Source organism: Melanotaenia boesemani, chromosome 8, assembly GCF_017639745.1.
Source record: "Melanotaenia boesemani isolate fMelBoe1 chromosome 8, fMelBoe1.pri, whole genome shotgun sequence".
Lineage (NCBI taxonomy): Eukaryota > Metazoa > Chordata > Actinopteri > Atheriniformes > Melanotaeniidae > Melanotaenia > Melanotaenia boesemani.
The window spans coordinates 19,018,278-19,162,456 of record NC_055689.1 but is presented as its reverse complement, the minus strand read 5'-3'; the positions used below and the strand labels follow the sequence as shown (position 1 = coordinate 19,162,456).

The 144,179-nt window shown below is 38.1% G+C and overlaps 1 protein-coding gene across 1 annotated transcript; it reads left to right on the top strand.

The window, feature by feature from the left end:
* Positions 1–47,050: 47,050 nt before the first annotated feature.
* cdh2 (cadherin 2, type 1, N-cadherin (neuronal)) lies at positions 47,051–102,767 on the top strand. The gene is made up of 16 exons (XM_041992911.1): positions 47,051–47,381; positions 48,937–49,045; positions 82,731–82,939; positions 85,888–86,055; positions 86,948–87,103; positions 88,337–88,481; positions 88,761–88,933; positions 89,939–90,076; positions 90,574–90,759; positions 91,300–91,553; positions 92,193–92,335; positions 93,376–93,609; positions 94,500–94,733; positions 94,987–95,126; positions 99,743–99,907; positions 102,517–102,767. Exons 1-16 carry the CDS (start codon positions 47,322–47,324, stop codon positions 102,721–102,723), a joined length of 2,721 nt encoding a protein of 906 aa, XP_041848845.1. The 5' UTR covers positions 47,051–47,321; the 3' UTR covers positions 102,724–102,767.
* The last annotated feature ends 41,412 nt before the right edge of the window (positions 102,768–144,179 follow it).

The window sequence follows — 144,179 nt, the reverse complement described above, 5'->3', positions numbered from 1 at the left end:
TCTCTTTACTTTGGCTTTTAACCCTAGAGAGCAGGATCATTAGGCTAGGTCTTTTAATTTAATTATATTTTTATCTGTTATTTTACTGTTTTAAACTGCTTGTTTTATTATGATTTGATGTTTTATTTGTTGTAATTTTATGTGTACAGCACTTTGGGTACCCTTGGGTATGAGAAGGTGCTATAGAAATAAAGGTTGATTGATTGATTGATTGATTGATGTAAGTATCTATACTTTTGTTTACCACAGGAGGTTGGTAACTACATTGGGCTGACCCTTGAGTACTCAGGACAAGTTTCTTTCATTTATTCAGAAAACATATTCTCCAGTTCTCTCCAATGCTCAGTTCCATTCTATTTTGCAGCTTGAGTTGTACCCTGGATTTGAAGCCCTTACTGATAATAGCTTATTCTCAGAAGAAGGGGGAATCAGAACCAAAATAATGATGCCAGTTCAGGCCAAGAAGTGTCTGGAAAACGATGATGCAATCTACAAATTGATGGTTGAAGTAGGTGAGGTAGCATTTCTTTCTTTCTCAATGCAAATACAACACACACACACACACTCACTCACACACACACACACACACACACACACACACACACATATATATATATATATATATATATATATATATATATGTATTAGTGCTGAGCAACGATTAAAATTTTTAATTGCAATTAATCGCATTGTTACACTGTGATAGAAATTATTGTGTGAGCTGGCCTAAACTTTATTAAAGCTGTCATAAGATGCAGCATTACTGTTGCTCTTACAAATTATCATGTGGCCTTTTCACACTAAAACAAAACTTACAGACGCAGGCCAGTTCTCTTGTAGCTTCCCCTTTTTCTATCTACTAGCAGGGTGAAGTAAAGGGCACAAGATCATGTACTGTCTCAAAAGTTGTCTAGTTTTGTTTTATGTCAAACTCTTTCCAAATAGTTCCGTTTTACAAAGAACTCTCTCTGCATTGCCCATCAAGTCATGATGATGATGAGTACAGTTGGTAAAGGCGTGATCAGAGATCTATATAACTTTGTGACACTTCCTTGTTTGTTTAGAGAGATCTCTCTGCATGTTCAACTGCATGATTTTTATATTTCTCTTTGCTATAATAAACTTGTAAAAGACAGTTTGACTCGGCATCATTTTTGATTCTCCCCATGAAGATTTTTCCAGCACAACACGCAAATTGTCTCTTTCCTTTAAAAGAAGGCCTACGGCTATATTAAGAAAATGCAGTAAATTTTGGTTTACAAACACATCAGGGGTCTCCAACCTGCGGCTCTGGAGCTGCAAGTGGCTATCTGGACCTTCCACAATAACTCTAAATATGTGGCTAAAATATTTATTAAATCTATCTTTTTTATGTCTTGTGATGAATATCAGCATCAAGTGAACAGACAGAAAGCAGGATTAGAATCTCACAGTTTCTAGATGGTGAGGAGAGAGAAATATTCACAATATGCACAATAACTTCCATCCATGCACCTTCAGTGCTTCATTATCCAGATTTCTCGCCTATAAATTCTCTGAACTTTCATCTTTAGCTTGACTGCACCTGCAGCCTCCGCTACCGGGACTTAAGGGGTTAACATCTCGTTTCCGGGTGTAGCATCAGCTCTGTAAATGTAACTATAAACGTGTGGTATCCACAGAAATCTCAGCTAACAGCTCAGTAAAACAATTTCTATCACCAACAAACACAGTTAAGACAACAAATAATTCAAAGACCAGGTACATAAAGTCCGAAAAATATGTAAACACAGATGATGTCTCCCAATGAACATGAACAAACGGCTCCTCTACTGAAAGCTCACATCTCACAGATTCCACAGCTGGAAGTTTCATCTCAATATGACCAAGATTCACCGAACCAGAGGCAGAAGAAGGCCTGATTTATGCTTTATGTTTGAAAAAATCAGAAAGCATGTCTTATCTTTGCTGTCTTGCATAAATTAAAACCGCATTTATTAAAAAAATTATAATAAATTAAAAGTTTCTCATTGTCTTTTGGCGATTAAAAAAAATAACGGCGTTAATTAAGCATTGCGTTAATGCGCGATTAACGCATTAACGTGCCCAGCACTAATATATATATATATATATATATATATACTTTAATTGAATAATGTAGTAGAATAAACTTTAATATATATTCCTTAAAGACAGGAGCATAATTGTGTGTTTTATTTAAATTTATTTCCATATTACCACAACAATACAACTTTTAAATAACTGCTATCACAGTAACACTGATAAGGCATTTATTCACAGTGAAAAAAATGTGACTTATTACCTGCATATAAGATCCATACAGAAGAAGGTGATATTTGCCCTCTTTGACATTTTACATTGGAGAAACATCAGAAAAGCAATTAATTCTTCATGGTAATGGCTGAGCCCCCCGTATGAGGAACTCATGTCTGATTAATAAGAAAAAATCTAATGGTTAGTAATTACCCAATCAAAGTTGCCTTATGAATTCTTGACTTCTTACAGACACACAAACAACGACTCTGAAGAAATATACACATGCACACAAAGTTACACTTGAGCACACATACAGTATGTACCTGCAAACTGCAACCTGAATGCCCTCTTCCTCCATGAGGGAACTAAGGAAATCCTCACTTCTGGGTATAATGTGAATCATTAGTTAAAATAAGCAAGGGGTACAACATAATTTTAAATACATGTCTCAGTAGTACTGTGTCTATACCAACTCTTTTGATTAGCAAAAAAGTTGTTTATGGTTTCCATCACAACAGAAGGCCAACATATCAGATGAACATGCTTCAGCGTTTCCCCTAGATTTCTAGCAGTGGGCTGGTGGATGGCTGGGGCCAAAACATGAGTGAAGACAAAAATGTTTCATAAATAGAACATTTACTGATTCGACATTAATGAGAACTACCATTGCTTGTAACTACTAAAACGTGCCTCCCTGGAGTTGCTTTAAATTCATGGACATATCTGCAGATTGACTTTGATATTGGTTCAGACAGCTGATAAACTGTAACAGAAAAATATTTAATGATAAGATTTGCAGTTCTTTTTTAATCACCTTTGTTCATTGATTTTCTTTCGAAATATAAATTGCATTAGTCATAAAATGCGCCATGAAGAGGAGAAAGAACAGATAAAAGTCGCACTAGAATGTAAGTCGCATTTATTTAGAAATTTATTTTACAAAATCCAAAACCAAGAACAAACATTTGATCCGGAAAGGTGAGCTATCCAACTGCACAACATCACACGGAACAACAGGCTGAATATGTATCCGGTTTCCTCTCCACTGTGAGGGAGAACTAGTCTCCTTATTACACTTAATGAATAGCTGATTGAGGTACTGAGAAAGTAGAAAAATGTATCACATTTGGTATTTAAAGACACCGACACCACTGTGTGCACAACACCGCCCTGCCACCAATGAAGTTTCATGTTAAATATGAAATAACCGGGTTCATCTTGTGGACCTCCACATCACAGGATTCACAGAGGAATTCCTGGGCTACACAATCAAGGACCCTAATTACCGCTGTTGAAGTTTTACATCCATGGCACTTGGGGGTAATTATTCTCTCTGATGAAAGTTTAGCATCCAGCAGCATGGCGGATTTCATTCATTCCTTCAAGCTGTCTTCATGCCAATGAAGAAACAATTTTTTAAGCCTCTGTCCCTTAAGTCTGTCAGATTGAAATCTTTCATATTTAACAGTGAAACATTAAAATGCAAGACATGGATATTATGACATGAATAAGCTCTTATCAATTATATAAATTCAGTGTACATTTACTTTATTTGAAAAAGCAATGCTCCTGATAACGATTGTAATAAAAAATGTTTGGTTGCACTGTCAGTCTGTAGTGAAATTAAAATAAGAAAAATGGTTAACATTAACTGCTTAAACAACAGAACTCAACAAAACAAAAAAAAAAAAGGCTTGCCTAGTCTTCATCTTCTCTTTGAAGGCTTTCCACTGCCAAATATCCATGTGTTGTTCCAGGTTGACTTCCTGCATTTTTACTAAACCCCTTAATCAGTCAAAAAGCACTGTTATCAAAAGATGTTGTACTTTGCTATAAAATGTTCTACAGACACTCTAGTTAAATAAACCGAGTATAAAATATCGTGTAGTTATCCAAAACCGTTTCAATAAAAGTATCGCCATTTGGAGGAGGAGGTAGCTGATACATTAACTGAATAAAGCCCAGTTTGAAGTCAATACTCAGCAGTGAAAGTGGAACTGAATGTATGAAACGGGATACACAAAAGAAGTCACTGATATTTCAAGAGTTTTACAGTTATGACTATTGTCATTGTAGATGAATAGACCAGATGTAGGGTATGGTGCTTTACCTTGTTTATTATCTCCCTATGGACCCCGAGTTGGTGGATCGCTTCCTGCTTACTTTGTTTTTCTTTTTTTTTTCTAAACAAAAGAGGCACTCTCATCTTACATGACAGCCTGTATATTTGCAGGTTTCAAAGTAAAACTTAGTGATTATATGAAAAAAGTGTGACACTACTAGAATATTTAACATTATGATAACAGGTGTCTGGCTGAACCTTAAAATGATTCCATAAAAAATAAGGAACTTCACCCTTGCCTCTTGAAGATATGCATTGATCCTCAATGCTGCCATGTGGACCCTGGCCTCACTAGGTTAATTAAATATCTTTAGGTCTTCTGAATTAAAAGACATCTTAGCTAAAATTCAAGCCATCAGCTGGCGAAAAAAAAAAAAAACAGACAATGAGAAACAGAGTGAGTAAGTATGACCATACATAGGAGACTGAGAGAGAGATAGAACAAGAATGGCAGTGTAGGAGTGGATGGAAAAGTTCCTTTGGGTTAAATTGTGTGTGTGTGTGTGTGTGTGTGTGTGTGTGTGTGTGTGTGTGTGTGTGTGTGTGTGTGTGTGTGTGTGTGTGTGTGTGTATTTCATGTTCATTAATTTCCTGTATTACATCTAAAGCTGATGAAGATATTCTGTTTTCTCTTTTATATGTTCTCTTGGCCCTTTAAATAAAGGAAGACAGATTTAATCATTTATTTTTTTCTTTATATAGATGTATTATTCATGTGATGGGGCGTTTCTTGTTGTTCTTATAGCTCAAGCGTTTCCTTTTTGGCTTTTCTGAAATCTGGGAGACTGCCAAAACACATCTAATCTGATCTTTTTTTCTTTTAATTACAAATGATCTGCATTTAGATTTTTTCCATGTGACATTAACAAAACAATTCAAACTTCAGGAGGTGTATATCTGCCATCCCTTTCCTTGATATATTCAATCTGACATTTCTGGAATTGTACTGATATGGAAGTTTTGACCAGAATTAGACTTGACTACTGTGCCAGTAGAAATAATTTTTCTCAGAGGGGGAAACATCCACAACTAAATCATAGTGACAAAAAAAGAAAATGTCTCTTAAATAAAAGGCACATTTCCTCCAGCTTATTTTTTAAGGGGGATAAATAGATCTATTACCTTTAATCTTCTTTGCTTATGTCAGAACGTGATTCAAAAACAAAAACCATACTCAAACAGTGGTATGCATTAAGATTCAGTGTTTACAGTTATTTGCAAATAAAATAAATAAAAGTGTAATTCTGGATGATCCATTTAGAAAATTTAGTCACAAAAGTCTTAAATTGAATAGTTAAACCGAATTACCTCTTCGATTGTTCAAATTCAGTTAAATTGGCTCCAGTTTAACAGCAACCTCATTGTTAATTTCTTAGGGCGTGTTCAAACTGCAGCTGCGGTCCACTTCCATGGATAGTACGGATTCTCTAAAAATCTCTCTGACTTGCTGTACTGGAAGCCAGGATGACGAGAACATTCCTTGTAATAAGCACAAGGTTTGGAAATACTCTTGCAAGGCTTCACAGTAAAAGTGACCGAAGCTTCTGATACACTTTTCAAGTCTACAAATATAAGAAAGAAAAGAAAGACAAATAAATAAAAATCCTACTGTCACCCACAAAAACTAAAATATCCACCTGTATCCGTGATATTTATTTTGTCAATTTTTATCCACAAAACAACTTTTTTGCAGGTTACCCATCAATACCTGAACTGTTGCAGAACTCTGCATCGGCCCCATTGCACAGGAGTCGGGGGAGGCAGAAAGATTTCCTCTTTCAGTCCTGGCCAATCAAGGAACTCAGGGGCTGATGCAATCAAAACTGAAGTGTGGATGATACACCGTTTATTTGGAAACTCTGAGCTACAGATTATTGAGTATTTCAACCATCAAAAGTCTTAAAATAAGTTGTTCAAGCAGAGAGTTGATTATGTTTAATTGATTTTTTTTGTCATTTTCTTCTCTAAATCACTACACACTGTGTGTTAAAACGGTTAGTATTGTATTAAATATTTCCATCATGTAAACACAAAACAGATCAGATCACTTTATCTAATGTCCATGGAAGCATGTCAGCTGGAATCAATGATCAGATTTATTTTAGTCTGACGGCAGTATTTGTCCATGAAAACGTAGTTATTGATTGTTCTCAGTACAGTATGGGATAATCCCCTAAGCAAATCAAAACACGTTCTACAAAACATTTTAAAACAATTTATCCTCTTAAGAAAACAAAGACGACACTAAGGCTTAAATTTAAAAAAGAATCCTCAAAATAAATACAGAAAAATAACTTGAAGTACAGGACAGATATCAACCATCTCTTTGGGGAGCTGAAAACAACAGTTAATGTGCTGCAAAACATCTTACAAACATCAAAATCTAGAACATTTGCAATACCGAGGAGAACTAGATTGCTCAGACTATCATAACTGTATTTTGATATCTAAAAAATTATAACTGAAAATTATAATTAGCTAATAGAGTTTCACAATGTTTTTCTGTTATGCATAATTAGTTTTTATCAGAATTACAGATTAAATAAATTGTCTACAATAGTAAAGCGTCCCATATTTAACCTTAAGACATACCTCTAGGTTTTTATAATAACATGTTATACACAGTAATTGTGTAACATTTTTTTTGTCTCTATACTGCAATTTATACAGAGAATAAAAACATACAATGTGGTCCAGCTGGAATAAAAGAGGAAGCCATTTAGACTACTTTTCACTATCAGTGCCTGTTTTTTTTTTTGTTTGTTTTTTTTTTCCATCTCACAAAGGATGTAACTTGGTTTAATTGATCAGCTTCATTGCTGATAGTGATCACACAGGCACATAAACATGTACTGCTCTACTGCTTGATATAATCAAAACAAAGCAACCAGGGAAATGTGCTTCAACAAATCGCATGAATAGGGGATATAGGGGATTGTCAATCTGTGTCCTATATGCCGGCGCAGTGGAGGTCCAACACAATTTGGGGCAAGGTCGTAACTACGTTTTTGAGGGCTTTAATATAATGATTTTTTTCTGTGAATTATTCTTTTATTTCAATGCTATGAGAGGCTTTTGGACTTACGAATTATGTGTTTGTACAAGTATAATTTAGTCAGGGGGCAGTTGCCCTGTCGCCCACCCCACTTGCCCCCCTGTAGATACGTCCCTGCTTAGAAGGTAATGAGAAGTTTTGTGGGGAAAAGAAATTCAATCCATCCTCCCTTTATCAGTGTTTCCTCTTCTTTTTCTCCTTTTAATGCTAATAAATCCATCCAGCACGAAAACACACAATGAAATCTAGGTAGTGAAGGCAAGCGGCCATCTATTCCCACAGTAATAATTCTTCACTTCATCCACATCAGAGCACCGCCTCAGGGGATTGGGATGGGTAGCACAGACAGAGCCTGTGTAGTTCTTTCAACGATGGCTAGATAGAAGATGAAACTGGCACATCAATCATAACTTGTTTTTTTGAGTGTACCACCATAAAGTTGTAAATCACATTTGTCATATTCTCATAAGACATTCACATGTATTGACGCCATAGAAGAAAAAGATAAAAAGCAGTTAAGACTTACTTCGAATAGCAAGCATTAACAGTTGTAACATCTGTCAGCAAAATTCAGACATCTGAGTCTAATCAGCAGAGTTTAAACATCCCAAGATTATTCTGTTTATCATTAACAATATTTTTTACATAATGATAAAAAAATTAGATGTAATGAAAAACTCAAAGTAATTTAAACAAAAACTATAGTATCTAGTTTTTTATTTCTGTTTTGTTCATTTCAATTACATAACCTTTTGGCTTTTCCTTCTGCAGTGATTTATCAGACATGGTTGACCACATTTGTTAATGTTTTTGTTAATGTTGATCAGTTTCAGAGATGACTCAGATCCTCAGGACATGCAATCATAAACTATGAGACGAAAGTTGCAAGCCTGATGTCACCTAATTTTCATAGGCCTATGTTTTGTCTTTGACCGTCACCATATTGATTGTTATGTAGCCAAAAGTTAACAAATAAATAACTGAGCATGTAGTTATCAGTTTAGCTAAATTACCTAAATAGTAATAACTGGGATTAAAACTATACCCACTACTTGTAAAGAAGAAGAAGAAAAAAAATGCACAAGATTTGGATGGGATTGTGAGCATTCTATAATTAAAATTGTTTAGAAACCTTGTGAAAATTGGTCAAAGCGACAATTATGTACGCTTTCTTAAAAGTCAACAGGGATGAAAATGACAAGGCTGTCTGTAAAGAAACATTGCCTGCTTCAGAAAAAATAAATAAATAAAAAATACGGCAAGGCCGCAGTCACAAATTTAAAATGAATTTCTATGAATTGTTTTTAAGCATGTTGATTTTAATTTTAAGATGTATTTTAATTAGTACACAAAATCCTTGATCAAATGCAATGTGTTATAAATGGGTCTAAGGGGCAGCTCTACCATTAAAATGAAGTTGAATGTTGTTTTGCTGCAGATTCTATAGAGTCAAAGACTTTAATGTCAACATTAGACTACGGGTAAGACTAGTGCACCAAATGAGCTGAGTCTACACTCCAATTAAACCATCTGCCAGCCTGCTGGATGCTATGTTCAGATCTACCACTGAGAGTGGTATAGTTCTACTTGATTTGTGAGGTAAATTATAGCATGATTGACACCCAACACATTAAAAGTGATGTCTGGAATACATTTGGATTTTTTTAGATTCAAATAGATGGGGTGCATTGGACAAAAGTTTGTAAATCACAGATTAAGCACAACTGATCGTAACAATTGTTTGAATCCTTGGATGCAACAGCACACAATTTAGACACTCATTTATTGAGTAATACTTATAACCTTGCTGTGCTGTTAAGTGTGACCAGTTTGGTGACATTTTGATGTGTATAAATTAGAGACATAAAGAAAGGTATGAGAGAATTAATCAGAGAATTGTTTGCTAGACTTGTGGGTCAAAATAAAGAACTACAAAGAAGTATCGAATCAATTATTTTCTTTTGTTATAACAACATTTACTCTCCTGTGTTTTTTCATTTAGCCCCAGTTCTTTAACTATTTTTATGTCTCTTAATTGCACTTTGCTCCATGAATCTAAATAATAATCTTTTTAGGAAGAGATATACACCACTCTGAATGAACGTCCTGCCTTGTCATCCTTTACAACTTTTCAGTGCCACCTACAAGATCTGTGGCTCATCAACGCTGCCTAGAAAAGAAAAATCATATTTGTGGCCTAATATTTATGAAATTATTATAAGAGGGACCACAACTTTGAATTTAATGAGAGAAGTTGATGGGTTATAAATGAAAAAGCCTAGTGGTTTTCAGTGGTATTGCACATTAAGGTATCTCCACATTGACTTCACTGATGACTCTGAGACTATGTCCATTTTTTTGCACAAATGGACTTTTAATAATCATTGTTTTCAGTCATGTAACGAAATAATAGGTCAGAATATTGTTTCATCTGTGCTGTTCGCAAAAATCATTTGAGAGTTTACTTTAATTCCATACTACCACAGACTTTACAAACCAAACATCAGCCATTTATATATGATGCCAATTTTGTCCAAAGCTTTTTGATTTCCATCGACGTACCAGTCATAGCAATGATCATCCGCACCACTGATTCATAGATAATTGTTCTATATATGTGGTCATCTTCATCTCCCGGTAAGACAAACCAGTGGCTTAATATAAAATCAGTCTGAATGAATTAAGAGCTCTTGTCAGCTCTATTAGAAATACAGACTTTGACCATTGCGTTTTTAATTAACCCTCAGTCCAACATATTGGACATCTGTCCCAGATGTCACCATGTATAACTTTGGGTAATAGAATGAAATGACTTCTGATATACTGATTTTGAAATCAGTTTAGAAAGTGAATGTCTTTGGCCAGATAAGAGCCGACATTGTACTACTTATCAAGTGATTAAGGCAGACTCTTTATTCAACTCCAGTTTCCATGGAGACGTGGCTTGATTTGATGAGCAAAGCTTGTGTGGGTGTGCGTACATGAAAGTATAGTTGTATGAATGTATACAAAGAGGAAAGAGATTCAGCTGAATGCAAACTTCATAAATCTTTTCTTGTAAAATTAACATCCTGTCTTATAGAACTATGGGTTACTGGTAGCCATGACAACCAGAAACCCAAGTGCATATCCAAGCAATGTTGGCTCTAAAATACAAGTTTGGTTTGCTTAAATCTTTAAAGCCTCCAAACAAGACACACACACACACACACACACACACACACACACACACCAAAAAAACAAAAACACTTGGATAGCAGCAGGGTGGAGAATTTTGTCAGAGGAGGATTGATGACTAATGTAGCCATCTATGATCAACAAAACTACAGAAATCTTCACAACACTTGCACATATGCTTACACTGTAAGCGTGCAAACTGTTGTCCAGAAGAAATCTACACAAACAAAACACTATTAACATCACAGTTTCTACTTTGAATATAGTTGATAAGATGAAGTTTCCAGTAGCAAATAACTGCAGTCAGTGGAGCAGCATCAAGTACAGCTTATGTCTGGAAGTGTTGCTTGTCACACCTTTTTGTTTACAAAGCAGTATACTGCTGCTGAACAAAGAATTTTGCTAACCACAAGCTGAGAAGTTTTCTGTTCTTCATCTCTGTTTCAAATAAACTTCAGTGCTGTTTTACAATACCATAGGTCACCTATTTGTTTTGCTGTAGAACTATTAAAGACTGCACTGCGTGAGAGGATTGTCTCCCACTCCTCAGGCGGCTTGTCCCTCTGTCGATTGATTAGAGCTGTTTGCAAGATAATAAATGAACATAAACTCCTTGGTGTTTCTCAGCTCAATCTAACAATGTGTTTAGTTTACTAAAACACATCAGAAGCCAGGAGTAGACCTTTACTCATGAGTTATTTGAGAATTATTAGAGATATCTCATAAATAAAGGCCAGATGACCACATTTAAAATTAAAGGATGTTATTTTATACAGGTCTAGCTACCACTGCAAATAGTTACCATTTTTCCTCTTTGCATTTATGTTTTACCAAAACCTTTATATGATACAAAATATAACCTTATGAGAAAATTGATGAAGAAGGTTGGGTCTAGGAGTCCCTGGAGCTGATTGTAGGAGAAAGCAGCACAAACTGCTGAATTTGATGGGCAAATCACCTTCCACACAAATAGTAAGAAAACAACACAGTGTGTTCAGTGTGAGTTTTTTTTTTTTTTTTTTTTTTTTTTTTACCTTTCAACCTGCATCCTTTTTGGGCAATGGAAAGCTCCTTTCTTCTATTTGAAGAACACACTATGAAGCTTTCCCTACAACTAAACAGAGGACATGGCCACAGTCCACCTGCCATTTACCCCCTACACATGGAAGGCCTGAAATAAAAAAGACATGGCTTTGAAACAGCTGATAGCTGTTAACTGTTAGCTGCTTCCCAAATAGACATTTATACTGTCAATTTATACTTATGTTATTTAATGAAACTGCAACTACGATAAATAAAATTAAAACTAACCATTTTTAATGCATAACTCACCAACCTCATTTTGATTTTCTGTTTGCACCATCTTTGACACATACAAAGGATTATGTGTGCTTTAGGAACACAGTGGATATACAGAACTACAAAGTCCTTCTAAGAATCCTTGACATGGAAACAGGCTTTCAATGACACGGCATTCTAGAAATATAGCCGTTGAGGATCCGCTCCTTTTATGTAGTAAGAACCACCTCCTCTCTCTCATTAGCTCTCATACACCCACAAAAAGCCATCTGAGTTGACTTTGTGTGTGAATGTATAATGAACCCTTTACATTTGGGCCATAACATCAGCTCTCATGAACTACTACTACTAGGTTCAAGTCTTAACCCTCACATGGCCATTTAAACTTGTGTGGTTCAACATTTTGGACCTCATGAATTTATTAAACCCTAAAAGTACAGTTAAAGCCCATTTTTTTGGACCTCATGAATATAGTGAAAGAATTATTTGGCTAAATACACTGTGAGAAAAAGGTTTGTAGACTGCCTGAGGAGATACTGAATTCACTTGATCTTAACTACACTTTCCTGCTGGGGAAGAATGTACATCAATACAGCCATTAGTTATAATCATAGTTGATTAAGGCCATGGTTTGAATGCTCATGAGCCAGTCCATATCAACCACCATGCACAGGAATTATAGCTATTCAGCCATCATCACATGTGACAAACAGCTTCTACTTTCACAGGGCATCATGAATTCCCTTTTAACTGCCTTTTTTCCCTCCCATTTCTTTTAGTTTCCACATGAGATATATGAGATTACACTGTGGGATGTTTAGTATTGTTTCATAGGACAGAGTGATGTATGATGAGCAAGACTGGTCCATGGTTGCCATGTGTCACAGGTCAATGACCACATATGATTGATAGGGACAAAGCTGGGTCACATTTCAAGATCTTAGAATGCCTTTGAGGAACAAACCTTTGCAGCCTTAACATCTGTACACAGATACAGTTTGAAATATATTGAGGCGTTTTTCTTTTTTCTTCTTTTTTCTTTTAGATGAGTTTGGTCGAGCATTATCTTCAAGGATCACATACCAGCTTTAGCTGCAACAAGAGAGCCTGCACTAATCCTCTGAGTGCATCCTCTCTCTGTGGTACATCTATTACGCTCTTCTCTCAGGGTGCACACAGTGGAGCAACAGAGCAGTAGAGGTCATCTGCAGTTCAGCCTGCAATTAACTCTTCACAATTAATCGCTGATTTCAAGAGAACACATTGTTCTGAAAAAAAAAGTCACAGTTTGGAATTTGGAGGGGTATGGCTTTATTGGCTTTCATGGTAGCTTAGAATAAAATGGTTCATGCATAATGTCTAACGCTGTGCATTAGTATGCCATTAGGTCCCCTTTTGCATATAAGGATGGGTATGCATTGGGAGTGATATGTAATCAAATAAGCCTTGTGTGTATGAATTACTGAGAAATACAAGGGCTCTCATTGTATTATCTGTCCACGCTGTCCATTAGTTATCCTTGACTTTCAAACAAATTAATTTAGCCTTCAGCGCTCAGAGGAACACATAGTTATTCAGGATGCATTTCCTGCTGTGTTATGATTGCAGGGTGTGTGTACCATAACAGGTCAAAGGTGCATGTTAATCATAACCTACAGTTGCTATGGTTTGCAAGCCCTGAAGCAACCTGAGTTTAATCATAGTAGGAAGCACAGGGAGCACAGGAAATTGTGTCTATTACAAGAGAAAGATTTTGAATCAGAGGCTTTTCTTGACAATTAGCTTAAGAATTTGCCTTTGTTTTATTCCAGAAGAGAGGACGCTATTGATTAAATTAGGGGAGGGGGGGAAAGACAGTTTGTGGCTGAAACATTCTGTGAATGACATGGAAAAAAAAACAATTCACAGAAAATCCAGCAACCTAAAAGATGAGAGAGCAAAGACGACAGTGTAATTAGTTGGGATGCAGTCTGTTTCAGGGGAAAATGCACTGATGCTGTGCTGTGAACCAGGTTGTAATGATGAGAGAGCTGGAGTGTGATTGCCAGTGTGGCCCTGAGACCCAGAAGTTTTCGGAAGGCGTGGGAGGAGAGACAGTTGAGCTCTCCCACATGACAATGTTTGTTTCAACCATTTGATATTTGACATAATGAGAAGCAGTGTGTGTGTGTGTGTGTGTGTGTATCCATTTGTGCATGTGTTTGTGAGCTACTATTAGGCATGGGGTGGTGGGCTAATAATAAATGGGAAAAAGAAACAGAGCGCTCCATCTGGTGCTAGGCACTACAACTTTCCCTGTCAACAATCCCTAATCACTGGAGACAGGCCCCATTAGAGGGCACAAGCCGAGATGTCCGGCCCTCACCAGAGCACCCTCTGAGCGCAAATCATTACTCTCCATGTATCTTAGTCTTTCAGCCCAGGTCATTAGTCAGTGTAAATATGTAATGCCCTGACATTTAGGGTAAGGAAGAGGGCAAGATGTGAAAGCAAACTTAAACTTGGGTAATTAGGGAAAAGAGAAATGTGGAGAAATTAAAATGATCACAGAAGTCCATGCTTTCCTGTTCAATACAACAAGAAACGCCAAACCTTATTAGTTGCTGACCTTAACTTTAGTAAAATTTTGTACAGGATCTTTTAGGAGTAATGAAATTCATATGATTTCAAATACAATTTACAGTGTGTGATTTCTCAGTGTAATGGCCATTGATCATTTCTTGCCATTTACCACATTTGTTTAATTTGTCACAAACTTTGCTTCAATCTAATCATCAAAAATAGCTGTTGTTGGCTGGAAGAGTGGCTGTTTCTAAGTGGTTGCTGATCATGGTGTGGACATGAGTCATGTTACTTGAATATTTTAGAGCCGCATTTTAATGAAGATTAAAATTTTATTGTTTACGGGATCATCATGGTTGTCTTGTTATAAAGATGTAACTAGTAGTGAAAGCTGACCAACGTATGTTATTCCATATGACAGAGTTAGACCAAAATGGATTTTAACCTATTCATAATGGTTTTTAGTGTAATGGGCAAATCTGATTGAAAATGTAGCTTTTAATTTTTTTCTTAGAAACACGTAGGAAGTGACAATCACAAGGCTCCACCCTGAAACATGCCTTCCTTTTAAAGTACTTCAATTTAGAAATGCATCACAAACAGCATTGTTTGGTAGAGAAGTAGTCACCTTTAGTTTATTGGCTGCTATTTCATTCAAAACCATATCAGCAGCAGGAAAGTATCATTTCCTCTCTTTTACTGTTACTGTGCTGTTTTATTATGGGGGTATTTTTCTATCTTTAATCAAGAGCATAATTGTTTGCTTTGAGAGCAAGATTTCTGGTTTTTTTACGCTCAAATATCATCTTGCGCTCTCTCAAAACTCTGATCTCACACTCAGAAAGTCCCTCTTGCTTTCAAGTATATAGTTCTTCCTTTCAAAACTTTGCACTCAGACTTGGTTTCTTTCCCTCACACTCAGACACTTTCTCTGCTCTCTCAAAACTTCTGCCCTCGGATATTTTTTCCTCTCTCTTGGGTTCCTGAAAGAGCTGTCTGTCAAACCTCCTCCAGCCAATAGAATACGAGATAAGGGTGCGCTTGTTTTACTTAACACAATACTTCACATAGTGGCTCCAAACTAGTTAACAGTTTTATTCTTGGATTTTAACATGCTTTATTGCAAGAAAAGAAAAGCATCGAGTTCATAAATGCAATGCTATAAATCCTGTTTTTTTCTTTCTTTCAGCATGACATAGCTTTAGTTAGAAAACCAGGAAACTAAATACATACACACTGCTCCTGCTTTCCCTGAAATTTAGAAGTTTTCTAGTCCAAGCTTCCTTTGCTCAGAGGTATCCAGCTCCAGTCCTAAAGGGCTGTAGTCCTACAGGTCTTCAATATGTCCCTGTTTCAACACAACTGACTTCAAAAATTTATGAATCATTGTGCAGAATTTCATAGGCTGTTGGATCCACTGAATTAGAGTCAGGTGTGCTGAAGCAGGGGCACATTGAAAACAGCCGTTGAGGACCAAGTTTGGACACCTCCTGACTTAAACCTTGAACTGCCTGCACTACCATTTGGTAGAGCAAATATTTCAGTTACTGTAATGAATGTTATTCAAAAAAATGGAAATAAACAAGCCTGCATATAAACCTGTAAGCATCTACATGAGCAAGACAGCCTCTTACAGTTAAAGCTATTACATGTCAGTGTTATACCCCTGTAAAAGGGAATAATAAACACAAGACATAATGTTACTGCTGCCACATCCAATGTCCTAATGTCAATCTTCACAAGGACAATATTTTCAGCAATCCATTAAAATATTACAGCTACAAAAACAGGACAACTTTATGTATGAAATGTATATGTATGTATACAAACAAGAATGAAAATATTCTGACATTTAACAGTTACAATAACCAGACTGACGCCTTCCACTGTTCAAGCAAGTTAGCATAGCTATTTTAACTTGACATTTTCTCTGAGTGTTTCTGAGAAACAGTGCAGTTGTCTCTACTGCAACACTACCTGCTCCATGGGATGCAGCTACTAACAAAACTATGATGAGTAAAACTTTAATGGAGTTTAAAGCAGTTACTGTAGACAGATTTTATTCCCAATTCATTTCCCAAATCATACAGAACACAAATAAAGTGCAGCAATGAGCAGAGATTTTACATGTAAAAGGAAATAATGAAGAACAGATACAAGCTGTCACGTCCAAGAGCAACATGTTTTCTCCTACGCTAATTCAGGCATAATCAGTTATGACACGATCAGCAGGTAAAACTTTCGAAGCACAAACTTTTAAAGGGAAAACTGAAAACAATGTCATAAAATAGAGCAAAATAACATTCAAATACACACATTTTTTAACATGTTATTGTTCTAATGCGTCTTTCCATGACTTTTTAACTTGATTATTAATTCATGCATTTATGCTCACAAGTTTTATAATAATTACATCAGCGTAGTTGCTTTTGTGCTTTCAGGAAGTAGAACAAGCTTCGAGTTTTCAAATCTAAATATGAACAATGTTTACATTAACTTCTCTATTCTCTCAAAGCCATGCCAGTGCAAGATATTTATTTAACTGACTGAATCAATATGCTCTGTGAATAACTATATTTCCATAGGATCAAGCTGGATTTGAGTTTGTCGATACAACACAGAGTCTGTTGTCTCCTTCCCTCAGTTAAGCCTTCTAATCTAAAGAGCCTCTACTTGAGGTTAAAATGAGTTGTTGAATGTGAGAGCTTACTGGGCTGTGTTTGAGTGGCTTTGCCGATGATGATGACCAAAGCCGAGCTCCAGAGACCTATGGGACAGCTCATTTGAAGCTCGAGGAAGCCAGCTATGACCACCTGTCAGCTAAAGCCATTAAAACAAACAGCACGATGAGTGATGCAGGAAGAATATTGACTTGTGCGATTCTCAGGAGAGTTGGAGAAACTAAAGAAATGTCAAAGAAACCTAAGCAATTGAAGGCAGGTTGTTTTCACCACTGGGTGAGACTTTTATGAGAAAAATGTTTTTTTTTTGTTTGTTTAGAGAAAAAGTGTAACAAGAAAACTTCATATGTTACTAATTGCAACAACAAGAGAGTCTATGGAAACAGACTCTCATGCATTGTCAGACATGGGAGTTAATCTGTTCCATTACAGAAACACTTTACTGGGCCATGCCATATTTGCTCCAGTCACTCTCTTTATCCATCTCATCCATTCATGTTGACCTTTCAGGATGAGCAATTTAGAAGGACAAAAAAAGGGCAGGCTGTATTAATTTTCCAAAGCCCCAAACTTTTAATTAGGACAAGCCACAAAACAACAGCAATATTAACAATAGAGCACAAAACAATAAAGGGGTAATTATCGAAAAGCCACACTCTGGCTGCCAAGAAGACCATAAAACCAATTACCAGTCTCTGACAGAACATAGATTGGAAGTGGCAAATAAAACCAGGAAGGTATATCTACATCAGAGGATAGGTATTTTGCCCTAAAAATAATTATGAACTCCTTTATTTTTAGTTTTCCTGATGTAGTGGCAACTATATGTTTGGAATGACAGAGAAGTGAAATGACTGACAGTTTATGGTTGAATTAAATTATGGCCCTGGGTGGCAGGGTGTTCATCCCAGCTCTGACAGGCTATTTTATTATTTCGGATGCAGAAACACTATCACAGACGGGATGGGACCCTCATGAACTTTGGATTTCATAGACTGGTTAAGTCCGGTATGTTTTTAATCACTTTCAGATGCTATGAAACGGCCAGCAAAACAAGTTCATGAGGAGGTAAAAAGTTGAAAAGGTCAGTTCCTCTGTCAGTTAAAGAGGAAAACAAGCAAACTTGGCTGAGTCAAAGCAAACATCCTGAGAGTGTTTTCCAGCTGACATAAAGCAGTCGGATGTTTGATGAATACACAATGTCAAACTGTAGGACCCTGTCCTGAGGACTCATGCAGCCCTACTTTAATGGAGAAACATTTGTGCATGTCAAGTAGCAGCACATTGGCAGCCATGCTTATAAAGCCAGTGTTTTATGAAGTAAGCTGTTCAAACTTTATCTGTCTTGCTTTTAAACATCTGTCTTCATTTGATATGTAGCCATATGTGTCCTGTCTCTACACTGAAGTAGGGTAGTACCTCTTGAATTCCAGGAGTGATCAGTCAAACTCATTTAAAAGCCTGAACCTGGAACATGTTGAGGACACCACTTTATATTTCTGAAAGCATGATGGCTGCAGTCCAAAAGCACTGGAATAAATGTAATTAACAATTATGGTCTGCCCTGCTTGACATCTCATTATTTGAGCCTTCCTGATGTCCTTTGCTTTCCCTGCTTGCATCTCTCTCTCTCGCTCTCTCTCTCTCTCTCCCCCCCTGTCTACGCCACGGAAATGTTTCAGCCAGTCAAAACACACAATGACAGGCGTGGGGTGAGGCAAGGCAGATGAGAGTTTAAGGGAATGCTTGTGTTTAAGTACATTTTTGGCTTGTGCTTCAAAACCAGGGGTTGAAAGAACTTCCAGCAAACAACTGGATTAGAAAATCCATTTGTAAGCCTTACACTGTACTGCCTGCTGATATTCTGACATAAAAAGAGAAGGTGGGCTTGTGGTATGCTCACCACACACAGGCTAACATGGCTGTCTGCAGCGAGCCGTTAGACACAGGTGAGGAGGCTGATGGATGCTATCTCTGTCTGGCTCAAATCACTCACATCCAGCTTAGTCCAGGGTGTGACTGGTTGAGGTCTTCTAAGACATCTCAAAGTCACAGAGTAAGCTGACTGTTGCTACTAGCTTAACTCTGAGTATAATGACAGAAACATAACATTTTTTTTTCCTTTGTGTCAAAGACATAATGCTCGAGGTGTTTACCTAACATAACGATATGCAGACCTATTGCATATCAAAACACATTTGGAAAGGGAAAAAAAAGAAAAAATGAATTCAGGCAATGTGCCATCTACACATATAGACACATCTCTGGTCTTACGCCATAAATTTATCTTATTCATGTCTCTTCATATTTAACAGTCACAGTTATGATCTTATAAAAACAATATAGAGGACATGCACATATGAGCTATTCAAAAGCTACAATGTTATGTAGCAGAGGGTTTGCAGACAAAAAGACCTTGCCAATCACTTAGTGATTCACAGTAAAATCAGGCTAACATTGCTGTTGCTCACCATGTGCATCAAAGAAACACGTGAGAGTGATGAAACATTTGCAAAATTATCTTTAAGTACACAGAGTTAAATAACAGTTCTAACATGGTTGTACAGCACACACATCAGCACTCCAGACTAGGTTACTCTTTGAATGTTTTTTTAGGGCAATCCCACTTAAATGCTAAATTATTCATTCTTCAAAAAAATAAGTGTGTGCTCTAAGCATGAAAAGGGAACTCATGTTGTAGATACTGGTTAAAAGCAATTAATGCAAAAACAAAGCTCTTCCTTCTTCACAGATGGATGACTCCTTAGTAAGTTTTTTAAAAAAATCGTTTGAATGAAAAATTAATCTGGCTAATTTACATGATAAGGCAATGTAGGCATGTTAATTGATGTGCATTATCCCCTTCATAAATAAACAGAAATGCTTGTAATGTTCACATGTAGCATCATATCATTGTGGTGAGTGTGGCCCAGGTAATGAGGAGAGGAAGATTTTGTTTCACAGCCACAGAAAGCCCTGCTAAGAGAGAAAAAGAAGCTACACTTAGGAGAGATCAATACCACGTCTGACCAAAGTAAAATGGATGCTATGTCTGACCCGCTGAACTTGTTAGAACAAAAAGTCATCAGACCATTATCAGAGCATTCATGCAAGAAGCCCACAACAGTGAAGAGAACAAGGGCAGCTTGTTGCGAACACAGAGGCTGCACTTCCTGCAGAACACTGACCTTGGGTCATCATTTTGTATGGTAAATTCCAGCAAATCCAATACAAACCATTGAATTAGAAAACAGCTGTTTTGAAAAAGTTATGACAAGAATATAAATTGTGCACAACTAAAAAAAAAAGACTAACCCTAACTCTGGAGAGAAAACCTTTGACCATACAGTACTTTATTGGAATTCTATGTCATTTTAGGTGAATATAGTATTGCTGCTGGTCTGAAAAATCACGTCTTGCCTGTTCAGGAAGTTTTTATTAAACATCCTGATTGTATGGACCATATTAAAAATGTACAATTGCCTTGGTGTGCCATAAGACAGGAATCGCTCAAGGGAAACTGTGCCATAATTAAGAACCTGCCGAAAACCATTAAACTTCTTAGGGGCTCAAGCCTCTTTAGTTTGGCACACACAATCTCTAATAGTCCATTACATTGATCTACAGGTCACCAAGGAACAAAACTCAATACACAGACAGAGATGCTGTTATGAGCTGTATCAAGTTCAGTTCAGTGTCAGCCTGAAATCCATGACTTTTCTACAGCATTTATTACCCATATTTTTTTTCCAATACAATTTAGAAAGAAGATTAGGAAAAAAAAATAAGACTGTCATTGTTTCACTTAGGTTATACGGCTGAGCAGTTCTTAAGTGACAGAATAAATAATGGAAAGCCCTTACCATCCAAAAAAAAAGCTCCATCTACAGCTAACCTCTTGAGAATCTAACTGCATTTCACCAAATTTGACTTTCGTTGCAGTATCTCCACTGATGGTGTGGCAAACTTCAGTCATTAAGCAGCAGTCCTTGAGAACATGGATATATTGGCAGAGCTCTCCGTGCCGCATGAAAGTTTCATCAATAGTTTTGATTATACAGTAAACATTTCTGTGCAGAGCAAAGATCGGCAACAACTATAGTAAAATATCAAAATGTTGATACTACATTTTATAATAGCAAATGGACACATTTCAACAACGGAGACATTTAATTTAGTTTAATGTAAAACATGCATTTTAAGTGTTAATTCATGTGAATTGTGTGTAAAACGTTCTTTTTCTGTAGCTGATTTTGTTGACAAATTTAAGAGAGTCTCTTGAGAGAGAGAGAGAGAGACTTACTTTTAATTGACCCTGTACCCATCTAAAAATATGTCATTAGCTATTTTACATTATTTCTGCACTGAATTGCTTACCAACAGCCCTTATTAGATTACTCATAAATTGTTTGTCTGGGAGAGATTCAATTTCACTTCATGTAAAACTGATTTAAAATCATCTTCTCCATACAGCACTAGAAAGGTAAATATGTTCTACCTTGCCATGTCTGCAGTAAATCTTTTTGATGACACACAAAACTTCCCGCTTGGCTGCACCAGCATTTTACTTATGAACTCAACCTGTGCAACATTGCCATATGCACTTGCCAGATGCAGTGGGTTGCCTCCCAGACAGCAAAATGTGTTTGTCAGGAAAATTCATCTGCCTGTGGTAACACATTTGCAATACAGTCATATTTGGAATCCTGTAAATATGTGCTTTGGGCGTCTGCTTTTTCTTGACATGGACTTAAAAGCCATAGCTGTGTAACTGCTGCAGGCTGTGAACTTTCACAAACTAAGTCTTGTGTCAAAATGACTTTAGTATGAAATGGAAACAGAGATGGTGATGGAAACTTAGTGCAGTGTGGCACAACTCTTTTCTGTTCACTGCTCCGATGCTCTCAAATCTGGTGCTGGCTTTTAGTGAAGCCAGGCAAAAGGCTTTGGACGTGACTGACAGGGCAAAGAATCATGTGGGAGAGATGCTCTGTGTTGAAGGATTTCAACGTGTCTAAAACCGGGTCACAAACTTTTATAGATATGTTTGCTCAGTTTATTTCAGCCAGTTTGTACAATCCAGTTATAAAGTTATAAAAGTAAAAAACACATGAATTAATAAGATAAGATATATCTTACACAGCATAAATAATCTGGAAAATCGAAATTAGCAAAATGTAAAACATAAAAGATAACATTCCTTCTCACCATGTTAGCAGTATGTTATGTTTTATGTTTATATATATATATATATATATATATATATATATATATATATATATATATATATATATATATAAGGGTTGTCAAAAATAACACTTTAAAGGTGTTAACTAATTTATGTAATTAATTGCGTTAAATTTTTTTAACACAATTAACATATGTGAGGCATGACAAGCCCCATACATCCGTCATTTCTCTGTTATGACGGCGGGACGTGGAGAAGCATAATGGAAAAGATCAGCAGGCTGGCTCTTTGGATGGACTTGAGAATAAACACATTAGCAACCCATGGACATCGCCTCCATGGAGAATGGGGGTGTTTTTTTTTCCCAGTGTGAGGTTCCACACTCATACTTTTCCCGCATTCTTTTTCAAACTTGCAACAGCCCACCTGTGTTTTGCACCAATGTGTCTGTTGTAGTGACTCTCCAGTCATCTTTGTTTGTGCAGCGACGGCTGTCAGTGATCAGCTGATCAGCGACGTCAGTGATCAGCTGATTGGTTTAACTTTCTTGTCGCATTTATCATTAAGCTGAGAAGGAGGAAACATATTTACCCCAAAGTACTGTTTTTGGCAAGACCTTCTATAACACAGTAGTTGACAAAAGGATGTAGCTGTAGAAAGGATTTATATTTCAGCTATGCAGGGGCGGGTCTAAAAACATTCTGATGGGGGGCCAGGCAGGAGCACTCACCAGGAAAATGAGGGTACATATGAGACCTATTTTTAGGTCTAGATTTTATGAAATATTGAACTGATTTTTAGGACTAAAGTGATTATCGAATTTAAAAAGGTGAAGAAAAACCTGTAAAACAAACAGCCAATGCTCTATTTTATCAGCAGGTGTTTACTTTGGATGATAATGCTGTGGGACTTATCACTGTTGCACAAACACTTACACTTCAATAATAAAAGGAAAAATGTGTGTTTAGCCAGATCATCAGGGGCCATCACCATGGCACCGGATTGCAGTAAAACCGCAAAAGTATTTTAGCAAACCACTCTTTCATCCCCCACAAAGACAGGGATTAGCCTCCAGGACACTGACCATGTCTGAAGCCAGGTACCAAAGTGGGTAGGTTTGAGTCCTCTACCATCTGCGGTACTGTGTGGACAGCTTAAATGCACCCCTAGAGGATATGACGTCAATGTGACGTGCATGCACCGATTCCCAATCCACCCTTCCTCAAGTTTTTTATGCTTTGTAGTCCAGCATTTTTTGAGAAGAAGCTCGACTTCTTCATTAGTCCAAAGAAATGTTTCTCTTTCGCCTCGCAGTGAATGCTCAGCTATATTCTCTCCTCTGCTTCCAGTGTGAACTTCCTGCAACACGGCGTAAGCCTTTATCTGCACATGTGTTGTTTTGCTCTAGCTTTGGAGTGTTACTCTTTAGCACCCCCCACAGCCTGTAGTATGTACTACAGCGGTGTCGTGGGGATGCTGAAGCCTTTCTCCTTGTTTTTGCCACTGCTTTCACACCTGAACTGGCATCAGTGTCATGTGGACATAGCCTCAGTTTTATCAGAGTTTCTCCATCAATGTTGGCTGCTTAACTTTAGTCGTCACATCTGGTGGTTTTATGAACGAAATTATCACCAGGAAGACGGTTGGTGAGATGATGATATATGAATTCTGAATTATGATCTAGAAAATGGTAGATGATTTAGAACAACATAGAGAAGTACATTACATGCTGCATTTACTGACCATTGGACATCTGAAGTTTACCCAAGGGAAGGTCAGTTAACATTAAATATTTGTAGCATTGGCTCATTCTGTTGATACAATACATTAAAAACGGACAAATTTCAGGCATATAAAAACTTGCGACTGGTGATTAATTATGTTGCGACTGGTGATTAATTATAATTCAATTGTAAGCTGTGATTAATCTGATTTAAAAAAAATCATTTGGCAGCCTTACTATATATATATATATATATGTAAAGAAATAAAGCATGGCAATACTCTTTGGTCTGTATTACTTACACTTTCTTTGTTTTATAATGTTTTATAACCATGGTGGGGTTTCTCTGTTTTATTTGGTCCTTGACTTCTTCAAACGCTTCTAGGAGGATTTCCTGCTCCGCTGGAAAGAAGTATGCCACGCTCGTTGCCATGGTAGATCAATGATTGCAAAGATCTATTGAGAAAGCCGCAAGCACGTACTTATCCAGGATTAGTTTCACCTGGCTTGATGAATCCGTGTCTGATCATCCTGGCTTTCTCTTTGTGCAAACAATTAAGCCTGGATGCTCTTGGTTTTTGTATTCAGTGAACCTAGCTTAGCTATTTATCCTGGATATCTGAATCCTACTTTTGTCCTAGGCCCCTGGTTGTTTGATTATATTTTGGTTCTGATTTATCAATGTTTCATGAATGAATGCAAAAAAAATATGGCTTTACACCTGACAGATTTATTGATGATATCTGTCAGTGTTTAGTTAGATACAGCCAACAACATAAAACAAAGTTTTTCTGTGGCTAATCCAGTCTAGTGCCAGAGATTTCTTTTCTCTTCTTTTCTCAATAAACTCGGTATTTAAACAGTATTTACTGTTAAATTTCTATGAAGCCTCCAGTGTTGGTGTATCTTACTATTATGATGAAGTTAATTTCTTTAGTTTCAGTTAATTTTTAAGACAAAGAGAAGCCTCTTCTTTTTTTTTTTTTTCTTGTAATGACAACAACCACACAGGCTTACACAAATCTTTTAATTGAATCATTATAGCAAATCATTTAGCTTGTCTGCTTTATCTTACACTGACCAAGAGTCTAAAAATAATATACTTATGCTTTCACAAGCACTGGCAACAAATATTACAGACTCTTATGAGTGAAATAAATGTGTAAAAATGACCTGAACATTCACAAGAAACAAACAATGAATACTAAAAAGCATGCAAGGACTACATGCATGCTCAAGGCTCCACAATCATACAGACTGTGTTTTAATAATTGAAAATTCCAAATATGAAATTGAAATCTGTTAATATAAACTTGAGATATGTGACAAACAGATAAAGAAGTCGGGCTCAAAACATTCAGTCCTTGGAGGAGGTGATAAGAATGAAATAAGCAAGGTTAAATTGGCAGAATGCAGAGCTTCTCCAGACCTACAGATTGACGTGATGCCGAAGGGGGAGTGGGGGGGCAGAGGTAATGATGGAGTAGTACAATTTAGACTAATGCAATTTTTTGGGGGTGGGGGGGAGGTTGAGGGATTCCAGGAGCCCTGACTATCTTGCAGTACTGTGGCTCAGACTGACCTGCTTTCTGATTAACCGTTGATTTTAGTGTTTTCACAGCCAATCTACCGTGCATGGTTTAATCAAACAGTCTGTTCCAAACCTTTTGCTGGCCATGCTTTTGCATGCCAATGAGAATGATGTAATGCTTTGATTCATTCTCTGAGCTCTTGCTCTGTGGTGATGGATGTGGTGACGCTCGCAGCTGTATTTTCAACTTGAACATGAGAAAAATGTCCAAGTGGATAAAGCTCTAATGATCATGACAGTCGGCTTCATGAATTAAAAAGCATAAAATGATAACTGGAATTACAGGCATCAAAATATTTAATACAATTATTAAGAATATCATAGCAGTGAGTAACAAAACTAACAAATGTGATTTAAAATGATACATGTTTAAATTTTCTACCATTTAAAGATCTTACACAAGTTCAAATCTAGCATATCTAACATATACTAGAAACCCTTTTAACAAGTTTAGAAATCGGCTTATCTATTTTCACACAATTGGGAAAAGCCTCAAGTGATTTGTCTCTGTAATTACCACCTTATTTCAGTAGCAGCAGTTTGAAGAACCTCTTTGGCCTCCTGTACAGCAGTACCATTATAATATCTGATTTCACTAGTCTTCATACGCAGGTACAATAAGTGGTACATGATGCAGAGCCAGCCTTCTCATATAGGAATGCCTTGACTGCAGCATTGAATTTACAAAAACCCTTGTGAGCTAATTATATTACAGTTCAGGGTACATTAATCTAAATCAATCAGCACAAGATAATAGCATCTAGTTACTGCTCTTGTTTCCCATTTTAATCCTAAGTGAGAAAAAAGCAACGTGCCTGTCATCCTGTCTGTATTTTTTTTACATGCAAAAATAAATAAGTCAAAAGCATTCCTAATTTTTCTGTCTGCTAAATGTTAAATACCTACAAAATGCTCCTCCTCCCTTTCAATAATACAGATAACTGTTTCAGTGTTCATTGTTTTGGAGAAAACTTGTTTTCTACTAATGTACAGTTTGATTGAATGCACCTTTTTTTGTTGTTTAAGATTTTAAGTGAATTGATGTCAAGTGAGCAGCAATATTCCTCTCATGGTAGCTCTCACCAGAACCAAACTGTCACTTATGTGGCAACAACAGCATTTTAATTAGTGAATATTTCGTTTCACTTGCTGTTCATTGGCAGTTTGACACCAAACGAAGCTTTGTTTTTCCTATCAAGAAGTCCTTTTTACAATCAGCCTCTTGTTTGTGATTCCAGTACCAGAACGGCTTTGATGATAATCTTGCTCAACTAAATTTAGGCATCAAAATGCTTTGCAGTTCATTTGAACAGACCACATACGATATACTTAGCAGTGACGCAGTATATCTTTTGTATCCAAGGAGCGCCAGTCTGTTCATTTTATGTCTATTACATCTATGTACTCTGAATGACCCTTCTCAGCTTTTGTTTTTATAAACCCCTTTCCAAATTGAATCTTTACTTTAAGAAATAAAAGGTTGTAATATTCACTGCAGAATAAGAACTAAAAACAGGGATCTAACTCAATACTCTACGGATTTGTTAATTAGCTTCTTCTGGCTCTTTTGAATGTAATAGTGTAATCTTTAGTGTGAGAACTGATGCAATATATTTTCCTACTACCCTTGTTAGCTTTCTTCTGTATGATAGTGGGGGTTACTATTTTAGCATGTTCTGTGTATGTTTATCGGTTCTGTTTATGTGTCTGTCAGCCATCTTGGCTAATTTATCTCTTATGTAGTCACATATTGCCATCAGCACTTTTCACTAAATCATTTGTAAGAACACATTGTAATGCAGGTCATCAAAATGCCAAAAAGGTTCCTTAATGAATCCCCAAGCATAAATACCAACACCTGCCAGGAAGGTGAAGGTCTTCCTTCTAATTACAGAAAAAAAACAACAAAAAGAAATGAGAAATTCAAGCACACTCTGTTGTTCGGATTAGACCAAGCCACCAAATTCACTGTAAGTCAGACCTAGAGCCGCAGAAATTCTGAGGACTGAATGCAGGTGTGTTAGTACCAGTGAGATGACTCCTGTGTGATGTTTTATTCATTTTCATCACAGAGAAACGTTGCTCACTCAGATAGGCCCACGTACTGCCAAACATAGCCAGTATTTGAGTAGCTTCAATATGGAGCTCAAGCATTGTGTTAGGGATGAAACGTGGAGTCTGTGTAACACCCACAGTCATACTTTACCTTCAGTGTGTTGCTATGTTTGAGCTCACTGAGCTCCATTTGAAGGTCCATAGATGTTCTTTTTCACAACAACTGCAGAGGAGTTTCTGAGAAGTTCAAAATTAACTTTATGGACTTCAAAGTTAGCAAGCGGCCTACATGGCCTACTTGTCATTTTTTGGCAAAATGGGTAGTTGGTCTGTCATGGATTGGCACAGAAAGTGTCCCAGGTTTCCTCCTAGTATCTATGTTTTCCACAAGACCAGCTTGGGTTTAAAAACCCTCAAAACAGTCTGTGATCACATGAAGCCCGTTGATGACACTGCAGGTTGAGGTGACTCATTATGTCACACAGAACTTATTTTCAGAGCAATCCAAAAAATCTGAGTGCATTGTTGGATTTGTAGTATTTCAAGCATATGTTCAATAGCTGGGAGACAAGTTCTTATTGAGATAAATTACCGCCATGCAGGCCTAATGTAGTCCCACAGGGCTTAAGTTTGACGGGTTTGGTTTATACGATTCTTGTGTGGATTACTTAATTACTAATATACATATTATCAACTAATAAAATTAAGAAATGGTGACATCAATGCCAAAGTGACACAGACTAATCTGGTCAAATCAACTAAACTGGTAAGGTTGAAGTATCCCTGTTACATGTCAAAATGACGGGAAAACAGAGTTGTTCCTTTTGTCGAGACATGGCTGTGAATCAGAGTGTTTTTGTAGGTTTTCAAAGTGTGATGACTAATTCCTCTGATGTGTACTCTTCTGTTGCTAAAACCCTTTTCTACTCACCACCCTGCACAAGTAGCACATTTTGTATCAGTGTTAGCAGTGGTTATCACCGCGTGTTTGGTTCAGTGGCCTGCAGCATCCAGAAACAGTCCTGGCACATCAGCTGAGGTCAACTGAATACAGTTGAGAAGGGTCTCAGCCAGAGAAAGAGATCATTTGGGTTCTATAGTCCCCCTTTTTTGAATTTGGCTGAATTTCATGACCTATTGTACTTGCTATAGCTTGTTGACCTGTCACTGTAAAAAGCTTGATTGAACTTGTACTCGCTCCCTGTTTACCGTTTCCATTTAACCTGTGTGTCTGCTAAAGAATCTAGAGAAATGCCCCCAAAAATCCCACAATGAAACTAAAATAATCTCAGTTGATGTCTTACAATTCAATGTACATCCATTATTATGGGTTATTTGTGTTTCATACAGACAGAATAGAAATTCTAATACTGATGCAAATAGCTCTGTATGTTTTCAAGTGTGCACTCAACTTGAGTCAAGTAGTCACTGAGTCAGTAAGTCAACAGAGAGCCTTAATTCAAGCGCAGTGATTTACACCTCAAAATTATGTCACTGATGGCGTAGGCAGCAACACCACTCAGTAACATTTAGAAGCTGTACAAGCTATGATAAATGTTGACTATTTTAATGACAGTTATCAGAACCACCTCACTGGGCTCTGACACAAAACTGAAGGTTATGACCCATCAAGTCACCAGAGAAGCAGCAAAGCAACTTGTGTCAGTGTGTTTCATGCAACTCCACCTAGCTATACTGTTAGTTTGACATTTAGTTAATAATGACCTGTCTGAATTCTGTAAAAAAAGAAAAAAAAAACTTCCCACTACAAAAGATTCACACTGACATCCTCTCTTAGTGCTGGCCTGACATGCACATTGAATAGAATAAAAAATATCTTCTATGACACCTGCTTCATAGCACAGAAAAAGAGACTTTTTGGAGGCTTCTAAGTCATATGACTGGCAACTGCATCTCTGCAGTTGTGGAGGCAGCTCATTTCATGTAGCATTGCATACAACCATATTTTATATTTCCCTTAATATTGTTAAAACCAAGATCATTCTCAAAACTAGCAGATTTTGTTATTTGCTTGACAAAGAACAAAAATTAAATACAATTTAATCTGAAATCAGCTTCATAAGACTTTATCAAGACTGTTTTACTAAATATCGTTACCATGATGTTTACTGTATTGCTTCAACACAGTGTCTCTTGAAAAATGATCAGTTTTAGATCTAGTTACACAAAAACATCTAGCAAAGGAAGATCTGCTCATTTACATATAATTCCAGAGCAGAAATCTGAACACTGAATAGAAACAGGTTGGAAAAGCTTTGTGTGTCTGGTTGTCACAATAAATTCACAGAGTTCATCAATTTTTGGCACCTGTCTTTATCAATCCATAAATCAGTACATACTGCAAACAGAAAATGAATTTTCACCGTGTTTTTAGTAATAAGTCAGAATGGGTTGTAGAAAAAAATAAATAAATAAATAAAAAGCTGCTCCGTCAAACCATTAGAATAAAGATCGAAATCAAAATGAAAGTTTGGTGGTATTAAATTGGAAAAAAAATGTTTGAAAACTCTCCCACTATGGATAAAAAGTGTAAACTTGTGAAACTTTCTTTTCTTAGATGTTGAAATTTTTCCTTAATAAACTCACGATGAAAAGTCAAGTAAAAGTTTCAAAAGACGAGTCTTTAACTCTGATCAGAAGGATCACAGTCCGTAAAAAGAGCTCCACAGTCTGAGGAGCGTTCTGCAGATCCGATGGCATGCTCGCTTTATAAACACAAAGTTAGGGCTTATCTCGCCTCTGTCCCTGACTGGCACACACATCTCACACCAGCCAGACACTGCGGGGCCGTTGTGGTTCACCATGTTCTGAAGCAGATATGATGAGTGCATCATGTCAAAATAACTGAGTAAATATTAAAAATCTAAATTTCAACACAGTACATTAGAATGGTTATTTTTTTTATTATATGTTTATGAAATTTGATCTTTAAATATATAAAAACCCATCTTCTAGTTATTTGTTTTGTACATCCATCCATCCATTCTCTTTCGCTTATCCGGAATCGGGTCGCGGGGGCAGCTGCCTAAGCAGGGAAACCCAGACTTCCCTCTCCCCGGCCACATTCACCAGCTCATCCGAAGGGATCCCGAGGCGTTCCCAGGCCAGCCGAGAGATGTAGTCTGTCCAGCGTGTCCTGGGTCTGCCCATTGTTTTGTACATGCCTAACTTAAATGCAAATTTCTGCTTTGGACAGATTTAATCTAGGCTGAGAAAAGGCCACCATGAAATTAGCCAATGCTGAGATAAAAGTCACTCCACTTGATCCTATTCAGGGTCACAGTAGGATCTGTAAGCTGCCATTGACTGCTGGGTAAAGTGGACCAGTCACTAATCCATCACAAGGTTAATACAACCAAACACTCTCTTATCTACGGTCAATTCTGAATTATCAGTTAATCTAACATGCAAGATTTTGGATTGTGAGAGGAGTCCAGAGCACCTAAAGAGAACATTTAAACTCCACACAGAAATTCCCTAGTATCCTGCAGCCCATTTTTGCAAAACTTTCACTCTAAGTTATCAAGAATTATAGTTGAATATCATGTTTTGGCTTTAATTTTAGCAAAGGGTGCTGGCTTTTTAGAATGATAAAGGTCTGCTGTTGCTATGTACGCCTCCAACTTGTTAGACTGTTATCTACATAAATAAACCCTGTTAATAAGAATTATTTTGTCATACATTACTATTAGTTTAATAATACCCTTTCACACTGAAGAATGAACTGAGTTCTTTACCCTTCTTTACACCAACTGCTTATTCATCTTTTAACTCATAACACTGAGCTGAAACACATGCCGTTAACAGGAGTACAGCCAAAAATCAGGGAGGATGCATCACTGGTCCAAGAAAAGTTGACCATTAACCTTCAGAGATATCTCTGAATGAAACTGAAGCATTACCAGCACCACAGTGTGTTGCTGTTATTGATTATGACATTATTATTGTAATTACTATTATTATTATTATTTATCCAAAGCTCTAAGAGGTGGCTAAGGGGGTGGGATTGAATAAGCAATGGCTTCTTCCCACTCCCTTTGGACAAAGACTTATTTTTCTTTTCCTACTTTTGTATATCCCTTTTATTTTCCTGTTTTTCTTTTATTTGCCTTTTGTTCAAATGAACAAATCGATTGATCGATGGACGGATGGACAGACAGATGGACAGACGGACAGACAGACGGACAGACAGCTAGCTAGCTAGCCAGCCAGCCAGCCAGATAGATAGATAGATAGATAGATAGATAGATAGATAGATAGATAGATAGATAGATAGATAGATAGATAGATAGATAGATAGATGGAACAAATATTAATAAATATTAAAGAATTGTTAACTATAAAATAAATGTGCTATTGCAATAAGCAATATTCCATTTAAAAAATCATGATAAAGTAGTTAAAGATACTACTGTATTCCTGAAGTATTTCTTTAATCTTGACATGTAAGCAAACTAAAGAAAAACCATTAGTTATGAAAAAAGGCATAATTTCAGCTCAAATGTTCAACATTAAATGACTAACACAACAAATTATTTTTTGCATGCAGGCTCTCCCAACACAGACAGCAAGATGTTTCCACTGCGCAGGCAGGATTAACTGTAATCATTAACATCAGTATATCCCATGAAGGACACTGGTAGGGGAAGACTGTTAAACATGTCAGTGTTCACATATAAATCTAATTAGCTACTATAAGATTACAAATTTTTCCTACTTTGTATGCAGGAATATGTCACATTGTCCTTTCAAATTCTAAATTGTGAATACAAATCAAATTAGCATCAAGAGATTGCAAGGGCAATTTCGAGCATCGTATTCATAGCATTTGTTATTTTTATCCAGCAGCAGCAGGGTTGAGCACAACTCAAATTGTGAGGCAGAAAAGACATTTTTTTATGCATGACATAAAATAAAATGGGTTTTCACAACTGAATTTGCAAATCTTTCTACATTTTTGGCCAGTTTTTTTTTTTTTTTTTCTGACTTGCATTGAAGGTTGGAAAGAGACACCAAAGATGTTCAGCTTTTGAGCTCAAAGTTTTGGCAGGAGCCAGATGACGAGGACAGAGATACAAGTGTGCCTTTTTCTGCAGTCTGGCTAAGATGCATCATCTCATCTTTGTAGCCGAACAGTAAACCAGAACAAAATCAGCTTTCAAAATATTTGAAGGGGATTAGGTATCAGAAATAGCATCCCATAGAAATTCCACATTTAATCGTATAAGAAATGATACAGGTTATAACAAGGTGGTTTGCTGATTACAGAGCAGCATTTTAATTGAATTAAACTAAACGGTTTAAAAATTGGCTGCAAATAAAACACAATTAATTGTAGCTAATTAAATTCAGAAATTCAGTGGCTTTGAAGCAGTATGACAGGAGCAGGAATTTTAGGTCTTTCGAAAGCTTGAGTTGTATAGAGTTAACTTTTTCCACATCCGTCTGTATGTGAGACATTGAAGTGTGGGAGCAAGAGTGTGAAAGCACAACTATGTTCTGTTAATGCAGAACTAAAAGAATTGCTAAAAATTAAATGCACATAATAAGAAATAGAAAAATCACAGCTTGGTTACCTGTTTTGTCTTCCTCCATATTATGTTATTCCAATGTGATGCCCTGAGATGTTGAGCTTACAGTATGGATAGAACACCTGAGGTTTCATCTTTTATTTGATTGTTTCTCTATGACATGTATACCTCTTATAAATAGCATCTACACAGCACTTTTTAGGTTTTTTAGTTTTGACTTAACAAAAGAAGGGAAAGAACAATTAACAGCTAAAAAGGGCGCCTGTGAATCTTGTGGTTCACAGTGAGAGGTGAAAAAGCTGGATACGAAAAAAAAATTGCTTGGCTACACAGGCTCTCCCAGAGCATGAGCAGCGTAAGCTTGTCGGGAGTGAACCGACTGATCTGCTGACTGCCTCTCTCCACCTCACTGCCACCTTGTTTAGCCTGATCCGCCAATCTTCAGCAAGCTAATGCAAGATGACACTTTGTCACCAGAATCCTAAACTCTCTCCACAATACAATTTGTCATCGCATTCAAGGGCCCATGACATTCATGAGAGCTTTTCTGTCACTATCAATTTCAGTCTTATTTTAAGGGGTCTAAGCTCTGGCATTCTCACTAACAGATGCTCAAACAGTGTCCCTTAGGTTCATTGCCATTGTGAGCCTAGTGGCAATGACTAACAGCTGGTCATGTCCAAAGCATAATACCTACGGTATCTCTGCATGTTTAAGTTATGCTTAAGTTCTCCCTAGTTAAAAATAAATACATCAAGAGTAAAAAATAAACATTGCCGAAAGTAGAATTATTCATATGGGGTCCTCAACAATATGCAATTATGCTCATGTAGTGATTTCTTCTGCAACTATTAATGAAGTAAGAAACTGAAACTTTATAACAGCAACCTCCAATCAAGGTGATGCCGGTCTAATTTGGCCCTAAAGCAAAAACTGAACTACAGGTGTAATGATGTGTATATGGGAAGTAATTTCTGACCCTCAAGCAGACAAAGTAAATTAAGCACTAGGACATTAACATTTCAGCGCTTGACCTTACCGTCTAAAATATGAAAAATGGAAATAAGGTCTAAACTGATGTAACCTTTTCAAGGTGTAAGGTTGAGCAATCGGTCTTAATGTAGGAGGTGTGATGCAAAGTTGACCTACTCAGGTTACATCACATCTAATATATCTACTGTTTGCAAGCTGTCTGCATAAGAAAGGTAAAGTAATGAAGTGAACATGGACACTAATTTAAAGTTGATTGTAACTCCACATGTCAAAAAGGCCAGCCATCTGTATAACTGTACTTGTGGCCTTACTAAATTAACCTTGTCAAGTTATGTTAAGTTAAAAATACTTGTGGCAAATCCAGAAACACCACCTCAGTAAAATCAATGTGACTTTAAAAGGTGAAGCTGCAACTCAGGAAGTTACTGCTCCTCCACAGCAAATCAAGCTAAAGTCATTAATCTTTCTATTTTTAGATCACTTTCCAACTTATTTATTTCTTCATTTTTTTTTACGATGTAAAAGCCAGACAACAGCTCTGCCAAAAGAAATACTTTGTCAGCAACTTGATTGCAGTTACATGGTAGAGTGACGCCAAAGCTGGAGCAAATTAGTGAGCTCAACCATGGGCTCTGCTGAAATAATACGCACTTCGAGAAATACCATGTGGAAAATCAGCGTCTCAAGAATGTAAATTTTTCTAGGCATTTATTGAGATTAGTCTGCATGTTTGTGCAGCCTCTTTTCAATTACATGTTTCTTTTGATTTGTTCTAATGCAGATAATGTTATGTCCTGGATAACTATAATATGTGTATACAATACCAGATGGTCTTTAAGCAAAATGTTCCCTACACGACCAAGATATCCATTTAAGAAATGTACATCTTTGAAATGTCAGCTATTGATTAAAACACTGTTGTCTTACACATTTTTTTTAAAAAGGGATAAGTGTGCATATTGGCTTTTACCTCTCTTTACATATTTGAATTTCCATCACTCAGAATGGCTCTAAATAACCTCAAGAGCTTGTTACTTTTAGTCAGAAGACAAGCCAGCCAATTATACCTTGGGCATCAAAGTCATGCAACTTTGAATGAAGATGTCCTTGCCTTTATATTTACAGGGGCTGATGACAAAATGCTTTGCACTGATGTTTTTAGAGAAGTATTTTCACTTTAAAGTTTTCCATTTCTTGCAGCTTTGGAAAAATCTCAAGGTGACTTCACTTCACATAGTTTAAAGCTGGGCAGAACTGCACAATAATACGTCACCAAGCAACAGGTTCAGAAAAGCATCACACAATGGCAGAAATATGTGCTTAATGTTCCAGCTTATTTATCATTATTTATCATTAATATTGGGGGGGTTGGGAGCAGCATAGTAAGTCAATGTCAAATTTCTGCTTCTTTGACTAACATGCTGGCAAACAGCTGATAGGTGTCAGAAACAAAGAAATCTTTGCTTATTAGGACTTATGTTTCTGAAAAACAAAGTTGAATGTAGGTTCTGCTTTCACCTCAGTGTTGTTCAGCAGTTGATCACCCACGCCAGCTGTCCGGTGCAACAAGAACATGACAGTAAGCAAAACACACTAAGTTTTTACAGTGAAAATAAGGTCATGAGTCAGGAGATTATTGATTGTGTAACAACTGAGACTGACAAAGAAGCAGAAAGGATAGATGCAATGGGATAGTTTGTTTGGCAGTTTGACAAACCTATGTGAACAAACTTGAGTGTCTGTTCCTTCTAATCAGTACAACAATAGAAACCCAAAGCTTACACTAGCTTGTTGGACTCTAACTACTAACCTTTTAAAAGATGCTTTGGCTGTTTAAGCATGCATCATGGCCCTGAACTTCAGATAATACCAACATCTAACAGGGAAGTGTCTGTCACTTCCTGGTGTGTGTGTGTGTGTTCAGTAAAACAGCTTGATGCCACCCCCTTGTCACCAAATGAAGGCAAAATGCTGCTTTGCAAGCAGCTTTGGTAATATCTACTGAGTCACAAGGCGTCAACATATCTGTGTGTGTTTGTGTGTGTGTGTGTGTGTGTGTGTGTGTGTGTGTGTGTGTGTGTGTGTGTGTGTGTGTGTGTGTGTGTGTGTGTGTGTGTGTGTGTGTGTGTGTTTTGTGTTGCTGCAAGAGGTAAGTTGGGAGTAGGGGACGGGCTAGTTGGATATGGTTCATGAGCAATTTCTTACCTGTGCATACAAAACTGACTTTGAGCAATGACTCACATGGTAAATGGTAAAATGGTAAATGGTGTGTATGTAAATAGTGCTTTACTGTACCTGGAATGACACCCAAAGTGCTTTACATTATACATCACATTCATCCATTCACACATACACATTCATGCACTGATGGCGGAAGCTGCCATGCAAGACGCTCAACCACGACCCATCAGGAGCAATTAGGGGATCGGTGTCTTGCCCAAGGACACCTCAACATGAACTCGACTTGGCTGAGGATCGAACCAGCAACCCTCAAGCTACAAGACGATCGCTCTACCTTGCTGAGCCACGCCTAGAAACTCATGTTCTAGTCCAGCCATCACCCATGCCAAACTACATACTGTATTTAGTCAGACTGTGACTAATATGGACAATCTTCTGACCTTCCATACATTATCTTTGTATAAAGTGTCAAAATTGCTATATCCATTTTATAAGCTGGGGGTTAAAAAGAAAGTCAACAAGACAACGTTTTAGCATGTAAGAAATAAAACCAGGCAGTACATGCACACAAAGATAGCATGGTAAAGACTAACAAAATAACTTGGTGATAATCAGTGACTGTAACATAGTATGTTGCAAGGGATCAAAGCTAAACTGTTGCAAAAGAGGCACGTAATTCATTCATTCATTCATTGTCTGAACCGCTTAATCCATTAAGGGTCGCGGGTAAGCTGGAGCCTGTCCCAGCATTAACAGGTGAGAGGCAGGGTACACCCTGGACAGTTCACCAGTCCATCGCAGGGCCAACACATAGGTGACAGACAACCATTAACACACACACTCACTCCTAGGGAGAATTTAGAGTCATCAATTAACCTAACATGCATGTCTTTGGACGGTGGGAGGAAGCCGGAGTACCCGGAGAGAACCCACACATACACGGGGAGAACATGCAAACTCCACACACAGAAAGGCCACCGCCGTCAAGGTTCGAACCTCCCCCCCAGCCAGGATTCGAACCGGCGACCTCAGGTAATGCAAAATAAAAACAGACAGTACCTCCAAAGTGCATATGTAAGTCGGCACCTTGGGTTAGCCTAAATGAACCTGACTGGAAACACAGAATAGAAATTTTGCAAAAGAAATTAACTCAAGAAAACTACAACTGATCTGGCAAAACCAGTTTTAGTTTGTGATGCATGGCCCCATGGTGCTGCATTGCTGTAAAGTGCTGTTCTTATAGTATGCTTCAGGAAATCTCCCCCTGCTGCTCATTTATTGTATATGCCAAATTTAACAATTTCAAGCTTATGAAAACACCAGTAGCCAATAAAATCTAATTCAAACAACAGAAGATCTATTTGAATTGTGAGTTTGGATCATAGCATGGTGAACACAACGCTTGTATGAAGCTGATTCTTGTAATATCCCCCCTTTCGCTGGCTCCAGAATCCCGCTGACACAGCAGCTGTGAGCAATACGCTGCACTTGTGTGTGTATGTTTGTGTTTGTGCATGTGTGTGCGTGTGTGTGTGTGTGTGTGTGTGTGTGTGTGTGTGTGAGTGCATGTGTGCCTGTGCAGGTGGTTAGAAGGAGGGCCAGGAATGCCTGTGAGCTGAATAACAAATCTAGCATACTGCACACCTGAGGAGCTGTCATTGTCATAATCAGCCGTTTATAATGCATGGCAGAAGGGGGACAGGAGTCGAGAAGAGGAAATGAGGACACAGGTAGTATCAAGTCTCTGTCTGTATTATATCCTTTTCCTCTTATCCTCTCAATCGTTGCATGCAGAATCGAGAAGGTGAGTTGAGTTCTTTTTTTAAATTTTGTTCTGCGTTAGAATTTTCAAGCAATTGCTTAGTCCTTTCAACCGCTCAGTCACAGATGTCACATGCAGAAAGCTGGAAAGCTAGCTCCACTTCCTCACTGCCTTCATCCTGCCTCCTTCTTCACACCCCGTCTGGCCCAGCAGGTTTGCGTCCGGACACCTCCTCCAGAGATCTCAAGGTGACACATGGCTGCTCAGGCACAGATGAGCGCCTATGCTACAGATCGTGTTGATGACTGTAAGTGGACGCTAACAGTTTTTTGTTTTTCATTCCCCCCCACATACAAACACAGCAGAGTCCCCATGCAGTGGTTACAAATGCTCAACCCACCCCTCCCCCCTTTTCAGCCTTATGTTGTTTCAGTGCTACGCTAATCTATGGTTCTGCTGTGAGGGCCACAGCAGTGGCAGGTTGACTCACTTCCAGCTCACTGACACAATCATTCACTGCTTGTATTGGGAGTTCTGTGTGTGTGTGTGCAACCGGAACAGTGCCTGTTAGACAGCCTGGCTGATATTTTTTCTGCAGGGTCAGCAGAGACTTGGCCAAGCCAGCATCATCTAGAAGTAAATCAATGAAACCCAATTACATACAACGAAAGGTGGAAGAGGGATTGAGCAGAAAATAAAGCACAGACACAAGATAAAAAGAAATGCTTAATGCTTTTTGGGGGGTTATAATACATAAGAGTACATCCCACACTTTTGTTTTCCTGACATGTACTTTAAAATTGTTAAACCTCATTTGTAGGGCTGTGTTGCAGAAGTCTCCACTCTGCGAGTCACACTAAGGAATCGTTTTCTTCTTTGACTAAGAAAACCTTTAAATATTACACTTTTTGAAACACTGGGAATCTTTCGACATCAGACTCAGTGCTGCATCCTGCTGACCTTTGTCAAATTCCCATGCCGGTAAAAAGAGCAGTCATGTGTCTGTGGGTAGGGCAAGAATAAAGGCAATATGTCTCATGATCACCTCCTGAGTGAGCCAAATGAGGCAGCCTTCGCTCTGAGCAACCTGCCACTAACATCTGCTACTTTGGCCACAAATGCCCTTCTTGTATCACTCCTGTCTTCTAATTGCTTTGAATAAATGCCTATGATACAAAAAAAGCAAAATGGAATTTGTGCAGCTTTCAAATATTTCCTGTCTTTTGATTTTGGTTATTAATTTTACAAGTGGTTTGACCTTGGTTTGAAATAAAGTTAAAAGTCTGCAGCAAACAGTCTGTGACTGGGTGCAGTGGAGACAGAAGTAATGGTACACTAATGATTCCATTTTGTTGGTATTCTAGTGTGTGACTTTTCAGCATTTATTTGATTCTGATGAAAATACTGCATTATTTTCTGAGTTAATGAAAGAAAAACATAATTTTTTTTATAACCTGCTGACTGCTAATGAGCTGTGAAGATAGCATAATGCACTAGATAATAATCCTGTTCACACTGGTGGGGAAGAAAAGGGAATAGATACTAATATCCACTGGCAGCTGTGTTGGAATAGGTACTATGGAAATTACTTTAAATTAGGATCATATTTTAATCTAATTAAACCACAGTCAAATATATCAAATCAATTGTATTGTCAGACGTGGAATTTGTAATGTTCTCATTTTAATTTATGTCAGTTTGGAGTTATTTTTTTTATATCTACAATTTTCCTATCATAGTCACCACATATCCTTAAGATGAGGAGCACCTCTGATTATAAAGATCTTAATATTCCATGTATAATTTAATTCTAATTATGGTACGTTCACTTGCTTTCCTATTATCCTGCTTTCCATCATGATTTTAGTCATTTTTAAAAAACAATCTAATAAGCTCAGAGACCACGGCAGAGTTTTACCCTTTCCTTTTGCCTTATGACCACAGTATAATTTACATATTTTTGTAACCATGCCTCTTACTGAGGCTACTTCTAGTCTCTCTTTGCGTGATTACAAAAAAAAAAAAAAACTGTGTTGCATTCACTGACTGCCTCCCAAATTAAACATTAGATAAGAAAGCCCAGTTTGACTCAGAAGACATAAGGGTGGAGCAGCAGCGGGGGCAGCCTTCATATAGATCCATACAAGCCCCTGTGTTCAGACAGACTGTTGGTCACAACTAAGACCTTGTCTTTTTTAACTGATCAATAATAATAAGGTAAAATATGGAGGATGCCAAATGGGTCCTCAAAAGAGCCTCAGTGGCATGTATGCTTTAGGCTTATGAAAATTATTCTAGGAATATACCACACTGACAACTGTGATGTGATCTGGGCTGTCGAATATTCTCACAGCAGGAAAACAGCAAGAGAAAGTTAAAACTGAAAAATGCACTGTGATGCATCACTTTGAAAATAATGATCTTTCAGCACACACTTGTCATTAAAGTGATGTTTTATGCATTATATGTCTGTACTTGCTTAATGTTATGTAGAATATTGTTGTGCACCGACTGAAAACTTGTCACAGATAATAAAAAAGCGATTCTGAATAACTAAACAATACATCTTTTACCTGCAGGCTGACTCTGCATGTGAGTGTTTGTGTGCAAACAGCTGAAGGAGTGATCTGTCATGAATGGAAAATGCTATTTAATAAAACAAACTATCCAGTTTTGCAATGCAAGAATCAACTTGTATTATTTTCTCTTTTAAGTGTTGAATTGAGTCATAAAATATTGGGTTATGTCATTTAAGTCTTCACAGTCTCCATTATTTAAAGTTTATTTACTTATTAGTCTTTCAGCATTACTGCAGGTTGATAAGGATCAATGCTATTACACATGAATTATTTAAACATCTACATACCAGAACTCTGTAGATTGAGAATTTGAAAAAGACAAAGACACTTTGATGGACAAAAATTAAAATGTGTAACAAAGTAGTCTAAAAATGGAACATCTCCCTTTGCAGATGTATTATTACATGTTAGGGATTGGCAAGCTCTCTACTCTCGGAGCTCAGCATCTTGGCATGGGTAGTTTGTTTGAGTTTCTTGTTTGACGACCTGTGAATTCCCCAGGAAAGGGGTTAACTTGTAACTGAATTTGGACTTTAGCAGTTTTCTGGCAAAGTTGAAACACAGCTGAGCGCATCTCTCTGCTACAGTGCACAATCTGAGAGTGCAGAGAGCCTCAGGGCACCCTGAGTATCTCTGGCCAAGTATGATTTTACAAGCCTGTATGTTCGTGCTTTCCAGCTTTCTAGCCTGGTCTGCTCACAAGGAACTGTGCCAGACGGGGACTGCATTCTCCAGTCGCCAGAGGTCTGCGTGGTTACCTGCTCTGGGCTTTGAATAGTAAATGTCCTCAGACAATGCTGGTGAAAAGTAGCATCCAGGTTGATGTCAACATGTGATTTAACTACAATGGAGAGATTTGTCAGATCTTGTGCATGCATGTCTCATGCTTTATAGATATCAAACTTTACATTTATGTGGGTTAAGTTTAATTCTGTGCTCCTCTACCAGATTTAAAGATCATTTGGATTCTAGTGAAGACAAAGCAAAGGGAGTGAATTCTGGGCCTGAGTCCTTTCATCCACAGAATACCAACAGTTGTTTCCATCTTAGAGAGCACTATTTATCAAAGCTATGAAGATTGTGGGCCTTAACATAATTCCCTGGATAACTCCTTATGTCTGATATTCCTTATCAGAGAGAGTATCCTGGTAGCACATGCCAAGTAGCTTGGCTCCATGGACTGTGCTTTCAGCCTGTTCATTAGTCAGTCCATCACTACGTTCCCTTCTGAGATATCCTAACAGCTTATGACATTCAGGACATTTCAATCTGTCTGTGCTTAATATGGAATATATCTCATTTTCATTATTAGATTTTTTCTGTTTTTATTTTTTATCTGCTGTTTAGTAATTGAAATGAAAGACAATCCTTAACAAGCAAAATCACCTTCGAGAGGCAACATGTTTAAAAAAAACGAAGGGTAACAAGTGAGCAATAAATAATGAAGACAGTAGTCTTTGTGCACACGTGCCATTACAAATCAATAGCCACACTTTTATTGCAACGCTAATTAAATATGTTTTCTTCTCTCCTTGCGTTGCTCAGGAGTTCAACACAATTTCCTTTAATCAGGCAATCAATCACTATTAGATCTGTGAGCCACACCAGCACACAGCAGGCAGATGTGGCCCCCAGCAAAACCTACAATCCACAAATTGGGGCAGACTCACACACACACACACACACACACACACACACACACACACACACACACACACACACAGAGAGAGAGAGATATGTTGAAACCCTGTGACTCAGTAGATATTACCAAAGCTGCTTGCAAAGCAGCATTTTGCCTTCATTTGGTAACAAGGGGGTGGCATCAAGCTGTTTTACTGACACGTCTTTTCTCAAGAAATTCCAGAGAAATTTCTCAGCAGATACTGTATGTACGTGCGTGTCTCTGACACTGTTTGTCACTTTGCATTCAAAACAATGTAATCAGAAAATTCCAGTAATCATGGCATGCACTTCATCTGGTTTGTGGAGGATGACATACAGTGTCCTTGGCATATTCTTTTGAAAGGCAGAAGCAACTCCATGTAGTTGGACAAGATGCAACAGAAGATACAGCATAGGGACATAGACAGAAATGAATTACACATATTTGTATCTGTTCCCTTGTACACATCACAACTCTATTTGGCCCCATTGTTCAAATGATATAAAAGACTGAATGAACTGATTTGGCTTGAGAGGAAAATAATCAGAGCAACACAGTGATCCTCAGAGATCCTTCAGTGAATACATAACAATGATGGTTGATTGAAACTGATAATGGCTTTGAAGAGTAGGTTGCTCCTTTCTACTCACTAATTTGTTCCAAAGCGACCTATGACTTGCATGGGATTGCCTTTAATTGCCTTTAATTTCATGACTTTGTGAATCACAGCATAATACAACTTGATATAATAGAAAATAACCATCTTTTACTAGATCTCGACGTCATGTTTCTTTCATGTGCATTTGAGCCTAAAACAAAGTTCCCCATATGAACATGTGTATAACAATAGCTGACCACATCTGATTTAAAGTAACATCTAAAAGATTAAAGAGCATCTTGATAATCCTCTTTTATTTTTATTGCTTAGTACCTAGAAGTATATGTAAATATTATTTAACAAAATTTTTCTTTCTTTTTTCCTTTGATTGTCGGTAACTATCGGCTGTCTGCTGCCATTGTCGTACATGCATTACATCCATTAAACTTTTTCTCAATAACAGAGTAAATAACAGAACTTTTTCGGATCATTGAGGAGTTACGGAGACTTTTAATGTTTACAGGAGGTTGACAGAGTTCTGTGAGGAGAATGTTTACTTTGATCTACAGGATAATGTCCTGGCAAGTCAGGCAAAGCTTACATTTATAGAATATTTCCCTTACTTAATGCTGAATTTTATGACTTAAATTTAGAACAACACCCTCTTGCCTGGCTGTCTGACTGAAATGGTCAATGCTGAGTCAAAACACATAAAATGGCAAGTACTGCTGAACAGCTAAAAAAATATTATAAACGATGTCTTAAAAATAAACAAGAAATGTCTTTGAACATACTTAAAGAACGGTGTGCAAAAATAAAGCTTTCACATCCTGTATTAGATTAACTCTTAACCACCAAATGCCCAGTCAGTGCCAACATTAGTTTCATAGTTCACAGCAGCTACTTTATAGTCAAACAAAATACTCTATTTCATAACCTAGTTAGCTTCAAATTAACCTAAGAGCAGTTATTTTAAAGCTATATGACATCTTTAGCTTCAGTAATAAATATTAAAATGACATAGAATTAGTTTCTTTTTTTCATTTTACAACATGAAAACTAGAGGACTAGTAGCATCAAAGCAGCTGCTTTGCTTTGCTAACTCCATTCTTACCTTCAAGTTGACCTTGTCTCAGAAAACGGCAGTCCTCTTCTCACAAGTTCAACTAATTCAAATAGTGACTCTTCTCACAGGGCAAAATCAGATCAGTAAATGAAACAATGCTGGTGTTTGTTGTGCTGCTGCATATTAGAAGGCTAGCTGTTATTATTTGAATGCTTTATCTAAAGAAAATTATGTGGAAAATCTTATGATTTGATCAAAGCACACACTGACTTAAAAACTATATATAATCTTGTACAAACTTGTGTTTTTATTGTTTATTATTGAAGATTTAATGTAGTTCCATTTACATCTTGGCAGAAATATCTTTTTCAATGAATGAATAGCTGATGCATTCTCCATTACAGACTGAATGCTGATACTCAGTGTCATTTCAAAATGCTGCAGCAGGATCTCAATAAAGTCAACAGAAAGAGGCTGCGTGCAGGAATTTCACTGACCATTGTATGGCTTTGAAAAGAAATGACTGTGCACTACAGTACAGTTTGTGGGAGTTTGTCATATTCCTGTATCAACACAAAGTCAGCAGATGTGAAAGTGCTGCTGACCTCGTCCATTTTTCTTCAAGTGCCATCAAGGCCACCGTGCTGCAATGCTCCACACTACAACCAATTGTGCGAAGTAAAAAGGTGTGGAATAGAGGGCTCCTCGCAGGCCACCAGCTCTTGGACACCTGTGCTTATGAGAGTCAACTGCACTGTCAGCATTGCAGCCAACATGCATCACACAGCGGCCGCACGCATGCCTGCAAAACAACATTATCTGTCTGTGCAGAGACAGCTTAGGTCTGAGAATGTATTATCCCTTGACTGCAATGCGACCTTGATGGTAAATTTCTCCTCTGATTGCACATTTTAAACCATGCCAAATTAAGGTACACGCTGCACACAGAGTTCTCCGGGGGTCTCAGATTGGTATTATGAATCATGCAACATGATATTGTTTGATTGAATGCACCAAGTCCAAATTGGATTCCCACTAACGCCTCCTCCCCTCCCTGCCTAGACAAGTACTGATGAAAGATAACCGCCTCTGCATTAATCAAAGAGATGAAGCATTTTGATCCCACTCTCAATTAGATTAGATTACATAAATTTAACAATTTGTACAAAATGCACTATCAGTTATCAACAGGTCCTTCAGTTTGATCTTTTGCCCCAAATTTGCCTCAGCAAACAAAAGAGGTACACACTAAATGTCAATGACTTTGGGAATACATAAATTAATAAATATAGATTCCGTCATATTTTAATAGCTGCTGGAAAATCCGGCTGTGGAAGACCATGACTGTAGTTATTCTTTATTGGGCTAAGTGTGTTATCTTAGGTTTTTGCACTTTCTTTTTTCTTTTGATTGTATTCGTTTCCATCAAAGAGCCCAATTATGTTAAAACATGGAATGATCAGGCATGCTAATGAATGACATGAGTACAGTTTTACTAAAAGAAAACACTATAAGAAATAATTAAGCCTTGCCTGCCTGTGTGTGTGTGTGTGCATGAGTGTGTGTGTTGATTGTAAGTGGGGTGTGATAGTGCTAACTGTTTGTTTAGGATTATAACAGACTTTCAGGACCAGAGGGTTTGATTTCAGAAAGGAGGGGAGGAGCATTGCTCTCATCAAACAGACGCCTGCACCTTGGAACACCAATAACTTGGAAAACAATAGATTGCTCAGGAGGAGGTGAACCAAAAGTCAGTGTTTGTTTGTTATTCGGAGATGGAATAAGTATTTGTCTCATCTACTGAACTGAAATATCTCTGTGTCACAGATGCAATATATTCCATAGAGCCATCTTATAATAGTTAATTAGATTTCAGCACAACCCAGGTGTTTTAACCTTCATCTGGCTGTATCACATGAGAAGATAATATAAGAGAATTATTCATTGAATCTTTTAGGGGAACATGAAAAAAAGCTTTACTTACAAATACTGAGCTTAAGTGAAGAGGAATGAATAGAATGCAAAATGCAGACTTCCTAAGCAATTGAGTCGTTTGTGAAACAGTGAGCTTATTATGCGGCGATTAGGAACACTGTGCATGTGCTGAGACAGAAAGGGAAGGTAGCACAAACAGATTTAGCACCAAATCATTGATAATCAATCATCATTGGAGTCAAATATGTAGTAAAAAGCAATTAACTGAGGGTTGTTGTGATCAGAATTGCATACTTAATGATCAATAGAGTCTGGGCGGCTTTTCATGCTGGCTGACAAACAACTGACTGAATCCTGATTTACTGATGCTTGTGATATTCAAAAACAGATTTTTCTCAGAGGAGAGAGGGGATTTGAATGAAAAACAATACAGGGTGTAGCATAGCATGACTGGAAATAACTAAATTAAAATGTGGTCATTTTTAGATATGAGATAGTAACATTAACAAATAAATTATGATAATATTGAGACATATGTGGGCTTTGAGAAAGACTCATTCAAATATTAGGTGTGAAACCAGACAACATGCAAATAGGCCTGCATGGTGACCTCAAACTGATCTTGAAATATGGAAACTAAGGTTTGGCATTGACCAGTAAAAATGCCTAGAAATTTCCTTTGAGAGAAAGCAAGAAACATGTAATTTTAATGAGAAAGATAGCTATCATAACTGGTTTGAATTACTATTATCAGAATAGTAAAGCCCTATTAGTAGTTTGGGGCTTATCTACCTATCATACATTTTACAGGAATACTACCACAGCCAAATCTTAAACTAGCCTACTTCCCAAACCGAAGATAGTAGACGACAAATATAAAACACACTGTTGAGAGAGCACCCACTCTGTGTCCCAACAATGGAATTGGCTGTGTCACCAGCAGGGAGAGACAGTGAGATGGGCGGCTTATAGACTAGTGGCCGGGGCTCGTTTTGTTTTTGTGTCGGACTGGATGGGAGGGAGCAGCAGCCTCAGTACCAGGCAGCGCTCTCCCCGGGTACGGACTGGGTAGATAAATAGAGGAGGCTGCTACATGCTGCCGCCGCCGCCACCGTTCCTGCTGCTGCTCCTGCCTTTGTCGTACAGGGAGCTTTTTCAAGGCTACTCTTGAACCAGAAGGATATTCCTTTTTTCTTTTCTTTTTTTTGTTTTTGTTTTTTTTTACCTCTTTTTTTTTTTTTACGGATTTCGAATCGAGGAATTAAGCAGTGACGGGCGAACCAATGTACTCGTTACACGAGGGCAGCGGTGTGCTTCTGCTGCTGGTCTTGGCAGGACTGCAGGTAATGTCATGTCAGAGCGGTTTTGAGTGGAGTTACAGCGGACAGTTAAGGTTGCTCGGTCTGCCTTGTAACGATGTTGTTTGAAGAGTTACAGAACCGGACGACTTGGGAGCTGTTTTCTAGACTCTTTGGACTGTGTAGTTAGGAAACATAGCAGGTCATGCACCAAAAATAGTCGATAAAGTAGCTGGAGCGGTCTAGCTTGGGCGACAATTACTAGCTAACGGCTCTCTTTATTGAATGCTTACGAGACACCGGATGCACGACTCTCATTTAATTATTTTCAGTTTGTAGTGATGTAGCCTTATTTAATAGAGTTCATATAGCTGATTTTTGTTGCCTTGAAGTTGAGGGACACGGGCCTATATTAACCTAGATATCACTTGGCTATATTTAGTTTAATATTTATTTAGATAGCTGCAGTATGTCCCTGTCCACCGGCGTTAATTGCCTCACCGGTGGAAGTCGTTAGGAGTAACAATGTAAAGCAGTTTCTCTCATTTGTAGTTGTAATTCCGTTTATGTATAGCCCAACTGCCCTAGAAATTTATAATCAAGCCCGATAACGGAAACCACCATAACATAATGGGGTGTTTTTTAGGGAAATATATATTTTTTCTTATTTACTTAAACATGTACCCTAAGCGGCGGAGAACAGCAGTCCCATATTTCATTACCACCAGCTTAAGTCTAGTTGCAGTGGACTGGCATTTTTGAGTACATTTATAATAATAATTATAAATTAAAATGAAAAAGAAAAAAAAAAAACATCCTGCTGCCGTTGTTAGGAGTCCAGCTCTGCTCCTCCCCCCGAGTCTGCAAGCATTTTCCATTTAAATTCCTCTGATTAGGAATGGCAAGTGGCACGGATACCCACAATGCTCTTTTTCAGCTAGACTCCTCTCATTTTACATTCTTTTGAGTCTGCATGCAAAGAAATAAGGCAAGGCCTATGTTACTTAAAGCTGAGTCAATGCTGAGGCAGTCTGATGGAGTACATTTAGAAATCACAGCATGTTCTTCAATTAAGCCCTGTTTTTAGTGTGTGTGTGTGCAAAATTCACCAGCTTTTAAATTTTTTTCTTTTCTTTACAACAACCAGAGTGGTCTATATTTTCTCTTTGGGGGAAAATGTTTTTTTTTTTTTCTTTGTATTTATTCAGACATTCACACAAAAATGTTTATTCTAGTGCAGTGGGGGTGTGAACATTCACTTTTTATTCCCTTGTTCCTTTACTTCAAAGTGAAGAGTGTTTGTCCAGAGTAGAGTGTTGATCAGAGGGGCTGGCAGAGAGCGTTAACTACAACCCTGTGCCTGGGCCCCTACTCTGGGACAAATGGAGCTTGTTCTTGCTTAGCCATGCTTTTTGGCTAATGCTTAACCCTTTTGGCCTCATTATCCTAATTGCGGCCCCTGTTATAAAAACAACAGATGCTTTTGTACAACTGTGGGGCCTTTAGAACGTGACTAAGAGGTTTTGGAGGCAACAGACTACATTTTTTGAAGGTTGATTTATGACTCATTGTTGCACCCCCTCGTCTTCCCCCATCACAGATTGCAGCAGAGGGCAGGGGTGCCCCGCCATGCAGGCCAGGCTTCTCTGAAGATCTGTACACTGTCGTGGTGCCAGATAACACAGAGGAAGGACAGCCTCTTTTCAACGGTGAGTGGTGGAATATTCCTAGTCCTGGTCCATGCTGATCTTTGTTATGTCTGCATTGGCCGACATGCACACCAGTTGTGTGTGCCTGCTTCCATGTGTTTCATTTCAAGGGGGAGGATCAGAACAAGTCTAACATATTTAAACAATTAGCTTCGGTGCAGTTGTGTGGGATTGCAAGTCATGTAGTTTGCCTTGTAAACCAGCTCAAATGGGGTTCAACTTTGTGTGGTTGCTGTCCATTTTTGCCTACGTTGTGTTTTTTTTTTTTTTTTCTTTCACAGCAGGTTGAAACTTAGTTCCATAAGTGCTACATTGAACATTGTGGCTGCTCTGTTTTTGTACTTTAATTAGCATTTCTAGATTAATATTTACTTCCCTCTTTGTGATTAAAAGGATGAAATTTTCTTGATTGACCTGAGTGGGTGCATCTTGTTGCAGTGAATGGAAATCACATTTTAATACTTATTTAGCTTTAATTGAACAAATAGTCTATATGTTAATTTTGTAATTTGTGCTGGTGGATTGAATTATTTCCTTTTTACTATGCCATTCTTTAGCATTTCTTTTTCCCAATTCAACATTGCCTCTGTACAGATTTAAATAATATGCATGAAGAATTTTTGAAATATGAAACACTTTCATGATTTAAGACTCCAGCATGAATCATACGGTTAACTCCACACCTGAGGTGTTAAACTGCTAAGCCCACTCAGTGGTCATCAAGTTTCTTTTTAACGTCTTTGCAGTTAAAGAATATAAAATATTTTTTTATTTACCACATTGATATTTCTAACATCCAAACTGGTGTGACTATGAAAAAAAAGTATATATGTTTATAATTCTCCATTACGTCGCTGTAAGGTTGACTGTTCTTTGGAGTTTAATACTGGCAAAATGAGGATGCAGCTACCGTGAAATGGTACGCAGGTCTACAGACTGTAATAAAAAGTGGAATATATCACCAATGTGCCATTAGTGGGGTTAGAGCCTTGAGGTCATTTGGACCAGAAAGCATTCTCACTTGTGTTGGATTTCACAGTGTGTGCCTAAAACTTGCATGCTGCCGTTGGTGTGAGTCAGAGAGTTGGAGGAGGAGGTGGCAAAGAGGAGAGAAGAAAGGAGAGAGGGAAGAGAGTGGTTAGATGGGTGGTTACTGCTTTCACTGCTCTTTACCTTGTGCACAACTTTCCGTTTGATCCTGCAGGTGATGGATTTCCCTGTGTTGGCTTGTGGATGAGCCGTGACCGGGGGTAATCAGGTTCTCTTTTGTTTGCCCCTGCACTACCCCCTCTCCTTTTTCTCTGCCTTCCCTTCCCCCAGCAAGTTGTTGCTATGAGGAGATTTCCTTGACAGAGAGGGGCACTCTTGTGTCATTGTAATGCAGCAGGGCTCAGCAGCGTGGGATGATGTTAATGAAACTGCATTCTCTAATGAGAATCTCCTGTGGCATGTTTTGAAAGACAAAGCCCCCACAGTGTGAACATTATTCTTAGTTTCCTACTTTGCTTTCACCATGCTGGTATGGGATATTGTTTTTGACCAGTAGCTGAATACCTTTTTTTTAGACTGTTGCTTATTTAGAGGCATTCAGCAGGCTAACGGTTAACTTTATCTTGTCTTTCATTAGCCGTGTCTTTTCTGCCTTGAAAAGTCTCAAATTGTGAAAAAAAGTGAGCATTTTACAGCGGAACATATAGGCTTTATAAGGGAAACTTGTCTAATTTCATAGATATCTTGCAGGCAATGGATGAGTGGTCATCCATTGCCTGTCGGTTTAGTTGGCTTATTTGAAATGGGATCTGCTTGAGTATCTGTGTAATGCTATCAGAAGATTGTGTAAGGTGTCAGTAATATGAGTCTCCCGTTCATATTATATTGCATTTGACCCAAGATATACTTTAGACGTAGCGGGGGTGAGCTCTTAGGCATCTTTGTTCCATCTAATTACGCCATTGTCTTTATTGATTGAGAGAATACACATCCTGAGGCCTGTAAAACCTGGAAATGGTCGCAGTTACTTTGCAAACAGAAGACATTGTATGCGCTAAATCAAAGACATCCTGTGGATTTGATAATGCCATTGATAACGGTGATTGTGGCCAGGCAGTTAAGAGCAAATCACATTCTTGGTAATCTAAACTAGAATTAAACTGTTCATTGGCCAAGTGGTGCTCTGAAGATTTGTTGGGAATTTTGGTGTAGATTCCCAGTCATCCAGCTCATGGTTGCCCTGTGAACTAGAATAAAGAGAACATGACTCACTTTCTTGGTTCTTTTGACATTTCCCCTCCCATCCGAAAGGCTTCTTTACTATCAGCTAGTTGGCATTAGGACTGAAAAGCTTTTCAGATGAGAAGTGGAATAACTTCAAGAACCAATAAAAGAAGTCCAGTTGCCTTTACTCAAGGTATTACTGTTTCTTCAAAGTTATTTGGTAGAGAAAAGCATGGAAAGGCCAGGTAGGACAATTGTGCTTTTATATAAATCCCTCTCCAGTGATCCATTAAAGGGAGGTTGAGCTCATTGTTTGTAAATGCAAAACCACATCAGACTTAACAGAGCTGTCTACCCTCTGGAGCCCATATGACATTGCCTTAAAGGCTGGAATATTTGCTCTGTTCTGATGCTGAGTAAAGGGAAAAGTCCAAGCAGTGGTATGTGTCTTTTAAGTTGTCATGTTAATGAAAAACGTAATTATTTTTTACTTCTGTACACAGTTTTATCTCATCCTGCTTAGTTGTTTGATAAAGGGACTTGTTTTACTAGATTTCATTTACTTTCAGGTAGATTGTGACTGCGGGTGGTTTGCTCCTGGGTGTCTAATGGGATCCTGGTGGCTTTGGAGAGCTGACACACATTGGACTGTTTTTTTTTTCTTCTTTTCTTGATGAAGCCTTTAAAGCTGGGAAACCAAATGAGTCAGTCAGAGCATTATTCAGCAGAGGTTTCCCCTCCCTAAAAACTGGGTTAATGAAAAGCCCAAAAGCTTAATTGAGCTTAATACACATCTGTACCTCCAACCTTTTTATTCTGCTTTCATTTTTCTTTCCTCCACCCCTCAGCCTTGACTTTTACTTATTTTCCTGACAATTATGCAAGCTCCCGTGATGAAAGAGAAGTATGCTTATATTCTGCGCTGGCCTCAGTTCAAGCGCTTTTAATGTGACAGTGACAAGAGGGTCCAGTGAGCTGGCTCCACAAATGAGCTGGGGGAAGGGATTTACAGTTGATCAGTTTAATAATGTGATTGGAAAAAATTAGTGTTAGTTTCAGCAATGTGGACATCAACAGGAAATCTCTCTCAGGCTGAAAATGTCTTAGAATTTGCAGTTAATCTATCATTAGGAAAAATTATGGCACTTAGCTGTGTTTGTTTGAGGGGAACCTTTTAAACAAACTAAATTTAACCTCTTTGACAAGAAAAACATTTACGAAATTCAAAATTTGGCTCTCAATGAACTCATTTTTATGTTCTTCTGGTTTTCTGCGCTCTGTTGAGATTCTGATGGTCTTGAATACAGCTGGGGCCACTCACATGTGTTTTTTAAGGGGCCCCAGCGTTTGGTGAGACGTGACCCTGCTCGACCCTCTCTTGTAAACTGGGGCAAGTGCTCAGCAACATACTCAACCCCTTTCCTCTGTCTCAGATTGGGAATGAAGCTGGTGGGGGTTTCTTGGTGTGTTACAGATGAATGAGAGAGCAGCCACAGAGGTCCTGACACATCACTAGGGAGGCCACACATGCATTACACTTCTACCTTATGTTATCCTGACCTACAGAGTCGATCGTTCATCACTTTGAGAAAGTAGATAAAATCTAAAAAGTTAGGGATTTCAGACACTCTACTTATCAAGTTTGTTTGTCTTCCAATAGCAAGACTTTGGTTTGAGTTTAAGACCAAAAAGAGATGATTTGCTGAAACAACAAAAGTTTGTTGACCGTTAAGATTATTTATTTTAGGCAAATAAGGTGCATACTGATCACTGTGCCCATGCAGGATAATTTAATTTAATTCTTATTCTTGTTCATGATGAGATCCATACATCCATCGTGGTGTGTATATATATATATATATATATATATATATATAAATATATATATAAAAAGAAGGGAACAATTAAAAGCAGCATTAGATACTTTAAAGCTCCTGCAGCTGCTGCGTGTTTCGCATATTTCCTTTTGTTATTGTGAAACTTATGATCATCATGGTCATCCTTTTTATTTTTTAAAACTTGGGTTCATACTTGGGCTGTGCTTTTTTTTCTCAGGCTTAGGCAGCAGTTTGTTTGAAATGGCAGTCTGCCCCCGCCCACCATCCCCCTCTCTTTTTGAAAAAGTGGATCAATGAATTCAGGGTCTTTGTTTGCTGAGATCAATATGTTGTAATGAATGCTGTGCTCCAATTCCCAGCTAAGGCATCTCTGACGATGTGGGGTTGCATTTCTTTTATTCTTAGTTACCAACCTGCTTAAATTTGAGTTCATCTTACTGTGCGCTGTGGCCTAGATAACCACCACAGATTGGGACAACAGATTGAATCTTGGCAGTATACAGATTTGGAGAGTAACCTTTTGCATGTTGCCCACATTAAAACAAGGAAACAGTCATGTGAGTGGTATTGGTAACCGATCAGTGTCTGAAAAATCACAGCTTTATTTCAGACCTAATGCCTTTTATTTTAAAACATTAATGCAAAAACATCTGTGGGTAAATTGTGCTTGCTTTCTGAGTAATACATATTATGCATGTGACATTTCTTGGTCTGTCAATTATCACCCCATGTTAAGCAGACAGGTACTTATGGAATGCCTAAATGTTGATAATGCATTTAGTAGAGGGCAGATATTTGTTTCACAGCTTTTCATCACCTCTGTTCATATCACTCTTATCAGCTGCAGGCCCTGCCCTCTGCCAGTAGCACCCAACTATTTGCTATTGACATTGGACAGTTGTTAAGGTGTCCCTCTCATGTGCCCGAGAGTGTGTGTAGGGCGTTTGTCCTTGGCATATAATTAGCTTGCTCGGCCCAGAGAGCTCTTGATGGCCCAGACTTGGACAACCAGCTGCCTCTGTCAGTGTTAGATATGACAGAAAATCTCCAGTTAGACCTTGCTCTCTATAATCTGTGACTGTCGAAACATAGATTGTCATTTATCTTTCAAACAGTCAGGCAAAACCAAAATCAAAATAGAATTGTTTATTATGGTCCCTGCTGCCTGAATACAGTTTTGGGGAAAGCAGACCTTTCACAGTACCACTCATCTGTTGGTTAAAGAGGTTTATAGGTTATTTGGTTCTCTAGTCCCACCTGGGCTCTTTCATCTATGATGCTCCATCGCTAGGGTTTTAAGATTGATGTGTGATCTTTCATCTAAGACTGTCAAAGGAGAAAAGATTTATTTATTCTGCTAAATCAGCCCCCTCCTTATTTGCAATTGGTTATGGCATGAAAAAAAAATCAGGAGTCCTTCTTGGTTGCTGTGGTGTATTTTTCACACTGCTTCTTATGCATTTTATTTAATGTTAGGAACACCCAGAAAGCACATTAGATGACACCACTATATAATGAGGCCGTATATAAATAGCTGTATTGACCTGACTTTCTGCATATGCCTCCATGAAACGAGGGGAGAGTTATTTTTCACAAGTGAAATACTAGAAGTAATGTGGAGAAGAAAATGCCAGCTTGCACCTTGAAGACAATTCACCAGGACTACGGAGCGAATTGTTTACTTTTCCTGGGACTGATTTGTGGATTTCAGTACCATTTCATCTTCTTTGGGACAGCCTTTTTTGGCTGTTAAAGCAAGCAGCTCCACTTCTCTTTCACACATTCTGTCTCTGTTTGTTGTTTCTCCAGCTCTGTATTGTGCTGTAATGCTGGTCGATTTTACCCCCAGTTTCTCTCTGAGCTGCACTTGTTTTTTCTCATTATGTTAAGCTACACGAGTGTATAGAAAGCTCTGTCCTCACGTGTTAAATTGGCAAGCATGCGAATGGGGAGCCACTCCCATTCCCCCACTGCTTTCTCTCTCTTGTTAAATCTTTTGTTCATGTACCAATATATTTAGTTGCATTTTTTTTATCTTCTAACCAGACAAGCATGCATTCACTTGCTGCCCAGATGTAGATTCAACAGCACTACCTGTCTCACAGCTGCGAACGACAGACAGCAGGAAAACAGTAGCGTCTTTGTCTGCAGTGTCAGACAAGAAGCTAATACTCAAATGAATATATTAATGAGGTAGTTGGTGCAAATGTAGAAAACAGAGACAGCACTAGCCTTGTGTTTAACCTTTTTCTCTATGCGAGTGACACACATAGTTCACATCTCCAAACTCCATGCAGTGTTCAAGAGTCTACACAAATTTGCATGGTATTATGCTTCTGACAACAAAAGAAAATTTTAAAGCAGGGACACGTTAATTGACCCAGATACTGTAACCATGTTCACAAAGGCCAAAATCCTCCCTAGGAAGAGCTGTCTACCTCCTGCAGGCCACGCCAACTATTGTGTTCCAGTGCAGGCTTCAATTTCAATGCTCCAGCGCTTTTCTGGACACATCCTCTGATGACTCCCTAGGATGAAACTCATGACATTCTCAACGCATCCTCCTTTTATCCAGTCCCCTTATCACCTTCACCACCCACCCATGTCATGTTAGCTTAAAGAAGGAGGAGCTTCATTGACTATATAATAATTGATGTGCCTTAATTGTGTAATGCAAGGACAGTACTACAGCATTTACTCCTTTTTCTTCCTATAACTGGATTTGTTTGTTTGCAGTGACAGTAGTTGCCTCGTTGTTTCTGTCATGCATGTGATGTGCATTTTTTGTAGTGTGGGTAATAGTTTTGATCGGTGAGTGTCTTAAATTTTTGAGGAACGTTTTTGATAGGATTAAAAGAAAACTGAGAATAAAACTCTTGTGACAGTTTTATGTTTTCCAACACTAAATAGCAATATCATTAATTGTTCATAGTCAGTCAACCTAATCTTGAGTCAGTTTAGTTTTGATGTGGAATGGGTATTGCATTTTATTATCACCCCAAACTGTTGGCTCATCACATAAGCATATGCAGCACACCATATTACTTGTCTCCTGTGATGTACTGTTACTCAGCCTTTCTGGCTCTGGCATTTGCCATAGCTACGGATATTATGACTGACCTGTAGCAATTTGTAATCTCCATTTGAGTGCACACTGTATAACATTGGGCTACATATTGCTTTGTGGTCAGCCTTCTGAGTTTATATTATCTCTTCCTCTGTCGATATTTACTGAGGCATTAAAGGCCATGCGTCATGTCACTGCTTTATTTCTTGTAGCATTACTGCTGCAGCAGGACAGGAGCGGGAGGCGAGAAGGGAGTGGATTCTAATTGAACGGTGTAAATTGCTGTAAACACAAGGTTTTTTCTTAAACATGTTCATTGTATGCACTATTTGGGTGCATAAATATAAATGCGTATCTGATGTTGGATTGAATTTCTCTTGTAATCTACTTCTGCCTCACTCTTTGAGTGCAGCGAACAGGGATGCAGATGTAATCGAATGGCAAATGAAAGTAGAGAAGAGATGTCTAAACAAAGAACTCGACCATGAAATATGCACCTAAATAAAGGCTGTTATTCTAATTTAGCAAACACCTAAAAATCTAGTCAAGGTAAGAACATAATTAGTTTCCCAGTAGACTTTTCATTCTTACCAGTTTGCTCCAGATCCTTGATGTTTTACTTTTTTTTTCTAGTAGAGTATGTAGTTTGCCAGCAAATGTGAGGAAAGAGAAGGGGAATGATGTGCTGAAAAGGTCCGGCCAGTGGAGAATCAAACCAGGGATACACTTTGTAAAAATATTGGGTTTCCCTCAGCTACATAATTGACTGGATAAAAAAAATCATTATTTATTTCCATGACTCTAAAACCTTATTCCAACCTGACACTGATTTTACTTTATTTGAGATGACATGAGATTTGTTACATAAACCCATGCTAATGATTCCTAATTCCTCCCTAAATTACAAATCGAAATGAGTCAGAAAAGAGAGAGAACCTTGGAGATAATGGTGCGGGAAAATAATTTTTAATCTGAGCTACCTAATGGATATTTGACTTAAACACAGTAATACTAAAATTAAATCTTTCTTCTTTGTCAATGTAGATTTAATTTTTAAGATGTTTTTCAAAAGCACATTTAAAGCAAATCATAGTAGCTACAATAAGCCATCAAATGTTCAGGATGATGAAGACCAAGTCACTCAGACACAAAAGGGTGCTGTCTCCATTGTTTAAACTTTCAAGGTATTTCTTTCTGTTGGATTTGTCCTTTGTTTTACACTTTTTTTTTTCTTGTAAACCCATTTAGTTTTAATGCAGCATATACATGTTTTCATCTTTCAAACTAGCTTAATTTATAAACTTTCTGAATGTTTTTTATTTAATGTTTTTAGTATTTTTAATGACTAACAGAAGTAATATTATCCCAGAAAACCTTAAGGATTTAGAATACTTTTTAAAGAAATCTTTAAAGAAAGCTTGGTAAATCCGTAAGTTGGATTGACTCAAATGTCAAAGCATCTGTTGACATCCATATTTTATTTCATAACATTGTGTGGACCTGTATAAGTGGTGTTTGTAGATGCTGACCAGCGTTTCTCTGATTACTCCCAATAACAATACACAGGATCTTGTATAGCTCTGGTGTTGGTGCTTCTCTCCTACATTAAGTGATCTAAGCGCTTTGACCTTTGTAGACATTAAGCTTCCTTCAACTGACTTGAACAGTTTGAAATAGCAGCCTCAACCATTAATTCATGGCTTTGCTAACCATACGAGGGCTATGAGCCAAGGTTATTGACCTTTCACGCCTGTCACTAGTGATAGAAGCAGCCAGACCCAGGAGGAAAATGAATTGGGCTTATTAAGGAGCTGGACCTTGAATCAAACCCAGGGGGCGGCTTTCCTCTCTAGTTTTCTTTTTCACTTGAATAATTACTTTTCAGCTGTGTTGGACCAACTTCCTGAGAGTACGTACTGTACAGCTGGAGTTGCACTTAATCATAGCGCTCTCATGAATGGCTGTGGGAGAGATGACAGTGTAATGCACAAACTGTCTGAAAGGATAAACACTTGGGAGTACAATGTACATTACAGCAGCACATCTTTAACTTTAGTGAAGTTTCATTCACACTAATATGCTTTTAGTCATACAGTTGGACAACAAGAACAAGCTCTCTGAAGGCAAGCATTTTTGCACAGTTGGCTGTGTCGAATGATCATGTATGTACAGTTTATGGGCTTGCTATAAGTAGCATAGTTGTAGTATGATAAAATGTAGAATTTAATTGCACAACACCTGCTAGCATTAGCCTGTTATATCCACACTGAGGTAACAACCATTAGTCAGGGCTGATGTCTTTGTTTTCTTATGGAAATGGGTCACATGATTGGGGACAGACTGAGGAGACTCAATCAGGAAATGAAAACAGGTGTTTCAGTCATCTGGAACTTTTTAAATTGTTTCTGGTATTGTTGAAGGAAGTATCACCTGTTTGCCTGCTTAACAGGAAATGAATATGATTGCGGTTTGTGTAACTATTTTTGTACGCTCTTTTTTTTTTTTTCTTTTTTTTTTTTTTTTTTTATCTCCTACCACAATGCTTGCCTACCTCTGGGAAGGTACACAGCACAGGAGGAAACGCCCGTGATATAACTGCAAGAAAATTGGTATTAGCTACAGCTACTGGTGATGCAAATGCAAGCAGACAACAGACCATTAAAGGTAGTCTTCAGCAGAGTGCCCTCTAACCCTGTTACCCTCAGGGAATCTCTAGAACAGTCTAGAATTGCCTATCTCTTGGTGTCTCCTCATCTAAACTACAACAGAGTTTGCAATGTATGCAGAAGCCCTTGCAAAAGTTGTGAAAGATCTTGTCAACAAGGGGTGACTCATCCTTGTTTTTACCAAAGGCACTTTATTTCAATTACAAATATTTTGGTCATTGAGAGTCTTGTGATTTATTTGTACATTAGTAGCTGCAAGACAATGGAAGAAAGCCGAACGGGCGGAAACCCATTTGAATAAATGAAGCATGTGAAGAATGTTGTGGACTGTGGAGAAACAGAGCCATGGATAGAAAATATTGAGCACATGTTATTTCAGCCTTGTCCTCCCTCAGAGCTCCCAGTCTGTAAATCCTGGTGGGAGGCATGCATTTTTATTGGATCAACATACTATGATGTTATTTTTCCAGCTCTGTTTCTTGTGTTCATAATCATACTTGGTCCCTTATGGGGTGCAACTAAAACCATTTTTATTGACTCTGGAGAAGCTTATCTCTGCCCAATGCACTGTTTGTACATAGGACCACAATCCCATCCCAGTGGAAATAAGCAATAGATGAAAACGGAGAACTTGTATCATAAACGTGTTGGTAGTTATTATACAACTACGATAGCATGGTCCAATATAAGGAGAGTTTTGATTATTGTACATTTCTTCTTTTTAATACATGTACCTCAGATATTGCAAGTAGGTTTTGCAATATTCCCATTGAGACTGCAAGAAAGGAGAATTACCGACAGTACTTCAGCCACTCTGTGTAGTAATAATTTAGAAAACCTTGTAGAATCTTTCAAGTGTTTATTTGCAGCAAGATAGCTGGAGGATGATGTAAAAAAGACTAATGCATGGGGATTGTATGTGCTTGAGTGTGCTGCTGTTTGACAGAGCAGTTCATTTGTGTGTCAGGGTGAACTTATTTGTGCACTCAAATGGACTACTTATCAAAATGCACAGTTTGTACAAAATTGAAAAAATATCTTGCTCTGTGAGTAACATGGCTGGTTGCAAGTGGGAGTGCATATTTTGGAAGTGAAAAGCCCATATTGAAAAAAAAGCTTATACCTCAAGATGGGACTGTGGAAAAGTGAGTGCCATTTTATGGGAAATGCATGAATTTTAGGTACAGTCACTCTATAGCTAAATATGTCTGTCACTCAAAAAATGATGAAATTCTCCTGCAAAAGAGCATGCCCACTAAGTTCTGAAAAAGTCAGATTTTACATTTTCATATGGTTTTAAATGTGCATTTATTAGAATTTTATAGTATGTACTGAAAATGCATTTGAGAACTGCAATGGGCAGCATCATTTTCTCTCCTCCTTCTTTTGTTTGATATGTAAATTGTCTTCATCAGATCTCTGAAATATGGCACTTGCACTGTTAAATGGACAGCAATGAAATGTAAAAGCCTGACAAGTTTAATCCAGAGGCTGCTTTACCACTGGAGCTCACAGTGTGGTCATGTTAAGGTTTGGAACTAAGTGCTGCACTTTACACAGTATATCCCTTTTAAGGTCCTAAATTTATCAAGAGGTAAAACATTTGGGGCCCTTGGATAAAATCACACTTTTGTTTTTAGTTTGCATAATAAAGCCTGTCTGTCAAAACACACAATTTCACACCATTTCCACCGTTTTTGGTCTATCCAACAGTGTTGTGGTTATGGCCGTTGGTAATGGACTGGGTCATTAGTTCCATTAACCTGTTTATACTGGAAATGTTGTGCTCCGGTGTAATGTGTAATTTAGAATATCTGTTAGTAGTTGATGGAGCTGTCAATCAGAGGAGGCAGTGTGAACACTGGTGGTTATTTTAGTCTTTTCTAGTTTGGAAAATGGGGCAATTCCTCTTCATTCATGCTTGGAGTTTAATGAACTCTCTGTAAACACAATAAAATTAAGGTAATATTTTAAACGAATCCACAGTTAGTCAGCTATTTCTCTTACATTCATTTAAGAGTAGTGAACAAGGAACTTCCACAGTCACAAAGAATGATATGCATGATGTGCTGAGATCAAAAACCATCAGGCTGACATGGCATATACTGTGTTTAATATTTGTATAAAGCTGCTCCCCTATCACCAGAACACACACACACACAAACAGAGCTGTCTGTCTTTAAATGGGATCTTATAGGATAAATAGTGGAAAAACAACTGTGGCAAACCCGTTTGAATGTTTCCTCTCTGTACTACGGAGAATGTGTTGTCTAGGAGAGTGGAGGTCAAAAGACACAAACGCGTCTTTGTTCTGCATTGACCAGGCTTATTTTGTGCCGAGTGACTGTAGTGGGCAAAACTGACACACATTGTTCCATTACACATCTGTTGAAAGATTGGGTGGTTGATTGAATAAGAATATTTATTCATAAGCTGTTGTGCTATGTATTAACATTATTTTGTTTTGACTGCAAAGATAGTTGCACATTTTCTGAATTAGAGTATATTGCAGTTGTGCAACTTGAAGTTATTTGGAGATGTAAAAACAGTCTATAGAGAAACGATTCCTGATGCAGTCTTCATAACATATTGATGTGTGGAAGAGATCTGTGGCTTCTCAGTGGTAGATATTTGATGACATGAGCTGTGGTACAATGAAATCCACTTTTGTTTTTTGTTTTTTTTTCCAAACTGCACATACTGTATGCAAGCATGCAGCACTTACATTTTTATGCTTCTGAATAAGTATTAAAATGTTAAATTTAAAGGCCAGCGTTGAAGTACAATTGTTTAATGTCCTGAGTCAACTATGGCCCAAGGTCAAGAGTCTCTGCATTATTAGGGAGATTCATTAGCATTTTCATACCACTTAGAACTATAATCAGAGCAGTCTCACAGGACCAGTATGGTCTTGGTTGCTTTAATGGTGGAAAAACTAATGGCATAAGCATCTTGTAAACGGTGCTTTGCAGGTATTAAAGGGTTTGTTGCATATGTGCTGCAGTAGGTGCTGAGCCTTAACGACTAGAACGGCATTCTATAAAACATGGCCACACACAATGCAGTGCCGAGCCTCTTGTCAGTCTTGTGATCTCTGGCCATCATTTATTAGTCAGTCTGTGTGATTGGAAAATTCAATTGCATAGCCATTGATTTGTGTCTGAAATAAGGAGGTTCAGACTGAGCAAATGCCTAAATAGGATGTAAATCTATATATTTTCTTTGTACCCTTTTCCTCTCTGATTCTCTGTCTGCTTCACTTGTTGCAAATCCATTCTTAACATGCCTCATAGGTGAGACGATGTTTTCTTAGCTGCTTATCATGCTTTCCATCTGACCACCAAGGATGTCTAAGCGTGTGCACGTGGGCTGCTGGGCACCACTGTTGACCTCCGTTCTGTGTGAGATAAGTGGGGATTGGCATGTCCTCTGTCCATAAGAGTGAGTTTCATCTGCTCAGAACTGTGACAGCTGGGTAGAGCTTTTTTTCCTCTTCCCATATTAGGAGGACAGACTGAAAGGAGACATGGAGAGACAGTCAAAACGGTGACTTACAGAATGAGGGAGCCTCTGACTGTGGCTTGGCACAAAGCAAATGTTGGCACATGTGTTATGAGTTAGTGCTGACATAACTGTTTTAGAAGTGTCTGAACACATTAAAGATGTTTGGCTGATTTCTATTTTTTTTCTTTACTCTTTATGCTGTAAAGACTGTGTGGTAATGATAGGAAGGGCATAAGAAGAGTAATTTATGTGTGGAGGAGAAGCCTGAGATGAGCCCTCCCTTCGGGATTAATGGGAGTCTCTGTGTCTGTTCACAGGAAATATGAAAGGCCCTTTGTTAGTAAAGGACTTTCTGCTGCCAGCAAATAACTACCCCCTGTCATATCAAAATTCCCCCAACCTCTAAATTCATTGCCTCCTCTGCGGCTCATCCTTCACCCTCTTTTTTTTCTATAAACCTATGTGTTTTCTGTCAAAGTTGCTCATTTATGATTCTACGCTGTGCCTGCAGTTCCGAGGCCCAGGAGACACTAGCTCGTATTGTTAGTATTCACTGTCACTTCTAGAGTTCTGGGCATTGAGAGAAAGGTGAAGAGCAGGAAGAAAAAGTGCTGTTCATGAGGTGATTCATACTTCCACCTGTGATGCCAAGCTCAGTCTTTTCCCTGTCGTGTTTTCTGTGTTTAATTCAAACACTATTATTATCAGGTGGGTAATGGCTAGTTTGCTAAGGTTAATGTGTGACCAGTGGGCTGTTCTGGTGGTCTGGTTTATTTTTAGTGTTTGTGCCGTTGTGTGTTGGTCTGCACAGTGGCTAAGCATACCTCCTTAGGCTACGCTAAATAAAGAATGGCCTATCAGTGTGAGGAAATGACTGTTAGGCAGTGCACTGGCAGTGTGTCTTTCATCAGGTCACACTTTGGTCTCCTCACACCTGCAGCTCAGGACAGACGGGTGAGAGGCTGTCGGCAGGTGTTAATTGCTGGGGGGGGGGGAGGCAAGATAATGTATGCATAGTTTCTAAGCATTTTTATCTCCCCTGAGCTGATGTATCACAATGCTAAGAATAATTTTAGGCAATAAATAGCAGGGATTTTTCTGTTTAGTCTTTGCTTAAGCAATACACAGATTGATACATTTTTATAGCAGTGAGTTTTGTGAACTAAAACATTTTACTTTTTTTGTTCTCACTAAGAATCTGTATTCTTGCCTTGAAAAATTAGTCATTTGAATATTCTGTGATAGTTTAAGCTGTTTCTGACTTTGACTTCTACAGCAAAAGCAGGGAATCTATTGGCTCCATATTGACTCCCTCAGGCTGTCACCAATGGATTTGACATGGATAACGTGGTTGTGTTTGTAACTTGATGGGGGGAGGGGATGCTACAAAGCAGGAGAGACCCCCAACTACAACAGAAGGAGGAGAATGAATGAAATGAACTTAAATGAAGAGAGCTCAACTTGGTACAAAAAAACATGGGTTGTCAGGGGCAACTGAAGTAGCTCTGTTTAAACTGCCTTCCTTCCACCCTATCTTGAATAAAGCTTAGATCATGCAGTCATAGAGGGGGTCTGACTATAGGCTTGTCGTTGAAAGGGTGAAACTAAATACACACATTGGATGTCTGCTTTGTAAATGACTTATAATTGAGTTTTCCAGGGCTCTTCATGGAGTGTAGATTGAGTTGAGCTTTAATGAGTTTCATAGTTTCATGTTATTCTATGCTTTGATTGTAATACTAAGGATGCCACTCATTTGTTTAATTTACTAGACTGGGAGCTGATGGCTAGGCTGGCATGGAAGGAGGGAGTTTAATGGCCATTCTCTGGAAAGGATAAGGCTTATTAGGTCTGATGGGCCTCCTGTCTCATATAACCTAATGTGGCTTTGATAGACAGAGGATTCTGGGTTTGGATACATAGGAACTATAAATCGAAGCATATTCCCAAGCTCTGGACTTTGTAATTGCCCATTAAGGGCCATGTTTGTAGATGGAGGGGCCAGATGTCCCTAATGTGGCTAAGGGTCCAACGTGTGCTTTCAGGCAGCATGCAGTTAAATGAGAAGGAGCACAGGCTGGACATTGCCCCTCATTAAACTGACCCCTTCTATGCTAGCACAGCCATCAAAAAAAAGAAAAAAAGAAAAAGAATCCTTTAATGTTCTTACCAGAGATGGTCCACAATTTGCCCACAATTCCAGTGCTATAAAAAAAGGGGAATTGAATTCCATATGAATTTTTCTGCTGTCATGCCTCACGGCACCAGCTGTCTGTCCGTGTTTTAAATCTTGGCCTTGGGCGCCACTCCCCATCAGTTTTGTGTGTTCATATGTTAGATTGATCTTAAAAGCTCAGCTCCCACTGGTCTACTTGAGCTGAAGACTTTAGTTTGATTGAGTGGGACATATGCAAGGACAATATAAAACATTGCAACTTCTGATGTAGGATAATGATCCTGGTGGTGATGACCCATTTGATTCATGATGTAAAATACAGTTTCTTATGTTGGCATCTCTCATTCTAATCTTCTCTCTGTTTAATACATGCATGAATGTATACTTGCACTGATGATTTAATTTATCCTAGGCAGACTGTCAGGCACAATGTGTCAATGTCATACTGCATATAGAGAGCAACACCATTCCTTCTCCAGACACCCTATCTCTTGTTTGTGTTTGGGCAGTAAACCCCTCATGCACAGCTGCCACTGAGGCAAGTCTGCAGGGTTCAGTAATGCCGATGACCTCCTAATGTGGATTCCAGTGATGCAGAAAGGCAAATGTTTATGCTTCCAGGTCTTCCCAGTATCCTGGGTCGCAACAGCTGTCATGTTATCCCCTTCCTGTTCATAACTCCAGGCACAAAATGCAGCACAATATCTGATAGCATCCCAGCTGCAGTACCCTAAAGATATATCCTTTTATTTTGATGATAGCCTACATACTTAATCATTACATGTTCAGCTCAATGGCTCTTTTTGAGGCTCACTTCCCCATCTGAAACTGTAGCTGTGAAAGGAGGGAATTGGATTTAATACCCACAGAAAACCATTCTTTCCAATTAGTGTTGCCTTTTTTTTTTATAAATTAAACATTTCTACATCTATACTTTGAATGTTCCAACTAAATCTTATTTACACTTGCAGGGTTAAGGGGTATTGGCTAGCACAAAGGAAAGTGTCCCCTCTTTACAAGCCTGTAGGGACATCTCTGAGCTCTGTTTCTAACGGATGGATATTTTAATGTGACAACTGAAAAGAACCCCATGGCTTCCGTCATGGACCAAGACACAATAAAACGGCTACAAGCAGAGCTCTGCTTTTACCCCCGCCCCCCTTTTGTCTTTGTTTCACAACACTTTTTTCTGTCTTTTTCTATTCCCTCTCCTCTTTCACATCTCTCCTTTCTCAGTGAAAAACTGATATGCAATAGAGCGCTTCAGGTTACATTGCAGAATGTAAGATTCTTTTCAAACGGTAAACTCTGTGAATAACAGGATGTTGTAGAGGTGCGGGAATAGGGATGGAGGAACGAAGCACCAAGGGAGGAGCTACTCTTCCCTTTGCCGCAAGGCTACAAGCATTCAGCTCCTGCCCATTGTGAGCTTGTACTCAAAGGGATTTGTGATGTGGATGATCTTTGACCCCTCTACGCCTACATCATGTAAATGAGTGCACAAAAAAAGGGATGAAACTGTTGTGTACCACACACTGAGAGCAAGTTTTGTTTGGATTTTTTAAATTTATTTATTTGTTTTTCTAAAAGTAATAAAGTTGAAGTCGGACACCTGTGTAAATGTGAAAGTAGACATTATGTCTCTTTTCAGAGGGTTTTATGTGTTTATTTTCTGATAATAAAAGAATAAAAGAATCATTTAGTGCAACGAGAAGTAAAGAGAGGATGACCTGTTGTCATGTAACTGATCTTCTTCCATGTGTTGTTAAGGCAGTGGTTGAGAAGGTAACCAGATACCCCCCCCCAGACCATTAAAAAAAAAATGCTGTTATTGTCCCTGTGTACAAAGGATGGGGGGATGTGTAACACAAGATGAAGGAACACACTGAGGTTCATGGACAACGCCCTTTCCCAGACTGTATCTGAGTATATCAGTTAACCATTTCTCATTTTATAGGTTATATGTTTCAGAGTAAAAACACAATCTGTGAAGTAAATGTCTTTTCAGTGTGTGTGTTTTCACTTGGGTCATATTCTGGATTCTACCTGGATTACCGTGAATGGGGAACATGGGGTATCATTACAGTTTTGGCAAATGCTGTCTTACCATACTATCAAATATGGGATGGCTAGTGTAGTTAGTGTAATAAGCAGCCCATTTACAACGACTATGTGAATTAATTTAACAAATCTGTATATCACATGTATGTAATGGTAACTTGAGGTCATTGACATGTACTTGCACATGGCTGACAAGTTAAATACGTTCATCATTGTCTATAGTTTTATGTGTCAGCGGAAAAGTATTGTGCAGTCAGTGGCTAATTAGTTATTTACATTCACAAGAAAGACAAGAAAATTTTTGTTTAAGAATTAGCTTTGTTTGCTTTATTCACACCAAAACTGCCCCCCCCCCCTCGTCTTTTTGTGCCCTGTTAATGAAAATAACAGCACCCTGTTTGACACCTTAGTAATGGAAGTAAGACAGCTGCACTTAATGGCTTTCACCTTTCCGTATTGTCTTTTTACACCTTTTCTCTGCTCTTATGTTGATTTGTGCACTGTGCAGAGATGTGCTTTGCAACAGAGTAATGCATTTCAAAGTGGGAATGGCCTTCACACTCAATAAACTTAAATCCTGGCTTAGCATGATCAGCAGCTGTAGGGTTATTTTTTAGCTTGTAGTCTAAGGCTGCATGTTCACTAATTAAATGAATCAGATCAAGTCACAACAGCCTGATTTGATTAGATTTTGATTAAATGTGATTTGATATCAATTTAATTTACAGATATTTATGTAACACCAATTTTTAATATTGCCAACATTCTCAAAATTTTTTGTGAAACACCGAGACATTTACATGAACATCAGATAATTACATGAGTAATCAGATAATTCTGTACATGCGCTTCTGAAATATGACAATCTTTGTCTACATCTACCAGCTAGTAGGGGTGTTGAATTTAATCGTTTCAACAATTCGAGATGGGGACGTCGACGATTCTGCATCAGTGCAGTCACAGAAAATAGTCAAATGTAATTTATACTGCCACCAGTTGCGCATCTAGTGTGATCTTCTATAACTCTGCAGATCAAAGGCTGAATCCGTTTTGAAACCTTCTCTTAGGAAAACTGTAAAACTAAGCAAACATACAGAACATACTTCAGTATATCACTGGAAATACTTCCAGTACTAAAGCTGCACCAACTCAGGAAAAATTGGACATCTCCAAAACAGCCAATTTGTGAGCATCTACAAATGCTGTAAAACAAGAAAAATCACAAACATGAGATCAACAGCCAATTTTTGTACTAATGATTATTAAACCACACATATTGATGTGATTTTTCACGACCAAACCTGCTGTAACAGTGTAATTATCAGTAACAACTCTCTGCTCTTTACACTAGAAACAAAACAATGGACTACAAGTGGTACTAGGTGCTAGGTACTAGGAATCTTAGGGTCCTCTGAAACTTCTGAGTTCGCCGCTTGGAAAAACAAGATCATTTTGTCATTTCTGGCAAAAAATCCTCGGAACACACAAATAACTTACATATTGTGTCTGAACTGACTGCGGAAAGACTGAAGGAACCAAACACACTCCTTTACTGCAAGAAGATTTTGTTAATGTCACATTATAGTAATGTTTTTTGATTTTGCAGCAATGGAATAATAAAGTTAAATAAGGAAGTTGAAAATAACAATTGTTTACATGTTTTGATTGTCAATATCAGGACATTCAGATTATTTCTAAAATTATAAATAAACAGGAAGTTCATAATTATCTGACTGCTTGTGTTCAGTGATGAAGAAAGTAGCAATGTGCAGTAATAAAGAAAACTGAGGATGCAGCATGTGGTGATGCATTATGATGCATTGCTGAATCGAGTTGAATCATTAACAAGATAATTGTAATCGAATCATGAGACCAGTGAAGATTCACAGGCCTACCGGTTAGTGTTTCCCCCAGGTTCACAGCCAAAAAAAAAAAACATAACACAGTTATACATTTTAAATGTCGTATCTCAGATAACTTGTTAACGTTAATAAAACTTATAAAGAATATTGGATCTATTTTAAGCTGTAATACGACTCAGAAATTACTATTTTATTTTCACTAAATATTTTTTAACCCAGTTCTGTTGTAATCTACATTTGTAAAATTAAATGCACAATAACTTTCCATGCTGATAGAATTTGGTTAGCTTTCTTGTATTTGATTGAAACCTGTAAAATCTCTCCTTAGCAGTAATTATTAAAGATCCCATAATATAAATTTTTTTTAATCAACAATTTCATATAGGTATCAGAGGTCCAACAACATTGTTTTCAAAGTGTATTACCCAAAATCTAGCCTTGGTCCTTAATTACAGCCATTTCAAATGTAGCTCTAGTGAGCTCTAATCAGAACGGGCTGTTTCTGTGTCTGAACCTTTAAATGTTCACGAGTGGTGCCTGTCCATGTCCCTCTGTGGGAGAAGATCCAGCTTTCACTGGTGCCCGCTCGGTGAATTAAGAGGGCAGTTGAGAACTGTTGGAAAACCTTTAGAAAGTGAATTTTGCATAATATGGGACCTTTTAAGAGGGTTTTATGTAGCTACTTCAGTTCCTTATTATATAGCCAAACATGGGATTTTTGAATGCAGAGGGTAGTTCTGTTATGGGATTTTTTTTTATTTTTAATTATATATATATATATATATATTTTATTATTTAATTTTATTTGTTGCCCTGTCTTGTTGGATGAGTAAATTGTCAGAAATTATGCATGTCAAAATGAATTTACATATATATATATATATATATATATATATATATATATATATATATATATATATATATATATATATATATATATATATATATATATATATATATATATATATATATATATATATATATATATATATATATATATTCATCAATCTATATGTGGGAATTTTGCTTGTTTTTGAGTCTCAGTGTGACTCTGATGTATTTGATTCAAACCATATGTTGAAAAGGCTTGAAAGGTTTCGTCTACATCAGCAGACACAGCTGGCCGGCAGTCTGTGATCTCATAACATGGCATGTTGGCCATATTCTGCTGCACTCATCAGCCTTGCTAAAGCCCTAATTCTGCCAACCAATTACTATCAGATGACAAATCACAGGCTGATTAATAACTTTAAAAAGGGGTTATTTTCTCATCAAATAAGAAGATAAATTAGATAAATAAAAGAGGGAAATGAATCAGAGTGGGGCTCCTTAAATTCTTTGTTATAGATTTTAAGAGCTATAAAAGCATCAACTGAATGATGTTTATGAGATCTATGTCTGGACACTCATGTTTAACATGAGTATGAGAATTGCAGTCCACTGTCTGTGATATGAACCTCGACACTGAGTTTCAGTATAACTGACCTCAGTGCTGCTCATTAACAGTTCTAACACACTGGGATATTAAAGTTTGCTTTACTGCTCTCATCAACAACCATGTTCTGTAGTAGACACATGTTATTGAATTCATATAATTTGAGATATGAGGTCATACATCTCGAGTGTCCATTTATATTGCTGGATCTGTCCTGTGTGGTCCAAGAGGAAATGGAGTAGTGGTGAAGATCATATTGGCTTATTAGCAGCTGTGCCATTCCCTGATCACAGATATGAACAGCCCCCCCCCCCCCCCCCCCCCCCCCACCCCCACAAAAAAAAAAAAATCATCATCACCTATGGGTTGCTCTTTTGAATCCCTACGTCCATCAGAGCTTGGTCACAAACACTTTCAATAATAAGCTTCCTCTTAGCAGAAAGTTTCATCAGCCAATGAAAGTAATGAGATTAAACCAGGAGGGAAAAAAACAAGCTTAATTCCTTTGCCCACTTCAGTGAATCAGAGGAATGTGGATAAATGAAGAGAACAGCCTGAGATGAGAAGCAGTTTAAGTAATAAAACCAGTCCCAGACCAGATGATGTAGCCACCATCACTCACTGTTGGTCTGTTCATTCAGTTGAAGGGGGGGAAAAAAAACAGGATCAATTTCAGTCCTGAGAATGACTATCCTTGTACCTGCAGGCCAAGCGGCAAAGTTTGAAAGAAAATAGGACCCCACCTGGAACAATTTAATCCTCACAAATATTTCCAACAAAAAAAGCAGTACTGTATCCTGCGTGCGTCATGTGCCTGCTGGCCACGTTCTGCCGTTTTATCCAACTTTGGCCATTCTTTAGTAATAAAGAAGCAGATTAGTGTCCTTAAAGACCACAGTTACAAGTCAAGTTTGTAGGTTTTTTTTTTTTTTGTTTTGTTTTGTTTTGTTTTTTGGTAGAAAATCACAAAAGAAAATCTTCAACTCAGAAACGCCATCATATCGTGGAATCCATCCTGAATAGTGTTAAGAATTAGCTTGCCTCTTGTTGGCTCTACACAGAGGTAGGAAGGAAACGAGACAAACAGGGAGAAGCATCAAGAATTGGATGGTGGATTAGGGTGCTGCAGTGTGGCTTGTTGTTTAATCACTCCCTTTGCGTAAGCTATTCTAAGGGGATAGCAAGGCTTTTAAATAAGCTTTAGTGGCAGTGGGATGTCTTCCTGATGAATCTTGCCTCTGTTTGCATAACACTCTGTGAACCTGCTATTTTTTTTTTTTTTTTTTTTTTTGTCCTGAAAGGTTCGATTAAAGTGGAATGACGGGACAGCACTCACCAATGTAGCACCTGACTTCCTGCCTCCCATTTCACTATCGTGATCACTTTCATTTTGAAAGTTGAAAACCTACTTAAGAGCTGGCAGAGGTATACAAAGATGAAAAGTTGAAAGAAGGAATATTATATCTGTGCAAAAATCAGCTTTCTTTATGATGGAACAGGGCGCCTTTGTGACATTTTGGGCAAAACATTAAGACATTAAAACAAAACGACAGTGTGTGCTGTGTCAAAGGCATATGCAGAAACTACATGGCAGAACAAGAAGCTTTCTACTCTGATTCACATATTTGTGCCACCTGCTTGTTTATGCCACCGCTGTCAACATTTGAGTGACCCTGACAAACGCTGCTATATCGCCAACAGGCGATGGAATTCCCACGAGTCCTCATGTTAAAAAGCCACAGTCTGGAAACATTTCTGCAGGCAGCTTTTCCAAGCAGAGACAGATTTGTACATGGCCTGCTTGTGGTTTTGTGTAATGGTTGCAGACAAACCGAGGACAGATGTGTTTAGAGTCGTGTTGCCCCCTCCACCCCAACCACCTTCCCCTCTCTCTGTGATTGTTTATTCTCTTCCTCCCTCCTTCCAGTTTTCCTAATCTGGGAGTCATTGTGTCTGGAATAAAGCACAGCTGCACAGATTCCTCTCTTAAACAGCTCAGTCCACCTGATTACATGGGTGTAAGAAAGCTCTCCTCTCATAGACTCTCATATTGCACCACATATGGTAACGCTCAACAACACAGATAATGCACGTGAGAGGGGACACTTATTGTGCTGGACCGATTCCAAGATTAATTGTTCACACCTGATTTCTCAGCAGCACTGTACCAAATACAGTTGTTTTTGTACTCCCATGAGGAAATCCTGTTCGTTCTTTGCCCTTTTAAATAGTTAAAATGCATATGACAGATGTTTTTCTTCTTGTTTTTACTGCAGCTCATACTCATGAGAAGGTGAGATCTCTATGCACTAATTTAATAGCGTTAATTTGTTAGATTGGATAGTGTTAATATGCTTTTCCTCTTTAATAAAAAAAAGTGTGGACAGCCCAATAGAAAGATGTCTCTTTTACAAATTGATGCTGCATTGAGCATCAATAATGGTAATCAAATGGTAAATAAAACCTAGCAGAAATAAATAGCACAGTGTTACACAAAACCCCTGTAAAATACAACAGAAACTTTCTATCCATCTTAGATAGATGAATCTCTGAATACATACCAGAAGCAATAAAAAAAGATTTTTTCTTTGGATGTTATCAGGTTGCGCTATCATATTGAATTAGAATTAAAAAAAAAAAAAGCCCTGAGACGCATGGCCATATATTTCTTTGCAATGATACATCTTTCATTAGCATCCATCCAATGAATAAACTTCCTCCGCCTCTTTTTTTTTTTTTTTTTTTTATTCCACTTAGCTCATCTATTTAAAGTACGAACTCCATGTGGAGGAGGGTCCAGCAGGTCAGAGTTGGATGCATCTCAGTTGTGGTTTGGTGTTTCAATGAACCAACACAGAACAAAGGAATAAAAAAAAAAAAACTCTGTTCACTTGACACACCAAGGCAGTGTTTGTATATTCATACAAACGCTTACATTTCTCTGTTTGCTTTCTTCAGCTGTTGCAGCACATAACAAGCTGTCACGTGTCTGAAAAGCTACGTATGAGCTAATGTGAAAGCTTTTGAGCGGAACATCGAAATAATCTTTAATCTTTCTTCTATGATTTTTTTTTTCTTTTTTCCTTTAGCATTATATATTTGTGTTTAAAGCAGAATTTGACACGTATTGATTTAAATGTGTAACAACATATGTACATACTGTGAACAGGAAGCTGCCCCAGTCCCTCTCTTTTGAAGAAGCTTAATTTTTTGTCATTGTTTTGATGTTTTTTTTTTTTGTTAATCTTTTTTTGGTTTTTATAATTTATTTTGAAACCCATATCCATATTTTAGTTTATTTTGCTAAATCATCTTTTGATGTGTCGCATTGTTAACGTAAGTGAAATGAGGATAATACTTAACTGTGGCTGTAATGGTCTGCCTACCACAATGACTCAAGTTACTGTAAATTTCTGAAAGAAAAAACAGATAAACATTTAAATGCCTTTATGGCCTCGTTAGCAAAAGACTGATTTGCCTCCACTTTTTTTTCCTTATAGTCGTGTATGTTTTCTCTGAAGTTTCAAATCTACGATTCCTCTTGGGAAATTATATCCAGTTTCCTCTGGATTGTGCATTGATACAGTCTACAGTTTGGTGTTAGAAATAAAACATAGTTTGGTATATATATTGTATGTGCTTCCCAGAAAATATTTTTTGTGCTGCTTCTGTCTCTTTCAGTCTTATAATAGTCTTCTCCAGAGGCTGTCAGCCTCATCTTCCTTTGTCTCCTGCTTTTGTTTCCCAGCCAAGCAGGATTCACATGCCTGTTCTTTATTCCTTCTCTGTTCCCTGTAAAAGGCAGAGAAGCTGGAATTTCATCAGCTTTGTTCTCTGAAAATCTGCATGAACTTGTGAGTGTGTTACCCATGACATAATGACCTCAGGATCAGTCTCAGATCTCCATTAATTTAATTTCACATTTTATGTTATAGGTGATAGGGTGAGGGAAACACTCTTTCTGCAGACACTCCCTACTTTAAAAAATATCTGAAACTGCGTTCCTGTTCTGTTTTGGGCACAAATAAGGTTAAAAGGAGATTGCATATGTATGTTAGTGTGTGCACACATGTATGTGTGCATATTAAGAAGGACATAGAATGAAAATGAACAAAAAAGGCATGTTTGTGTGTGTGGTTAGGTTTGTAATTGGATGCAGTGGAGTGTGTCGGTCTTTACCTGAGCTTTTCATTTGCATATGGATTTGATTGACAACAGAGGTATGCAAAAGAGGCACAGGTTTAATTTCCTATGAAGGCAGGGAGGATACATCATGCCTTTTTCATGAGCAATCACTGGCCTGTCTATTAATGTAGAGTCATCACTGTTAAAGAATATGGTTAGAGATTAATTTGCATAAACGCATACTAATCATATTCGTTCACGGCCTATCTCCAGCATTATCTGAGTTTAGACGGGTAAATAAGATTCCACCTTTGTTAAAACATTGTGGGAATTTACTCCAAATCTTGTAGATTACATCAGGGAGGAAACTATGAGACGGAACCAGTAAACCAATTTGCCGCCTGAGGAATAAAAGTAAAAAGCAAATTTAGAGTGCCAAAAAACGTAGTTCCTATTACAACCACTTGGCTGGCTGAAAAAGGAGATCCGATCTCAGTAGACCTTCACGTTAGAAAAAAAAATACTTTACACAATATATATGTTAACATCATACAAAAACGTATTTTGGTCATGACAGCTATTTCATATGTTCATGAGAACTGTTAGGGGGAATTTTCAAATAACTCTTCTATTTCAACTGTATTAAGTAGGGCTGGGCGATATGGCCTAATAATAAAACCAAATCCGATTTCCAATTTTAATCGATTTTTTTTTCTTTTCTTTTACAACATAAATAAACTTAAATTCTGACTTTTTTCTCAGAATTCTAATTTTTTTTCTTCAGTGGCCCTAATACTCTTCTGTATAAATAAACAGGAGTTTTTCTTGCAACAGTTTTTTAAATGTAAATGAAATGTTTTTTTTTTTTGTTTTTTTTTTTTTTACTCCTATTATGCCTGTTGCTTTAACCTGTGAATGCAGGAATATAACTCACTGAACTGACTATCTTGGTAGATTGCCTTGAATATCAAATAATGTCGTTGCCTTTGTATTTGCTTTAGGTATTTGCTGTTTAATGAAACCTTAAAGGTGTTGAATATAGTGACATATGCACAGGGTGTGTCACATATTAAGACACGGCCATCTCCTCTTGTCACACATCATGGTTTTTTTATTTATGGTGGCTGGATCGACTTCCTTACAGAATTAAATGAACTCAATCAAATGCTGAATAAGAGGTTAGGCAATTTGTTAGAATTTAATCACATTCTAAAAAAAAAACTACTTCTCTAATCTTATCAAAACCGATAATGTACAACTGACTTCCTCTGTGGTCAATCTCCCGGGAAATGGCTTTGTCATCTTGAACATTCATTTGCACAACCTTTGTCTAGTGCAAGTCAAAGTTTTAATTAAGTGTGTGGTTTGTTTTCATCTTGTAAAGGTCTTGTCTGCCTATTAACTGTCTTGAAATGTGTTCTATGTTCATTAATTCTGTGTGTTTCTAACTGTATTTAGTATTAAAAATCCAAATTTTTTTAGTCAGTGCTCTTTTTAATACATGTGTCTTAGGACTAGATATAATTCTGGCTTTTCCCTCAACATAAAATGATTAAAATTGTGAAAGAAATGTTGACACAATTCTGATTAGAGGGATATACAGTATCTTTCTCTCAGTAACAAGTCGAAAACCACTATGCTGGTGTGATTAAAAAGCCTTGCAAGACCCAGTGAAAATGTCAGCAGAGGTTATCCCATCTCTGGTCACTGCCTCTTTTTCTGTCTCTTTGATTTTTATGATGGTATTTAGACATAAATGATCAAGGGGAAGAACTAAATAGCTTTGAGTCTATGCTTTGGAGATCAAAAGACCCTAATAATGTCACATTACAGGTTGCACTGAGGCAGTTTTAGTGCCTGGCCCTCGTGATCAGCCTCTTCAGAAAACATCAGCTCAGCTTGAAACCACAGGCATGGGGTGGGGGGTTCGTTATGATTAGCTGATTTAGCAGTCAGCTGCTTTCTCTTTTTGTCTTTTGTCTTTTAAGTGTTGACTTCCAAAATACAAATTAACTTCTAAAAGACCTGCTCTTTTATCTAATTTATCAGGGTGTCTATTGTATTTTCATTTGTCTTAACCGGTGCAATGCTGACATGATGAAACAGACATGGTCAGTGTTTCTTAGTCAACAACTTGTTGAGGTTTTTATTAAATGAGACGATGCATAATAATTAAGCACTTGAAGTTGCCGTTTTTAAAATATTAGAGTAATGAATAATGAATGGAAGCAATCCTTGTCTGATTAATATTTATGGTTATATCTCAACCATCTAGAAGCTCAAGGATGAGTTAACTTTCTGTCCTGCAGAAAATGCATGAGATAGCTTTGTAGCAGCACCATGGCATTGCAGTAATAGATGCACAGTGCAGTGGAGCATTTCCTAAAACGTGTATCGCAGTGGTGCATGATCACTATAAAATGGCCTCCGTCATACAGAAACGATAAAAACTGATACATGCAAACACCTTAATAACCCATTATTTTCTGATTTTTAAGAGGCATCTCAGTGCCTAACCACCTTTGGCTCCTTACCTATGATTAGTTTATTTTAGCAATTATAATGTGAATTGGATTATGAAGATTAATCAGAAACATCTGACAGCATAGATATCCACCCCATTCCACGTAAGCTAGATGCATGAGGTTCTTTTGACTGGAAAAGGATGTTTTAAATGCAAGGGGCTATGTTAACATATTTACACAACATTATGCTATATCATACAGTTTACAGTAATCAGCTTATCTCTCAAGAAGAATGCCTTTTTGCCCTTTGAGCTTAAATGAGAATGAATGTGAAAGAACAAGGGGACATGTTATCTTTATGCAGGTTTTCTGGTGAATTTCAAAGCTGCCACATTTGAACATCTTTGTCATCTTAATGTGTTGATATAACAGCTTTCACTGCAAGCCTCACCTCTCTAGTTTTTTTTTAAGCTTAATGACAAATTAGCATCTGACATTTTGACAATGTGGTCAGTTTAATGCCCCCCTAAAGCCTGTGTAACAAGGCACTCGTCTCAATAACTCCCAGAATAAAATCCTGGTAGCTGTGCTGATAACTGCGGAGATGTAGCTTAGCCTTATCAGTTCTCAGCTCCAGTGGCACGTTAATCCACACAATGCCCAACTGTCAGCATGCTGGAAAACATAGAATCTCTTCATTTATCCAACAAAGCCTGAGAATAATTGTAATGTTGCCCTGCTCTTCCCATTCACTGCTAACACAAAGAGAATGCTAATTTTCAAACGGCAAATATTTCTTATTGGAAAGGCAACTATCGTGCATTTTTTTTACTTTTCATAGAAATCCTGTTTTGTAGCTGGAATACGATTTTTTTTTTTTAACCAGCCTGAGATGATCAGTGGTAGATTCTATTTGACTAGAATTTTAGCTCAATCTTGTAATAAGAGTATCTAACAGTCAGTTGACGCATGGGGCAGCCATTACAGAAGTTCAGTTCAAAGATGAAACGTTTGTAGCAAACACAACCAAAAGTTTACAGAAAGAGAGAAAAAAATTTTTTTCTGGTTGATGAAGACTAGATGAGTTGCTGTATCCAGGGAGAATAAATGACCAAATCTGCAAATGTGATAGAAAAGCAAGTGTTGAAGGCCAAAAAAAAAACAAAAAGAAAAAAAATCAAACATCAAAACAAATTAAGAATGTTTCCATTTCCTTAGGGCCATTTTGCTGGATCAAAGAAGCTTGAAAATCTGGGTTTGAGACTGAGCAAGCGTGAATGGATTTAGCTTTTCAGATGTTTCTGGTGCTTATGTTTCTGTGTGTACTCATGTGGGTGTTTGTGATAAGGAAAGGTGGTATCAATACATTTTCTTTGAGGGCCTCTCCATAATTCTAATTGAGCCCACAATTTTAAGAAGGAAACCAAATGCTAGAGGATTGGTCACTGCATTCAGCTGCTTTTTACATGTTTATGTACTGATGCAATTCCTCTTTGGTTTTCTTAATTGAAGAGACACTGAACGGAGTACAAATACTGTATGTTTTTTTATGCAGATCCCTTAACATATTTTAGGCCTTGCTATAAATGCATGGAATGCTGTGCATTTGAAGTGCAGTGCCTTAGTAAAATGCCTTCAAGGCTTTAGTCTGGCAAAAAAGACATATCATTGCCAGATTCCAGCTTCAGCTACAAACTGTTTAGTTTCTCTGAAGAATATCCTATTCCTAGAAAACAGAAATATACCTTCATCTCGTCTCTTTTTGGAAACAAAAAGCATCTTCAGTCTCTAGTGTCAGAAGTGACCCTTTTAGTTCAGATATATTGGTAAAATGGACTGATTCTTTTTCATTACATTAGATCAGAAAACAAAAAATAAAAAACTTTCCTTTTAGAAAGCTTTCTAAGAGTCTGTCATTTTAGGTATTTATATCAACATGGCTATAATTAGGAAGGATAGGATGTATTCGGTTTAAAAGTAGTCTGTGGTCTTTGTTTATTTACCAGCCTTGACGTTCATTTATTCATTTTCTATACTGCTTATTCCAATTCAGGGTCTGGGGGAACAAGAGCCAATGCCAGCAATTAACAGGGGAGAGGCAGTGTACACCCTGGACAGGTTGCCAGTCTATCACAGGGCCAACACAGAGAGACAAACGACCACTGACACACACTCATAGGGAGAATTTAAAAGTGACTAATTAACCTAACATGCATGTCTTTGGACGGTGGGAGAAAACCAGAGTCCCTAGAGAGAACCCACAGATACACTGGGAGAACATGCAAACTCTACACAGAAAGGCCACTGTTTGAACCCCTCACCAGCTGAACCGGCAACCTTCATGCTGTCAGGCCACCACATCACCATGCCATTCCTGTTTCCATAATGATAGTCTAAATAAATAAAAATGAAATAAAAAAATATCCTGTGCTAAAATATGGATGAGCAATTTTGCCTGCAAGGAGCAATCTTACTTTGTGTTTCATTGGTGCATTGGGCTTTTAGCAAAGTATACAATAATTGGACAATTACAGAATATGCTATGAGGGATATTTTTGTGGTTGGGTCCAAAGTCTGTTCTCTATCGGTGAATGCTGACTATAATTGAATGTGTTTCTCCCAGTTTTGGCCTGGATTAGAATTTCATATCACAGCAGTTTGAATTGAGGTACTAGAGTGTGAGCTTCAGTGGGGCTTAACAGGATCTTATAAACAGTGGCGTTGGCATGGATGTCTCACACAGCACATTCATTTGGTGCCTTTGCTTCATATTGCATTGTCTCACTGCCAAGGGCAGGCCACTATACTAAACCTGGTCACATTCATTTGTGAGTAATGCATTTTGTCAGGGGTGTTGGAGCATTTGGCAGTGTTTGGTGGATGGGGTGGGGGTGTCTGCACAGGGGTATTTGAGCAGATATGCATTTATCTGCAGCTACCAATGAAACACCTATGCTGAATATTTCTCAACTGTCAGTGACCTCACTTTCTGGAATGAATGATAGGATGTCGGGATGATCTCACATGAGGCATTTTAGTCTTGTCACATTAACAGCACATTAGAGGACCTTCAGTCCACTCAATCGTAGTGGCATTGAAATGAGATTGTGGAGCTTTTTTTTGTCTCTGTGGAGTCAAGGAGTCCACATTCCATGTTCCAAATTAAATGTATGTCTCTGCCTCTCCCTTTCTCTTCCTAACTATTTGTGTCTGTCTGAGTTAGAGCTATCACGTGATGAGCGGACAATAGAGAGGCACTCTTGCACTATGGAGAGGTTAGAGGGGGTTTTTGTGTTGTCCAGCAAGAGGTGGGGGTGCATCCAAGCTGTGAATAGGATCATTGAATCGGAGGTAATTTTGGGCCCCGGTGCAGGGCATTAGTCGGACAGGCCTTTCTGCTGACATGCTTGTTTCCCTCTCGCTCTCTCTCTCTTTTTTTTTTTTTTTTTTTTTTTTGTCCCAACCCCCCCAGTTCCCTGTGCTGCATCAACATTTCTGTCCAGTTCAGCCTTGATTGTTGTGCCCATGGCTACATAAGTGATAGGGTGTGGCAACTTAAATCTCATTTGACCCTGTACATCGGGGTTCCCAAACATGAAGATATAGATATGTTGCAGCTGTGCCAGGCTACACATTCCTAAGGCTTTATAAGCCACCAGAGCCAGTATGAGAAATGAATAGACACATGCAGGACATTCCCATTCATTATCATTGGAAGTGGTTGTGCCTGCTGGGAGTTTTAGTGATTGCTGTAGGGCCCGACTGTTGAAGAGGCTCTCAGAGGAGTCCTGATGGAAAATTTCAGACAATGTTAAAGAGCTGGAGCTCACAGCTTGAAAAGGCTTGGGCTCAAACAATTCGCAAGGGAATGCTAGTGTTCAGTGCATTACTACACAGTCATAGAATGAATATATATATATATATATATATATATATATATATATATATATATATATATATATATATATATATATATATATATATATAAATAAATGTGTGTATGTATAAATAAAAATGTAGAATTTCTTTCTTTCAGACAAGTCAATGTTAATTTACTGCTGTGTCTACTTGCGACTTATTGACGAAATGCAGAGTTAGATGTCCCTCAGTACAACGAGAAAGAAAGGAGGGGGTTGGCTAGTGTAGCTGAAAGAATGCAGAAGTAACCAAAAAAAAAGTTAGTTTTCATCATTAACAAGCACTAACCAACCTCATACCGGTTTATTTCTTAATATTTTTATTAACATATTAATTACTGCATCAGCACCACTTGTCAGAATAGCCTCAAGCCTTCCTCTTTTAAACACTTTTGTCAAAATTGTGTGACTGAGACTTAACCCACCTTGAACATTTTGAAGCTTCCTAAATCTATGAAGTGTCTTCTGCTGCATTGTGACTTATTTTGACAGTCCCTTACTCTGTATTCTACCCCTGTCTGGGTATCTGCTCCTGACTTGAGATGGCTGGTGATTGCCTGAAGGCTTTGAGTTTACAGGCACCTCTCTTTAAAGCAAAACCTTCAGAGAGAGACCGTCATCCATCTGATGTTGGCCTTGCCAGGTTCAAAGAGAAAAAAATAATAATTGTACAAGGGTAATTGAACAATAGTAGCCAGGAAGGAGATGGTCAGCATAAAGTCTATTTTAGTCTAGAAGAGAGATGTCATCTTCTGTCTCTGTTAAACGTTTGGCTCTCTTATATTGATTATTTAGTTTTTGCTGTTGAGCAACATTTGGTTGAATGACAGCTCTGCAGTTAAAAAAGAAGAAAAAAACTATTTGCAGTCACGATTCCTTGTTTTGCTGGTGTTTACATCTTTGAGCACACTAGTGGAATGTGGAGCATGGACCCTTTTGGGTTTAGATTCTGAAAAAGGAGAAAAAGGTTATTTTCATTCATCAGGATGAATACATTGTGATTGCGCTTAAACATTCCCTTGGCAACTGCACTTTTTTTTTTTAATTCTTTTACTCGCTTTGCTTTTACTTGCATTCTGCTTCTCATATTTAAAAACATTCAAGTTTATATAGCAGGCATGTCTGGCTTTTTTCCATTTTTGCCTTTCACTAAGACCTTTTCTATAAGGAAGTGGTTCTGCTTCCCTTTACATCTAATTCAATCCTGAGACCATGCGCCTCTAGCTGAAAACATCTGCAAGAAATGTTTTAAATTCAACATTCTCATCACTGAGAGATTTAATACTAGTAGGATGTGGTGCATTTCTAGTTTTCTTTAGACCCCAAGCTGGTCTACTGTATCTTTGCCCAGGGGAAATCGATGTTCTCCAAGTGCAGATGATGCTGTGCAGACATCAGTGGGTCCCCAAGGTAGCTGCACAAAGGAAGATTAGGTACCCACCTTCAAGGCTTTTTGTTAAGTAATTCCACATCTGCTTTAATAATTCACTGCAGCTTCAGCAGAGCCTCCATACAAAGGATATATGGTAACATTGTGATCTTTATATGCTATAAACACAAGGGGGGCTTTCAGGAAAACATTTCCACACTAAAGGATCACACAATAAAGCTCTTAGCTGTTGAGGCAACTGTATGTGTGTGGGTTAGTTGTGTATGTGTGTGCATGCATGAGGTACATGGGCTGCACTGTCACTCAGTTGTAACATGAACTGATGTTGTACTACTGCCACAGAGGCACCTGTGGGACTCGAGCCCCCATGAGCCACCTGTCTGCTGTGTCTGGATGTGTGTTCTTGAGTTTTGGATTTCTGTGTGTACTTGCTTATGAAATAAACATCACACTCACATCTGTCTCTCAAGTAGCTGGGGATTGTAGTCATCCACAGAAGATATCTCTGTATGTCATGGGGGACAAAGCAAGCATGCAATAGCCTTAGATGGAAACGAAATGAGGCTCCTCCAGTAGAAATAGAAATGTTTAAAAATTCTCTTATTTCTTTATTCTGTTCCAAGCCTAATATTCAAAATCATTTAGACTAGTCTAATTTATGAATTAACTTTTCAAATGGATTGTTTCTGGATGTTGTTTATTTTGTTTTTCTTTAATAGGCCTTAAGAAACCCACTTCTTTTTTCTAAAGTTTGTTCTCCCTCCATCTTTCTCCTCCACTGCACCTGTTTTGAGTTATACTATTGGGGCACAGCTTGAAGTGAATAATGTATGAGTGAGAAGGAGAATCAGAAAACCTTTGTGGACCTTCTGTCTTGCTGCCTGTCTTCCTTCTCCTTTGTATTACTTTTTTCCCTGATACTGGGCTAATTTGTACTTAAATCTGTGTATTTCTTTCTCTTACAGTGGGGTTTGTCAGCTGTGGTCGAGGTGGTCTGGTGCGGTTTGAATGCAGTAATCCATTTGACTTTCGGATAGAGGCCGACGGAGTAGTTTATGCTGCCAGGACTCTTCAGCGCACCACTATTCCCGAGTCACCTTTGCTAATCAAGGCTAGCGACGCCGCCACTCAGCAGCAATGGGTGGCCCAAGTCAGACTGACATCTCCCACACAGGTGAATACATCTCTGACTTGTTTGTTGTCTCACTGTTACTGCCATGAAACGTTGACTGATCACTTTCCCCCTAGTCAAAAAACTTCCACTGATTAGGGAACATTCATGGATGAGTACTTCTCTAAATTGTAGCAGGTGTTCAATGAGAATGGATGGATCCTTGTTGAGTAAAACTTAATGTGTGAATTTACAAGGCACGCACACATACTCGACATGGTCGGAAGAAAGCAGGAGCAGATGCAGAATAGCTCCTAATAAAGTTTAACTCTCTGAGGTTATAGCGTTATCATTCAAAAGGGGACACACTTCTTTCAGAGCGCTAGAAGATAGGAAGCATCTGTGTGAGCGGCACAGTGCCACTCCAGCAGTTCCACTGGATGCCTTATGCAGTCAACTACAATTAGTTAGAATGACAATGTGGTCATATGTTGTCATTGTAGCTGCCTGAGGATCAGAGGAAGACCACAGAAAATGAAAAAAGAAAAAAAACAAAACACTGCACGTCATGTTAATCTGGTTTGTAGCTGGGAAATGAAAGTGGAGTAAAGACTCTGGTACTGTAGAAGTTAAACCTTAGTTAAAGGCAGTGGATTATGTGAGACTGCAAATTTAGATGATATCTGTAGCTTTAAACTCAGTGGCTTCCTTACACACACAGATATGCATGTGCTACTTTCAGCTGTCTTACTTTATATTCCAACCCTTTCTGTGCGGGTTAAAAACAAGCTTTTACGTGCATATGTTAGTAATTATTGCTGTAAGATCTTAAATCATTAGCCTTCTGCTGTCTTGATCACCCCCAAGTGCAATAATCGTGATTGTTTTACAAAAACCAATGTGCTTTTCTTGTTAATCCCTCTAATGTACTTAAACAACAGTACAGGAGATAATCTCAGGAAAGGTGGGCACAAAGATTTAAGGTGGAGGCAGATTAAGGTTTTGTGACAGATATGTGTCAGGGCTGCAGATGCAGAAGTAAAATTAAACGTCCTGTGGGTAATGATATCATGGCTTCTTGAAATACCATTAGCTGCTGACAGTCATTTACTATTGGAAATCCTGCAGGTATTATGTGATTTTAACGATACCATTACTCACTGTTGTAAGTTGGTAAAAGATAAATGTATCCTTAGGTAAATAAGGACTCGCTGCTGCTTTTTAGATTTTAAGTCATACATCGGTGTTATGTATATACATGTGATTAACTAAACTCTGGTCTGTGTCTGTTGAGAGCTGCTTTATTTTTCCCTGATTTGTTCATAATGAAATCAGGGATTGACTTCTTCGCATCCTGCATGTTTATGAGGTCATGAGCGGTTATCTTCCCCCACAGCATAATTATTGTCATGAATCATCACGCATCTCTTAATCACATCAGCAATTGTATTTTTTTTAATAGCGCCATTAATGCACCAGCCTTGGGAAAGATTTTAATCAATGACAAGCAAACAATATCCTCATTAACTTGAGTGCATACCTCCTTGTCCACTATCTCCATCTCCATTAGAACTTCAGTTGTGCCGCTATCTGAGAGGACAGAACATTTCAGAATCTCAAAGACAGACTTTTTTTTCTTTTCCAAAAGGGCAAATACACACATATAATCCTTCCTACACTCTCACAAACACTCAGGCCATCACTCAGCGTAACACTCTCTGTTACTCTGAAGTAGACTTCTAGTCTGAAGATGGAGAGTGCTCGGAGAGTGTGGATGGGTGCAGACCTCCAGCATACCAGAGATGGATTTGTGTTGGGCCGAAGGAACCCACCATGCCATTCATCATTCCAGACACAAGTTGCAAATAATTACTGGTCTCACTCGTAGCCTTTTTAATAGGGTAATAGATATTTCTGAGGCATGCTCCTTCACTATCTGTCCACATGCCTTTCTGCATTTTCAGTGTGTGAAAGCTGTATAATCGGATTTCAAACATGATTAGTGGAGGCTCTGTGACAGCTCCCCAGATGTTAGAGGAGGAGGAGTGGGGGATATGGGTCGTGTTATAAGGTGAAGAAGTGGTAATTAATTTCTGTGTTTGCATAAGTCACTTTGTAGTACTTTGTAGAATGTGGCTACCCAACAAGCTGTCTATGTTCAGATATTTGCAAGCAGCGCTTGGCTCAAAGGACTAAAAAGAGTTTTAGCTATTAGTTATTGACATTGAAAGATTTGCATTTTGCTTTTTTTCGTCCGTTTTCCTTCCCGCCTTGTTTTGTTCAAGGTTATTTTAACTTTCTCTGGCAGTACTTCAGTCACCTCAGTCTCTGGAGCTGCATAGCCAATTTGAGCCATCTGCGTGTTTAGTGTCTGGCTTTCAGGTACCATCCTCCTTTGTTTCAAATCTCATTCATTATAGCTGAGGGAGAATGGCAGATCCATTATGGAAGCTGGTCTATCTGTGTGGGTGTGTTTTATCAGGACATAAGAAGAGGTCTGCCATTTAAAGAAAACCAGCGCTGGAGGTGTGCGGCTGTCGCGGCAGCAATATAGAAGAGTTTCAAGGCATTTATTTTAAAATGCAAAGAAAGTTATAACAGAAAGAGTTGTTTGATTGAACAGACATGAGTAGGAATTGATTTAAAATTTGGAAATGGCAGCCTGTTCTTTCATCACACAATACATTTCTTTGTCAATCACCTAACGGTTAAGGGTCATCGATTAACCTGATAAATAATCATGACTCGTTTTGTTTATCACACGTAATTTCATCCAGTGGTTGTTTAGATCATAAATGTCATGGTGGTGTTAAAGATGAAGTCAGCAGAGTACCAGAGTCATTAAAAATTCCACAGTAATCTGTGAAAATGTTAAGATATTTCTGTCTGTAGCAAATCAACCTACAGATCAGAACTGCCATGCTCACAGCTTTGTCTCCCGGGTCTTTAAAAATGTCTGTACTCATACTTTACAGCATTGGTGTGATCACTAAATCATTTCATTTCATCAGGTCCAGGAAGCTGCTGCCCCTCCAGTCATGTCCAAGGATTCAAAGGAAATAGTGTTTCCATCACGAAACATGGACAGCCAACTGAAACGCATGAAGAGAGACTGGGTCATCCCCCCAATCAATGTCCCAGAGAACTCACGAGGCCCATTCCCACAAGAGCTTGTTCGGGTAATGTATTTGATTCAGTCGCATGCACGCACACACACATACACTCATCCACCCACCCACCAGTTTCCCAGCTTCAAAGTTAGTTCTTTTTTCTTGATATTACAACTTCCCTGATGCTCTGCGCTCCAAGTCAGAGGGTACTGACATGAGACTTGTGCCTTGAATAAAATGTCTCGTATTACGGCACTTTGTTAAAGTTTATTGCTTTTTCCCCCCTTTCTCTACTATTTATCTTTTGGTTCAAAGGCAGTGTGTACTCATACAACCTGACATTATTTAGAAGTAGTGAGAAATCTAAAGTGCTCACCAACGTAACTGTTCCTTGGTTCACTGTTTAGATATCAAACTCCTCTTTTCAAGGTTCAAAGATAGGTGTTTCTGAATTTCTTTACAGCAGTTCTATGGTCAGGGCAATGTGTGGGTGGCTGGCAGAGGACAAGCATTGCTTGGGACAGTTAAGAAGAAGATCCTTTTTCAGTACATTAAGCTTACTTCCTCACGCACTGTTAAATCCTGTGCTTGCCATATGTACTTTTTATTCTTAATCTGGCTATATTCGAAAGGATGATTCTAGGCTTTAGAGGGTGATATCAAGGAGAGGAAATGGTCTGTTTGCTCAGAATGGATCATCGGTGTAGGCACCGAGGGTCTCAGCTTACACGGCAAACAGGATAGACAGTCCAGCCATGACAGAACTTCAATATTATGTAGACACTCAATTACCTCTGTGCACATACAGAGACTTAATTTTAAACTCTACAGAAACTGTTAAATAAATTATTACCCTTAGAAGTCATGTATTCTAAGTATTTTTTTGTACACGGTTTTATATAGCTACAGGTAAAATTAATACCTTAATTTGACGCATAATTTTAAATCTCTGCACCCACAGATCCGATCAGATCATGACAAAAACCGGTCTCTAAGATACAGCGTGACAGGCCCTGGTGCTGACCAGCCTCCCACCGGAATCTTCATGATCGACCCAATTTCTGGAGAGCTATCTGTCAACAAACCTCTCGACCGAGAGCACATTTCCAGCTTCCACGTAAGTCGGATAAAACGGTTAACAAGATCTCCCTTTTTTTTTCAAAATTTCCTATTGACCTGAAAATATTTAATCAGGCTTTTAAACCAGGAGAAATATGTTCTTCCCGGCAGTGCTGTACATTCCTGCCAGCTGGCATGTGCTCAAGAGTCATGTGTAGCCTAAACAGTACCCTGAGACTTGATAAAGACCTGAGTCTCCCAGGAAATCTGACTTATCCGTCTGAGAATTTAAAGGATTTTACGTGAATTGTGTGTTGGATACATCATCGTAACCTTCAGCTTCAGAGCTGCTTTATTCATTTTGTGAAAATGGTCTTTTAAAAATGTACTTCCACACAAACTGTAAGACTTGTTGAAATAAAATGACATTCTTCAGCATTTTTATCCAGGCTATCTAAGAAGGTCACAAAGGTTTCTGTAACAAATTTAAGAGTTTGTTCTATAGAAACCTTGTGAGAAATGGTAACAATAGAACGGCTCACACATTATTTCTTCATCATTTTTCTGTACACAAACCATGTTGTAACGTGTAATTTAGCAATCAATTTACAATTTAAGTACTCTCCACAGGAAACATAAGGGACAAACGGTATGATGTAAATCCTTTGTTATTTTGTAGCTTTCGGGGTTTGTTTTATCAGCTATATTTAATCTTGTGAGTATGAGTACATGGTATCAAACTGAAATAATATCAGTGAACTAAAATTCTCTCAGAGGGAATAAATGCACTTGAGGTGTGAAAAGATGCAGGCAGTAGACCTTTTTCTCATGAAACAAAAAGGAAAACAACAGGATTACTTGGACAGTGATAAATATAAAGAGATGTAAATCACCCTGGGATACATCTGTTATTAGAGACGTTCACAAAAAATAGGCACAATTTTTGTGTTATTCCTGTCCGTGACAGGTATCTTGCTACATCTAATAATTATTTATCTTGCAGCATGTACTTGCTGAGATAGCAAAGGGGGAGAGATATATCCTCAGTAAAAACAAAATCCTCCCTTAGCTCTGCTGGTCTGAATAAAGAGCCTTTTCGGAGCCTTTTCAGCTCTCTTCTTACAAAGTTAAAGATTGCTAATGACAGCTTGTGGGGTTGATTATCACAGAAATGTAATGGGTGACGGTGAGTGAGTGGTTTGTGGTTTGTCCTGACATATTGTTTTCACAGCTGAGACTAATCCTCGCTTGAACAGTTCTGCAGCCCACATGTGTTTGTGTTTTCCTCCAGCTGAGAGCTCATGCAGTAGACCTGAACGGCAACCAGGTTGAAAACCCTATTGATATTGTGATCAATGTGATCGACATGAATGACAACAGACCAGAGTTCACACACCAGATCTGGAACGGCACTGTTCCAGAAGGGTCCAAGCCAGGTAAGATACTCCATGATCTTTTGTGAAGTCATAACCTCATATTGCCTTAAGGTTGACAGATCAAAGAGTGCTGATGTCATTCTTGTCAATGTTGTATCTGCTGTTGTAAAGCAACCCACTGTATTTTAAGGTCAAGAAGAAAAATATTGAATTACAAAGCTATAAATCCAACAGTGTTCAGTGGAGCAGTAATCGTTCAATTTATGAGTTTTGATTGCTGGTAAAAGAATAAAAAAAGAGGTGATTGCATTGTCTTTTTGTTTGTTTTCTGTCCCCAAGGAACATTTGTTATGACAGTAACATCTCTTGACAAAGATGACCCCAAAACTGCAAACGGCATGCTGCGTTACAAGATCCTGTCCCAGAATCCTGAAAGTCCAACCTCCAATATGTTCACAATTAACAATAAAACCGGCGGCATCATCACAGTGGCGGCAGGCCTGGACAGAGAGGTAACCCCCCCACCCCACCCTTTTCCACCCCAATCTTTCATTGACTTCAAGGTCACATTTTTGTGTATTGCAGTTTATCTGACTTTCATTAGCAAGGCCATCTATTAGATTATTTTTCCTCCTGTACTTCGTGCTCCAGATAAGCATGTCTTCTTCCATGTTTACATAAATGGACTGTGGGTTTTTAAAATTATGATAACAGCTTGGCTTTCATTGCTAATTTTTAAACTGTCTTACATCTAATGAGCCAAAGTAAATTTTTTCTTATTACCAACTAAATGAGAAGTAGAAGCTGACTTGGCTGTTTCACACTTATTTAGTCTTACAAGGAGGCAGTGTGCATCAGTGAGCAGCTAAATGTTTATCTTCCTCCATTCTCACTTTCTCTGTCTCTTTTTTTCCCCCCTTTTTTGCGTCTTCTTTTACTCCATTCCCCATACTGTAAAAGTTACCACTCTTGATTTAATTGGGATTGCATGGTTGTTTGAGGAAAATATATAAAATGATATATACAGCTGGAGCTCATTGGTTCAATTCTAGTGAGGGCAATCTGGATGAGGTGGCTGCTCAATCACTTCCACCCTGGGGCCACCGTTTTATGTTCTCCAGTTGCCACCATGAAAGTAATTTGCCCGACTCTCATTACCTAGCAACTGGTCCATCACCTGAGCGGTTTTTAATGTGTAGAGAGTCATTTTTCTGCTTTGCGATAGTGTATATTGTAGAGGTGCACTTCTCCGGCATCCACACACAACCTTAAATAAACCCATAAGAAAGAAATCTGATTTATATGAGAAACTCACTGTTTGCCATCATAAATAAGAGGGTCTGACTTGTTTAATTATAACAGAACACATCCAGCACTATTCTAACTTATGTTGTGTTTTCATTATGGGACATTTGCAAATTCACCTACAGTCCAACAGCTCTAAGAATGGATTATGTTTGTAGATCTTCTGATGCCGTTGAATGTTCTCATATTTTTTTTTCCCCCTCTTCTGCTAGAAAGTGCCTCAGTACACGTTGATCATCCAAGCCACAGACATGGAGGGAAATCCCATGTATGGCCTCTCCAACACAGCCACTGCTGTCATCAGAGTCACCGATATTAATGACAATCCACCCGAGTTCACTGCTGAGATGGTAAGAAACAAGCTTTTATCTGAGATCCCAACACAGTAGTTATAGCATAACAAGAGCACACAAGGACCTACAGTTCACCCTAGCATGGATATATGCACTCAACCATCAGTCCTGCTCACTTACCTTTTTCTGCTTGCCCTGCATTTCTGAAGCCATTTAGATATACGAGTCGTCAGCCATGCGTACAGTGTTATATCCCCTCCAAATGTTGACACATGCAACTATGGGGACGTCTGCCTGAGTGAAAGAGGCACTTACTGCGCTCACGAATCACTGAAATTTGTAATGCTACTGTAGTGCTATCAGGGGAGCACAGGGAATGAGATGACCATGACGACATGATAAGTTACCTTAGATGTCTATTTACCCAGGATTGGTCCTGCTGTGCTGTGAGAGACTGGGCTTGGTGGTTTTTTTTTTTTGGTTTTTTTCTTTTGCTGCCACTGCAGTATCACTAACAGCTCATTGCTCTGTTCGTTCATGGTTTATTCATGCAGTTTTTTGGCGAGGTGCCTGAGAACCGCGTGAACATTATTGTGGCTAACCTGACGGTGACTGACAAGGACCAGCCCAACACGCCAGCATGGAACGCTGTCTACAAAATCACCGGGGGCGACCCCACTGGCAGGTTTTCAGTGCCCACTGATCCAACCACTAATGAGGGCCTGGTAACGGTCGTCAAGGTAAGGTTTCTTCCACAAACTCCACCCCTTAATCCACATGCACAGCTCAGGTAGTTGTTAGGTAGATTTTATCATGACAGAAACTGGTTTCAAACACAGAATTTAAATAAACTGGAGTATAAAAACACAAAGATTATTGCACATTTTCTACAAAGACTAATTTGTATTTGTCTATTAAGAAATCTGTTTAAAAAAATTGCTTGAAATTTGTATATATTAAATTTTGCAGTACACAAAAATAGTTTAACTATTTAAAACAAAAATTCAGGCCATTTGGAGGGAAAAAAAAAAAAAAAAAAAAAAACCTAACACACTATACTGCACAACTATAAGACCAGTTCTTATGTTGTGGATTCTTGAGCTCCCCACCACAGGGTTCACTCTCTTTATCTCATCCTCTTTTAGACATGAGTAATAATTATTTTTAGTTCTTTGATTTCAGGTCTGATCAACCTGACAGCCAAAAATGCTAGGGGGTTCTTTGTATTTTGCATTTTTATGTGTGAGTCACTCTATGTATACTCTCCAACTGTTTTCCAGCCCATTGACTATGAAATCAGTAGAACGTATGTGCTGACAGTGGAAGCGAAGAATGAGGTTCCCCTGGCCAGAGGCATCCACTCTCCAAGACAGTCCACTGCCACCGTCTCCATCAGAGTGATAGATGTCAATGAGAGTCCCTACTTTGAGCCCAACCCCAAACTCATTAAATTGGAGGAGGGGATGATGCCCGAGTCGACTCTGACCACCTTCACTGCACAGGATCCTGATCGCCACATGCAGCAAACCATCAGGTGGGTTTTACAGGAAAAAGGAACTGGTTGAAATATTGCACATCTTCAAAAGACTCAAGCTCACAGATGTAGAAATCTAATTAAAGTGATGCTTTACTCACTGTGTGCGTGTGTGTGTGAGAAAAATGTAATGATAGTTTAAGTTGGATGTTAAACAACAGCTCTTCTCTGAATTACCCCTGTACAGATGCCACTAAACATGCAGTATTTTTTTTTAATCTCATACCTATATATCATTTAAACAGCAACGGTTTAGCTTTAGAAGTATTTATCTGCTTGAAAACAGTCCTTCAAGAGAAAAAAAGTCTAATTCTACGGTTTGTCCTACAAATTATTTTGAGACACTATTAAGAAGAAGCCCATTTGGTGTTCCCTGTGAGAGTGCTCTCAAAAGTTGGAATAATTATGTAAAATGCATGATGCCTGAAATATTTATTCTGTGTAAACAAATAAAGCACTTTAGCATAGAGTAATGCCAAACTGGAAATGGTGACAAGAATTTCCTTTATTTTTCTACTGCAGAAAACAAAACTGAACCTTGTAAACTGTTCGTGTACATTAATGAGATTAGGAACAGATCATTTTAGAAATGGAAATAATAAATGTTTGTGTTGTTGTTTTTTTTTTTTCATGCATCAGATACTCCAAACTCTCAGATCCAGCCAACTGGCTAAGGATTGACCCTAACACTGGTCGGATCTCAACGATTGCCATTTTGGACCGAGAGTCTCCCTATGTGAGGAACAGCTTGTACAATGCTACATTCCTGGCCTCTGACAGCGGTATGTAAGCATTTAAGTGGTACAGGAGTAGCCAAAAATACCTTGTTGAGCTTCTATGATGTACTGCTTGTATGATTGAGGTGTTTCAGGCAGACTGTTAAACAAGCACCTTCTCAGGCCATTATTCAAGGTCCCTTTCAAAAATGAAAAATAAATAGAAAGAGGATTAATGAAATAAACATTATGTGGTCTTTTTCTCAGAGCTTAGTTTTACACACAGCTTCCTTCTGACCACTTTCAGAATGCAACCCCCCCCCCACCCCCCAAGCCAGTGCATAAATGTGCCATTTCCATAGAAGAATCAGTCTAATTTACAGCCACAACATTGTCCTCTAAGTATGAAGGACAACCCTGTACCTGGCACTTGGTGTGTCTGGATTGCAGACCACCTTAGTTGAAGGTTAATGTGCTAGCAATCCCAGAACCATCCAGCATGTGGATGCTTTCACCTTTTCTCTACACTGGCGGATTTACCTCTGTTCAGGTTTACCCTGTTCTACGGGGCATAGCGTAGGCCAATAGGCTTAAAAACTCTACCAATAAAGAGGTTTCTCAGCATTAATGGGTCAGGATTGGATGACTAGCTCCTTTGAGCGTGGCCTGAATGATAAAAAAGCCTCTTAGCTGAGTGAATACATAGAGGAGCCTGAGAGGGAACGACAGTGGGCTCTGTTTGTCTGCTTTAGTATTCCCAGCCTGTGTCCTTCGTCAGGAAGACGTTCTTTAGGAACACACACTCACACCACAAATGTTCTGATATCTAACCCTTTCAGTCTACCCTCTCATTTGAGATTAAATGTTCAGATCAGTATGCAGTTGGTATGGGACCTCTCCCACTAGAGTAAATAGCTATTTAGAGATCCAAAGAATAAACTCCATACTTTACTCTTCTCCATTGACTGCATAACAATTGCAGAATGAAAGATGCCATTTCAGTAGCATACATTTCTTTCCATATTTAAATTTTTAGAAATTCTTTTTCTCATAAATATGTATGTGCTGAATGTGTGTGTATGTGTGTCATTTTATGATCAATGCAGGTGTGCCACCAGCAAGTGGCACAGGTACTCTTCAGATCTACCTGCTGGATATCAATGACAATGCTCCCAAGGTGTCCCCACAGGAGGCAGAAATATGTGAAAAGCCAGAGCCAAATGCCATCAATATCACTGCACTTGACGGAGATCTGAACCCAAATGCCGGGCCTTTTGCTTTTGAATTAGCCCACAGGCCCTCTGACGTTAGGAGGAACTGGACCATAACGAGAGTCAGCGGTGAGATACAGAACATGATTTAATATAATTATTAAACCCTAGTCAGATTCATACTGGACCATTTGTCCTGTATCAAAACCCTGTACTAATGAGATTAGGCTAATCTTCACATTGCAGTTGCCAGGATAAAATGTCAGAGATGATGATTCAGCTTTTTGGCCTTTGCTTGCTTAAGTTTAAGTTTGGTACCCCTGAAGTGAAAGAAGATAAGTTTCTGCTTTTTTTTTTAATAATAAAGTATTTACCAAAAAAAAAACAAAAAACACAAACTTCTCTGCAGGTTGTCGTTTAGCTTATAAGACTGAACTGTGATCAGTCTGCGTGACACTTAAGAAATGATTTTGAATATGTTACAATATCACACACAGCAGATTTCAGAGTTAAAACAGACATCACGGTAATGTATTAATCTTACCAAACAGTCATTAATTGTTTATGCTAATTTGAAATAAAACCATGAGTGGAAGAAGTCATTTGTTGTTTGTTAGCTATTAGATAGTGAGTTGAAATGCAGTGAATAAATCTTAATAGGATAATGGCATTTGGATTATCGCAGCTGGGAATTTAGCCTAAGCAGCATTATCAGAAGGTATTCAGTAGATTTTAAAGCTCCAAATCCAAATCCTGACCATGTTTTGGATTAGATATACTGATGCAACTTCCAGGTAGGAATTTATGCTGCATATTTGTAATAATAGGAGTGTAATCACACTGTGAACACCATCTATACAAGTGACTATTTTGTCAGTTTAGATTTAATCCCCTGTGAGAAACTTCTTGTGTTTATATTAAGAGTCATTTAATTTCTAGAATCACTTACTCTAAATGCTATACATTTCCTCTGACAAAGAGCGACCACAGGCCACTAACTCTTTCTCTTTATCTTTCAGGTGACTACGCTCAGGTGAGCATGAGGATTGGCTTCCTTGAAAGTGGAATCTATGAGATCCCCATCATAATCACCGACTCAGGCAACCTGCCCATGTCCAACACCTCCTACCTGAGGATTAAAGTGTGCCAGTGCGACATTAATGGAGACTGCACTGACCAGCAGCACATCATGGCTGCTGGTTTGGGCACAGGCGCCATCATATCCATTCTCCTCTGTATCATCATCCTCCTCAGTGAGTGTCTGCATGCATCTCTCTCCAACAGCACATCACACGAGTACACAGGGATTATAAAGACAGCTATCCGAGATATCACTAGATTACTGTAGGATTATCAAAGATAGCCTTGATCAGGCCCACATCCAAGCCCTAAAACATTAGATCGGATTACATTTCAATGAAAATCTGCAAGTTATTATTTTTTTATTTTATTTTTATATATTTTTTTTTATAATACGAGCTCTCTCTCTCTTCTTCTGTTTATCAGTTCTTGTGCTGATGTTTGTGGTGTGGATGAAGCGCCGTGATAAAGAGCGTCAGGCCAAACAGCTTCTTATCGATCCCGAAGACGATGTAAGAGACAACATCCTCAAGTATGATGAGGAAGGTGGAGGAGAGGAGGATCAGGTAAGAATCATGAGTGGAACACATTGTTAAAGCTTTTTTTGCTAAATCAGATTTTATTACACCTCACTATGAAGAGATTGTAGCATATAGTTCCCTAAAGGAAGGACTGTGGCTGTTGCTTTGTCTTTTCTCTTTGTTTAGAGCTCCAGTCAGAACATTAAAAAAAAACATTGGCTGGCAATTAAGGGGGCGGTTGGTTGTTTTGCAAGGCAGCGTTAAAGCAAATCTGATGAAACCCACACAATCATGATTTTGAGTTTTAAGTGGGATAATTTATTAGATAAATATGTATGGAAATCATGTCTTAATGATTTTTGCACACATATTTATAAAAAGAGTTTATCTCCTAGTTAGGTCAAGAGTAAATGAAAGACCAGGGCATTTCACTGGTTACAGTAAACTTACTTAACCTTCTTATGTTTTAATACAGGCAAGAATGTGTCCATGACTGAGCATCAGAAACAAGACTGCTTTGTTTTACCTGGGGTTCCTGGACAGTTTCTTATGTAGCTGATGTGAGAGAATATAACCTAAATTTATTTCTTAGGTTACATTTTTATATTTTTTGATAGAAAAACACTGCCATACACTTCACAAAGCACCATAGTGCCTTTTGAAGAGGTGACAAAAGGCGAGTGTGTGGTCTTTGTCACAGAGGATTATTCAGGTCACATCTATGCAGCATGAAAGCAGTTTGACTGAAGCAACATGAGGACAAAGAGGACCAGTTAATTTTTTTTTCTTTCCCTAGGGGTACATATATTTCCAATGTTTCTTTCTACTGTCGGTCCTGCTTATAATACTGTTCGAGATATATCTCTCACTCATTCACAGTGAAGAGTAAGATTTTTATTGAAAATTTAAGTTGGTGTTTTTTTTTGTTTTTTTTTGTCCACTCGAAGGAAGCTGGAAATCAAAAGCTGGAATCAATAAGGCGAGCACATTTTGATCCAATTGGTTTTAGAAATATTGGAAATGTTTCCTCAACTGGAACTGTTTCCTGCCTCACGGCCCTAATGCACACACAGACAAAAGAAAGGCAGTGCCACAGGCATCAATAATGTCCCATCATTGTGTCCTCCTGCACTGATCAGGCACACAGAATTCAATTGTCCTAATAACCCCTTGTTAGCAGAATAGAATAATTTCATGAAAAAAGCAGTAATATGCAGGATGGGCTACCTTCATGCTGCTGGATGAAGTGCTTTGGTGGTTTAGGAATAGCAGAAATGTGCAGGAGACCCCAGTCTGACCCAGCACAGTGACAAATTAGTCTCCGAGACTTGTAATTGGTGAGCTGATGTCATGTAGAGATAGACATATGCTGTGGCACAATAATGAAGCCCCGTCTAAGGTAACAATATGACTGGGAAGCCATTACACATCTGCCAGTGATTAGGCAGGAGGGAGAGCACCCATTTGTGTGTTAACATCCCCAGTCTCACACATAAAAAGCAGAAACCTGTGGACCAGAACATGTTGGAAAGCAAACTGTTGCATGATATAACACCTCTCAAGGCAAACGAGCAGCAGCAGCAATTTATTGAGGGAAAAACAAGCTTCCATTTTGAATGGCGCAGAGAAGGGCAGGGCACCAGGAGAAAATGGCCTTGTCTGCCAAATCGTATCCAGAGTCCGAGTCGGGTAAAAAATGGACCAGACTTTCCTGGTGATGTGGTCTTTATAATACCTACCTCTGTTCTCCCTATCTCCCACCGGGAAGGAAATTGAAGTGTCAGACCAATGGGTGCTCTCAGAGTGTATGATTTTAGTCGCTGCTGTCATTGCCTGGGTTTGTATTGGTTTGTGATACCCTCATTTCATCAGAGGCAGACAGCCGATGAGCTTGCGCTCCCCTTGAACATGGGAAAAATAATGCAGAATAATGGTAAATTGAGAAGTGGCTGTGCACAGATTTCCCTTAAAAAAAAAAGAAAAGAAAAGAGATGCAACTCTGAGATGTGTCATCTGCTTCACAAAATGGCCTCAGAATTATTCGATTCATATTTACCTTTGACAGTCTGGCCCTGGAGGTATTCTTTGAAAAAGGTTTTGATTTGTTTTTTTCAATCTCATGCAGAAAGTAAAACAAATCTAACCTGTTCTGCAAATTTTTTTGTCACTACAAATAAAGAGGCAAACTCAACATGTCAAATGAGATCTCAAAGGCTCATAACGTACTATTACATCACAGGAGTTGTTTTTTGCACTTTCGATTATTAAGTTGCCCAAAAAGAAAAAATGCCCCAAAGGAAGTAATTACTAAGACTACATCCTACATTTTTGGAATAGTTAAAAAAGGAGGCAAATATGCATCTTAATCCCCTCGTTGAGGGCTAAATGAAAAGGGTGTTGCTGTACTTAGAGTAAACCTTTAGCCTGACTCGAGTTGAATTATTCCCAATATAAATAATGTCCAAACTTATTAAACTAAACCAAATAGAACACATCTGGCAACCATTTAGCCTTGAAATTTTAATAAGCATCATGTTTGTAACTTGTCAAATTGTATTGTGATCACAATCATTTGAACTAATTTTGCTTAACTCAAATGTGTTTTTATGTATTTAAACATTTAAGTTAAACCTAACAAAAATGCTCTATTTCAATTAGTGAGTTTAAGGTTATTTTCCACAGTTTGCATCCTCTTAGACAATAGTTTAATCACATCAAGGTGCTTCACTTAAAAGTGAAAGATGTGGAACATCAGTGGAGCTTTCACTGATGCCACGAATATCATGCATTCAGTTACAAAGTCAACCATCATGGCATTAAATAAAAGAGAGAGAGCCCAAAAGCATAGAAGAGGTCATTTATCAGATATGCATCAGAGGGGTGGCAGTTAAAGGAGCTAACACGGCTAATCTAAAACTAACAGACATAAGATGAACAGAAAAAATATATATATTAAATTGCTAATTACAATTATTCATTTGATCGTCAGTTAAATTGTAGTGAACTTCACAGCCTGAGATGATTAACTTTCTCACAGCAGATTGTTGGTTTTGATGGCATGACAAAGTTTTACTGTGTATCCTTCAGTTTATTTATTGCCACCATTTTAGTAGCAGCAGGCCTAATAGCTTAAAATACTCCTCATAAATATGGGCTGTTTATTGGCATATATATATATATATATATATATATATATACACACACATTACACATATATATAATAAGTTGCTGCTTATATGGTATAGTGGTGGATCTGTATAATCAGAATCAGGTACACGCATATAGCCACATAAAGCACTGTGCTTTTTGCATCTGCAAATCAAGCATTTTTGACCACCAGATAAATGGATCATTCATTTTATTTACATTCCTGGAGCTTTTAAACATTATTTTAACTAAATCAATGTTTAAATTTCCAATAAATCCTCATCCAAATGCAGTAGCAGAATATTAACAGTTAGCACAGGAAGATTAACAGCTGATAGCACTAATTATCTTCTGAGGTTACATAAAATTAAATTATTTTCTGAATTATGTCAGAAGAAACAGATGTAATTAGACAATGATCATAAGAGTGCACGTCAACCTACAAAACTGGAGATGATGATGATGTAAATGACACTTTTGTTAGTTTGAGTCAGCTGCTCATATGCCGTAAACAGATCAATCCAACGGTTATGAGTTATGGTTGTATACTACTCAAATAACTAATCAGACAATTTTGTTATTATTGTCACTTGATTTGTGATGGCCATTTCTGCAGCTAGCTTCAACAATTTGTTACTCACCATGAAATTAAATAAATAATTAGTATATCTGTATTTAGTGTAAAGTGTGTCTTTGTGTTTGGGTTGTTTAGCATTGTCCCAGGGTTTTCATGCATTCTCATGTTAATTTTTGCATCTTAACATTGTTTTCTTTTATTTCCTGGGAGTGTTAAAGTGTGAAGGTAGATGTGCAGTGGAGCAAAGACAATTTTGAAGTGGGATATTAGAGATGGATGGATTACAGAAAATCTCTTAAAGAGAGACAATCAATCATACACGCTTATTAGACACAGTCTGATTCTTAAATGTTATTATCTCTATCATATCTGCTGTCACCCTGATACCATCCAGCCATTCACTTCTGCTGTACTGCTCCTTACTGCATCTCCTTTCTCTCTTCCTAACTCCCTTTTTTTTCTCCTCACTCTTCCTCCCCTTCTTTCCCTGCCCATGACTTTGCACAAACTGCGAGCCATTTAGGTTGCCTTGGTAATGTTAATAGGATTAGCAATGGCTTATGTATATCCACCATCCCGTGTCTGGGCATTGATTAGAGCAAAAGTCGCCTGCACATCCTTCCTGCAGCACACAGCACAAGTACAGACACTTTACAGTGTTCAATGTGGTCCTCAGCTTAGACTCTCTCAGCTCCCACTCCCTGTATGTGTGAAGTTGTCCCTGGGTTTGTGCTTCACAGACAAGAAGATTAAAGTTTCCCTCATATTCCCTTAACTCTCCTTGCTATGTTTAAAATTTAAAATCATCCTTCCCCTGAGTTGAACTACTTCTTCCACTTTACAGCTAAGGATATGTTTACCTATTTAAATAATCACACTCAGTTTGGGGTCTTGTCACGCTGCTCTGCTAAGTCCCATCTGTCTATGTGTTCCCCAGGATTATGACCTGAGTCAGCTCCAGCAGCCAGACACGATAGAGCCTGATGCCATCAAGCCGGTGGGAATCCGTCGTCTAGACGAGCGACCCCTCCACCCTGAGCCACAGTATCCCATGAGGTCAGCAGCACCCCATCCTGGAGACATCGGAGATTTCATCAACGAGGTATCTAATCTGACGCTTTGCTATACGGTGAAATCTGATCCAAGGGAAAGAGCCGAAATGGAAAAAAATCAGTGTAGTCAGAAGGCTTGAATTTCATTTTCAAGTTGAATGAGTTTCTTATAATAAATTTGTTTCTAAATCAACTATTTGGCTCAAATGACTGAGCATCGAGGAGGGTTGACTGCCTTATTGTGGGAAAAAAGATACTTTGAATTCAATCAGTTATCAGAATTGTTTTCATTTTTTCCCAACAGAGACTAAGAAACTTTTCTAATTTAACATACACCCACTCTGACTTAAATAAAATCCAAAACGTGCATGATGCTAACTCACTTGGATATAATTGTTTTCCTCCTCACTTTCTGCCAAAGTGGCGATAGAGATGTGTCAGCATAGAAATGGGAGATGAGAGAAGCAGTACATTGGCTTTCTGTCAGCATGCACTGCTCAGAGTGGCCTCATTTGCCTGAGGCCATCATTGACTCCAGCATGAAGGGAGAATGTAAAATGAAAAGAGCAGTCATATATTTTTCACAAGCTCCAACAGACAAGAGTTTCACAGCATTACAAATGGAGTTCGCTCTAAGTTTTTGGATGGCGCCCATGTTTTTAGATTAGAGCTAGCTCTTTCGGCTCTGCTGCTCTTCCATCTATCTCCCCACGATCTCTTTACCCGGGCACCATTCGTCTTCTCTTACCGTAACTCGTGAATACACCTAATTCACTTGTCGTAACAGCTGATACACGGTGAAATTTTATATTTTGCGGTTTGACAGCATGCAACATCCTTTATCCGGCTTGTTTCTACATCTCGTTTTAATGTGCTCACAAGACCTTTTAAGGGGTTTCTGAGCATCCTGACCCAGAAAAAGCTCACTGGAACCAGGCGGGTGTTGATCTGTTTGTAGTCCTATATTTGACCGCTGCTAAAGCTCAGTCATGGTAACTTCAGCAGACGCATTGAGCTGGAATCTGACCTAACTGATAGGGCTCGCTGCCAGAAGAGCGGGGTGACGGAGGGGATTGGGGGAGGGGAGCATGTCTCAGCTCCATCCTGAATTGTGCACATTCCCCCAGAGCTTGGGGCTCTAATTAAATTAGAGGGGAAAAAACACAAAAAAAAAAGGCATAGGTTTAGCACAAGGACTTTAACCCCTCAGCCGGACAAACAAAGGCCCATTAGTCATCGCCTGGTCTGTTCTCACAGAGGGGGGTAACATTAAATACATTAGCACCAACTTAACACGACCTCTGTTGTTCACAGGTGGGCACAGTAGCACAGGAGACAAAGAAATGGTGATTTCATTCATTGTTTTGCACAGTGGCTCCTTTCAGCCCTGATAGAGTTGTCTGTGAATAGAGATAGCAGTGGCTTTGATTACACATCTCTTTGTTATGTGTGGGACAGAGGCTCCAGAAAGTGAGAACAGGATGTCATTTCACATTTAAGATTTGTGGTAATTTCCACTAAAGTGGATGAACCAGATTTAATGAAATAATAAGACAGAGTTTTGTGATTGACTAGCTATATGAAATAGTGAGTGGGGCTTTAGTTGTATACAGAGAGACCACTTACCAGCAGAGCTAATACGGTTGTAATTGCAATGAACGATCCATCTGTCATATTTCCCACAAAATTATCAGCACCGCAGCTTTGAACAAATACTAAACGAAAGCTAACAAGTGGGAAATAATGGCTAAGTGCCCAGGCATTTTAATTCAATCCATCTTTTTATTTGAGAGCATCTCAGCACTACAGTGGGCAGCACAGAGGAAACTATAAATCTTTGACAAATTCCTGATGAGCTGAGGTCTCATTTCTCTGTTTTTGCTCTACTTCTTTTAATTCATTTATTATTTGTTGGGTGTTCTCAGTCGTAGCGAAAAGAGGCAGCAACCAGGCCCAGATCCAGAAGTGGTTTGTGGCCAAAGCACATCTCAACTCTAAAGCACAACTCAACTCCTAGATTAGCAATCCATCAAGTCTCCCAAGTCCTGTTAGGGAATGAGGCTGAAAATCAATAACAATCCATAAGGACCTCTCTTGATGCTATGAGGATTTCTGGGAATGTCAAGCGCAATCTATAAACACCCTCGCTAGTAGCACGAGCCTCAAGATGACACATATACACACGCATGCGTAGCAAACACACATGCCCTGGACTAAGTTCAATGCTTATGTCTTTGGTTTACATGGCAGTTGGATAGATATGAAATTTTAAAGGAATTAGATGGCAGATGATAAACTATTGGTTACACTGCCTGTGCAAGACAAGGCAGGTGCTCTGTCACAGGGTCAGTGAGGGAGGAGGCGATGCTACCAGTCATACTCAGTCTTGGCTTTTGATCAGCAGATAATCCAACATCCTAGAAACATCAGGAGGATTCCAACTGAAGCACAGAGGAAACTTGCAGGAACATTAAAGCCTGATTAATCTGGACAAGAATGAGATTTTCTGAACAAGTGGAGTGAGACCCACTGGCAGGATTTAGGATAGATTAGCATGTTTATATGAAGCAGCAGTTGGGAATGAAACAGTTTTGGTGTGCAGAGTGCACACGTGGCTTAATCCTTTCATCTAACCATGATTTTATTTCCTTGTGCACAGGGACTGAAGGCAGCAGACAATGACCCCACTGCTCCTCCCTACGACTCCCTGCTAGTGTTCGATTACGAGGGCAGCGGCTCTACAGCCGGCTCCCTGAGCTCGCTCAACTCATCCAGCAGTGGGGGCGACCAGGACTACGATTATCTCAACGACTGGGGCCCGCGCTTTAGAAAACTGGCGGACATGTACGGTGGAAGTGACGACTAGGACAAACAGCCAGACCTTGAAGGGTAAAAAAAAAAAGATAAATTTAAAAAAAAAAAAAAAAAGTTTTCTTGTTGAAGGACACGGACAGCTTCTGATATTCCCCGAGAGAATGATAGAACTGTGACTGAAAAGATACAGAAAAAAAAAACAAACAAAAAAGCATTAATTCAGAATTTTTTTTCAAAACAACCAACCTAGGCTTATTGTTGTAGTCTACGCATACATATGCTTGTTGAAAGCTTAAGCATAGGCTGTGGTCCAGATATGGAGGATGTAGGAGGGAACACTGGTGGGCTGTTCCCACTCAGATTGTCGGTATTGAATGCGCTCAGTTACACTTGAATTTCACAGTACAGAAGCACTGGGATATAATGTGCCTTTTTGTACATTTTTTTGGATCTAAATGATTAGTTTTATGTTCAAGGCTTTAATGGTACTGACTTTTGGAGTGATTTCAAACAAAGTATGTTACACTCTGGTATGCTTCAACATGCTTAATTATTTCTTTTTTTTTTCCTTTTGGTTACACAATGCTCCTGTTTGTTGAAGATTATTTAAATAAATCACAAAGACGAAGAAATGAAGGAACATCTGTTGGCTTGTTTGGGAAGTAAAAACAGTTAAGAGCAGCACTGTACAGTATGCTAGACTTGTAGACTTTCTCACTAAAAAAATAAAATTATGCAGCTGGTTGCAAATAAAGGGAGTTATGAATCATACTTTTGTAGCATTTTTTTCCCCTTTTTTTTCTCCCCCCACCCCCCTTTTTTTGAAGTGATGTAGTATTTTACAGGAACAACAAAAAACAGTTTTGGTCTAATCTATGTACACTTCATTTGCCTTAGTCATCATCTGATATTTTTCAAGTTTTACTTCACTGTAAAAAGATGTGTGTACATAATGTTTTTTTTCTTTCTTCCTTTTCTTTTTGATGTAGTATTATGAAGAAGTGCAAAAAGTTCCAAACTTGTAAATGTATAATTTGGACTACAAATTCAAGTTTTTTGCATGTTTTTATCTTTTCATGACAACAAAAGTGAAAAAAAAAAAAAAAAGTTCTTTCCCAAATTTATTTACAAAGTGAAAAAAAAATCTGGGTGACATTACATGTGTAGAAGTTAAGAGTTTTTTTGTATAAAAAAAAATAAATAAAAACACATTGATTAAAAAAAAGGAGAAATAGTGATCTTGTCAGCACAACTGTTTGAATTTGTACCAAAAAGGGTGGGGGTGGGGAGTGGGGTGGGATGACACGCATTAATGACTGAATCAGCTTTAAGACCAGAAAAGATTTTGGACATAAGCCTTGTGGATAACCATGTGTACTGGAACACAAATTATACAACTCTGACCCCAACAATCGAAATAAAAAGCTAATTTTGGAGCTAACCCCCTGTTTCTTTATTTCTTTATACCCGGCATTACTGCAGAGAATTAATCACATTGCAGATTGTGTAATTTATCTCAGATAAAAATAGCTTCATGCATAAAGACTTATTTTATTGTAGAATATTTTACCACAAGGAAGAATAAATCATTCACTTATACTCTTATTTGTTTGCAAAGATTGCACATAAGTAAAATACCCAAGGCCTGTGTAAGTCTCCAGATAAGTTTTGTGGCTTAAGGGTGTAAAAACAAAAACAATAAACTCAAGATGGCAACATTTCCTACATTTCAAAGCCAAGTCAAGGGCAAAAGCTTATAGAACGCCTGAATCCATCCAGCACCTGCTTGCTGTCGGGGATTTGTTCTGTTGAGTACTGTACATTGAGATTGGACTTGACCTCAAGACAGGACAACTCTTCCTAACACGGCCTCTTAAAGGACTGTGTCTCCCCTCTCCGGGAACATTTGGCAAGAGGAAAACAAGAATGACTGTGAGTGTGTTGTATGTGGTGGCAGAAACAGCAGTCGCTATCTGTTCAGCTGTCAGAGGATCGCAGCAATGGTTGATGAGCCTCACCTGCTTAGCTTTCACCTGCCTCTCCTTTCTCTTTCCTCTTCTCCTTGCAATTTACAGAGCCATCATTTATCCAGTTGAATAGATGTGGACATGGGTTATTAATTCAACCAAATTAGACAAGAGCAAGTTTGGTTTCGTAGTTCTCACCCAGGACATAATGAATTTCCATTTGAGATTAACCATTGAACCGTACCTGCCTTTTGTTTTTCAGCTTGTGTAATCATTGTAGCTGGTGCTTGCTAATCAGGTTCTCATCCTGTACTTTGTAAGAACACCCATAGTTCTCATGCAGTCCGTGCTGCTTTGTGATCCAAGGAGTCACTCACACAGTCTTGTTTTCAAATGACCTTGTCTAGTATGCAGCACTTATCTCAGTGCAAGCATAGCTCTGCACTCGGTTTGCCAGAAACAACATGAATTGTTAGTGCTGAGGCAGATTTAATGTTAAACAGCAAACTGTCTGACCTCGAGGTGTTGTTTCAACTGCGGCTGAATCAGATTTGCCTAGCCAAATCACTTCCTTTCACTTTGAGGTTGTTTAAACCAAACTGTTTGATTTCATGTCTTTTCTTTTGTTTCTGCTGTCCTCAAAGCAGGGTTGCCCTTTGGCTAACTACTTTCCCTGCTTTGATCTTGAGTTGGCACAGATGTGTTTAGTGACTCAGTATTTTAAAAGGGCTTCATCAAATTCTTTTTGTTGCTCAGAAGTGTCCAAAATGTTCCTCAAAGCAGGACCTACTTTATGCAGGTTTTGAATCTTTAAAGGAATACTTTGAATTTAGAATTTGGATGAGAAAGTAGAGATCCAACAATTAAGTTTATGACTAACTTTGACTTAATTTTTATTATTGGGCCTTATATGAATTAAACACATTTCAGTTTGTAAACTTTACAAGTATTAATTCCTAAAGAAAGAAGGAGGCATGGTGTAGCCAATGTTCAAATGGCTCATCTAATTTTAACACAAAAGGTGTACAACATCATGCTTTCATCACAGTAAAACTACGTCCTCCCTATAGCTTTAACCGGTCTGCAGGATCTCCCACCCTGTTGTATTGTCATCTTGATGTTCATATTGCTCCAATGAGTTCAAATCAACCAATTTTTTTTTTTACCCTCAGTGGGATGGGGGAAAGGGATTGATATTCTAGCACCCTTCTTCAATTTCACAACATGGATTATCCCTGAAGGTACACTAGCAATCTAAGACAGCCCAGGACATAAAGGCGGCTGCTGCACAGCTCCTTCAATATCCACACCAAAAACATACATCTCTGCCATTTATAGACGCGTATGACTAATACTGCAATGAAAAGAAGCTGCTTCAGTTGGGAGCACTTCTTGAATACATTACACAGAAAATCAAAGGACAATATACAGTGTTTTGAGGATTATAATCATTGAAATTGACAGACTGAGCAGTAATTAATGACTATTGTGTGAGAAGAATTTTTCTGTCATCTATTTGCCATATGGTGCCGTGAGGTTCGGGGAAATAATTGCTCAAAACAGTGTCTCATTTGCACATTTTAGCTAGCTGACAAATGGATAAAAATAGTAATGCAAGGGAATTTTAATAAGCAGATAATTATTTGCTGAACTAATTAAGTTGGATGGGGATGTCACTGGTTTCTTCTGCCAGTTTCTGTTAATGGCTTTTACATACAAACTGCACATTAAAAAATGTAAACACCTTAGTGATACAAAGCGATAAGTAATGAATATGTTATCAGTTGCAGGCTCGCTCTGTGAGCTTTGTTGATCTCTCCTGGAGTAAAATCTAGCTCTCATGCACATTGCATTCCAGTGACTTCATATCTTTTTCCCATTATGGGCCGGACAGATTATTATTTTAGGTTTTATTTAAATTATTAACTCGAAATTATGTGGAAAAATACGACTTATTCCCAGTACTGCAGAGATGTTCTGCTTGGAAAATGGCTGCAGATTGCAGTTCTTACAAACACCCCAGGGCCACTTTTATTGACTGTGAAACAATGCTTCTACCAGCACCTCCTCACCATAGCAGATTTACAAGACAGCCACCCTCAGCTCCCCAGAGTGTGTGTGGATGGCTGAGCAAGTGTCACAGAGCCACCCAGCCTCCACGGGGGGATTGTCAGTAAACATGCAGAATACAGACTAGAATCCAATGCAAACCAGCCTCTGAGTTATGCTGTGTCTGACCTTTGGTGGACTTTGGGAAGATGGATGCTACCCAGGCTATCGATAGAAATTTCTGGCCCTGAGCAGCAAGAGCATATTTCATATGGTTTCCCAGCCCCTGCATGCTACCTTCGAATGAATAAGTAAGTAGTCTGGCTGACAGAGAGTGCACACTGGGGCACATGCACTCTTAAATGCATTTGTGTATAGACCCAGTCACTCGTGTAAAATCAATCAATTTGATTTCTACACAGTTGTCCTCTAAATGTAATATTAGATCTGTTTGTATGTTTTTCCTCTCTCACATAGAATGAAAGGGGGACCTTCTCTTGTGTTCTAGCTTTTTTTTTTCTTTGCTATTTAACTCCTTTCATTTGTACTGACTGCAGGCAGGTATCTCTCCAATGGCTCACCCTCTGTTTCAGCAGATATTGTTCTCCTTCTGTTAGCAACACTGATTCATCAACTCTCGTTTATCAGGCCCTGTCCCGCCATTATTCTCCATCCTCACACAGCCGTGACACCGTGGTCACAGAGCTGGAGAGGGGAAGGGGGAGATGGGAGGGCGAGACGAAAATGATGAACGCTGTTTCTTTCATAAGATGCTTATCGTCTTGAGCATGAGATTTTCAGCTTGTATGTGAGCGTTCAATGTCACTTTCTACTGCTTGTGAGCGTGTGGAAGCATTTCTCATCTCACTGTGGTTTCTCTTGCATGAATGCTTGATGTGCTCTACAGAGGACATGTAATCATGGACCAAGTGTACATTAAACAACACACAGAGCACCTTATTCTCTCTCACACACATACGCACACTCAATTTTTTCTTTTTTTTTTATCAACAATGTAAAACAACTAGAAGGAGCAGTTGCAAATAAGCAGCTACTCACTCCAGAAAATTTCTTTGGATATTTCTGATCTTCTGCGAAACAGAACGTGCAAAAATGTAACGAGAAAGAAGGTCAGCAAAGAAAAAGTGGCGAACAAAGAATCCCCAGAGAACCTTTAGATTTATTCATGCTTTTAAGCACTTGACATCTCATCACCCTATTGCTATTAAGGCTGTAATTCCCTTAGCTAAATTCAGACAAATAACAGGATATTTTCTTCCAATAAGCACAAACCAGTTACTTCAGTCTTGTGTTGCTGGTGGTAGTGAGGGACTACCACAATCAGTGGTTCATAAATGTGCTAAAGGATAGATTGCCCGGAGATCAATGTGCTGCCGATTGTACAGCATGGTTGTTATAATACACTCTATACGGAGGAGAAAAGAGGCAACTGGGTAGGCCAGACTTTCCTGTCTACTGACTCTGTTGTAGTTAGCTCTTCTAGCTGAGTGCTAGAGTGACAAGCTAACACAGTCAAGAACAAAACTCCAGAGCACGTCAGTCTAAAGGACATCAGTTTTTACTCACTCGTTGTCAAAGATGTAATATAAGGGTGCGCCTCAGTTCAAATACATTTTAATAGCGCGATTATTTGTCTGACATCTGTAAAATGTCAGTTATTTATTGAATTATAGCACATTAAAGCTGCATCTGACAATCATTAGTCACGTCTGACATGTCAAACAGCTATAATAAGTTCCCTTTAATCATTTTACCTCCTTTAATTGCAATTAGAAAAAGAAACCCATGTAGAATGTAGCTCAAACTGGTATTTCATGCACATAAAAAATTCCCTCAGTTACCTTTAAAAGGTGTAGAGCAGACTGACGCTTAGCCTGCATGATGTTAAATGGGTTTTTACTCTCTGCTAACTCCTCCTCAGGCAGTTTTTACAAATACCTGCTTCTGTTGCTTTGACCCTTTACCCTCAATTCTAAGTGAAGAGATGCTTAAAAAGCACGGAGGCTTACAGTGTAAACATCACAGAAAGTTGTTTATTTATTTATTTATTTTTACAAGCGATGTACCTCTGGAATCAAAGTCCAAACATGAATTTATCTTGAGGGAGATCTCAGGGTTTTCATATTGTTCGCTATTGCTAACCCAAGGTCTTGGTTGATTTACACGTCTCTTGTGGGCAGCTGAGATAAAAAAAAAAAAACACACATACATCTAGTTATTGCTGGTCTTGAGGAAATCCTCAGAGAGGTTGATTTATGTTGGTAAACAGACTGCTCATTATAGAGCTAAATGGCTTTCTTAGGTTGCATCCCTGAAATGCAGTTCTGTCTTTTATTACAGCTATAATAACCTCCTAACAACTGCTACAATGGAGAAACGGGCTGCTCCACACTTTTAAACATTTAACAGCATCCTTTAGAGTCTAGATTCAAAATGCATATTTATGTTCCCTTTCTTTTGCTCTTCCACACGAGTATTTTTACCACATGAAACAGAAAAGGATTTACTTGAAGTCCAAAGAAGGATATTTAGCCAAAGCAGTTAAATGACTCTCAGTGAACTTGTTTATTTCATGGAAGAATTGTATTATGGGTAAACAGACAGACCAGATGCTCCTTCAGTGATGAGGTGGATGTGCAGAATGCCATTACAGCTGAAATCATTACAACCTTGGAAATTTCATAATGCCACTACGTTTGGACTGTATATCGATCAGCCTCTAGATTCTGCAAGATTATCTGCAACCACAGCCAAACAGGTATTTAAATTTTACATGTGGTTTAAGAATAATAAGAATACAATATACTGAATGTTGAAACTAAAAAAAATTATATATATATATATATATATATATGTATATATATATGCTATAATTGACCCAGAGTTTACTTTGTTTACAGAATGTGAAAAGTCAGCATAATTGTAGAAGAACTTTTCCACCCTAAATTACTTTCCTCAAACTCACTGTAAGTTAGAAGTATACATGCACTTCAATGATAGTTGGTAGTATTGCCTTGAAATTGTTTAACACAGGGTCAAACATTTTAGTTGGCATTCCACAAATTTCTCTCTTTGGTCCATTTCTTCTGCCAGAACTGATCTAACTTAATCAGGTTTTCAAGACTTCTTGCTTGCACATGCTTTTTCAGGTTTGACCACATATTTTCAATTGGATTGAGGTCATGGCTTTGTAATGGCCACTCCAATAGCTTGACTTTGTTGTCTTTAAGCTGTATAGTCAAATATTTGAAGGTGTGCTCAGGCTTTAACAGTGGCACTTTAACTTTGCTCATTCCTTAAAAGGTTGCATTTATATTAGGGCTGTCACATCATTACATTTTTTTTAAATCAGATTAATCACAGCATCCAAATTAATTAATCTTGATTCACTACTATGCCTGAATTATGCCTGTTTTACAGTATTGTATCAACAAAAAAAGCAAGCCACTGCTTACAAAGACTTAGTATTAACTAACTAAAAAAAATGGTAGCATAGCTGAAGAATAAATTCTTTCCACCATCAGTCAACTACTTCAAAAGGGTCTTGCTAAAAACAATACATGAACTGCTAGTTTCCTCCTCAGCTGCACGATTAACAAATGCAACAAAAGAGTGTACTTGTGACAGAAAAGCTGATCAGCTGTCATTATTCACAATAGGAGAGGAAGGGGGCAGCGCAGACACAGAGGACCGTAGACCCACTAGAGCAGCCATCTTTGTGCAAAACTGTTGCAATTTTAAAAAAGCTGGAAAAGTGCAGGTGTTGAACCCTTTCACTGGGAGAAGCGTGGGTGTTAAAACACTCTCATCCCCCATGGGGGTGACGCCCATTAGATTGTTCCATCAATGAATCTTTTTATTTTCAAATCCATCCAAAGAGCTGGCTGGCTCATCTTGTCTCACCTCTACGCTCCACCGTCATCACAGAGAAATGGAGGATGTGTTGGGCCTGTCATGCTGCACATGTGTTACAAGGGGGTAAAAATTTTAACGCAATTAAGTACATGAATAAATTACCGCTGTTAACATGTTATTTTTGTTAGCCTTAATTCATATATACACACAGTTTTTATTGAAGTTCCCTACACATACTTGCAGTTACGTGTCCCCACAACATAATGCATCCACTGCCATGCTTCACAATTTAGATGGCAATTTTTGCCCTGCATACAGCTTATTTTTAAAGTCTTTATGCCTAAAGAGATGCATTTTAGTTCCATCAGAGCAGCAGATATTCCTACTGAAAATAAAATTTCTGTTTGCGTGTGTGACTGTAAACTTTGTTGTGTGTGCTTTCTTTGAATGGCAGTCTTAGAACATGTGCTTTGCAACTTTTCAGATTATGTTAACATCAGCCTTGTTCTACTGTGAATGCAGGAGACAGTTTTGTTGGCATCTTTACAAGATTCTTTGTATTTTTTCCCCCCGATTAATTAGCCCTTTTTGCACCAAGTTGTGGCAAGATGATGTGTGTGCAAAAGAAGAATTGCAGACCAATTTCAGGCTTGGAGTAGCAGTTTTTCCATTTATGGAGACAGTCAACACACATTAGATTTTGCAACTTCCCTCTGTGCAGGGATGCAGGGATGCTGCACATCCTATACTGTATATAGCATGAGGCACCATCCTCTCAGTTCAAATTGGCATATCATAGCAGACTGAAAGACAGAAAGAATTCTTAACAAAAATTATTAAATTGGAAAATTTTCTACTTAATTTTACAGCTCATGAACTACCAATTTAAACATGCATTCAGTTTTTATACCATTTAGTCCAATTCAGGGTTGCAGGGGGCTGGAGAATATTTAAGCAATGGGTTCAATGCACAGGTCCGCAGAAGATTCTACTTCCGCTCCCAAGTGTACACTTATAAACTTCCAGTCTGGCACTAGCTGGCAAGATGGCAAGTTTTTATACAAGATGCCTTCAAGATATCAATTACTGATGTTCATCAGCTTGTTCAAACTGGGAGCTCTGCTCGTAGAAGTAAACGTGAGGAAGGATACAAGATGTACATTTCCTCTTACATCGAACAGGCAAGAGTCAGGGAACACCATGGACAGCTCACAATCAGACATGAAAATGGGTCAGGGGTGAAAAAAGTGAAAAGGATACAACCACCTGTAGGTGGATCCTTGGGCATGCTCCACTGGAAGAAAATTTGGACATTTTATATTTAAAATCATCAATCTGGTGCACTTCAAGAAAAGTCAAGCAGAGTTACAGGCCAGTATGATGTATATAAAAGTTTCTAACACATCTGACACATGAAATGACAGCTCTTGTCCTTTCACTGTGACTTTGCCTGAGCCAAGACCAGTTCCACCTGCACTTGATACCTGCACCCAATTGTTTGACCACCACAGCATCTTTCTCTAACACACTCATTCTGGTAATATAATGTAGTATTAGGGTTCACATAGCTTAATTGATAGAACGGTGGTTGTTCACAGTTAGTTCAGACGTTATACAGATATCTGTTCACTTGAAAAATCTGATTTAAAGAAACACATTTATGCCAAGTGCAGAACAGGAGTGTTTCATAAGTTCAGAGAAGCACAGACCTACCCTAACCCACAGACTAAAACTGTAAATTGTTTCACCCATAAAATTAGTCCTACATATATAGTTGAATTTAAGATTGAAAGGCAAATGTATTTACAGTTACAATATAGTAGGTGAATAAGTAACATAAAGAAAAGCAGCAAAATAGTATGAATGCCCAGCATCCACACCAGTTTTTTACCTTCCACTGACTAACATTACTTATTTGATATAAATATCATGTCCTCTGACATATAACAGGGAAAATATGAAAATTCACTCACGTAACCTAATGTTAATTTGCTGACTTAGATTCTATAATGTAGCTAGCAAGTGTAATCTAATGTTAGCTTGCGTCTGTCAAAGTTTTCTTTAGCCCCTCAAGCCGGTACCCTCAGCACCTGCCCAAGTCCAAACCAAATCCATCATCTGCCTTTGGGGTCAGCTTGCAAGGGTCAGCACAAACTAATCAGGTAGCAGCATTCTTCCCCACATTCATGCTAATATTTCAATGCTGTAGCGCTAATAGGGAAAATCTTGTTGAATTCAAGGTTCCCTTCAGGCAGCGCTCACGTTTGAAGCTCACTATGGCTCCGCATTGCTCTTGTTTATAAAACCTATAAACCTAATAAAACCATTTACTCCATGTCCCATCCATAACCCCCCACCCCCTCCCAAAATATATTTTTTTTCACCCGATCTACATGATTCACCTAGGTCACCTATTTTGGATTCAAAATGGAGAATTTTGCCGAAAGGTGAGGGATTTTTAAGTCTGCCCAATTCAAACATTTATTTGTACAGTCCTCAAAGGTCACCTCTCTATTTTGATGACATCTACCCAAAAGGTGAGCCAAAAAAGATATAATTTCTTTTTATTATTTTTTTTCTCTTTTTGTGTGCATTGAATTTGAATGTAAGTTTTAAATTACACTGACAGGTTTACATCTACTTGGCTGAAATGATGTCAATCAGGCTGTCAGAAACTTCTAAAGCCATGACATTGTCTTCAGATGTTTTTTTTTTTCAAACCATTTAAAGGCCAGCCTGTTTTCATTCCTCAGAGCATCAAACAGTGCTGTGTTGTCACAGCCTGTAATGTCTGTGATATATGCACAAGGTTCTTTGACACAGATAGTGTGATGTGCCAACTGCAGGAATATTTGAAACCGGAGGAAATGTTGGCTAACATCCCTAAGAGGCAGAAGATGTAGCAGTGAAATATGTAACATCATTGTTGTTGCTACCTGGAGACCACGTTTAGCATCCGTAAGTCCTGTGTGACATCACTTTTATTTTCTCTCTCTCTATTGCTCTTTATTGGCTACTGGTTAGGGCCAGACACCAGGACTGGTTGGAGTTTTGTGACAAACTACACACATGTACTATTTCATCACATTAACCCCAGTTGTTGTGAAACAATGCTGCAGGATAGGCCTGCCTGTTGTATTACAGTCTAGCACCAAGAGGTTCTGAAAAATTGATATTAGGCCTATGTGACATGATGGGACTGACACCAAGATGGGCAAACTTTTTCTATGTAAACTTCTTACCCTTTGCATTTCTGAATTAAATGTTAAAGAGTCTAAGCAACGGTGTTATGAATAAAGTAAATGTAGAAACTTGCCAGACAATAGTTTGCAAACATAAACTCTGTGGAGTAGAGTTTAATTGACTTCATCTTAGATGTATAAACAGCAACTTTATGCACTTTATGAGCTGGGTTATGAAGCAGTGTCAGCTAGGTCCTATTTTAAAGTGTCTACACACACAGGTTTTGTTTTAATGTTTCCTTCTGCAGCATAGACACAAGTTAATCTGTAAAAAAAAAAAAAATAAAATACAAAGTATAATGGAGAGACAAATGAGGACAGAAGTGCCAAAACTAAGAGGCCTATAAACTCTTCAGTTTATAAACAAGCAGAAATATGTGCTTGCCAAGACAAATAAATCATCTTTATGGTTTTAAACCCTCAAACACAGAACTCAGACATCTGAAACAACTTTATTATCAGCACGTGCAGCATCCTGGAAGTGGTTTTGGCCATGCATACAAAAAATAACAATGCACATAAGAAAGAAACAGTCATTTCAGTGTGCCCAATTATGTTGTTTCTGAGGTGTGTATGAACAGAGCGATGCAGTCCAGTAGATGAAGATGTGCCAGCAGGGTCTGTTACCAAATACTGGGCCAAATCATGAAGTATTGTTGAATTAAATTAACATAAGTGTATATTTTTTTTCACCTTGTAATAAGTTTAAGTCTAAATCATTGACATTGGGAAAAGATATGTTGCCTCCTGGATGCTTTTACATCCACAGTCCCCTGTTCAATTAGACACCCAGTGCTGTAACAGTAACTCAAATTCATTTTAATTACATGAAAAATATGTCTGCCATTAGTACAGAGTGTAACAATTTCAGCTCATTATCACCACCTATTGACAACACAGTTATGCCAGTTTTTGTTAATGTAGCTCTTTTTCTAATTCTAATATCACTGAAGCTGAAAATGTCAGTACATATCGGCCTGTATGTAAATAAAGCTTCACAGCCTGATACATCTTTGCTTCGGACACGCTGAAAGGAAAATACAACCATAACAAGGTGTCCTATGCTGGAGACACTGGTTCCACACAAGGCAGCGATCAGCAATTAATTTGATATAACACACCACAGTTTGAGATCTGTTACTGCCCATTAGTGTCTTAAATAGAAGCCATAGAGACGTCATTAAGACACATTAGTCATGAACTGGCTGAGCAAAGCCAATAATTCCTTGGTTTATAGTTGGCTGGGTGAGAGTCATTAAACATTCATATGCAAAAAAGCCTTTCAAACGAACTCAGCATCATTATATAGTAAAAAAATCTAAATTAGTCAAGCTGAATAAAAAAGATTTCAGAATTCGAAGCAGAGGACAATGCCACCATGTCAACGAAGAGCGCTGCAGAATAATGTAGAGAATAACCTTATGCTGGCATCTTGATCTGAAGACTGCTAATGGAATGACGCTGCGATCAATCACAGCCAAGAATACATAAAAGATGACTCGATGCTTCACCTGAATCTCTCTTTTACTCATATCTCTGTGTTTTTCTGTCCGTTCTGTTACAAGTGTGACAGGTCCTGTAGTTTAGTTGCATTGTACTGCTCTGGGTTTCAGCAGTAGGTTTTTTTTTTTTTTTTTAACTTTTGCTGGTGTCATTTTGAAACCCAGACATGCCACTGCACAGCTTTTCAAACCAAATGTAGCTTTATATCTGCCACATTTCAACTAAAAGCCTGGGGGAAAGATGTCGCTAATATTTTATTATTTCTTTCTTAAAAAACAAGAAAAACTGCAGAGCGGAAGGAAAATGTTCTCTTATAAAACATCAAATATCTTTTTAACTTGCCCGTATGTAAGCATTCAGCTGTAGAGGAAGAAAAGAAAGCAAACTCACAAACTTAAAAGGACATTTCAGGATTTTTTTTTTTTTTTAAGTAGGTTTGTGTGAAGTTCTTCTGAGAAGTCAGCGTCTTACCTGCGGTAGTCAGCAGTGAGAGTGCTGTCGGTTTGGAGAATCAGTGAGATATTTGTCAGGGGAGTTAAACTACGTTGTTTACTTTGTTTCTATGTTCTTAACTGAAGAACGTCCTTGTTGCCATGCATCATTGCATGCATACTGGTTGCCAAGTGAGGCCTTCTGCTGATAAAGCAGTATCAGATTTGTTGGATAGCTCACTGCTGAGCATAACTTTGAACAGCTTTTGAAAATGGTCAGTATCTGTGCGTTCCCCTTTTTACTATCTCTTTGGGATTAGACCAGCTGAACTGTGAGTGACAGCTGATCATCACAAGGATACAACAGGCAGTCACCATGCGTGCAATAACATGTATCAACCCATATGTTCTTCATTTGAGAAAATAGTGACAAGGTTTCTGATGCATAACATGTACAATTTGATATATAAAGTGTTTGTTTGAACAGTTATGATATTTTCTTAGGTTTGAACTGGTTCAGATATTTAAAATGTGCGTCACTGTTTTCTAGTCAGAGTAGTTGTTAACTTTGCTCCCCAATCAGAATTTCTCCCTCATTCTTTAAACCAAGAGCACTCTGACTGTGGTAAGTAAGGCAGTCAGTATGGTTACATGCACAGTTGAGTCGAGCTATGGTTAGTTTTTATCATTGCGTGGGAAGAGAACTGTATTATTTATCAAAATATGTCAAATACATCGAAACTGTGGACTGTGTCAGCATACAATAGAGAATGAAAAAGTAAATTAAGCTTTGTGACATCCTGAGAAACGCTTTCCTATGAAGTACAACTATTGTAGCCTGGTTAGATTTGATCTTCATAGACTAAAACATTAATTTTTTTAATAAGAAAAAGGAGAACGAGATACAGATAATGGATCTTACTGAAAGTACCTGGATTTCAGTTTAAGAAACGCCAATAAACAAGCCGGTCTGATCTTCTGTTGTCTAGCAAATATATTTAAGTAAATAAACTCTTACACTTCCAAATTTATGTAGCAATGATTTTATATATTTTATTTTATAGTCATATTATGTGGATTTTAAGATTGATTTTAATATTCATAATGGGCTTTCATATAGAGCATGTTTTTTTTTTCTACACAAAGTAGACAAACATATTCAACATTTTTGTATTAGATCTGAAAATGAACTGAGAGGTTGTTCCTACACCGGAAGTACAAAAATAAAAACACTATTCTGAAATTAGAGTTCAGGGTCTGTCATGGTCTGGCAATAGTTCCTAAACAAACCAATGTGTGACGTCAGCTTTATATTCCCTATACATACTGTCTATTTCTGGCTCTGTCTTTGGAAAAACTTTGTTTAAATAAGTCAAACTAAATTTACTGCACAGCTGCTGTCTTCAAATAAGTTGAGTGCTGATTTTTGTCAGAGGATAAATCAGCACTAATACATTAATAAATGTTTTACTTTTTACTCATGTCATGTCAATTTGCTAACCCCCCCAATGAAGAAAAAAAAGTTAAAACAAATATCACAGCTTGAATGATATCTTCTGTTTGTTTAATATTTCCAGCAGAGAAATGAGTATGTTTAGTGTATTTACTTTTAAGAGTCTGAAAAGGGATTACACGTCTAATCTCTTTTGACAGTATCTCCACTAGCTGTAAAATCAGCTATTGTACAACACAGCATGGAGAATTTTATCCCCAGCTGAATGCATACAGTGAAATTCCTTTAACTACTCTGTTTTGGACATTGTATGCATTGTATGCATAAGCTATTTGGCAATATCTACCCAACAACATCCAACAGGTCGGCATGAATGCATTTCTTTATCTTTTTATTTGCATGCCTGCTTGTTTGCATATGTATTTAATATTTAGCAGAGCGGCTGCTTTTTTGTTCGGGCACACAGAAGAAGCAGGACCTCAGCAGAATTTTAATCCCGGCAGCAGATGAACACACTCGAAGAAGTGTTGAATAACACACAGGTGAATCACTGGCCATCTATCATTGCGGGGCATCTGGGCACAAAGTCATCAAGGACAACAGTTATAGTATGTTTACACTTTGGAAATGACCTCAGATGAATATCTGATAGGGCTTTCTCTGGTGTATTACCTCACACTTGTTATGAGAACATGCAAGTAGGTGGTTACATCACAAATGCATTAGCTTAAGGCATTTTTTAAATAGTAGCTTTGAGTGGTTAATTCTACACTGAACGGAGACACACTTCTTTGACATCACATGTTAATATTAAAACTTATATTGTTGAAACAATACAGACATTCCAACAGATTTTAATTAAGTCTTAAATTTTCACTGCTTGATGATTATAATCAGTTCTTTTAGGACAAATTAGAACACAACCCAGCGTGCCATGGAGCAAGAAATTATTTTCATTTCACAAAACCTGTTATTTTGTATGTTGTTTTTTTTTCCTCCTTTGCTTCAGCAGTTCAAAAATAGGCTATTTTGTGACACAGCTTGACATTTCAAATACACATAAATAAAAAATGTGTCATGTAGTAGGCTTATTCTCAAAGGCTGCATGTCAAGGAGAATGACTTGCTCTACAGAGAGCAACAATGTTGGTTTTGTAAGGTTCTGAGCATTAGCCACGATACAACAAAGAAGTTCTCATTAGGTAATCCTGTATTTTTAGTCCATTTACTAATGATGCCACCATGCTGATCTTGAAGTATTAATAGGATTAATATAGCCCTTGTGCTGAAAATGTAAGCAGGTCATATTTCTTACTATAATGCCAAATAAAGTTGAGGTGAAATAAAGAACCTGGAAACAGGCCAAATTAAACAAAGAGATATTACACAGTGATCATTAGGAGACATAGACTGTCAACAAGGAACAACAAAATCACCAAAATTAGAAAGAAAAATACCAACGCAGAATAGAGTCCTCTGATGCAACACATACAGTAACTTGCTTTTTATTGTTTATATTAACAAAACCAAAAAACTGCTGTTATTTTATAACAATTAGAGGGAATTATTTCTCAGGTTATTATCATTGTGTTATTTCTTAATAGTTATAAACAATCTTTAAAAGTTAATGTATTTATAAAGCATTTATATACCGTTTTACAGCATCATAAAAAGCATGACTGGACATCAAGCACTACACGTAGTCTATTATCTGAATGGTGTAATTGATGTGAGAATATTACTGGCTGCATTTCACCAGTAACCCTGCAGTGTTTGGAAGGAAAAAAAAGCAACTGGCTTCCAAACACTTGACTTGAATCTTCCTCTGAGGTTTGATCATTCACTGTGTGAAGGAAAGAGGAGGATTGGGGCTTTTGCAGAGCCACTCTTCTTTTTGTGCCAATAGCAGCTCTGCATCTCTGAGCACCCAGGGACAGTATTAAGGTAGACACATTTCTTTTGTGTTTCAGACACTGTAATGACTGCCAGGATTCACAGGAACTGATTGGTGAACAGAGGGAAACCTTTGGATGTGTGGGTAGAATGCAGTTGGAAGACCAGTAGGAGCTGCTTTTGCATGAGAGGACACCCACAGACTCCAGTGGGAGATGCTCAAACCAAGGTGCCCACTAAGCTGGGGGTGGTGAGCAGGCAAAAAAAAAAAAAAAAAAAAAAAAAATATATATATATATATATATATGCTAATCTGAGGACAAACTGCTCTATGCATGGTGTTAAAGAATCTGTATAAACCCTGCTTAGCTTTCTCAAAATAACGAATTTCAGACAATGTTCTACAGCATGAGGGAATTAACCATTCCCAGAGTGTTGGATGCAAATTAATGGGATACTTGTACCTGCATGGTGATGCTCAATGCTGCTCAGCAGTTAGAGTGCAGAGAGACACATTCAGCTAACAAACAATTTATGACTGTTGTACAAACATGAACCTTCAGACCTGATCAGACATCTGACATCCTAACTACACTGTGAGCTCTCTCCAGCCAGCAAAAGACAGTCTTATCTTGACTCTTGCTTTGTTCCTTTCTCTCTTTTCTTTTTCCCTTCTTCTTTCTGATAATGTCATTTTGTCAGTCAAAACGGCCTGTGTGTTTATATCCATTTGCAGGCATGTGAAGCGAAACTCGGCTGCAATGTCATGCAGCATACCAGAGGAAAAGGTTGTATAGTCAGCCTCAGGACGCTGCTGGGCAGCAACGATTCCAGAAATGAGCTTGATAGATGTCACTATGCCATCAAACGAGTCTGGAATGCAGAGTTTTAAGGTCAGAAAATTATATAATGTGTCTTTAAAACGCAATCCATCGCAGCAAGGCAAAATGACACTTGTCACCCCATTCCTGGTCTTTAAAGGGTTAATAAAGTGCACTCACTGTTTATTGTAATGAATACATTAACCAGCATACTTATTTACAGAATTTTATATTACAAGTGATTTAAACAATCATATAATGTTGTTGACTCTTGTTTCAACCACATGACAGTCTAGTTGAAACATTAAACTTTAAAGAGCTAATCAAAACATGAACCTTGTTATAGAAAATGACTTTCTTCTTTATAGGGTCATTAATATTGCAGTTTTCTCTAAAAGCAGGTGAGCACAGAGGTGAGGAGACACCAACCCACTTCAATAATGAGGAACAATGAGATTCTTTCAAAAGCAAGCAAGGGAATGAATTTGATCATCACTTGTGCAATGTCTATATTTTATTTATATGGACATTAACACTGTACCTGTGTGGGAAAAAAGACAATTATTAATAATAATATCTTGAGAAAGGAAATGTACAATAACAACTAGTTGGCCTTTATACAAAAGACACAAAGCTGGATGATCAGTTAGAGCTCATTGGTCTCTCAGCTTGGAAACAAATTAATAATGCTTTATACACCCTGTCACCTTCTTCTTCTTCTTCTATGCCCCCAACCCCCATCAAGCACACACTTGCTCCCTTCCATCCCACCCAAGAAGTGGTACGAGTGATTAGAGTGCTGATAGTTGAGCACAAGGGACGTTCAGCTCTGGTCTGCAACAGATTTATGACAGCTGGAGACCATGCACCAGTGACCCTCTTCAAACTGGCTCTTTGTAAGGGTCCACCACAGATACAGTTAATGGGTGCACACAATGAGCCTCAATGGCCCTGCAATGATGGATCTGGGGCACTGTGAAAAGCTCTACAGACAAGGTATTTCAAATGCCTGTCACCCAAACTCAGAAGAAGAGTGGGAGAGGAGTGCATACTGCAGCAATGTTGGAACATTTGGAGAAATATAATTGGGGCGCACTGCTCCTTGGTGATGCTTTAATTGTACATTGAGGGAACAGAGTAGAAATAGAATCTGACACATAAGTGTCCTCTGAGTATGTTCTTGTGTGACTATATCTATAGATTTACACAACCAACATTTTTCTCAAAGATATATCTTTCATATTCTGCAGATATTCAATAGATTCTTTAATATGGACTTAGAAAAGATCCTAAGTTAAATTCTATTCTATGATAAAACTGATATTTTCTGCATATGTGTGCTTTAAGCTTCTTAAGTTATGACAGTAGAAATATTAATGAATTAATATCACTTATTGTGTGATTGGGCTGGTCTAACAACCAAAACATCACATACCACTGCTGCATCTGGACACACTAGCATCAGACTGCAACTTTAATAAAACATTTTTTGCAGCATACATAATGTTTTTGTTTGATTGTTTTTTTTGTTTTCTACCCAAGTTAAGCCCAGCAACAGACTTGGATATCCAAAACACAAGTGACACTTAACACTAGAGAAGATTAACATAAGACGAGGGCTTTTCAATTCTATGCAGCTTTCAGTTAGAATAACACTTTATGAGAGCAATTATCACTGCCTTATTGGTTTTATACAATAACAATTTGTTACGACTAGAGAAAGGTAAATTTTTAGGGCCAGAATAGTTGCTTTTTTAAATGCAATGGTCTCTCATTTATGACATATTGTTTGGTTGCCATGGTTATTTGTAAACAAAACATTTTTGTTGAACCATTGTACCTCCCTGTGAGAGGTTTAGCTAATAAATTCATTTTATTGGGGCTAGAAATAAAAACTAGCAACTCGGATAGGATTATAAATAATCATGGCTATGACTAAAATATATTGCTTTTACACTAATATGACATACACCCTCATAGATCCCATTTTATATCTCCCACACAGTTGCTCTTGGCCAATGTTACATATCTTTCCTTAATTATAGGCTGTTTTAGTTTGAATGAAAATATTGTTGCAGCTATTTTTAGAAAGAATTTCAAGATCTCCAATCTCCCCATCCCTCCTGCTAAGTCCTTTCAGCACATTTCTTTCAAACTCGCTGGCCCCTGCCCTCTGGTTGTTGCCTCCTAAACCCAGTCCCAGCCTTCTTTCTAATCTGTCTCCCCTCATGACCCAACTTTTTCCCATTTCATCTTCTGCATCAGGTAAATTTCAATATCAACGCAGATATCTGCAAACTAGCCACAGACTATCTGGATCTTCTACAGTGTTTTAACATAACCCAACATGTAAACTTCCTCCCCCAACACACGATCATATACTGGACTTGGTTTGCAACTCTGGTATCTCCCGGCACCAGCTCTCAATCCTCAGCTTCCATCTGCCTGATCACTTTTGTCATTGATCCTCCCACTCTCACACCCAAAGAAAACCGGACTATCTCCTTCAGGAACCTGAAGTTCCATCTTGAATCGACCTTTCCTGTCAAAAATTCTGGAACGTCTTGTCTTCTCCCAACTCCAAACATTTTTCATTTACAGATTGAACTGGACAAGAAAGCATTTAAACTTTCAGCAGCTAAAAATTGGAATAAATTACAATCTGAACTTCAATTTAAAGCCCTTTCAATGAGCTTAAAGCTCTGGGGAAATCATTGCAGTCTACCTTGACTGTTTAACCTGTTTTATATGAGCAAGTTTTAATATTGTAAATTTGGTAAGTTTTTTACTGTTGTAATCTAACTATACTGATCCCTTCTCGACCAGCTCTCCTTTGAAAAAGAGATATTTGATTTCAACAGGACTAACCTGGTTAAATAAAGGCTAAATAAATAAAAATGAAAAAAAAAAAAAAAAAAAAAAAGATTGATCGTCTTCAAACATATTTAGGAAGTTTTAAATCACAACCAGTTAACTAACCGCATTTAATTCCACCTCCAAATTATTTGTTTTCCCCTCCACAATCCCCTTCAGCTCCTTATCCCAAAGTGCAACCATTAGGTAGGAGTTGTCTGCTGATCTTTGCCTCCACTCTGTTTCTAATGACAGTGGTTGGTGCCACATGTCTTTTTGCCTCTCCGGGAAGCAGCTCCTAGCTGTTATAGTCACTACAAGGGAGAAATGTGGTAATTACCTACAAGTAGGGAGGTTGTGAGTGTGGAACAGAATGGAGGTTATTACCTTCTCGGTGTGATTACAATGACTGGTCCCCACACATCAACATGTGTTTTGCTGTTATTTTTGCTGCCAGCTGTCACACCTCAGGGAATAATATTACGACTGAACAAATAAAGGCAACTGTTTTATGATGAAGCGATTGAAGCTATCAGAGCTTAACATCGTGTAAAGTTATATTTGGAGTCAGTGTACAAGCTAGAAAGCCATTGCCTAGTATTGGCATAGTAGTTATGATTAATGGATTGTAACTTCACCCACCCCTTTCTATCCCGTGAGCAGCGGTGTCAGAGAAACTTTGTGTTGAGATGATGTGTTTCACTACAATGCCCTACTCCCTCCCCTCTCTGATCATCGTACACAGTGTTCTCTTCCACTCAACAGCTTTGATCATGCTGAGATTGTTTGCTCAAGCCTGTCACAGATCTCTTTTCGTCTTCCAATCATTTCCATGCCAACAGTCATGTCCTGAACTCTGGTTACATGGAGAAAAGGAAATCAACAATAGGCCCCATCCGCCAAACAAGGGAGAGAAATATGTACTAAGAGACTTGCTAATAATGTGCAATCAAAAATAATTAAGCTGCCAGTTAGAGTGTGGCTAATCGTTACTAACATTTGGCTTGAGGGTTTTGTGCTATGAATCTGTCTTGGCTTCCGAGTCTAATGTCTGTCATACAAAAAAGTCTTTCCAAAACATTATGTAAACGTTGATATATTGGATGTAATAAAACAGTCTTGTTATCTTTATATTACCTTGGGTGTTAGATTATTTGACTGCCAGGAAGAGAACTGATGAGGCTGAAGAATAATTGTTTGTCTGTCTGTTGGTCAGCAAGATAACAGAAGAAATTTCAAGATACTGAAGGCGAGCTCAAACAAGCAAAGAAATAAGCCTTTAAATTGTGGTGCAGATGTGAAGACAGATCGTTGTCTTTGAAATTACAAAACAGGGCAATAGCTCTGGTGGACAATGAACCACGTGAGGGCTCTTCTGGTCTAGAATCTGTCATCTGTGATCATTTTAAGCTAAAGTAGGAACTGCCAATCTAATTTTCCTTGTCTGTCTATTACATTTATGGATGACAGGATAAAGCAAAGAAGCACAAGAGGCATGCCATGTTTTCCAAACTGCAACTGATCTTGTACGCCTGTGCAATGACAGCTTTATTCTTTAATCAGTTTTAGTAAACACCAGCGACAATGGTTTCTTCTTAGATGAATTCTGAAATTGTTGTAGTCAAAGACACAAGATCTGCTGATATGAACACTCGCCAATCCAAGTTCATGGGCATTCTTTGCACACAGTAAGAACACAGCGACAGATAGTAAGAATGAAGGAGGAATGACAGACCGAAATGTCACATTGACTCCACAACTAATCTCCATCCTCTCCAGTCAAGTACACACAGTGACAGACAAATGAGCTCCTCTCAGATGCATTAACACCATAAATAAATCAGCCTTTATGCATCCCATTTCACTGTAACCTCAAACAACAATATCTCTTCTTTGGCTCCCAATGGGCGATCCCTCCATTAGCCGGGTGATTTGGAGGTGAATGAGTCTATCACAGGTGACAGTGACAAGAAGATCCCTCATTATACCTCACATACCACTGATATGCACACAGCTGTGCACTTCAAAAGAGTTCCTGGATGTCCTTTTTTTTGCCGCTTTCACTCACTTTATCATCCAGACACAATGACACCATATGGCCAATGAATTACCAGCCAAAGAGGATACTAGCTGTAAAAGCGTGTCTCATGAATTATTCTTCAAATATATTCGGCCTAAAGAGGAAAAATTGTGCCATTTACCGGGGGAAAATATCCAATTCTCATCTTGTGGGAAAAGAGAAGTATCTGCCAGAAACCATAAATGTAATTTGAAATTAGGGAATTAGGCATCTGGAGCTGACATATAGATCCATGATCCTCTCATCAAACATAAACATTTAGATTACTTTGATATTAGTATTACACCATAATGATGTAACAGTGAGAAAAGAACCTCATTGTTTTTCATTCCACATTAAGCCACAGATTTGCTCGACATTACAGCTAGAGGGCATGAAGCAACAAGAATCTAAAAGCAGGAAATCAATCACATTTCCTCTAAATAATATCTGTGTGTCTTTGTGTGTGTGTGTGTTTGATTGTGTAAAGATCTGGCACAGAGCATATGGTTGCTCTGCCAGTCCTACTTTCACAGTTTAGCTAGTGCCAGAGTAGTCAAACTGATTTCTAACACGCCATGTGCTCCAATTGTTCTCAATTTGCAGCTTCTGAAACACAATGAAGGGAGTAAGAAGTAAGAAAAAATGTGTGGACAGCACATCATCCTTTTCTACCTTAGCTTCACAGGTTTGTTTATTCAGGCAGCTTAAATTTCACATCAGGGAAACGTGTCTTACATTATGAGCTGTTTGGTTCTGAGGAATTTTGACAATTCATCCATCTCTTTTATCCCATTTGGCTGCAGTTTTTCGCTGACCTGAAGCTTTGCTCTGTAACATTAAGACCCATCAATAAACTATATTTCTCTCCCTCTTCAGTAGACCCACACTGAAGTTAAACAACGATAGTTTAAAAGGACTTGGTGGAGTTTCTTCGGAGGAAACATTCTTAAGGAAATCACAAATGCAGTTCAATTTTAGTCAGAGGTACTTTTTCAGTGGGATTGATTTTTTTACTCGATGGCTACATTTCCCCTAGTGACATTTCCTCCACTTTCTGTTGGTTGTGCTTTGCTGATGTAATAAGATATCACAACCAAATGCTCTAATAAACATCTTTAGATTCAAACATTCTATATAGGAACATTATCAGACTATTCTGTCCCTTCTTGTCTTTATATCAATGAGAAAATGTGTACCACCAATATCTGTAAGCCCCCCATCAGCTGCTAGTTAGTTTAATTAGCTTAGCTTATCCTGGAAGCAAGGGGGGAAAGCTAGCTGTTCCCTGCCCAAAATGCCACTGTTCCACAACATAAACTAGTGTCAAATGGTGCTTATTTTGCATTTTAATATCTCTTTTTGCAGACTGCTCAACAACACAGAGTTTGATCAAATTTGGCTTTTTTGTGTAACTTTGGTAACAACAAGATAAATAGCCATATTCTAATTATCATATCTCTCTTTCAAGCTGAGCTGAAGGTGAAATATCTATGCAAATTAATCTAACAAAAACTTCAACTAATCAGAATTGAAATTCCAGTTGGGATAATTTAACATACATTTAGACTCTCCATGAGCACTGTTGTTGTATGTAAGAGACTTCTTTTGATTTGGTATAGGTTGTTTTGAAATTGATAGGGTTTTCCCAGCTGGTAAACAAACTTTGTACGTTACAATAATACCTCATTATTGTTAAATTTCCAGCACTGGAAAATGTGTTCTTGTCTGAGGACATCCACCTAGGTATGTGTCACATCATAATGGCCATGGAAGACCCATTTTCCAGATTCTATTGACAGGTGAGTCACAGAGAAGATGTTTGACTAGACATTCCCATTTTAAAATGTTTGTTTTTTCTAATCTGAGACCTTTAGCTGTTTAGCTCATACAGCTCAGTAAGCAGAGAACATAGTGGACTGAACAAAAAAGATTAGTTTACAAAAATGTTTGATGTTAAGACTTCAGTGGAGTGTGACATTAATGAAAGAAAGGGTTAGGACAGGATTGCCAGAATCTGGATGCTGGCGGTGGATGTGCAGGGTTGAGAGGTGACAGACTTCTGATGAGACTCCTCAGGCAACAGGAAATGGTGGCGATGGGGATGAGGTGGGCTATGCCACGCAAAAGCATTCTAGGGAGAGAAGGATGGAACAAACATGAGTTTTAAAGAGTGGGATTCAGACTTGATGGCTCTAAAACGTAGCAAGCTAGAAGACCCCTGGATCAGTGTTGTAACAATAGAAACATGGGAAAAGGGAAAAAAAGAGTAGGCTGAGGAAAAAACTCCAGGGAATGAATGAATATATATATTTATATATATATATTATAATAGTAATAAATAATTACATAATTATAGTAATAATCTAAGATTAATTTAAATCATAACCATGGTACTCTAGCCAGGTTAAGAAAGAGCCACCTTTGTGACACTGAAAACTCTGGCTTGAGGTTCACTAACCCATTAATCTCACTTTGTAGTACAACCTTCAGGCTGACTGTTTCCCTTGAAGTCTTTGTACCATTTTAAGCTAACTGGCTGCAGGCAATAGTTTTACAAAGTGCACAGACATGCCCATGGTTCTAATGTTGTCATCAAAATTAAAGCAAAAAAAAAAAAAAAAAAAAAAAAAAAAAAAAAAAAAGCAAATAAAAAAAAGTACACTCCTCAAACTGTCAATCTAGAGTTTAAATAATATTGTCTCCCCTCACAGGAAACATGGCACTCAGTTAATTGATTTGACCCTTAATCGTGTGTTCAAATAATTGCAAAGTTTTTATCAAGCATACACTTTGTCAGTTGAACTTCAGTGAGTTTAAAAGTGCCTGTTTGAGATTTGTCAGGCTGGTACACTGGTGCAGTGTGATCATTTGAGAATGCAGGTGAAACCCAGGGATCACTGACCAAGCTCTCTGAGCTGCTATAGTGTCTCTCTGCAAAGTGAGGGTGTGTGCACAGAATTAAATTACCAGAAAGTGAAGTACAGTCACGTCATATATGAGTACTGCTGCACAGAGAGTTTGTGTGTGAGTCGCTTTATGTATCCACAGAGCAGTTAGTGTGTCTGCTTTAGAGCAGAAGTGTATGCAGGGTGATTCTCTGTCTATCTGTCTCTCTCCCTGTCTGCTTTGCAGAGATCAGCATTGTGTCACAGGGGAAATAAACAGCAGCAGCTCAGCAGGATGGCCCTAATTAAACACAACGCCTTAGTACTGCAGCCAGCAGTCTTCTGCAGCTTGGACCAGTCTAGACCTGAGTGGTCCTGCCAAAGACTAGCCGTTGCCATGATCACCGGCTGCCACTGCAAGTGAATGCCAGGAAGAAAGAGGAAGAGGAACCAGACAGTACTTACAGTATTTCATCCCTGTTTTGTGGAGCAGCCACAGGCAGTACTCTGTCAGCACAGTAATTATGTGTAGGACACAGAACTTTGCTTTTTCAACCTTTATAACTGGAGAAGGGGAAGAACCATTAAAGAAAGGAGGGCAGTTTTTTTATGGTGGTGAGAGATACATAACATTTTACTAACTTTAAACTATTTTGTTCAAATATATTAGTAAAATCAACACTATGTGGCAGTAATTTATTTCAGTATTCATGTTTTATTTAACTCTTAGGCCAAAAATATACTTGTTTTTTATTGCATATACATGTTTATCATGGCTGCCTCATGTATTTTGCATGTGAAGCATCATTTGTGCAGATCCTGAGAAATTAAAGCTATGCTTTTGCAAACTGCAATATGCAAGTAACTCGTAATAATAATGGATTAGATTTATTATATATTTCAAAGCATTCAAAGGGCTTTACAGTGAATCTATTATTCATTGACATATATGTGGTGGTAAGCTACATATGTAGCCAATCCGCACCAACCACCTCTCTGACCACCAACATTGCCATTATTGGCTTTAGTAGCTGTGTGTGGATGCTAGTCTACATTTGAACCACTTCATAAATGTACTTCAGCATCCCAGAGATGTACATGTTGGGAGTTGGCATGCAGCTGCTCCTCAGACTTGTTTTGAGACCAGACGAGTTTATTCTTAGCATTTCTAATTTAAATAATATTTTATCTTTATTCTTGTTTCAATATAATTCTTGACATTCTAATAAGACATTTATTGGCATTAGCAGTACATTTTTTAAAGGAGAAATAATTAAATAAGCATCTTCTTCCTCTATTTTTTTCCCCCAGTAGCTCCTGTTTGTATTGCAGAATTCCCACCCCCCATTTTTTAAGATAAGTTCTGAGCTCTAATCAGGATTTTAGCAGTTTCTTTATCTTTTCACATCTGTCTTTCACTAAAACAGCAACAGCCTCCCAAATACTGTTTAAAATGGGTTTTCTATTCTCTCACTGACTTCTATAATAAAGAATGACGTACAAGTTCTGAACACACTTACATAAACATGAACTTGGGTATTTTTAAAATTTGTTTTTTTCTCCTCAGTTCCGAAAGAAATCTCTGCCCACATGAAATTGCACAGACACAGTGTAAGATCAACTTTCTTAACAGAACTGGTGATTTTAAAACAGAGTCCCACAGCTCAGTCAAATGCAACAATGATGGTCCTGGACGTATGAAAAGTCTCTTGTCATTCTTGAGATAAAAATCACCTCTTCTGAAAAATTGTCCCTTCATTTAGAAATGTAATCAATTCTGGTCTGAAATCGTCAACATGCTGTTGGAGTGACATTTATGTCAAAGTGTAGGCAACTCCAGAATTAGAACCAACTAACACCAGTACCCCTCCTCCATCCTCCTGGCAGCTGTAACGATGTGTCACTCTTTGTCTATTTGTGATCCATCTTCTCTGTAAAGAGTCATTCTCAAACTTGAAATGGTCTGTCTTCAGGTATTTATTGAGTCCAAGTTGATGCTTTAACTTATTCTGTGGTTGTACATTTGACCATATCTATGAGACACTGCAGATGGGTTGCAGCTGTGGAATATCGATGTAAACTGGAGGATAATGGGCTGCTTGAAGGTCTGTGCTTTTTTTTTTTTTTTTTTTTAGCCTTTTTTCTGTTAACTTGCACCTTCTTCTCCATACATCCTGACAAAATGTTTGACTGCTAGCACTATGTCTCAGTGGTTCAGTTATTCCCACTCATCTGAGAAAAATTTGGCTATTTTAGGAGTCAGTTAGTGCTCTTTTTTCCTTCGTTGCACCTGTGGTAATTAAGCTGCATTTTAAAAAGACGTTAATAACTGACAGCAGCATCCGTCCTCATTATACACCAAAAAAAATAAAAATAAAAAAAAAATGTAGAATGACTAAATCCAATAAGCTTTACATCTACATGGTTAGGAGTTTGAATATGCATAGAAATAATGACAAGCTCATAATAATTGCACTTGCAGCATATGTGATTGTGTCACACTGTGGGGAGTGAGATTATTTTTCCTATATTGAAGCTACTTGAAGGGAAGATAGTGAGAAATCAATTTTCTGGAATGAATCTCTAAAGATTTATAGCAAGCTTCAATACTGGCAGGCTATATGACAGTAGCCTGTTTTTTTGTGGTATTTAATAAGTTCAAATTATGTTGGAAAATAATTTGTAGCTTGCTTGTAAACATATGTGGTGAGCATAAAATTACAAGGTTTCTCTCTAACATGTAGTAAATCATTAAGATTGAAACAACTTAGATACAGTACATGACTAGAAACGACACTTTCCACCACTTTATACTACTTTAAAGAGTGTGGTAGGTATTTTTATATCCACTTCTTAAAAATAAATAAAGATCTTACATTTGATACACAGTCTCACAGTACAACACACAGTTTGTTTAATACGTCACCAAGTGGAAGCGATATTTTGCAGGCTACTCTTTTGGACTGGTTGATGAGCGGAGAGATGTTCAGCAGAAATGAAATATCAGAGCTGCACTCATGTGATTTACAACACCAGCCTGCAGACAGAAAGCTGCTCCTGGCTGTGTTTTTAAGGTCTCACAGGAAATTACTACAAGCCCTAGTGAATGTCTCTGTGCAGGTGTGATTTTCGAAAGCTGAGAGAAAGCAAAGTTAACAAAGGTCTAAGCACTAACGCGGGTTTCAACTCCTTTATTTCCGACTGATTTTCCTTTTTTGTTCCATAGCACATAATAGAGGGTGACAGCAGAGATATTTGCGAGACAGAGTCACATACAGAACAGTGTTTGAATCAGAGCGCAACTGACAACATACCTCAGTCATGTACCTCAGTCATTTAATCTACTGAAGACCATTTTCGCCTGTTCTAACCCTGTATGTTTCATTTGACCTTTTGACTGTCATGGTGTCACTTAAAATAAGCAGCTCCATCTCTAGTGCTATTCTTAAACCACTTAAACTGCCAGAGAGAAAGAGACAGGAAGAGGGAGGAAGTTCATTCCCAGTGTGATGTTTATCTGGCATTTTCCACTGGCCTGTGACTCAGTGTGCAGTGATTGCTAGCAGAACACATCGGGCTGGCAGGGGCTCTCTCAGTGCCGGCTACGGGGCACCACTTATTGGATGCTGCATTCCAGCACCCTTGCTCACACAAGAACCAGAAATGACAAAATAGTCCAGCAGGATTAAGAGGTGGGGGTGGTGGGAGGGATCCATTCATGGTGCTTGTTTCCTGCATCTGCACTGTGTGTATTTGTTTTGAGCGCATTCATGTGCATCTGTGCTTTTATTGTCCTTAGTGAGTGAACTGTGAATCCCATGGTGTCTAAATTATGCACCAAAATGGTTGCTTTTCTCATGGTTAATAATTTACATTATTAAATGACTTTTTATTAAGAATAAAAAAAAATAGTAAATGGATTGAGGTATTCATTATATTAAATAATGAGGGACCCATACAATGTATTGTGTGGCGCCTTTGCTTCCACTGCTAGAACTTGAATGTTACAGAAAGATGATAATTATGCCAATACTGTAGCGAACGTTCCGACTCTTTTAATTCTCTCACTGCTTGCCTCTTTAATGATGGGTAAAGAGAGTGTGCACCACCCTCTGGAGATGATTCTTAATCAAATGAAATGTATAAAAATCAATTTGCCTTTTCTTTATTTTTTTATTTTCAGTAACTGGTGTGGGTCTCAGTACAAAGCAGCAGATTTATTTATTTATTTTTTATGTGCTGCATAATGATCATATCTCTGTTTTATATCTAAGAAATTCTCACTATCAAGAAAGCCAAGAAAATGTGCTTTTTTTTCTATGGAATACAGGTATAAAGGATGCTAAATTTTAAAGTAACCTTGAGGAACCCTTGCTGAGCAGCAGTGACGAGGCAGTGTAATATCCAGGTGTCCTGAAAATGCAGACAGTGATGATGATACTCCTCCATATTCATATTTCATTTTCTATGGAAGACAAATTAGCATATATATCTTGTAACAACCACCTGCCCATGTATTTCAAGTTTTACATAGTTCTGGTTTCCTTTGAAGACTTTTTCAAAGCCCTAAAATAGCACATTTAACGATTCCAGATGTTAAACCCTTATGTATTCAGGACATGGTGTATAAGTTACAGAGCACCTTGATGACCATATTTAGATAATTTTGAACGGGCAGCACAGAACAGGCAAAATAAACCCTTTGGGGAAGCATATTTTCTTGCCCTTGATTCAAAACAGCTTTTAAGTCATTGCTTTTCCAAACCACAATCCCTCTCATAATCAGAGCCACATGTGGACTGGGGCCAGAGTCTGGTCACCAAAATCAGCCATGTTAACAACCCAAAGCGAGGGCCTTGACACCTTTTCCATCAGCTTGATCTAATTTTGTTTGTCTGCTTTCAGAAGAACGTGTAGAGACAATTTTTCACAGCAATGAGCATAGAACATTTCCTTCCTCATTCATTCCTGTGGCTTACTCAGAAATTACTGGACCACATCCGTGCAGCGTAGTATGCAAGGCCTCTGTTTCTATGCCTGCAGTGTAATTCAGTGATGAATACTGATAGCAGCCTATATAACTTCTGTTTAGATTTGTATAAATGGAATGATGAAAGAAGAGCTATTGATGCAGCACGGTCTTAGCGGATGACACAATAATCAATTGCTATAGCTCAGTATTGAGGCCATTTTACATGAGAAATGATGAAACCAGAGCATAACTTAACAAAATATAAATACATTTTCTTCTATACAATCGGCCAATAATGAAATGTTGTTTTCCATTATATAGAGATTTCAAATAACATTCTTTCAAAGTGCTTTGAAATGGTTTTGTTTAACTAAGGACACAGACAGCAGTGTCTCAGTAACGTCTTCTCTCAACAGTTGTGAAAGTTTCAACTCTTGAAAAGATACAGAAAATCACATTTTTCTTCTTTTCATTTGAAGCTAAACTTTCTCATTTAGATCTAAATATCTGTTCAAAAAAAAGTGCTTCTGTCAGTGATGTAATTTCATTGTACGATTACAAACTGCATATTTCTTTGAACTGCAAGAAAATAAAGTGAAATGTATGGATGTTTGCCTCTCTGTGATCGTCATTAAAATTATTTCTGTATGTAACATTATGTGGGATGAAACTGTGAAGGATTTGAATTTATGTTCATGTTTCTTTCAGTATCAACAGAATTTGTTGTTTTAAAAATAATTACGTCAGACTCAGTGTAGTTAAAATACATGCATTGTTTACTTTAATATATCGTTTTTCTGCCTTCTTGAGAGCCATTACCATGAAAATATTCATACACTTATGTTGCATAAAAAAACTGACCTCAGCTGAACGAGTATTTGCACTTTTTCTACTTAACCCATACAGTAAGTCTTTCTTGTTTTGTGAGATTTTAAAAATTGAGTTAAAGGAGTGCAAATGGTCTTTGTGTTTCAGTTGAGAGCATCATGTCACAGCTGTGTTTTGCTTCGCCAGCAACTGGATATCAACACAGTGCCCCATAGCTCATTTAGCAAAGCAAACCCTAGAAGACATTATCGAAGGAAGCAAAGGAAAGCAGGGAAGTCACAGAACAAGCAATAAGACAAGAGTAAATATTGGACTGACTATTACTGGCTGGAGAGCGCTCAGAAACGAGACAGGATGCAAAACATATGCTTAATTTGTCTTCATTAGGGGGCGCCAAAGTGCAAAAATCTGCCTAAGTTCAGTCATGCTTTAAGAAACTAGACACATTAAATAAAATATATCTAAAAGCTTAAACACAATTTTTTTCTGTAAATTCTTGACTTGCTTTTAAGTTTATCAATGCCTTTTATCCAATATAGTTGCGTGTGTACTTTAGAAATGTTGTAAAAGGCTTGAGATGTAAAAGACTCAATGGATTAAATAAGTTGTGAAAAAGATTTTTATAGTTGGTTGTTTTGGCCACTTGATTCCTGGCATTAATGTGATATAATATGCACAGTCTAAAGGTCAACCTTTATGACAGCAACCTCCACCTACATATTAGAAAAAGCAATACATGCACATATTTATAAAAAATAGATAGAAAAGAAAATGTGAGTTGAGCCTTTTTTTTTTTTTTTTTTTTTTTTTTACAAAGGTGGGAAATGCTCAAAATTAATCTCAGAAATCTTAATTTCATCAAGAACAGGTACAAAGCATTTCATTACATTTTAACTTCTCCTTCAGCTATAACGTGCTATTTCATCTTCATATTTAATCTCTGCTGGCAGAGCCTCTGCTGCTGGCTCTTTGGTGGCTTCATTTTTATTAAGTGTATGTGTCTCCTACAAATCCATGGCTTCTCGCTGTCTGGAAGCTAATATTTGGTAAAACGTGCATGAATAGCATAAAATTATTAATTTTAGTTAAAGTGAAGTTCAATAAATGAAAAATTTATGCAAATTATTATTTTTTTTTATTGTGCATTGACTTTAGGGTGTTTTTTAAGGCATGCCCAATAATACTGATTAATAATATGTCACAACCTTGTTCTACTGAAGGATAAAATAGCTTAAGACCGCTAGACAGGCAGCAACAAGCCAGTGTTCATAAATGCATGATGGCACTGCAACACAGAGAGCGGAAAAAAATAATCTGATAAAGCCTAACTTGGTGAAAGGAAATTGGTGGATGAGAATTAGTGTGTGTAAGGGGTGGACAAATCATTGTTTGTAGTGGAGAGAAAGTCTGAGGGCATCTGGTGGAAAGGTGGAGGAAGACTGGTCAGAGGTTGAACAGTCATCATCAACAGGGCAATGAGAAATTTGTAAAATACGCAGTGAGAGCAGAGCTGACACAATGAGATGTTCTTTTTTTTTTGCAGATTCTGCAAGGTCAAACATCCATTCTTGTTGATAGATATTTCATCTTAAGAGATTGTCATTTTCATGTAATCTCAATATAGTACCTGACAAAATTACCGGACATTCAAAATTAATTTGTAGTTGTGTCCAGTCCTTCTAGATTGGATAGTGGTGAAATCAAACTCTCATCACATGGGCATTTCCGACATGATGCAAGACCTGGCCTTACATATAAGGGCTTTTGTGCTGTGTTTGCAGGACAATAATAATATAAAATAGAGCCAAAGCATTAGCACTACCCTGATCATTTGCTAAACCTGCTATAACAGTTGCTGCAACCTACTGCTCATGTTAGTTTTGGTTAAAAAAAAACAAAAAAAAAACAAATGGCACCTTTTCTGAGTCCAAGCTCAACATTTCAGATTTGCTTTGTAGGAGAAATATTTGTATATTTGTGGGACGAGATAATAGTGTTTTCACTGCTATTGCCTGAACTTCCTTGACTCGATTTGTTTGTGGTTGATATCACAACCTGAAGATGTCACTTTAACCGAGATGACAGTTTTCCTGTGAGTGGTGTAGCGATTTCAGATAAATGCATGTTGAGGGATCCCCTTTTCACCAAACTAGCTCTGACTTGGCCTGACACATATCACCACCTGGGCTGTGTTTTTGTGTTTGTGCTCTTGTATCAGTACCCATGAGACTGCTGACACTGCTAACCCCTCCTGCAGGTCTGCTCCAAGTTGATGCCTTTGCTGTTAATTTCTGCTTTTACAAAGGTGCATCCTGCTGCCTGCTTGTCATAGCTGCTAGAAAAGTCAGTTGAAACTGTGAACTACAACATCCTTCATGAAAAACATGTACATTTTTTATATTGTAGGAAATTGTTAAGAGCAGGTTGGCTGGCAGCTTCATAACACATAGCCCACATCTTCTCTGTAGGGACAGCCCAAAGCATCCAACCATCCATCCATTGTCTAGACCAACTCATCTTGTTCAGAGTCCCAAAAGGGCTTGATCTGGTCCAACATCTACAGGCGGAGAGAAAGAGTGTGTACTCTCAGATTACATTTCTATAACAAGGTCCCACAAATATACAGGCAAAATTTTCCTCTTCACTGTACAACCACTTACATTTGAAAAGATAAATGATTAACAAATAAAAAAAAACACGTTGATTGTTTACTTTATAATTATAAAGTAATAATACATTTAGTTTAACAGGCTATTCTACAAGTTAAAGATCCACACAAAAAAGAGTCATTTAAATTAAAGCACATAAGAAGAAGTTGTGTTAATACATGACATTATTAGATTTTAGAATAACCATAAGTGAGTATCCATCCATCCATCCATCCATCCATCCATCCATCATGATTAATTCAATAAAAAAGGTATTAAAAGGCACACTAAGCAAAACATTCTAAACATAACTTATACTGTAAACTTGTAGCAAAGCAATCCCATTGTGTTTTATAACACACTTTACGTGCATGATGGTGCATCTATGCCCAGCATGACAGCATGATTTTATTTTATTTAAATGCACTTAAAATTTTTAATGTACCTCATATGCTTCATATTAGGAACTTGCCTCTCCTATGGGCTGACCTTCCTGCATTTCATTAGAAGTGATAAATTCACTCATGCTATTATACCGATTGAGTTCTGGGTAATGGAGGTGGGTTGAGGAGCAGTCTTACAGTATTTATAATAATCTTAGTTAGCTAAAGAAGGATAATAGAATTACAGCTAAAAAGAGGACTATGAAACTTTTACTGTTGAATAGTAAAAACTAAACTAAACTAAAATAAAACTCTAGTAAGTAGTACATTGTGAAGAGCATGATATAAAGGGGGAAAAATATAATGTTCCTTTCTCTTGTGTTAGTTTTCTGTTACCATATCTTATGTTAACGGGTTGGTTTTAACCCCTTGTCTTAAATCAGCTGTAAAATACACAAAAACATTTATCTATCATCCAACTGTTTTCTCAGCTCTTGGTTACCTTGTTGGGGTTGCTTGTTCGTGAAAATACTGATTTTAGTATCTTTGGTGTGGGCCTCTGGGACCTTTTTTTTGTCAGTATGCCCCTCAGTTTCAATAATATTTTTCTTCCATAAGTTTCTCAAAGCAAGGATGCTTCTTTTTACTGACACTGGCATAAATAGTTTTAAAAATGTCTTGATGTCACTGACTCTTGTAATGGCAAACCTTGTGACTTCAGGAGTAATTTTGATGACATTTGCAGTAGCTGACTTGTATTATGAGGTACTGACCTCAAACAGATTTTACCATCTTTGTGAACCTCATCACACTCATTAGATGTGTCTTCTGGATGAAACCCCACATTATCTTCCTCCTCTAAAAGCCACTCATCTATTTTCACTTATTTAAAAAAATAATGATAATATTAAGTACTCGCCTCTCTGCAAATGTTTTTCTCATTTTAGCATACTGCAAATTGGAGATGTGCATTCGGCAAGTCATCAATTCTATACTGAACACAGCAATAAATAAATAAATAAATAAATAAAAGAATCCTCTGAAGCTCAAATGATTGGGAGAAAAGCAGCATGTCAGTGAGTTGGATGATAATACCCTTATTATTTTAGTTTTGGCTCTAATTATTGCTTTGTAATCTGATTTTTACAAATGGGTCAATTTTACAACTACCAACCCTAACACAAGAGGATATATTTATATATTCATATATTATACATATATGAAGCGGCATAGATAATGTATATATATATATATATATATATATATATATATATATATACATGAAATTGCAAAGCCTTAGAAGTGCTAGCATAAACAAAAAACTATGCAATATTGCAAATACTACTCATAATAGCACAACAAGAGGTTACTGACAGTCTCATGAATGCACAGAAACATGGTGAGAACAACTCAAAAAGAGTCCAGAAATAAAAAAAAAGGATGAAGTCCAAGACTTTATGGTGCATGGTGGTTGTGGTTCTTTGTTAAGGTGTGTTCACAAGCAGAAGGCTGAAAAGCACCTGGAAGCTAATTGTTCGGGTGGCATGGTCAGTTCACATGAAGTTCGTGTATGTTGAGTGTTTCGTGATGTACTGGTTGTTTACCAATACTAATGGGAACTTTTAGAACAGATACATAGATGGATAAAAAAAATACTTTATTAATCCCCAAATGGGAAATTCAGTTGTCCAGCATCTCACTTTAAAAGACACAACTTTACTTAAAAATATAAATAAGAACATAAAAATTTAATAAAAGTAGTGCAAACACAAAGATAAAAACAGAATAAAGAGTGCAATCAGACAATGTGTTATAGAACAGCACGTATCCAGCAGTTACTCATCTTTAAAGCTAACTTGTTTATCTCAAAATTGTATGTATGGACATTTTTTTATCACAACGATGATAACAAAAAAATCCCATGTCTTCAGATTGTGTCTATGACAAGTGGAAGCAGAACAGAGAAAAAAGAAACTGTACTGATATTTTGTCTTGCCGCGCCAAAATTCAAAGAGATGAAATGAAATGCCCTGTAACATCTTAAAAAAAAACAAAAAAAAAACATATGTTAACAAGGCAATGTTAACAAGGTTAAAAACTTGACTTTTCAGACTGGGACAGATAGAATTTGAAGTCCCAGGAAAGAAATATTAGCTTTGCTGGCTTGGCCAGGCATTGCAACATAATAAAGAACAACATTTGATCTGGTATTTCTTAACATTATTGGAAACATATGAATTACCAAAGGCATGCTCAGATTATCAAAGCAGATTAGACTTTCTCTAGATTATTAAAAAAAAAATCCACATCATATAACATGTCATATGTTCACTAACTCCCAATGCAAGGAAAACTGGTGGACATCAATAGAGTTACATATCATTCTGTACGGGATCGAGGAGGAGATTTTAGGCTAATGAGTATAATTATATTCCTAATGGCCTTACCATTGTACTGTGTTATTAAAGGTTCAGAGTTCTATTAATTCTGACCTATGTCTCCCCTTCCTTCTTATTCCCTCGCTCTACATCATTTCCTTCTGTTGCTGCCCTCCCTGGTCCTTTGTGTTCAGACTGCATACACACACACACACGTTTGACTAATGAACTAGTGTGTGCACATGTGTAGGTGAGTGTATGTTGCACCCCTGATGACCTGTCTCACTAATAGGCCATTAAGAGAAGTCATTGCAACCACATGCAGGTAAAATAAATCATGGAATGCAAATATTAAAAATTGAACAAAACACTCAGAACAGTTAGATGCACAGCTGAATCGAGCCACGATCAGAACTTGACCTAACCATTTAATTGGACCACTGTCCTTTTTCCAGTATACATGCATGGTTGAGTTATTGACCAAAGTATTTTCTGATGTTGGGATGCTGTGAGCTGTGTGAGAAAATGATCAAGACGCTCAACTTTCTCTGTGGGAGGTCATGCAACAGTCATAATTTCAGATGCATTTAACTGTCTAGCAAACAAAGCAAAATAAAAGCAGCTTTACTGGGAATTTGTCCTTATTATACACCAGATGTATCAAACTTATCATAGTTCTGGGGCTACATACAGCACGCTTTGATCACCATTTGCGCTCAGGTGACCCGGTAGCAAGCCAGGTGGGCGGAGTTTTCTCTTCATTTAACCAGCAAAGTTTTTCTCTGCTCGTCATCACTTCTCATCGAGTTATCGCCCGGCTGAGGGCGATAACTCGATGAGAAGTGATGACGAGAAGTGAGACTGATTTTGTGAGTACAGTAGTAATCTTAACATGACAGTTACATGTAATATATCACAGTCTGCTACAATATTAACTATGCTGACCCATATAAACAATTCAAACGCATTGATTGATAAAAAACGATTACAGCCTGTCTCACCCAACAATCTTCTGGTAGTCTGTCATGTTTGATTCTGGTTTTGGCAAAAGTGCTCAAACATTACACAAATCTATCTTTTCTATTATCTTTTTATTATTATGGTTGTGATCATTTTATGTTTATTTTATGTATATTTTTAGGGTTTCATATAGATCCCCCCCCAGGGGCCACAGAATTTTATTATTATTTTTTTTGCTTTCACATGCAATACTTTTTCGTTCACACACAATACTTTTATGTTAGCACAAAATACTTTTGCGTTAGCATGAAATACTATTGTGTTAGCGCGCAAAAAAAGGGATGATCCAAGAGCTCGCACAGTCTGTTAAAGCAGTTTTGCTCAGTTTCTTTAGGTGTTTCTAGTCTGCATCTGTCTCTCTCAGCATCAAGTCAACATAACACGCACACCTGCTTTATTGTTTTGGCTGCTTGTGTTTAGACTGTAAAATGAGATTGATTTGATTTATTGATAATTTATTAAATAAACTCAAATTTCCATTCATTTTCAGGACTGAATTATTAACTGTTACAGCTTATTATTAAGAAGATGTTAGGCTAATTGTATCAAAAATACGTGATGCTGACTTCTCTTCTCTTTTGGCTCTGTAAGGATAATTAATTCTTCGTTCTTTAATATAGACTATTACGTCTGCACTCTGCCTCAGGAGCATCATCTGACCGCTGTAACGTGTCATTCATCAGATGTTATTCATTGACACAGCCAACCTGACAGACCTGACATCTGCCAGATTGCCCTCGCTGCCTGATGGTCTCTGAGAGCAAAAATGCTTCCTTTTCACTGTTGACAGTGTTTTGGGCCTGATTTCTATTTCCTCCTTAATTCATCTTTTGTGCTTTGTGTGCACTCTCAGATTCTTGTCTTTTTGTGAGGGAACGCAAAAGAAAAAAACAGTAAACTGTGGATCATTGTGGACTTTTTTTTTTTTTTAGCATTTAGACCCATTTTTCCTCTAAAACTGGCTGTTTTGTTTTTTTGTTTTTTTTTTTTTTGGAAGAAAGTCTCTCCTCCCACAAATTTTAGAATTTAATTAGTATTTTTTCTAAAAGTATTTTATGCATAAACCTGTCATGAGGCTGATTTTAGTGGCAAAAATAAAATAAAATAAAAAAAAATACGCTCCAGTCTTACGTTTGGAGCATCCACATGCATAGTTTATAAACGGCAGTAGTGGGAGCTCCGGGCTGCTGCGTCTGTGGTGTGTGTGCCATCAGAAAGGTTACTAATGTAGCAGTAGCAATGTAGTCGTATACGTGTGTGCATGTGACTGTGTGAGAGATTTCATTGAGTGTTTTTATTCTTATTCTTATTCTACTTTAATGTATGTGTTAATGCTTGTTTTACTGAACAGAGATATGAACTGAGATATGCATAAATCTTTTTAATCATGTAAAGAACTTTGTGTTGCTGATGGCATGAAAAGCGCTTTATAAATAAAGTTTGATTTGATTTGATTTGATTTGATGAAGGCAGTGTCAAAATTTTGTATAAAAAAAGAATGGCTCACAAATGAATGGTTCCGGGCTGTGAATCGGTTCCCATCGTTCATTTAAAAGAGTCGTTCAAAAGAATCGATTCATCATGAATGTCACACCTCTAGATCCCACTCAGCCCTTTGTTGTCGAGGTGGATGCATCCACAACCGGGGTTGGAGCTGTGCTGTCACAACAGGTTGGACGTCCGCCCGTCTTCATCCCTGCGCGTTCTTCTCTTAACGACTTAGCCCTGCGGAACAGAATTACAACATCGGGAATCGAGAATTACTCACCATCAAACTTGCGTTAGAAGAATGGAGACAGTGGCTGGAGGGAGCAACACATCCGTTTGTGGTCCTCACACATCATAAGAACCTGTCCTACATCTGGGAAGCCCGATGGCTAAATCCTCGTCAAGCCAGGTGGGCCCTCTTTTTTACTAGATTTAATTTCACTATCAAATATATTCCAGGGTCCAAGAACTGTTGGGCAGATGCCCTGTCCCGATCCATGATAAGGAGATGTCTGAGGAGCCTCCACCCATACTACCCACACAGGGGATGGTCGGGGCCATTCAATGGGCCCTGGACGAGTGCATCCAGGAAGCACTGGAGGAGAGACCTGCACCTTCAGAGACTCCAGCAGGTCGTATATCCGTTCCACCCGAATTCAGGCAACAACTAGTGGATACTGCTCATGCTTCTCCAGGCACAGGTCATCCGGGATTCCAAGCCCCTCTGGGACTACTACAACCTCGTTACTGGTGGCCTGGCATGTCCTCACAAATACGGCAATTCGTGGCAGCATGTGCCACCTGCGCGCAAACCAAAAGTCCTAGACATCTACCTGTGGGCAAACTACAGCCGCTACCGGTTCCACAATGACCCTGGTCCCATTTAGGAATGGATTTCATAACAGATCTTCCTGCATCCCGAGGTAACACCTGTATATTTGTAGTGGTGGACAGATTCTCTAAAGCCTGTAAACCTATACCCTTTGCTAGTATCCCTACCGCAGCAGACACCGCCAGAGCTATGTTTGAACAGGTGTTCAGAAACTTCGGACTGCCAGAGGACATCGTCTCTGATCGGGGTCCCCAATTCATCTCTCGTTTCTGGCATGCATTCCTTCGTTCACTGGGGGTCTCTGTCAGCCTCTCATCAGGATACCACCCTCAGACCAACGGCCAGACAGAAAGGAAGATACAGGAAGTGAGCAGGTTCCTGCGCACGTTTTGTCACTCGCATCCCACCTCCTGGAGCAAGTTTTTGCCCTGGGCCGAGTATGGCCAAAACTCACTCCGGCAGGCAGCTACGGGACTCACACCGTTTGAGTGTGTTTTAGGTTGACAGCCACCTCTCTTCCCCTGGAATGGGGAGTCTTCTAATGTACCATTGCACCAGACTCTCTTACGAACACACCTGCTCCTGTCAATCACTGCCGCTCTCCCTCTCTGGAATACTAATGGAACACACCTGCAAGTAATCCCAGCTCCAGGATTAATAAGCACCAGCTCTCCTGCCAGTCTTTGTCGGACCTCGTTCATGCACACTGAACTCTTCCTCTTCCCCGTCCCGGTCCTGACTGACCAAGCTGACTACTTGGACTTTGTACGAACTCTGAGCTAGTAAGATCCTTTCTGAGCAGAATACCTTGTGAGCAATAAACCTGTTAACCCAGTCCTGTCTCCGTGAGATCTTTCAAAAATTATACCCAAACATTACAAAATGCAAAATTATATTTTGTAATAGTCATTAGATTTAAAAAAATGGGGGGCATTACAAAGCACTAGGCCCTGCATAAAGGAGTCATTTCTATCCCAGTTCTCATTATCTAGTTGTATTACATCAGATTTCAAAGCCTTGATTTGGACTGAAGCTGCACTTTTGTTTGTATCCAGTTTTGGTCTGTCACCGTAGTATCATTTTTCTAATCTCATGTAGAGATGTTGTGTATTTTGAGTTTATCTGACCTGTTATAAGAAGGTATAAAACATCTCTCTGCCTAAATTGTATTTTAAGGTTTTATAAGCAATAATGCACAGTGAATTAGAGTTTGGCAGATATCACAATATGACCATAAGGTAATAATGTGATGAAGCTAATATGAAAATGCAAAAAGTTGGATCAAAATGCTGGTTACCACCAGTAAAAATGTGGGGCATTTTCAGGATTACTATTTACATCCCACATTATAGTCCATTTAAACTTTTGAAACTGAATTTTTCATTGCACTTAATCCTGTATCCTTCCTTACAGTATTGAAGAAGTTTTATTTCAAGTTTTGGTTGCTATTTTTCTATCAGCAAAAGCCATTCAATGCATTTGCATTCAGTAATTACCTCTCAGTTTAATCATTTTTATTGTGGGTGGCAGAGTCTTCACAGTAAATGATAAATGCATATTGTCCAGAGCAATTTTTTTCACTAATAACAGACACACACTTTTCCACAAAGTTCACTCTTTTTATTCTGTATGAAAGCTATTAAGCTGCTAATGCTAACATAACATTTTCTTCCATTTCTGTATCATATTATAAATATCCATTTAAGAAATCGTGACACGATCAGATTAGATCATCCACAAATCAGGCAACAATATTTCTTGAATATTTTACAGCAAAAACATATTGTAGCCAGTTGTGAAATAGAGCTGCAGGCTGTAGTAACACGGAAATATCACAGTCTCATCTGCCAGTTCAACTGGAACAGGAATCTTGAGGATTACATTTTAAACAAACACACACAACCCCTTTTTCTCAGGGGTTTGTG

Bases quoted from the DNA above. Each gene is read 5' to 3' on its own strand.
- cdh2 (XM_041992911.1), top strand. From the start codon at position 47,322: ATGTACTCGTTACACGAGGGCAGCGGTGTGCTTCTGCTGCTGGTCTTG. The intron at 86,056-86,947 runs GTAATGTATTTG...CTGCACCCACAG, and splicing joins TCCCACAAGAGCTTGTTCGG to ATCCGATCAGATCATGACAA. The intron at 91,554-92,192 runs GTGGGTTTTACA...TTCATGCATCAG, and splicing joins CACATGCAGCAAACCATCAG to ATACTCCAAACTCTCAGATC.